This window comes from Notolabrus celidotus, chromosome 10, assembly GCF_009762535.1.
Source record: "Notolabrus celidotus isolate fNotCel1 chromosome 10, fNotCel1.pri, whole genome shotgun sequence".
NCBI lineage: Eukaryota > Metazoa > Chordata > Actinopteri > Labriformes > Labridae > Notolabrus > Notolabrus celidotus.
Genome location: NC_048281.1, coordinates 33,206,335 through 33,350,513, shown reverse-complemented (window position 1 = coordinate 33,350,513; position 144,179 = coordinate 33,206,335). Strand labels below are relative to the sequence as shown.

Genomic DNA, 144,179 nt, shown 5'->3' with positions numbered 1-144,179 from the left:
TTAAATCATGTTTTCTATAATTTTGTTGTTTTCTTACTGTCTGTTACTCTGTGAAGCACTTTGGGTTACATGTTTGTATGTATGAAAGGTGCTCTATAAATAAAGCTGAGTTGAGTTGAGTTTAGCTCCCCTTGGCGTCGCGACTTTTATTTTGAAATCCCACCGGAAATAGAAGCTATCCAGCATTAGCTTGATGCTAGCTTTCCTTTTGGACTCCCACTGAAATATCTGCGTTGTCAGACACTCCGCATGGTAATAAGGACCAGCGTCAACAACTAGACTATTCCCTGACATGACTCGGAGCAGACTGGATGCTTGAAGAAAAGTAAACCTCGATTTCTGTTTTAAACTAGACGCTAGCTTTAACGCTAGCAAGCTAACGAATCATTTAGCTGACTTTAACATTAGTTTTGCACATTTTTAAAGAGCTGTTTTCGTCTTAAAATACACTTTATTTAATTTGACATGTCATGTTGTAAAGCTGTCATTTTGTTAATTGTCAAAATCTTGTTTTTTAAAGTTTTTTTTAGTCGTTTTTTGTCAAATATTCGTTAAAATCACAAATTTGACCGTTGACGTGACGTAATTATGTCATTTATGGTTAAAGCTGTTTACAGTACAGTGTGACGTTTTCAGGTGAGCTTTCATGCAGCTGAATTATTAGCCTTTACTTCCGCATTTGCTGTGAGTGTCTGCTCCAATGCTCACTCTTAAATATCTCACTGTGCTTTAACCTTTATACAGTCTATAGCTTTAACACATGATTTACTAAGACACAGAAATCATGACATAATCAGTAAACGACAGCCTTTGTGTATTCTATTGCAAGGAAGGGAAGAAGTGAGACAAAGTGAGCAGCTGACAACTGTTTCCTTGTATTGATTGATTGATCCCCTCTGTGTGGGTGTGTCCTCTCCTCTCTCTCTCTGCAGGCATGGCTGTGTTTCAGCACTCCCGAGTGCTTCTGGAGCTGAAAAATGTCCCTTTCAAGGAGAAACTGGCGCTGAAGTCGGCAGTGAGAGACAACGGAGGCTGCATCTGCTTTGTGGTCAATGAGGAGGTCAGAGGATGTGGTCGTGGTTTCTCCTTGGCTTGTGTTTTTGCAAGAGAGCAGATGAAAGATCAACCTTACTGTTTGTGATCTTGTATCAGAAATAGAGAGATAGAGCTATTCCAGATTGCTCTCTGATACTAAGGCAGTTAAAACAATAAATATGAGCAGATAAGAAGCACTGATTTGTGAGATTTGGCTTATTGTAACTTATATAACACACTCTGCAAACACTGCTCTGTTGTTTCCTGTTATTGTCACGTGATGATAAGCCTAATAACACTTGGTTTTGAAGTTATGCAATCAAATCATTGTTATTATATTGTTATTATAACCTTTATTTAACCAGGAAATGCTCATTGAGATTAAACATCTCTTTCCAGAGCCAAGAGTTACTCTATTGGTTGATGCATGTGGAAAAAACATCCCTAGATACAAACAGAAATGTATTTAAATCAGCCTTATCATAGCCAATAAATGTATAGCCATGCAGTGGAAAGACGAACAACCTCCTACAACAAAGAGATGGATTTATGAATTAGCATCATGTATACCAAATGAGAAGATAATGCAAAATGTCTTATAAACTCTAATGAATCAGGCTCTCTTGTAAAAAGAACCTGAACAGGGTGGGTGGTGGGTGGGTCGGGGTTTGTCTTTTTGTATCTATGTACTGATGTTTTCTACATTAATTTGATTCCGCCCTCTGTTAAAAGCAATACACAATAAAAAGATTGTTTAAAAAAAAGAAAGAAAAAAAAATCTCTTTTCTAAGAGAGTCCTGGCCAAGTGGCCAAGATAGGCAGCAGCGCAGTTACAAGGTTACAATAGACATAAACACAAATAGCAGACGACAGCTACACAACAAATACCTCCAGAAAACAGCATGAGTGACATTTAAACAAAACATCTGCAGACAGATGCATCAGCCTCCAAGTTGTTAAGGACCGCTTAAAAGCATTCAAAGTTCCAGATCCTTCTGTAAGGCATTCCAGGTCGAGGGAGCAGCAAACCTAAAGGCCTTTTTTCAAGTTCAGTCCCGACCCTTGGAACAGATAGTAATAAGAAATCCTGAATTTGAAGATTATAAGTTCCTGATTTATTTTGTGCGATGTAGGTGAGGAGGTAATCAATCAAATCATTGCATTGAGTGCTGTACTTTCCTTTAACCACTGAACTTTTGGCTATAATGTAGGCTAATACTGATACTGGTGAATATTCCTCTGCAATAGGATCAACTAAGATGCAGCTTGTATTGTTATACTGTAATTACATTATGAAAATATTACCAAAATCCCCAAATTACCAAGAAGAACCCTTACATTGTAGAAGAAGCAGACAAAACAACATTATCATTACCCTGACCTACTAATCTAGTGTTTTTGAGACATTCAGCCCAGACACTCTGCCACCAGCAGAGCTGGCACCAGCTCCTCTGGCAGGATACCGAGGCGTTCCCAGGCCAGCTGAGAGATATAATCTCACCAATGTGTCCTGGGTCTTCCCTGCTGCCTCCTCCCAAATGGGCATGCCCGAAACACCTCCCCAGGGAGACGTCCGGGAGGCATCCTGACCAGTCTGGCTCCTCTCGTTGCAGAGGAGCAGTGGTTCTACTTTGAGCCTCCTGGATGTCTGAGCTCCTGACCCTCTCTCTAAGGCTGAGCACAGACACCCTGCAGAGAAAGCTCATTTCTGCCACTTGTATTGGCAATCTTGTTCTTTCGGTCACTACCCACAGCTCGTGACCATAGGTGAGAGTTGGAACGTAGACTGACCGGTAAATTGAGAGCTTTGCCTTCTGGTTCAGCTCTCTCTTCACCACAACAGACCGGTACAGCGCCACATCACTGCCGACTGCCAATCTCTTGTTCCCTTTTCCCCTCACTCATGAACAAAACCCAGAGATACTTGAACTCCTCCGCTTGGGGCAAAGACCCCCTTCAGACGCGGTGTGGGCAAGCTACCTTTTCCAGCTTAGAACCATGGCCTCAGACTTGGAGGTGGTGATCCTGGTCCCCACTGCTTCACACTCGGCTGTTTTTGAGATAAAAGACAACAAACGTTACGTTATCATGACAAAAAATGTGCAAGAATCTGATTTCCCTCAGGTATAAAGCTTTTATTTACTTGTTGTTAACCTCACTGATATGTCCATATGCACCAATGAACATTTCAACCACCTTGATTTCGGATTTCTGCCTACATTTCCCACAGTGCTCTTTGGTAGTGACGAGCGATGTGTCCAACCTGAGCTCCAACAGGCTGCGCAGCATCCAGAAATACCAAATACCAGTGGTTGGGTTGGATTACGTGCATAAGTGTGTGGAGAAAGGTGTTCTTCTTCCTGTGGATGAATACAAGCTGGACACTTCCCCTCCCGCTGCTCCTTCACCTCCTTCACCTCCCTCCTCATCAGAGACGAGTCCAACCGCACAAGGTATCTTTTAAAGACGGGGTTCAGTAAGATGCTTTTAGAATGTTCTCTTTTTTTCATCTCATGTGGACATAACTCCTGATATCTGACGACTTCAGGTCTAATAACATGTTACATCACGTCTGTCAGGTGACCCCCAGAATAACAGTCCTAGAAACTGCAGACCCCTGATGTCCTGAGGTGGTTTAAATGTTGCTCACAGCCGCATACAAGAACCAGAAGCAGCATCATGTCCTCAGGGGTCATGTTGCAACAACCCCCATCAATAAAAGCCTGAATATAGTTTATTATTAGGCTGAAATGATAAGGGTCTTTATGAAACATCACATCTAAAATTATTAAAAACATTGGACATTTTCAGAGTGGACGCCAACTCACCACGGTGGAGACGAGTCTTCGTTTAAAGATGAGATCCTAAAGCTAGTTTGTGTGTTTGTCTTAAAACAACTCTCCCAAAACTAAAGACGTTATCTAAGGCTGTTCTTGAAACCGCCTGCTACATACAACCTACGAATGCAGTATGCAGAACGTACTGCATACTGTGTCTGAAGGTAGTATGTAGTATGACTGCTCTGTTGGATCTGGTCTGCAGGATGCTGGGTCAGGCGTCACTGGATTTCCAGGTTTCAGAAAGTGGAAGCAAAAAACGACCAAGCTGATAGATAAACTGCTTATTTAGCATCACTTATGATTTAAAAAGTTAAGACGTGGTTTATAAGGAGTGTAATAATTTTCACAGCACCTAAACACTGAGTGCTCTGAACGTTAGTGCTGTGCATTGTGGGAAACGGTACGTGAGGCAGGCTGGTCCGCTGCATACTGAGCGATTTCCTGAATCAGTACGACATCCTGGGAGTTTTGGCATGCTGCAGATTTTGCTCTTGTTCACTTACTGCATACTGAATTTAGGCCAAATCAGTACGTACTGCTAGTACAGTAGGAGGTTTAGAAAACAGCCATAGACTTTAGGAATCACTGAACAGACTCCGCCCCCCTTTACATCAACGGGGACAGGGCGGAGAGGGTCTCTATAGGCGTTTTTCGACTGCAGGAACTTTACCCCAGAACTAGGAACTTTACCTCTGAACCAGGGTCTAAAGTTAGTTCAAGGGTAGTTAATCTCCCCCCTGAAAAGCCCCTGCTTTGGGGGTAGTACTTTTCAAAGGTCCCGGGACTTTCAGGGGGCGGGGCCTGCAATGCTGAACGTGTCTGATTGGTAGATTAACCGCAGTGTTTTTATTCCTCCCCCCGTCCACAATAACATCACACACATCTGTGATTCACTTGATTTCTCTTTCTTTCATTAGTTTTTATTTGTTCTATTTTGTACGTCTTTATTTATTTCAACTCGAAAATCATTGAGAGCAAAGCCCTCATTTACAAAAACGTCGGGCATATAAAAGAAACATTAAAATGCATGACAAGCAAATAAAAGATAAAACCTTAAAACAATGATGATCAATTCAAAACAGACAACCATTGAAAAGTAATGGTAACACCAAGTCAGTTAAAACAGGTTCAATCAGAGGTTAAAATGTTTAAAACTAATGATTTAATATAACTAAGAGAAACCAATGCATTCATTTTTAGAGTGTTTTCTGATGTGTGTGCACTTTTGAAAAAACAGAAGCTGTGATTCACTCGATTTAGCAGCTTGAAACCTTCAAGTTCTTGGGGTAAAAACCTTTTGAGGACCTCTGCTGGTTAGCAAACACCCCTTCAGGCTGACAGTAACTACGCTTCCTTAGAGTACTTGGAAAGAACTGACTGAAGGAGAAGCTGCTGGTGGTCTTCTACCACTCCACCATCCAGAGTGTGCTGGCAGGCTGCATCTTGGTGTGGTACACTGACGGATAAAACTGCAGAGGGTGATAAGAGTGGTGGAAACAATCAGCAAAGATGGCTCCCATATGGGTCACAAACTGTTCTTCTAATATTACTTTCATCAGTTTTACATTTTGACTGCTGTTTCAGATGCAGCACTCCGAATCTTGCTATATATTCTCGTACGACGACAAAGCCTTTCTATTCTCCTCTAGTCTTGTTCTAGCTCAGGCAGGAACAGGTGGTAGTCATGCTGAACTGAATCAGTTCTTCCCACATGGTGACTCATGGTTCCTCTCAGAGGAAGCAGATATAAGACCCAGGTGGTTTGTCTTGGCCCCTTGTTCTGTAGTTCTGTCCTTCCATGATTGATCAGGCGGTGATAAATGGACATTCTGTGATAAGTACAGTTGGTGTAGTCAGCAGGTTGAACTACATAGTCTGAGGATGGGTGTGTTTGTTCACTGGGTGTGTTCGACTGAACTTTGTGATTTCCTTAAGAGCTCACTCAACCATGCAGCACGTCTGTGTAAGAAGGGCTTTACATACAAGTCTCTGTGTGTCACCTTGCTTACACAGCTTGTGTCTACATACATTCAAATGCATTCATTGCAAAACATGCAGCTTAAAGTTGAGTGGGTCATTAATGTGTTAATTCTTCTTGTGCTCTACAGAGTCCAAAGTAGTCTGTGAGCCGCTCAAAGGTCCTGCAAAGCCTGCGAAACCTGCCAGCCTGACTCAGAAGGCAGAGACGCCAAAAGAGGGCGTGCAAGTCCGGGGAAAGTTCAGGTGAATAAGAGTCATCTTCATGTGGATTGGTGGACCTGGAGAGTACAACTGTGATCAGCAAAGAAAATAAGAATCATTTTTCACTTATCAATCAATTAATCTTTATTTATCCTTCTTTCTATATTTTAAAGTATTTTAGATTTTCATGCTTATGTTTAATGTCATATCCTTTTTTATGAAGTTACCGTAATGCACTTTGTATGAGGGACTGCAGAAGTAAATAAGCTTTAAGCTAACTCTGGTACAATGCATCAAATGGTGACATTTATGTTAAATATTGTACATGTTCTCTTCTATCTATAAATCCAATTTTAAAAAATGAGCGGTGCTTGCCTTGCCTAATGTGGTGCAGTTTTATAGTGGCTGACTAAAGACTCTGCCCCCTTTTGTCCGTGCTTCTTGTCAAAATACTGTTCCAACTAAAATCAGCATCGGAACATGTTCATTTCAAACATTTCAAAATCTCAAACACAAACAGTAAGAAGAGTGTGGAGCGCTGTGAGTCGTACAACAGCTTGTAAACTTCAAGTTCTCTTCTGAAGAGAGGGAATTATTTTTAAATCATTGAATCATAAATCAGATGTGTGCTGGGGGAAGGGGAGAAAATCTTCCTTCATTCAAATATCAGATGAATCCATTCAGATGCTGTCGTTCACTAAAAGCCTGTGTTAGAAATAGGACTCCTCAGACACCCTGGGAATTTTCAAAGTTGGAAACTTTCCATGGGAATAAACCAGGAATTTACTAAATTGAAGGTTGGCTCTGCATGCACTGTGCATTCCTCCATCACATGCACAGATGATTTCTAGAATCCTGCAGAGGCTTGAAAAGCTTCAGGGAAGATGCTTTTTCATTTAACATTTTGAATGGGACTTTGTTGGGATTGCATTTTTTTTTTTTGTAATATTTTTTTTTAAAGCTGCCGTTAGGAACTTTTGATTTGTATTGATTTTGGCGCCCCCTGTGGACAAAGTGATACCTCTTATCTCTTGTCCTATACATGCAAAAGTAGTGTTTTGTACAAAAACATTATCCTGTTGTCTTCCAACAGTCGAATTTATCACACAATTTGATTATTTTCCATGAAAACAGTCAATAAATGCTGTTTCTAAAGTGAGATGTCAATCATCCAGTCTGACACCTACCCCCTCTCAGTGATTTCAAGCATTAAAAATGTCAACAGAGCAGGCATCAATTTTGTTGCTGATGGTCTTGTTTGCTCTTAAAGGCTATGAAGAAGCATCAGTATCAGTTTCAGTCTGTTTCTCAGCCATTTCAAAACTCCTCACAGTGCCTTTAAAGTAATATTTTTTGGGCTTTTTGCCTTTATGATAGGCCAGCTGAAGAGAGACAGGAAATGTGGGGAGTAGAGAGTGGGGGAAGACATGCAGTACATGGTAGCAGTCGGGAGTCGAACCGGCAACCTCTGCGACGAGGATTATAGCCTCTGTATGTGGGGAGCTTAGACTGCTAGGCCACCAGCGCCCCGGGATGAGTAATTTTTAAAGTTATATTTGTTTGACCTTTATGCTAGGACAGCTGAAGAGAGACAGGAAATGTGGGGAGTAGAGAGTGGGGGAAGACATGCAGTACATGGTAGCAGTCGGGAGTCAAACCGGCAACCTCTGCGACGAGGATTATAGCCTCTGTATGTGGGGCGCTTAGACCGCTAGGCCACCAGCGCCCTGATGAGTAATATTTAACTCAACATTCATGTTTTTGTTCTTCAATGAAATAATTGATTTTTCAGATTTTTCACTTGATAAAGTTCTACTTACAAATAAATCTGTTTTAATTTATTATTTTGGATGGCTTATAATAAAACAAATATTTGTGCTTGGGTATGATACCTTTCAATTAGATTCATTTCAATTCCCATTAATTCCAATAATTCCCATGGAAAGTTTCCAATTTGGAATATTTCCCAAATTCCTCAGCTTAACTTCCCATGGAAATTTACTGGAAATTTCCCCCCTCCCCTTTGCAACCCTAGTTCTGATGAATCTAACACGACGTCATTACATCACTGTATGTTGTTGTTGACTTTCACAGACACTACACTGAAACTGACCCCGACCTTCCAACCTTCCCGGATGACTTTCATGTGGCCAAGTATTCAATCTTTGAGAAGGTGAAGCAGCAATTCCTTTAAAGCTTTTCACTCTTGCTTTAAAAATTTGGAAGTGCGTCACTATTTTTTTTAAATACACATTTTTTTCTTTAGGAACAAAGCAAAACTTGGTATGCGCTGGAGCTTCAGAGTTCCAAAGGAGAGAAAGGATGGCAGTACCGTGTGGTCCGATCCCGGAAGGACGATGTACTCTCCAAGGTTTGAAGTCTTTTCTTTTTCATCTTGTTTAAGTTATTTTAGGATCATGGCTGTTGTTGCTGCCTTCAAGCTTTGTGTCACTTGTTTCTGAATCTCGCACATTGAAAGACGAGTCGCTGCCTGTGTTTGTGCTAACAGAAGGCCGCGCTGAGGGACACGCTAGTGTTTCTGTCCACATCAGAGGAGGCTCTGGAGGTGTACAAGGACCTGAGAGAGACCATGTCGAAGTCTGGCCTGAAGCTGAGGAGCAACTTCCCTCCGCAGGCCCAGGCGCTGGGCTCTGATCCGCTCCAGCAGGTCTGACACACTCGTCACACATAACTGCGACAGATTGTAAGACAGTCTCTTATTAGTTCATTTCATGTGCTTTGTTTGACTGACAGCTGCTGCTGGAGGAGAAGCTGAACACTGGAAGCTCCTCAGAAGAAGTGAATGGGTTTGTGCAGCTGCTGTGGATTGAGGCTCTGGACTGCCTTGACAACACGCACAGAGTAGCCCCCAACAAAGTCAGCCTGAACGACGTAAGGAGTTCTCTGAGTTCTCTGTCTGATGTTAAACCAAAGACAGCTGTCCCATCAGCCGTGGACACAGTGTCTAACACGTGTCTCATTAAGTGACCCATACCTTGTGTGTGTGTGTGTGTGTGTGTGTGTGTGTGTGTGTGTGTGTGTGTGTGTGTGTGTGTAGGTGAGCAGGGTGGAGGGCCTGTTGCTTCAGGCTCAGAGGAAGCTGAAAGAGAAAAAGCATGCTGAAGTGGCGTCTCTGATGGACGAAGTTTACACCTTGCTGCTACAGAAAGTGCCGCCTCCGCCCCCCACTGCAAAGCTCATCTCTGAGAAACTGGACCTCTGTCAGGTAACACAGAACACACACACATGTGCTCAATCATGTTCAGTTTGGATCACACAAAGAACTAAGATGCTAGCTGTGTCCTGCATTCATCAGTACTCTTCTTCTTTCTATCAAGCTACTCCGAGACGTGGTGAGTGTGAGAGAGATAATGCTGATTAGTGACAGGCATTTGTCTCTGGGGATGTACCGCGCTCTGAGGTGCAGCATCGAGGTGGTTCCCCCTGGCAGCTCAGAGTTTCAGGCTGTGACCTCTCCACTAATGCACAGGTAGTCCCAAAGTCCTTGTATGTCCAATTGATAGGGGTGACACACTGATTGCATCTACTTCTGTTTGTAGAAAAAAAAGGATGTTCTTTTATAGATTTGATTGCACATCTGCACCGGTTATACACAGGAGTGAGTACATTGCAATGCAAATGTGCTTGCCAATGAAAAATAAGACTCATAATATCAACCTTTTTAAAATGTCATCTGAATTTATTTAATCATTATCTAGCTCAAATTTTATATAATTGTTAAAGTCATATACTGTCTTATTTTAGTATATTATTTATTCGCTTTATTTTTAATTTGTATTTATTCATTAATTATTGAGGATTTATTTAGTCATTAATTAGATCTTATCATCTTATTATTTTTTACACATTACCTCTCAGAATTTTTATAATTTATCTGTTTAACTTTTAGTAAAGCATCTTAGTTTATTTTACTGGTTTAATCTATTAGTGTTTTATTATCTTACTAATTACTTTTATCATGGTGAGTTTAATTTTCCATCTTATGTTTAAACATCTTATTTTAACTCCAGTGTTTCCTCATTGAGATATCATGACAGCATTTCTTCAGTTTGCCAGCAACTTATTTTTATTTTATTCTATTTATATAAGTATATATTTATTCCTTTGTTAGTTTATTTATTTATGATTATTGTTTATGATATAATATGTTTTTATTTCTATATTTTCACATATTATTATTTGTATTATTTTATTTTTGTAATTATTTGTTTATTATTATTTAATACATTTTGTATTTATTTATTTCTATATTTTCACATATTATTATTATTATTATTATTATTAATAATAATATTATTTTGTTTATTTATTAGTATGTAATATATTTTTTATTTATTTCTATATTTTCACATATTATTTTTATTCATTTATTTGTTTATTATTATTTAATATTTTTTGTATTTATTTATTTATTTTTATATATATTTTTTGTTTTCATTTATTTGATATGTTTGACCAGATGTGTTTGGCATCTCACTCCCCATGTTTCCCTCTCGGCCTTTGCAGCACCAGGCAGATCAAACAGGTTCTACGTGTCAGCAGAGGGCTGGAGCTCCAGACATTTAAAGGTGAGCTCGGGAACATTAGGTCCCTCCTGCATTCCACCAGCCCAAGCAACTTTGTTGGAGTCCTTTCTCGGTGAGATCACACACACACATGTAGACACAAGCACATGCATCATAAGTCATTTATGTAGTGATATCTGTGTATGGACACAGCTTTGAACATTTTCATAAGAAGTTTTTACAGCATTTAAACAAATCAAGCATCTTCAGATTCAACTTATCTTTGACAATGAAATAGTTGTCATATTTTCAGGTGTCTGAAACTCATCAAACAAACTTCAGAGAATGATATCACTTTTTGAAAGTTTATTATTATCTACATCACCTGACAGGACTGATGACAAATGTTGTATTATTTACAAAGACCCACCATCAAGATAAGATAAGACTCATCTTAATCCAGCAGTGAAAGCCCATGGACTGTTTGAACGCTGAACAGTTACAGTTAGAGGGAGCACCGCTGCTCATAGTGATGAGTGGTGTTCCAGTCAAAACCACATCAACCAAGACCAAGACATGACCGAGACCAGAGTGCACCAAGACCAAGACAAGACCAAGACCATACGTGTCAATGAAAAATCATCCTGAGAGTTAACAAAATAAAAGATATCTGTTAAGTCTTGTTTCCCTTTCGGTCTCAGCAGATGTGTGTCTAACATGAGTCTGGTCTTGCTGGTAGGGGTGTGTGATACCACAAGTTTTGGTTTTGATCTGATACCAAGTCATACAGGGCCAGAATCACTGATATTGATACCAATAGTAATACTTTCTATTATTAAAAGTATCTGATGTACTTTGATGTATTACATGCGTGTTAAAACACAGGACAGATTTTAAAGGCAGACAACAAATCCTCTGCCTGAAGCGTTTCCCTCCTCCTCCTTTTCTCTTGAACCTCTGGGTTCTCTTTGACGTGGATTTTTATATGTTTGAACAGATTGGTGGTGGTACCACAGTAGCGAACAGCCTTCCTAAACACGTCACAGCCATCACGGTATGCAGTGCATGTCTGATTGGCACCGTTAGTCAGGGTGTGTGCTGCAGGATGCGTGATGCGTTTGATCGTTGTTTGAGCACACAGGACAGCGGCAGTGGAGAAGCAAAGAGTGCGTGCAGTAAGTGTGTTCAAGAGAAGAGAGCGTTGTTTGCACAGACAGCCCGACTCTTTGATGAGAAGAGAGAAGCTGAAACTGGTATTGATCCTATTGACGCTAGAATTGATCTTCAAAAATGAGGCGTAGTATCTGTAGTATCCATATTTTGGGATCGATCCTCCCACCCTTACCTACTTGAGGTTTCTGCGTGTTAAAGGAAGTTTGTCCTTGCCACTGTAACTTGCTAAATGCTGCAAAGTGCTCTGCTCATGGTGGATTAAGATGAGATCAGACTGAGTCCTGTCTGTAAGATGAGACTGGATCTTATCCTGTCTTGATGTTGGGTCTCTGTTCACAATAGAACATAGAGTACGGTCTAGACCTGCTCTGTTTGGTAAGAGTCTTCAGATAACATCTGTTGTGATTTGGCGCTATATCAATAAAGATTGATTGATTTTGATGAGAGTTAAAACAGTGTTTTTGTTACTTATGCTCTCAGGCGAGATAGGAGCTGCATATGATCATTATTACTCTTATCACAGCACTGACAGGGACACAGTGCATCAGTGGTGGTCTCGACTGGTCTTAATTTAAAATACAGAGTCCGTCCAGTTCCAGACTGAGTTAAAATGCTTTTGATTCTGAGAACGAGACCTTAAATAAGACCGATCTTGAGTTCTACAACACTTGTGATGAGAAAGTCAGTTGACTTTACTTATGTATCTAAGATTCTTCTCTCTCTCTGCAGTGGTCTGCTGCTGCCCCGCGTTGGAGTGGAGCGTCATGGGATTGAGAGGACAGACATTGGTAACCTGGGAAGTGGAATCTACTTTAGTGATACCATGAGGTTAGTGCATCTGTTAAAACAAGAAGTGTGACACCACCCTCTAAAAAAATCTCCCTCTAAAGCCGTAAACCCCTGAGGAACAGAAGAAGCCAAAAACATTTTAAAGAACACGTCTGTGGTTATTTCAGTGAAAGATGATATTAGCATGACTTTGTTTTGTTTATCCACAGTACCAGTTTGAAATACTCCAAGCAGTGCAAGACAGACGGCTCCCGGCTGATGCTGGTGTGCGACGTGGCGTTGGGAAACACCAAGGACGTCTACAAGAGACACCTCACGCTGACCGAGGCTCCCGAGGGGTACAACAGCGTGCACGGTGTCCGATTAAGCCGTGGCAATGGCTCCAACTTTTTGGTACAAAATGAGTCTTTGCAAATTTAGAGTTAAAATGAAATCATTGTTGGGATGTTTATCATGTTAGTGTGATTAGAGAAAGGAGTTACATCCACATGCTTCTTTTCTGATTTGGACCATGTTCTGTTTTTTAAAATACTCTGCTTCATAAACACATCAAACGCTCTGACAGACTGGAAGAGATGCTTTTAGAGGTTGAGGGAATAAAACAGCAAACGCACAATCACTTTTGTTTTGCAATTTGAGCTTGGAATAGATAAAAGGCTAAGATTGAATCATGAGGGGATGAGAAGATACACAAACACATCTGTACATCTTTCCCTGTTCCCTGCTCTCTTACGTGTGTGATTCAGGACGATGAGTACGTGGTGTACAGTCCTGATCAGGTGAAACTGAAGTATGTGGTTCAGTTCAGCATCGAGGGAGACGAACTGAAGGAGTTCTGTCCTGAAGTAAGCACCCCATCTGAGCCCTCCACTCTGCCCTCCACTAACCACGGTGAGCATCAAACACCAGCAGAATACGTTTAGCTCTCATCGGGATTCTAATGTGTGTGTGTGTGTGTGTTTGTGTTCAGAGCTCACTGCAGAGGATGACGGGGTTGAAAGCGTTAAAAACCCACTGGAGGGTGTGACAGCTGGACTGTTGGACAGCTCTGGGCAGCAGCTCCCTCTGCAGGCTGTGAATGTGAAGTGCAAGCTGTTGGATCTGCTCTCTCAGGTGAGAGAGGGGACTCTTGACTTGTACCCTGTCTCTTAAAGAAGGCACTGACACTCGTCTTTCACTTCTCTGTCCATCTTAGGTCATCATTTTCCAAACATACACCAATAAGAGCTCTGTGCCCATTGAGGCAAAGTACGTCTTCCCGTTGGATGATTCTGCAGCTGTGTGTGGATTTGAAGCTTTCATCAATGGGAAGCATGTAGTTGGACAGGTAACTCAACTTTTCTCACCACAGGTTTCTTTGCTGATTGTTTTTTTTATCTTCCTTTACTGCATCACTTGATCTCCTTGATGCTTTAAAGCTTTTATAGGGAAGTCATTTTCCACTGCTTCATATTTCATACAGCATATTTCATCTACAAGTACAAAACTAAACTCACATAATGGATTATTGTGAACTTAGTATAACCTTGTTTTCTGTGTCTCAGGTGAAGGAGAAGGAGAAGGCTCGAAAGGAGTACAAGCAGGCCATAGAGAAAGGTCACGGAGCGTACCTCATGGACCAGGACGCCCCGGTACGTCCTCCATCTACTCTCAAACAGATTATTAAGCTGATTTACGCATCAGTCATTTGCAACAACATCCTCCAGATCCAAAGTACTTTTCTGATAATATTTCAATCATATCATTTCCATATTATACATCTTGATCTTATCTCGTCTTAATCCAACGTGAACATCGCACCTCGCAGCATTTAGCAAGTTACAGTGGCAAGGACAAACTTCCTTTAACAGGCAGAAACCTCCAGCAGGACCAGACTCATGTTAGACACACATCTGCTGAGACCGTGTTGGAGAGAGGGATAGAGGGAGATGAAGAGAGAGAGAGATGATAGTGGGGAGACGGATAGTAGTAGTTGTAGCAGCTGGAGTCTGGCACGTCAAGAAGAAATGAGAGAAGTAAAGAAAGAAAGAAAGAAAGAAAGAAAGAAAGACAGCAGAAAGGAATCAAAGGAAAAAGGAATAAAAGAAAGGAAGAAAGAAAGAAAGAAAAGAACAGAAAATAAGGAAAGAAAGACAGCAGAAAGGAATCAATGGAAAAAAGGAATAAAAGAAAGAAAGGAAAAAACAAAGGAAAGAAAGAAAGAAGGACAGACCCAAAAAAGGAATCTACAGCAGAGATCCAGAGGAACTTACGAGACAAGGGAGCTCAGGGACTCCAGAAAGGTCTATGGTTAGTAACTTTAATGGAACAGGGCGAGTTAAAGTTAGTGATGGGGGTTGAGATAGAATCCCAGTGTGTCAGTGTGCCAGTTTCCCCAGCAGTCTAAGCCAGCATAACTAAGAGCTGGTCCAAGCCTGATCCAGCTCTAACTATAAGCTTTATCAAAAAGGAAAGTTTGAAGCCTACTCTTAAAAGTAGAGAGGGTGTCTGCCTCCCGAACCCTGACTAGTAGATGATTCCAAAGGAGAGGAGCCTGATAACTGAAGGTTCTACCTCCCATACTACTTTTAGAGACCTCAGGTACGATGAGCAGGCCCGCATGTTGGGAGCGTAGAGTTCTAGAGGGGTAATGTTGAGATGAGGGCAAGTATGCAGATAATAGAGTTTGTCAAATACACAGTCTTCATCTTCAATTTGTTGTCCATGAGATACATTTCCATGTTGAAAATCATACAGTGTATACAAACACATTTTATACATCAGTTTTTGATTTTTTGGACAGATGTGAGGTGAGTTTAATGCCAGTCTAAGCCATAGAAGTAATCTCTTTCTCTTTCTCCTTGCAGGATGTGTTCACCATCAGTGTGGGAAATCTGCCGCCCGGTGCAACCGTCCTCATTAAAGTTACCTATGTGACCGAGCTGATCGTCAAGGATGGAAGTATTCTCTTCAGTCTGCCTGGAAGTGTGGCTCCATGGCAGGAGAGCGCAGCACTCAACCAGACCACACAAGTAAGCAGGACCTGCACAGGGGGGCTGATAAAAGACCTTTGTTGGTGTTACATACAGTGTTTTGTATGGACTAAAGGCATCTGTGTTTGACTTTTCAGTACTTGAGAGGCAAAGCATTGTGGTTAACAGAAGCATAAATGTCCTCTTCTTTGTTTAACATCTCTCAACAGGTCACTGTGGAGAAGGTTTGTGTGACCGATGAGGCAGCGAGTACAAGGTGAGTTACATCATGTGTTACATCCATATTTCCTCATCTCTAACTGCAACGCAGAGTCTTTTTTTTTTTTGCAGTGTGTCTCTTACTATGTTTACTTCTCTGATGTGTGTCCCTCAGAGAGTTCACCCTGGACGTGTCAGTAGAGATGCCGTTTCAGATCTCCCAGCTGAGGTGCCTCACTCACAAAATCAACATCAAGGTGATTTTAGTATTTGTACAATCTGCTGAACACTTGTGTTAATGGTTGCTGTTTTCTCTTTCTCTGTGGGGTCCTGTGAAAGACAATAAAGTCTACAAAAGTATCTTTGATGTTGAGTAAAAGTCCAAGTCCAAAGTGTTGTGAATGAAGTTTTGAATGTTGAGCTTACAGGATGTTGTCTTCTTAAAAAATATGGACATGTGTTGTGTGTGTTTGATGCCACAGAGAACAGACTGTAAGGCGGTAGTGAGTGTGCTGCCAGGAGAGGTCATGAGTCCAGATGGTTTCCAGCTGTCAGTCACTCTATATGAGTCCCACCTGCCCAGGATGTGGGTGGAGAAACACCCTGACAAGGACAGCCAGGTCTGTTTCTCTTCAGGTCTCTCTCTCTCTCTCTCTCTCTATATATATATATATAAATATATATTATTTATCTGATCCCCCTATTCTCTCGCTCTCTCCTCCAGGCCTGCATGTTGGTTTTTTATCCCAATTTTGACACTGACTCCGGTTCGGCATCCGATGAGGTCGTCCTGTTGATCGACACATCTGAGTCCATGAAGGGAGAGTCGCTGCGCATGGCTCAGAAGATCGCCCTGCAGGTCCTCAAAAACCTAGATCACAAGCTCAGACTCAACGTCATCTTATTTGGCTCAGGTACGTTTTTGGAATTTGGTGTTTATGTAAAAACAGTAATAAAGAATTAACAAGACGGAGGTAAATCAAGCGGCAACCTCCGGTCTTAAAATATGAAGCCCATGCGGAAGTGTTAAAAAATGCAGTTCATCGAGCATCCACTAGAGGCTGGCTGCAGAGATACCTGAAACCACATACACACCCATTCAAAGAAGACGATCTTTACAGCAGAAATAAACATGTTTACAACCTGGTTCAAAAAACAATGTAGTCTGGATAGCTCATTTCTCGATCGGCACACACTGTACATGGGGGGGTGAATTTTTTTTAATAACTCTGTATTTTTGAAGATATTAAACTCACAAGTTTTGCCCAAATAAGGGCGTGGCTGACTTGACTGACAGATGGGAACACTGTAGCTGTTAGCGAGGAGGCTGAAGGCCCGCCTCTTCACCTCACACTAGCTTGGACGAAGTTTGGTTCAGCAATTGTAATATGGCACCCGCCGACGATTGGCTTCAAAACAGCACTTCAGGAACAGATGGGTGAAGTCACGGATACTACATCTATTTTTTATACAGTCTGTAGTGTAGAAGTCGGCTTGATGCAGCAAAGTAAAATTATTTTAATAAAAAGGCCCTGCTACACTCGCAACAGTTCTACCCCTCTAAAGAAGTCGAGCATCTCAAACAACCTTCAACGTTAATATTACTGTCGCCAGTGCCACGTTTTGAAATGTTTTTGTAGGGTGGTCAACTCTCCTTTAACTTCAAGTTAAATTCATGATTTTTTAACTCTCCATTCCCTGATGTGTGTCTAACATGAGTCTGGTCCTGCTGGAGGTTTCTGCCTGTTAAAGGAAGTTTGTCCTTGCCACTGTAACTTGCTAAATGCTGCAAAGTGCTCTGCTCATGGTGGATTAAGATGAGATCAGACTGAGTCCTGTCTGTAAGATGGGACTGGATCTGATCCGGTCTTGATGTTGGGTCTTTGTTAATAATAGAACATAGAGTACGGTCTAGACCGGCTCTGCTTAAAAAGAGTCTGAGGAGAACATTTGTTGTGATTTGGCGCTTTATAAATAAAGATTGATTGATTGAGTAGAAACCATAGACTGTATAAATAATGGACGTAGTATCCATGACGTAACCTATCTGCTCCTGAGCGCTGTTTTGAAGCCAACCATCGACGGGAGCCATATTGGAAATGCTGAACTCAACCAAAAAAGTGTGACGTAAAGAGGCGGGATTTGAGCCCCCTAGCCAACAGCTATGTATTCCCGCCTGTCAATCAAGTCAGTCATGTCCTTATTTGGGGAAAAATCGTAATCTTAATATCTTCTGAACCGTCAAGTTAGAATCAAAATCACCCCCGTACAGTGTGTGCCAATAGAGAAATTAGCTACGTAGACTGAAGCCGTTTTTTGAACCAGGCTGTAAACATGTTTATTTCTGCTGTAAAGATCGTCTTCTTTGAATGGGTGTGTATGTGGTTTCTGGTCTTTCTGCAGCCAGCCTCAAGTGGACACTCGATGAACTGCAGTTTATAACACTTCCGCTTGGGCTTCATATTTTGAGACCGGAGGTTGCAGCTTGCTAGAAACTTATTTTCCTGTGTTTTTGTCCCTCAGATCACAAGGAGGCTTTCTTGACAGCCCAGCCGCTTGATGAGGCTCATCAGGCAGCCAAGAGCTTCCTCAAGGTGAGTCGTGGCTGACTAAGGAATTTTTAATCTATTATTGGTTCAAATAAGGAGATAGATGAAGAAATGAATATCTAATTAGTCATTGAGGTGATTGAAAAGTAGATCAAATTCAAATGCTTACCATAATGTTATGCTTTAGCTGATTTGTAAAACATTCAAATTGTGTTTTTCCAAAATAAATTTTTTGTTTATAATGGAAAAAATAATGAGCACAATTTAAAAACACTTGTTTCTGTGCCCTCAGTCAACCTGTGAATATTCATCCTGATCCTGATAGGAGGATATTTAAATTGTAACATTTCTGTACCCATGCCATGTTATCACACTGGAAAAGTGTAGGAACACCCCTCAACATGACCTGGGGATGTACTAACTTTCATTTCTGGTGTTGTTTTTGAATTGAAGTTGCGTCCAGCCTTCTGCCAGCAGGTTATTCACATGCCTGTTGAACTCTTCACCAGTAAAACAAAGCAAGAAGAATTCAGCTTGTGTCCTGCTCTGTCCTCTCTCCCTCTAGTCCTTCACTCCAGTAGGTGGCAGCACTGAACTGTGGCGACCCCTGCGAGCTCTCAGCCTGCTGCCTCCCTCCCGCGGTGTCAGGAACCTGCTGCTTCTGTCAGATGGCCACATCCAAAACAGTGAGCCCACCTTGAAGCTGCTCCGAGACAACGTTCAGCACAGCCGCCTCTTCACCTGCGGCCTCAGGTCTGAACGGGTCCAAACATTATTCTAGTCGAGCATTGTTTCATTGTGCAGGTGACGAGAGGTTCAAACTCCCAGAGCCGAGCCACAAAACTAATTTGGATTTTCATTGACGGCGTTTTTTACTGTAAATAAGCTTTTTCCTCATTGCACAAAACTTATAAACGTGTTTTCTTTTTCATATCAGCCCAACAGCCAATCGGCACATGCTGAGAGCCCTGGCCCAGGCAGGGGGCGGAGCCTACGAGTTCTTTGACACAAAAACCAAACACAATTGGGCAGAAAAGGTGATTGTTTTTTTTGTTTTTTTTTAAGTTATATTTTTGGGCATTTTTGCCTTTAATCGATAGGACAGCTGAAGAGAAACAGGAAATGTGGGGAACAGAGAGTGAGGGAGGACATGCAGCCTGTGACCTCTGCGACTAGGACTATAGCCTCTGTATATGGCAAGCGGCAACCTCCGGTCTAAAAATATGAGTCCAGTGCGGAAGTGCTAAAAACTGCAGTTCATCGAAGATCCACTTGAGGCTGGCTCCTGAAGTACCGGAAACCATATACACACCAATTCAAAAAAGCCGATCTTTACAGCAGAAATAATAATAATAATGAATTATGAGAGGCACCGCTGAATTGATTGGCAAGCGGGAACACTGCAGCAGTTGGCGAGGAGACTCAAAGCCCGCCTCTTAACTTCACAATCACTCAACAGCAGCAATATTTTGGGGCGGCAGTAGTCTCTAGAACCATAGGGACCTGGCTTGGGAACCGAAGGGTCGCCGGTTCGAGTCCCAGTATGGACGAAGTTTGGCAAGTGGACTGGTGGCTGGAGAGGTGCTGGTTCACTTGCCTGGGCACTGCCGAGGTGCCCCTGAGTCAATGTAACAATTCGCTCACGTGCCGCATGTAATCAATCAAAATACGATTACACCTGTCGCCTTCTTCGTGATACACTCTTCCATCTGTTGGTGCTGAAACATACTGAAGACTTCTCTTTCCAAATAGAACAAAATGAGCATAGCGTTTATTCAGGCAGGCCAGCCCCTCATCTACCCATCCAATCAGCAAACAGTAAAATGAGCATTCTGTTCAAACTGCTCTGTCTGCCTTCTCTTGCTGCTCCCACCTCCACCCATAGACTGTATAAATGATGGACGTAGTATCTGTGATGTCACCCATCTATTCCTGAGCGCTGTTTTGAAGCCAATTGTCGGCAGGAGCCGTATTGGAAATATTGAACTCAACCTAACTTAGTGTGAGGTAAAGGGGCGGAGTTTGAGCCTCCTAGCCAACAGGTATGTGTTCCGCCTGTCAGTCAAGTCAGTCATGTCCTTATTTGGGCAAAAACTCTTAATCTTAATATCTTCGGAACCATCGCGTTAGAAAAAGATTCACCCCGCACACAGTGTGTGCCGATAGAGAAATGAGCTATTCAGACTGAAACCATTTTTTGAACCAGGCTGTAAACATGCTGTAAATATCGTCTTCTTTGAATGGGTGTGTGTATGGTTTCTGGTGTTTCTGCTGCCAGCCTCAAGCTCCACCTAGCTCCTCCTTTTCTGCTGTGTCTGATTATACCAGCGTCATATGTATTGTCTCTGATGCCCAATCTGTTCTGCAACCCTGGGTCTTTGCTGCTGCTCTCCCTGCCCTGGCTTCTAATGTATGCACAATAAACAGAGGGGAGGTGCGCTCTCCCCGCCTCAGGCATTGGCATTCCACGTAGGCACATGGAAGGGCAGGGAGCTCCCAGAACTGACCCATACCGGCAAATTTAGCTGATTCCATGCAGATAAAAATTTTAATCTCAATCTTAGCTCTGTATTCATATTTCATTGTGCCATCAACTGTATTTTATTGAGATCTGATGCTTAATCACTTATCTTTTATCTGCTTCATTTATGATAGGTTGTAAATGTTGCAATAGATTTGTGAATCTATTAACCATTCTCTCCGTCTCCTCTTGGCAGGTTGCGAGTCAGTTGAAGCGTATGGCGTCTCCTGGCTGTAGCTCAGTGTCAGTGAAGTGGCAGCAGTTTAACCCAACAGCGCCCCTTCCTGTGCAAGCCCCCAAGCAGCTCCATGCTCTGTTCAATGACTGCCACACACTGGTGTATGGCTTTGTGCCACACTGCACTCAGGTATGCAGTTCATACTCGTTTCACATTTTCAGGTTTTTTTTTAAAGATTTTTAATATTTCTGTGAGTTTGTGCATCACTCTGAATCTCAGCTTTCAAATACTGATTTAAAGCACGCAGCTCATAAACAAATATCCGTCATATTTACAGTGTTTGTTGTTTCACACAGGCCACACTGCTTGGAAACCTGAGCGGTCAGGAGCTCAACACCATGGTCTCCACCAGTGAGCTGCAGAAGACCAAGGGCACGGTAAGAACACACACATTCACACTCAACCGTCTAAACAAAGCCTGCTGAAAACTTTTCATGTCAGCTATTGATTAGCCAGTGAATTTACCAGCTCACCCTCTTAAAGGAAGGAATTCAGGGTCCAGTGAGATCCAATAACAGAACACAACTCGGGTTCAGATCGGGCAGGCCTTTCCTCCCAATCACCCCTCTCCAGGTGTCTCTATCATTGCCCACGTGGGTGTTGAAGTCCCCCAGAAGAACATAGGAGTCCCCAGTTGGGATCCCTTCCAGAACCCCACCCAGAGACTCCAATAAGGTCGTGTACACCCGCAAACCTTAAGTCGCAGGGAGGCGACCCCCTTGCTCTCCGGGGAAAACTCCTACAAAGAGGTGCTCAGCCGGGGGCTTGCGAGTGTCCCCACACCCGCCCGAACAGGAGAGAGGCCAGCCCCTCTCCAGGAGTTTGCTTCCAGAGCCAGAGCAGTGCGTGGAAGCAAGCCCAACTATATCTAGCTGGTATCGCTCCACCTCCCGCACTAACTCCGGCTTCTTCCCCCGCCAGCGAGGTGACGTTCCACGTTCCAACAGCAAGTCTATGCCACCAGAGATCAGCATGCCAAGGTCTCCTACCCGGACCGCCACCCAGCTTCCTACGCATCCAACCCCCATGCCTACCCCTGCAAGTGGTGGGCCCACAGGGTGGCGGCTCCATGTTATCCTTTCAGGCTGAGCCCGACCGGGCCACATGGAGAAGAGCCTGGCCACCAGACACTCGCCATCCAGCTCCTCCCCCCCGGGTCTGGCTCCAGGGGGTTGCCCCGGTCTCCCTCTTCCGGGTGAGGTAGCTCTCCTCCCTATTTGCTGTATTATGGAGGTTTTCTGAATGGCTCTTAGTCTAGCCCCTTCCTTGGGACCAATTTGACTTGGGAGACCCTACTAGGGGCTGATGCCCCCGACAACATAGCTCCGGGTTCGCCGGGACACACAAACCCCTCCACCGCGTTAAGGTAGCGATTCTTGGAGGAGGGTCCAATGAGATCTAGCTATATATTATAATGATATTTTCCTATTAAAGGTTTCTGAATTCTATGTTGTATCACTTTGCCCTTTTGCAAACAGGCACGCGCCAAAGCCAGTGTGTTTTACAGATACTTATTCAGGTCAACAGTGAGCATCGTTATTGTAAAGTCTATAACGCAAAAATGATGACATGTATCGATGTGTGTGTAGTTTCTTCACAAGCTCACCGCAAGAGCCGTCATCAGGGATTATGAAGACGGGAGTCTGGACACCAATGAGGCTGAGCATGAGGTGTGTATGTGTGTGTGTCACAGAGTGAAACCGAAGTGACCTCAATTAAGACGACCGAGTCTGAACTCCACAAGTTGACCTGGGATTTTCTTTTTCCAGGGGAAGAAGGCGGAGTTGAAGAACTTTGTTGTTGAACTGAGTAAAGAGTTCTCCATCCTGTCTCAGTTCACCAGCTTCGTGGCCATCGAGGAAAGGGTTTGTGTATTTTAAGCCTGTTAAGCCATCATGTGAATTTGGGAGCCTACTTTTTGCTGTCCAGGGTCACTTTTGTCCTAGTTTTTCAGAGAATTAGGGTTAGGTCAACCTGATCGAGATACAGATTACTTCAGACTACTGTATCCAGATTACCAGCGCTCCAAATCAGGCGACAGTCTTCACACCCTGTCCACAGGGGGCGCCAGAACCCACATGAAATGAAAGATCCTGACAGTTGTTTTTAAAGGTGACACATCACGCTTTTTTCATCAATATATATTGGTCTAAGAGGTCCCCAAAACATGTCTTTAAAGTTTATGCTCAAAAAAACACTTTGAAATCAGATTTTGGTCTGCCTGAAAAGCCCTCTTCTTCAGTCCTCCTCAGAACCCTCTGTTTTCTGTCTGACCACGCCCCCTCAGGAAGTGGATGTGGCCTCGGCTCTCCAGCACGTTGATCTAATGTTTACATGTTGGCTGAATATACACGGCTGCTCACAGATGGCGTTTCTTCAACCCTCTGAATCTGATCCAGAATCTGATCCTGATGGAGAGGCGCCTGTAGCAGGACCTTTCTGAAGGATTGGTCCCAGATTTAGTTTTTCTTGTTGTTTTATTTGTCAGTATGTCGACATGTGTCTTGGTACAGAGCTACAGCTACATGTAGCTATGTGGCTATGCTAACTAGCGCTAGCACTTATCCATGATAAATAAAAATCATCGACTAGATCTTCAAATCTGCAGACGTGGGGAGTAAAACCGACCTCTGACAGAAAGGCAGCGGGACCTTTTCTGAAGGATTGGTCACAGATTCTGTGTTTCTTGTTGTTTTATTTGTCAGTATGTAGACGTATGTCTTGGTACACAGCTACTGCTACAGCTACAGCTACAGCTACTGCTACAGCTACAGCTACAGCTACTGCTACAGCTACAGCTACAGATACAGATACAGGTACAGCTACGACATGTAGCTATGCTAACTAGCACTAGCACTTTTCCATGGAAAATAAAAAATTATCCGCTAGATCTTCAAATCTGCAGACGTGGGGAGTAAAACAGACCTTTGTGTTTATTAAGACAGCCTACAACTAGAATTTCTCCCTCCTAAGCTTCTTGTTACCACAAATTTGTGCAGGTAATGAAAAATGGAGGAGGAGTTGAGTTGTATTTTATACAGTCTATGGGCTGAACAAGCTCCGAGCTCTGACTTCCTGTTACAGACCGGATATTGTTGTGACATAACAAAAACACGGAAGTCTGAAACGGCTCGTTTCAGCACACATTTACAGAAAGATGCAGAAATTAAAACAGGGGCAGAATGGATTTTTTTCATTCTTGGGGGGTTTGTAGACATGCCAGGGACACATATTTCAGGTAGAGAACCATTAAAAAGTCGATTTTGCATGATATGTCACCTTTAAGCAATGTTTGATATTTTGGGACAAGTTCCTGAATTGCTCTATAATGCAGATGTCTATATAACCTACTTTGTCACATTAGAAATTAAAAAGCAAAATAAAAAAAATGTCTTCGGTAGAAATAAAATTAAAATAAAGTGAGTCCGCCTAAAAGTTGTATACCATATAGTTTGTTATCCAGCCTGAACTAACTCTGCTGGGAACAGGGTCAAAGTTATTTCTGTCCTAATTAAGGTTTGAATAACACAAGCTAAAACAGGATCACTTCTTCCAATCTAATCCAATCAAATGATTTTGTCTTTTGAACAACCTGTCAGTCCTGAGAGGTTTAATGCAGTCAGATTTTCCTCATTGTGGTTTTAAAGTTGTGTACTGTTCAAACAACAGGTTTCTATCTGTTTTAGGACTCAGATCAAACAGAGGAGGGCTTCACAGACATCCCCAAGCTGATTGCAGAGGAAGATGTGGACTTCCTCTCCTACCTCAGCTGGACCTCTCCTGACGACAGTAAAAGGGAAAGAGGGGAAGTTCTTCGCGTTGTTGATGATTCCGGAAGTTCTTCAGAGGAGGTAAACTTTGCGCGTAGTGAAGTTTGAGAAAAGAGGACAGTTTTCTCTTTGTGTTTTACTTACTGCCATTTTAATGAGCTGTGTTTGTCTCCCTGTGGTAGTTTGAAGAAGAGGGTGGTGGTATGATGTTTTCACGCATGGATACAGTAATGAAAGCAGAAGACGATGACGATGGAGAAGAAGAAGATGGATTCCCAACCTCGGTTAGTCCTTTCTGACAACAGCAAAAGTTTGTTTGAAGACCTGGTGCTGCTGCTTTAAAAGCATTGATAGTGTAGGAAATGACAGAAAATACTGAGACCAAGACATGACCCAGACTAGGACTTGCAGAGACCAGGACATAAAAGAGACCAGGACATGACCAAAATCAGAGCATACAGTCACCAAGAGAGGACCGCGACCAGAGCGTACAGTCACCAAGACATGACCAAGACCAGAGTGGACAGAGACCAAGACATGACTGAGACCAGGGCGTACCGAGGCACAGAGATGACCAAGACCAGAGCGTACAGAGACCAAGACATGACAGAGACCAGGGCGTACCGAGGCACAGAGATGACCAAGACCAGAGCGTACAGAGACCAAGACATTACCGAGACCAGGGCGTACCGAGGCACAGAGATGACCAAGACCAGAGCGTACAGAGACCAAGACATTACCGAGACCAGGGCGTACCGAGGCACAGAGATGACCAAGACCAGAGCGTACAGAGACCAAGACATTACCGAGACCAGGGCGTACCGAGGCACAGAGATGACCGAGACCAGAGCGTACAGAGACCAAGACATTACCGAGACCAGGGCGTACCGAGGCACAGAGATGACCAAGACCAGAGCGTACAGAGACCAAGACATGACAGAGACCAGAGTGTTGTGTTTTACTCTCTGCCATTTTAATCATCAGTGTTTGTCTCTCTGTGGTAGGATATCTCTACTGATGGGAGTTTTCCTGAAGAATCAACCTCTCCGAAAACAATGGTTAGTCCTTTCTGAAACAGCAGAACTTTGTTTTAAGACCTGGTGCTGCTGCTTTAAAAGCATTGATGGTGTAGGAGATGACAGAAAATACTGAGACCAGGACACGATAGGGAACTTGTTGTATTTTAATTACTGCCATTTTAATCAGCTGTGTTTGTCTCTGTGGTAGGCTATGATTACTCGTCAGGTTAATCTTGCACGGAGCAGATCATCTATGGAACCACGTCCCCGTATGTCCTTACAATCAGCCTATACGGAATATGAAACCAGGGTGAGTCCGTCCTTACAACAGCAAAACTCTGTTTGAAGACCTGGTGCTGAAGCTTCAAAAGCATTGATGGTGTAGGAAATGACAAAAAATACTGAGACCAAAAAATGACCCAGACTAGGACTTGCAGAGACCAGGACATAAAAGAGACCAGGACATGACCAAAACCAGAGCATACCAAGACCAAGACATGACTGAGACAATAGAGTGCCAAGACCAAGACATGACCGAGACCAGAGCATAACAAGACCAAGACATGACTGAGACCAGAGCCTACAGAGACCAGAACATACAGAGACCAAGACATTAGTGAGACCAGAACGTACAGAGACCAAGACATGAGTGAGACCAGAGCGTACAGAGACCAAAACATGACAGAGGCCAGAGTGTACAGAGACCAAGACACGACAGAGACCAGAGCCTACCGAGACCAGAACATACAGAGACCAAGACATTACCGAGACCAGAGCGTACAGAGACCAAAACATGACAGAGGCCAGAGTGTACAGAGACCAAGACATGACAGAGACCAGAGCCTACCGAGACCAGAACATACAGAGACCAAGACATTAGTGAGACCAGAACGTACAGAGACCAAGACATGAGTGAGACCAGAATGTACAGAGACCAAGACATGAGTGAGACCAGAGCGTACAGAGACCAAAACATGACAGAGGCCAGAGTGTACAGAGACCAAGACACGACAGAGACCAGAGCCTACCGAGACCAGAACATACAGAGACCAAGACATTACCGAGACCAGAGCGTACAGAGACCAAAACATGACAGAGGCCAGAGTGTACAGAGACCAAGACATGACAGAGACCAGAGCCTACCGAGACCAGAACATACAGAGACCAAGACATTAGTGAGACCAGAATGTACAGAGACCAAGACATGAGTGAGAGGTTTAATGCAGTCAGATTTTCCTCTTTGTGGTTTTAAAGTTGTGTACTGTTCAAACAACAGGTTTCTATCTGTTTTAGGACTCAGATCAAACAGAGGAGGGCTTCACAGACATCCCCAAGCTGATTGCAGAGGAAGATGTGAACTTCCTCTCCTACCACAGCTGGACCTCTCCTGACGACAGTAAAAGGGAAAGAGGGGAAGTTCTTCTCGGTGTTGATGATTCCGGAAGTTCTTCAGAGGAGGTAAACTTTGCGTGTAGTGAAGTTTGAGAAAAGAGGACAGTTTTCTCTTTGTGTTTTACTTACTGCCATTTTAATGAGCTGTGTTTGTCTCCCTGTGGTAGTTTGAAGAAGAGGGTGGTGGTATGATGTTTTCACGCATGGATACAGTAATGAAAGCAGCAGACGATGGAGAAGAAGAAGATGGATTCCCAACCTCGGTTAGTCCTTTCTGACAACAGCAAAAGTTTGTTTGAAGACCTGGTGCTGCTGCTTTAAAAGCATTGATAGTGTAGGAAATGACAGAAAATACTGAGACCAAGACATGACCCAGACTAGGACTTGCAGAGACCAGGACATAAAAGAGACCAGGACATGACCAAAATCAGAGCATACAGTCACCAAGAGAGGACCGCGACCAGAGCGTACAGTCACCAAGACATGACCAAGACCAGAGTGGACAGAGACCAAGACATGACTGAGACCAGGGCGTACCGAGGCACAGAGATGACCAAGACCAGAGCGTACAGAGACCAAGACATGACAGAGACCAGGGCGTACCGAGGCACAGAGATGACCAAGACCAGAGTGTACAGAGACCAAGACATTACCGAGACCAGGGCGTACCGAGGCACAGAGATGACCAAGACCAGAGCGTACAGAGACCAAGACATTACCGAGACCAGGGCGTACCGAGGCACAGAGATGACCAAGACCAGAGCGTACAGAGACCAAGACATGACAGAGACCAGAGTGTTGTGTTTTACTCTCTGCCATTTTAATCATCAGTGTTTGTCTCTCTGTGGTAGGATATCTCTACTGATGGGAGTTTTCCTGAAGAATCAACCTCTCCGAAAACAATGGTTAGTCCTTTCTGAAACAGCAGAACTTTGTTTTAAGACCTGGTGCTGCTGCTTTAAAAGCATTGATGGTGTAGGAGATGACAGAAAATACTGAGACCAAGACACGATAGGGAACTTGTTGTATTTTAATTACTGCCATTTTAATCAGCTGTGTTTGTCTCTGTGGTAGGCTATGATTACTCGTCAGGTTAATCTTGCACGGAGCAGATCATCTATGGAACCACGTCCCCGTATGTCCTTACAATCAGCCTATACGGAATATGAAACCAGGGTGAGTCCGTCCTTACAACAGCAAAACTCTGTTTGAAGACCTGGTGCTGAAGCTTCAAAAGCATTGATGGTGTAGGAAATGACAAAAAATACTGAGACCAAAAAATGACCCAGACTAGGACTTGCAGAGACCAGGACATAAAAGAGACCAGGACATGACCAAAACCAGAGCATAACAAGACCAAGACATGACTGAGACAATAGAGTGCCAAGACCAAGACATGACCGAGACCAGAGCATAACAAGACCAAGACATGACTGAGACCAGAGCCTACCGAGACCAGAACATACAGAGACCAAGACATTAGTGAGACCAGAACGTACAGAGACCAAGACATGAGTGAGACCAGAATGTACAGAGACCAAGACATGAGTGAGACCAGAGCGTACAGAGACCAAAACATGACAGAGGCCAGAGTGTACAGAGACCAAGACATGAGAGAGACCAGAGCCTACCGAGACCAGAACATACAGAGACCAAGACATTACCGAGACCAGAGCGTACAGAGACCAAGACATGACCAAGACCAGAGTGGACAGAGACCAAGACATGACTGAGACCAGGGCGTACCGAGGCACAGAGATGACCAAGACCAGAGCGTACAGAGACCAAGACATGACAGAGACCAGAGTGTTGTGTTTTACTCTCTGCCATTTTAATCATCAGTGTTTGTCTCTCTGTGGTAGGCTATGATTACTCGTCAGGTTAATCTTGCACGGAGCAGATCATCTATGGAACCACGTCCCCGTATGTCCTTACAATCAGCCTATACGGAATATGAAACCAGGGTGAGTCCGTCCTTACAACAGCAAAACTCTGTTTGAAGACCTGGTGCTGAAGCTTCAAAAGCATTGATGGTGTAGGAAATGACAAAAAATACTGAGACCAAAAAATGACCCAGACTAGGACTTGCAGAGACCAGGACATAAAAGAGACCAGGACATGACCAAAACCAGAGCATAACAAGACCAAGACATGACTGAGACAATAGAGTGCCAAGACCAAGACATGACCGAGACCAGAGCATAACAAGACCAAGACATGACTGAGACCAGAGCCTACCGAGACCAGAACATACAGAGACCAAGACATTAGTGAGACCAGAACGTACAGAGACCAAGACATGAGTGAGACCAGAATGTACAGAGACCAAGACATGAGTGAGACCAGAGCGTACAGAGACCAAAACATGACAGAGGCCAGAGTGTACAGAGACCAAGACATGACAGAGACCAGAGCCTACCGAGACCAGAACATACAGAGACCAAGACATTACCGAGACCAGAGTGAACCAAGACCAAGACATGACCAAGACCAGAGTGAACCAAGACCAAGACATGACTGAGACCAGGGCGTACCGAGGCACAGAGATGACCAAGACCAGAGTGAACCAAGACCAAGACATGACCAAGACCAGAGCGTACAGAGACCAAGACATGACCAAGACCAGAGCGTACAGAGACCAAGACATGACCAAGACCAGAGCGTACAGAGACCAAGACATGACAGAGACCAGAGTGTTGTGTTTTACTCTCTGCCATTTTAATCATCAGTGTTTGTCTCTCTGTGGTAGGATATCTCTACTGATGGGAGTTATACTGATTACAAGAGGACAACGAGATTAAAAGAATCAGCCTCTCCGAAAAAAAAGGTTAGTCCTTTCTGAAACAGCAGAACTTTGTTTTAAGACCTGGTGCTGCTGCTTTAAAAGCATTGATGGTGTAGGAAATGACAAAAAATACTGAGACCAAAAAAATGACCCAGACTATTGACTTGCAGAGACCAGGACATAAAAGAGACCAGGACATGACCAAAACCAGAGCATAACAAGACCAAGACATGACTGAGACAATAGAGTGCCAAGACCAAGACATGACCGAGACCAGAGCATAACAAGACCAAGACATGACTGAGGCCAGAGCCTACCGAGACCAGAACATACAGAGACCAAGACATTAGTGAGACCAGAACGTACAGAGACCAAGACATGAGTGAGACCAGAGTGTACAGAGACCAAGACATGAGTGAGACCAGAATGTACAGAGACCAAGACATGAGTGAGACCAGAATGTACAGAGACCAAGACATGAGTGAGACCAGAATGTACAGAGACCAAGACGAGTGAGACCAGAGCGTACAGAGACCAAGACAAGATCTTGCCGAGTCCAGATGGTACCCAGACCAAGACATGACCGAGACCAGAGAGTACACAGACCAAGACATGACCGAGACCAGAACTTGCAGACACCAAGAAGTAAACTTGAAAAACAAGGTTCTGATTCTTTTATGTTTTCTTTGTGTCCCTGTCTTTGCAGAGTCCAAGGGTCGAGACACAAGTGAAGACACTTAAGCACAAACAGTTGGAAAAATATTCTAAAGAAGTGGATATGTTGGAGTTCAGTTCTCCTTTAACTTTATGTTGTGCTGCGCTTTCTCCTCCTTCTCCACCCTCCACTGGTTTTCAGGCCAAAGCATTTGATGCTCCACCTCCTCCTCCTCCACCCTCCACTGCTTTTCAAGCCAAAGCATTTGATGCTCCACCTCCTCCTCCTCCACCCTCCACTGCTTTTCAAGCCAAAGCATTTGATGCTCCACCTCCTCCTCCTCCACCCTCCACTGGTTTTCAGGCCCAAGCATTTGGTGCTCCCCCTCCTCCTCCTCCATCCTCCACTGGTTTTCAGGCCCAAGCATTTGGTTCTCTTCCTCCTCAACCCTTCACTGGTTTTCAGGCCCAAGCATGTGGTGCTCCTCCTCCTCCACCCTCCGCTGGTTTTCAGGTCATAGCATTTGGTGCTCCTCCTCCTCCACCCTCCACTGGTTTTCAGGCCCAAGCATTTGGTGGTCCCCCTCCTCCTCCATCCTCCGCTGGTTTTCAGGCCCAAGCATTTGGTGGTCCCCCTCCTCCTCCATCCTCCGCTGGTTTTCAGGCCCTTGCCACTTTTGCAGTAAAAAAAAAAGCTTTGCACCTTGATGCAGAAGTGAGTTCCTCTGTTGATGTTCTCCATGCCTTTGACGAGGATGGATACAGCTCAGGCTCTGGGCTTCATAGAACCGGGATTACTATTGGGGGCATTGAACCAAGTTCGAAAAGTTTAAGTTTCAGAGGCTCTGCAGCTCTGCCTCAAGTAAAACTCCTTGATTTAGACAAAATACTTCCATCAAGGAGAAGTTTGAAGTTCAGATGTGGTGTTCAAGATTTGGAGGACGAGAGTGAGACAGCACCTATGGCAGGTCAATATCAGTCCAATTCAAGGATGTTGATCCGAAATGATGGAAAAGCGAGGAGGCAAGGAAGACGTGAATCACAAGGTTTTACTGGGTAAGACAGTTCTCCTTTTGTACGTGTTTGAAAGGCTTTGGTTGGCAACAGTCCTCTGAATGGTACTGTAGTAAGTAACCAAAATGTTGTCCTTTGCCTTGGTGTTTGTGCAAGTTAAGGGTATAGAGGTTTGGCTTAGTTGAAGACTATTTTGAACTGACAACACAGCATTACCCACACATTGTCCACACCTTGGTGCATACACAACTCCAAGTATTACTTTTCCTTTGTTTCGTCCCGAGCAATAAACCCTCGTCGCTCTCTGCCCCTTGCGTCTGATAACCTGCAGCGCCTGACACATTGGCTGTTTTCGAAACCGCCTACTATACTAGCAGTACGTACTGATTTGGCGAAAAATTCAGTGTAGTATGTGAACAAGAGCAAAATCTGCAGTATGCAAAAACTACCCGGATGTTGTTCTGATTCAGGAAAACTTCTCAGTATGCATCGGTCTCCCTCGCGTACTGTTTCCCACAATGCACAGCGCTCGTTACGCTTTTAGAGAGTAGATGCAGGGCATCCCTTCTCACAGCGCTGTTTTAAAGGTTATGTGCAGCAGGTAGTTGCCGATGTATTCTGCACTATATAAGTCTTGGATTGTTGCAAAATCCTACGCCACCAACAAGCCCCACCCTCAGATGGATCACCTGTTGTGAGAACAGAATATCTCTTGAGAATTTTCAAAATATGAGTTGTGTTATTTGGGCATCTTTCTAAAAAGTGCTGCCGAGAGAATCCGGGGGAGGCAACCTGAATTTGAATTGAAAGATAGATGGCAACGTAAAAGGGTGAAATGTTTCAGTATTTCAGTAGATAAGCCCCCCCCTCCCCCAAAACACACACACACGTACAACACCATACACTACTGTGGATATTCACATTGAGTTTCTTGCTGTGTAGGATACGTAAGCTGCGAGGAGAGTATGGAGGACAGATGCTCAGGTGGACAAAGATCTTCCAGCTGCAGCATTCAGTAAGAGAAAAGCACGTTTCATTACCAGTAACTGAATGTTATAAATTCAAAGCATTAGATATTCAAATACACTAAGTTAAATGTAAAATCATGAACTGTTATTTCACTTTAATGAATGTTCAGTAATTCCAGCGCGACTGTATTGAAACCAAGCGTCAACATGAAACCCGTGTTTTGCCTGCCGACGCACAAAATGTTAGCGAAATGAGAAGTTTATAAATTCTGATCCACTGATTGTTATTGTAACCTGTGATTGAAGACTTATCTAGCCTCTGATGGGAGTTATACATGTTTTAAATGCAGAATGGGAGCTGCTTTGGAGGAAGCTTTAAGTAAGGATGATGTATGGTTAGCAGGTAGTTATGGGAAATGGAATCCTGACAGGGCTTCGTGTCTGGGTCTCGTCTCACCCTGTCCGGATTCTATTTCCTATAACTACCTTCTAACCATACATTATACCGCTTAATACCCGGCTACTTACTTAAAATAGGATTACTTCGTTGATTTAAATGATTTATGTTTACAGTTTTTAAAAGTAGTCTCAGTGATTCCTCGTCAGTTAGTGTTCCATGGTGATGGATTCTTCTCTGCCTGTTGCAGTGGATTGAACATGAACCTGTTCTCATTCAGCTCTCCTTCTTCTCTGAGCTCTGTGGTTCACACCTTTAAAAATAAACTGATGTCACAACTTTGAACCCTGCTGCTGTCATCACCACCACTCAGGGTTTAAGTTTCCTTGTAGAGATCGCTAACTCTTCCAACAAGCTCTTTTCCGTGGATTGATTTCAATCAATCAATCAATCTTTATTTGTATAGCGCCAAATCACAACAAGCATTATCTCAAGACGCTTTTACAAACATAGGAGGTCTAGACCACTCTATGTCAAATTATGAACAGAGACCCAACACCAAGACAGGACAAGACCCAGTCTTACCCCACCTTAATCCACCATGAGCATTGCACATCACAGTATTTAGCTAGTTACAGTGGCGAGGAAAAACTTCCTTTAACAGGCAGAAACCTCCAGCAGGACCAGACTCATGTTAGACACACATCTGCTGAGACCGAGTTGGGTCTTGAAAGAGATTTGACATGACGTGTGATCAGTTTACCTCTGGTGTTGCTCATGTTAAAAAGTTAATAACCGTTGTCAAGGGATTGTGACCAATCAGCATCTCACACAGTTGGAAGATCAGTAAGAAAGCCGGGGAATGAGTAAGGATAATGTATGGGAAACAAGTAGAGACATAGATTAGAGTTCTAGTCCTTTACGAGGTTAGTCTCGCCCTGCTGGGATTCTGATTTATTTAACTACTAACGATGATTTAAAAATGATAAATGTACAGATAAAAAAATCGTCCCTTTGATTCTATGGCTTCTAATCCTCCTTTATGCACAACAACAAACATCAATCTGAACATTTATAGCCTTTATAAAAACAAGATACAAATTTACAACACAACCGAATGTCAAGATCTCTCTGAACTCTTTGTCTGTGTTGCAGGAAGGATACTGGGAGATCACCACAGAGCTGGGTGAATACATAAACGTGGACGTGGAGCTGTTCGCCAACGTGTTCCTGAAAGACAAGGGCATCAACTCCCTGGGTGAGGACTTTGAGAGTGTTTCAGGCCTTTAACGTGGGAATAAATGCGTCATTTTAGATCATTTGAAACCAATTTTAACTTCTTGATGGGACTGAGAGATCAGGACTCTAGGGAACATGTGGATTTGTGGAGTCTTTCTGTCTCTAGCTTGGTCTTTAAGGTCCAAAGAAATCAGAAGAGATGATTAATCGAGTTTAGAAAGTATCTTTTTCAGTCAAACATTTGCAAACAGTGACACAAAGTAGTTCTGAGAGTATTATTGTGATTTTCTAAAAGTGCTTCAGTCTCATTCTGGACTTCAGTGCACATACGCAGTCATCTTAAATCATGAGCACCAACCAATCAAAGCATAAGACCCTAAAGCTAGGAGTTCTGCATTTTAGACCAGCCTAGCATTTTGACCTGTGTGTGTGTGTGTGTGTGTGTGTGTGTGTGTGTGTGTGTGTGTGTGTGTGTGTGTGTGTGTGTGTGTGTGTGTGTGTGTGTGTGTGTGTGTGTGTGTGTGTGTGTGTGTGTGTGTGTGTGTGTGTGTGTGTGTGTGTGATGAAGGTGAGAGGGCCCGTGCTGACATCCTGAAGCTGGTGGCCACTCTTCTGGTTCTGCAGCTGATGAGGGTGGAGAAGCTTCAGGAAGGCAAGCTGCTCTGCACCCTCTTCCGCCTGGACGACTCGTCTGAGCCCAGGTCTGTACGAACCCGGTCAAACCAACAAGAAGAGACAGTCTTACCCTCACTCACATCAGTGTCAACCCATAATGACAGATCCTACATAAGAATACAGAACCTGTAGGCAGACGTCAGGCGCCTTTAGTCTGAGTAGAACTGACCAATCATGAACCAGAGGAGAACAGTCAGTGGAAGAAAGACCCAAAGTAGAATGAACTGTTATTTGACCCTAAACCGTGATTATAAATTATGTAAATATCTGTACAGTGTCAGAGATACAAAACAAAGACGTATCCTGACCAAATACAGGCTGAGTGACCACAACGGGCTATAGAGACAGGGAGACACAGACAGACATGGCTGCCCAGAGAGGAGCATCTATGTGCTCACTGCTCTACAGGGGACATAGAGACAGAGATGCACTTCCTCCTCCACTGCAGCAAGTTCTCTTTACTAAGAGATTCCCACTACAGGGACATTACTAACATGGTACCAAACTTCCCAACATGAACCCCAGAAGAGAAACTGTCAGTTCTCCTGGGGGAAGGGTCAGCAGCTCCTCTGGCTGCTAAATATGTGTCTGCCTGTCACAGCCTGAGGGACGCACCATCCCATGGGGTTTGATTTTGGGTGGAGGTTTTGTGAGCGCGCCGCATCGGGTGAGGACATTGAGATATGCTGTATAGGTGACACCATCGTTCATTAATGCATATACAATATGTAATATATGGTTGATATGTATGTGATGAATATAATATGTAATGAATATAGTGTGTGATTAATGTATATATGGTGAGTGTAGTGTGTTGTGAATATATATAATGTACTGTATGAATGTATGTGCTTTGGCAATAACATCTCTTTGCTCATAAAGCAAATTTGAATTGAATTGAATTGAAAGAGATTAAAAGCAGGATGGACACGTCTCGCTGAATGACATCTCAGCTCCCATCGGACGTAATCTGACAACGATCCCAGACTTGGGCGACCAACATGCTTCACACTTTGTCTCAAAAGACAACCGGCACTTAAATTCCCTGACTTCTTTGAGTACATCTGAAGTGATCGACGTAATCTTAATTCAGGACATTAACCTATGAATCTTAGTTTCAGGTTCATACCACTGAAGTAAGCCAAGAGTGAAGCCCCTCGGCCAACTTCCACCAGATCTGTGTCCGGTCGGTCTCCGATCCGTCACAGCACCTGATCTGATAGGTTTCTATTCTAGTCAGTGACCTCTTTTCGACCAACGTGAACCGGGTTGTATTTCCAGGCTGATGCTCGCGCTGATTCGGAGCTAGCACAAACTTTCCCTCACAACAACAACAACGATGGCGGACAACGGCAGCTTGTCTCCTCGGCCGACCGCTGCTTTGCCTCGGAATCCATTAGTCTCTTTTATTTTTTAGCTGCAGGACGATGGAGGAAACACGTTTGGTTTGTGTTCTTGATCAAGGCAACCCCGCCCCTCGCCCCTGACTTAAGCGGTTCGCGGTTCTAGAGCAGCAAAGAGTTGGAGCCGCTCTGGAACTGGTTTTCCAGACCGGGAGCCGGTTCACTCGCAGTCGAAACACGAAAAACCGGTTCTCAATTGAGCGCCGGCTCCGAACCAGCCCTGAAACTGCCTCGGTTGAAAAAGGGGTAAACGTGTTAACTTCCACTGGATCCGCTCTGTTGTGTTATCACCAGATCGTATTTCACTTAACTACAACAACAAACCAAAGTCATGATGAGCGGAGCCAGGCCTGGAGTCAACAGGTCAGAGGTTTTCAGAGGACCAGAAAGACAACATGGATGAGGAGAGGAGGAGGAGGAGGAGAATCCTTGATTCAGTGATTACCATGGGAAAACCTCGGTCACATGACTCCAGCTGTCTGGCAGTCCTGCTCCGTGCTCTCATCCATCAACACCCGACGATTGGGTTTTCAGAACGCAGCATGGAGCCGGACTGCAGAGGATAGGAGACAGACCGGACACGGATCTAGTGGAAGTCCCGAGTCTGTGTTACTTATTATATACAGTGAAACTGAGACTCACCAGAAACGCTCTGTGACCCTGTTTTCATTTTGCAGACATGTTTTGAGGAGCCAGTTTTGCTCTTGATGTGAACCCACGTTGCTGATTGGACTTTAAACCCGTCTAAAACTGTCTTTTGATAACGGCTGATTTCTCCTTGCAGGCCTGCGCGCTGGGAGGAGCTGAAGAAGGCGGTGGACTGGGTTTGCTGGGCTGATCATCAGTACCCGTGCGTCTACAGCCGCCTTGAGTTCGGTATGAGCTGGGAGTCCTCCACTCGTCAGCTGCTGGGCTACGAGCCTGTCCCTCACTTCTCTTCCCTCAGGGGTCTGACCCTGCAGAAGAACCCGGTCCCTCTGCTGGTCCACTGAGTCAGACGACCTGATGGAGGTAGAAGGAGGAGGTCATAGAGTACGGGATTGATGATAATTTAGATGTATGCTTAATACCTTTTAAATGGAAAGCTTTGAGACTGAGGTGAATGCTTGAAGAAAATATACTCCAGTTTGTTGTTGTGTTTTTGAGCATGGAGCTTAGGTTGAAAAGTCTTCATCGCCTGAATCATGAAGGATGTTTTTGTCTTTGCAGCACGCTCTGTTATTGTAGCAGTGAACAGGGAGGTAACACTTAATATCTTTTATCTTTTGTGTGACATTGAAAGCTTTTAGATCGCACATCACTGACATTAATGTGCCTTTAGTTTGTGGTTCATCTGACATCCTCAAACTTAAAAGATCCCATCAAATCAGATCTCCTTTAAGTTCTTCTTGCCTTAAATATACACCTGACTTTTAATCCACCTTTCATTTCATACGCAGTCATCTTTACACAATATATTAAAGGGAGTTAAAGTGCCAGGAAACACTGTGCGTGAGTTACATGTGATATCGAAAGACCTAGGAGAAGTAACTTTACCAAAGTGCGATCTAAAGATAAGAAACTCTTCTGCTTCTCTTTTCTTTTTTAAAACTCTCATCTTTCAAATGATGGCGTCTGAACTTTCAGGGCCTTTTACTAATCTATGTTGTTCCTCTTATGGTCAGTGGTGTGCTTAGAAAATACATGCAATGAATGAAACTACAATAGTTAATCATATACAACAGATTTGCACTAAACTGTAATCAGATGTGGCGTTAATGAAGATGTTTTCATGTGTTTGTGGCATCATGAGCAAAATTAAACTCTTTTAAAATGTTCTTTCAGTGACTTTAATATTCTTTCACACAGGATTCCCTTTAAACGACACTTTCACACAAAGTCCAGGTTTTTAATCCGTCTGAAACATTTGATGTGTTCATTTAAACGCCTCAAGGGTCACTTAGTTGATGTTTGAAGCAGACATTAAAGGTGACATATTACACTCTTTTTCATTAACATATATTGGTCTAAGAGGTCCCCAAAACATGTCTTTAAAGTTTATGCTCATAAAAACACTTTGAAATCAGATTCTGGTCTGCCTGTAAACCCCTCTTTTTCAGCCCTGCTCAGAACAGGCTGTTTTCTGTGTCTGTGCCTTTAAATGAGAATGAGCTTTCTGACCACGCCCCCTCAGGAAGTGGATGTGCCCTCGGCTCTCCAGCACGTTGATCTAATGTTTACATGTTGGCTGAATATACACGGCTGCTCACAGACCCGCGTTACTTCAACCTTTGAATCTGATCCAGAATCTGATCCTGACGGAGAGGCGCCTGCAGCAGGACCTTTCTGAACCATTGGTCACAGATTTAGTGTTTCTTGTTGTTTTATTTGTCAGTATGTCGACGTGTGTCTTGGTACACAGCTACAGCTACGACATGTAGCTATGTGGCTATGCTAACTAGCGCTAGCACTTTTCCATGAAAACTAAAAATCATCCACTAGATCTTCAAATCTGCAGACGTGGGGAGTAAAACCGACCTTTGTGTTTATTAAGACAGCCTACAACTAGCATGCCTCCCTCCTAAGCTCCTTGTTAGCACACATGTGTGCAGGGAATGAAAAACGGAGGAGGGGTTGAGTTGTATTTTATACAGTCTATGGGCTGAACAAGCTCCGAGCTCTGACTTCCTGTTACAGACCGGATGGCGTTGTGACGTATGAAAAACACTGAAAACTGAAACGGCTGGTTTCAGCACACATTTACAGAAAGGTGGAGAAATCAGAACAGGGGCAGAATGGATTCTTTTCATTCTCGGGGGGTTTGTAGACAGGGACACATATTTCAGGGAGAGAACCATTAAAAAGTCGATTTTGCATGATATGTCACCTTTAACAAGCCAAGTTTGAGGAGTTATCACGTCAAAAGTCTGGACTGTGTGTGAGCTCTGTCGTCAACTTCAAACAGTTTTGAACTTTTAAAGTCGCCGTAGTTTGAACTTTAAAACAGCTACCTGTTTCCTGACTCCAATCTTGCAGCTCAAAAATAAAAACAGCCCTTATACTAAGGTACAGTTTGGTCAGTTTTAGCCGTATGATGAAACACTGAACAAGCTTGAAAACACTGTGCGTGCGTGAAATGCGATTTTGAAAGACCTGGGTAGAGGAACTTGAACAAAGTGCAGTTCAAAGATAAGAAACCCTCTTTCTGCTTCTCTATTTTTGAGAAGGTGATGAAATCTGATGGTCAGTAGTGTGCTTAGAATATGAAACTATAAGAGGTAATCATAGACCCAGCTAGCAATATTTTCTTCTTATAGCGTTCTGTGAATGTTACAGAGAATGTTACTGATACTAAAGTTTTCTTTGCCTTCAAAGAATGTTCTTGGATAACATTCTCTAAAAACATTAATACAATGTTTGGTAAAAACCCTCAGAAAATGTTACGTGACAAAAGTGCTCGAATGTTATCCCCTAATGTTCTTGAAAAGTTCTCAGATTAAAAAACATTCAATAATCTGTGACTCAAAGAATCTTACCAAAACAGCCTTTGAATGTTACAGATAAAACATTCTCGTAGTTCTAACGAAATATCAGCAGAATGTTCTTCAATTACACATTTAGTGATTTCAGAAACATCCTGAAAACATCCTTTACATGTTGCTTTAAGAAAGTTGCTTCTTTGTTGTTAAGTAACATTATGGGAACATTCTATTAAAAACATTCAATCATTTTTCACCCAGAGAATATAATCAAAATATCACCTGAATGTTAAAGATAAAATGTTCTTATTTTATTAATAGTTAACAATAAGGGAACATTTTTTAAAGGGGACATATCACGCTTTTTTCATCAACACATATTGGTCTAAGAGGTCCCCAAAACATGTCTTTAAAGTTTATGCTCAAAAAAACACTTTGAAATCAGATTTTGGTCTGCCTGAAAAGTCCTCTTCTTCATTCCTCATCAGAACACTCTGTTTTCTCTCTGACCACGCCCCCTCCGGAAGTGGATGTGCCTCGGCTCTCCAGCACGTTGATCTAATGTTTACATGTTGGCTGAATATACACGGCTGCTCAGAGATCGCGTTACTTCAACCCTCTGAATCTGATCCTGACGGAGAGGCGCCTGTAGCAGGACCTTTCTGAACGATTGGTCATAGATTTAGTGTTTCTTGTTGTTTTATTTATCAGTATGTAGACGTGTGTCTTGGTACACAGCTACGAACATGTAGCTATGTGGCTATGCTAACTAGCGCTAGCACTTATCCATGATAAATAAAAATCATCCACTAGATCTTCAAATCTGCAGACGTGGGGAGTAAAACCGACCTCTGCCAGAAAGGCAGCAGGACCTTTTATGAAGGATTGGTCACAGATTTAGTGTTTCTTGTTGTTTTATTTGTCAGTATGTCGACGTGTGTCTTGGTACACAGCTACAGCTACAGCTACAGCTATGAACATATAGCTATGTGGCTATGCTAATTAGCGCTAGCACTTATCCATGACAAATAAAAATCATCCACTAGATCTTCAAATCTGCAGACGTGGGGAGTAAAACCGACCTTTGTGTTTATTAAGACAGCCTACAACTAGCATGCCTCCCTCCTAAGCTCCTTGTTAGCACACATTTGTGCAGGTAATGAAAAACGGAGGAGGGATTCAGTATTATTTTATACAGTCTATGGGCTGAACAAGCTCCGAGCTCTGACTCCGTTACAGACCGGATATTGTTGTTACGTAACAAAAACACTGAAGTCTGAAACGGCTCGTTTCACACACATTTACAGAAAGGTGGAGAAATCAGAACAGGGGCAGAATGGATTCTTTTCATTCTCGGGGGGTTTGTAGACAGGGACACATATTTCAGGGAGAGAACCATTAAAAAGTCGATTTTGCATGATATGTCACCTTTAACAAGCCAAGTTTGAGGAGTTATCACGTCAAAAGTCTGGACTGTGTGTGAGCTCTGTCGTCAACTTCAAACAGTTTTGAACTTTTAAAGTCGCCGTAGTTTGAACTTTAAAACAGCTACCTGTTTCCTGACTCCAATCTTGCAGCTCAAAAATAAAAACAGCCCTTATACTAAGGTACAGTTTGGTCAGTTTTAGCCGTATGATGAAACACTGAACAAGCTTGAAAACACTGTGCGTGCGTGAAATGCGATTTTGAAAGACCTGGGTAGAGGAACTTGAACAAAGTGCAGTTCAAAGATAAGAAACCCTCTTTCTGCTTCTCTATTTTTGAGAAGGTGATGAAATCTGATGGTCAGTAGTGTGCTTAGAATATGAAACTATAAGAGGTAATCATAGACCCAGCTAGCAATATTTTCTTCTTATAGCGTTCTGTGAATGTTACAGAGAATGTTACTGATACTAAAGTTTTCTTTGCCTTCAAAGAATGTTCTTGGATAACATTCTCTAAAAACATTAATACAATGTTTGGTAAAAACCCTCAGAAAATGTTACGTGACAAAAGTGCTCGAATGTTATCCCCTAATGTTCTTGAAAAGTTCTCAGATTAAAAAACATTCAATAATCTGTGACTCAAAGAATCTTACCAAAACAGCCTTTGAATGTTACAGATAAAACATTCTCGTAGTTCTAACGAAATATCAGCAGAATGTTCTTCAATTACACATTTAGTGATTTCAGAAACATCCTGAAAACATCCTTTACATGTTGCTTTAAGAAAGTTGCTTCTTTGTTGTTAAGTAACATTATGGGAACATTTTATTAAAAACATTCAATCAATTTTCACCCAGAGAATATAATCAAAATATCACCTGAATGTTAAAGATAAAATGTTCTTATTTTATTAATAGTTAACAATAAGGGAACATTTTTTAAATCCATAAACATCCTTAAGATGTTCTTTGAATATTACACTCAAAACCATATCTGTTACCTACAGAATATTATCTAAACATCATCTGAATATTAAAGACAAAATGTTCTTATTTCATTAATAGTTAACAAAAAAGTAACATTTTTGAAATCCATAAACATCCTTAAGATCAGTGGTTCTCATCTGGTCAGGATTCAGGACCCACCATCACCCCTTAGCGATAAGCCACGACCCAAATCAAGGAACATTTTTCAATTTATCAAATTGATTTAATATGAAGATGGTGCAGTTTGAACCTGAGATACAGAATATCAGATTATGCCAACACAGAAAATATACGAGTGTACTGATAAACCCATAACGACCAGCAGGTGGCGATGCTAGAAGAAGAAATATTCCCTTTCACATTCTTTTAGCTGCATTTTAAAGGCACTATGAGGAGTTTTTCACCAGCTGAGAAACAGACTGAAACCAACACTGATGCTTCTTTATGACCTTCAAAAGCAAACAAAACCATTAACAACAACACTGATACCTCCTCTGTTGTCAATTTTAATGCCTTAAACCACTCAGAGGGGGTATGTGTCAGATCACATGATTGACATTTGGATTTAAAAACATCCTTTTTTCGGCTGTTTTCATGGCAATTAATCACATTGAGGGATAAATCTGTCTGTTAAAAGACAGCAGGGGGAGGTTTTTATTGAAAACACTACTTTGCATGTACAGAAGAAGAGATAAGAGGTATCACTTTCTCCACAAAGGGGCGCCAAAATTGATATAAATCAAAAGTTCCTCACAGCAGCTTTAATGTAAATCAAAAAAGTGCATATTAGGGACACAAGGTTCCAAGAATATTATGCACAAACATGAAACAAATAAGTCCAACTCGTGAGAACTAGTTTCAAAGAGATTCAAAAATATGTAGCATAGGCAGCACATCATGTTATAACAAACAAAAATAATGATATTAAAAGAGAGAAGAGTGTTTGGTTTCCAAATGCCGCTTTAATTTTGATGGCATCATACTTTCACTTGCCAACACCTCGGTCCACACAACACCCTGAGGTTTCTTTCATCCTTTTTTATCGATATAATGAAGTCCATATTTAATGTAGTCACTGTATTATTTGCGTTGAGCCATGCTTATTTCCCATAAGAAAAAAACTTACTTTGATTGTCTTCTTCTATACTGTGAAATGCACGGTGTCACTTAGCATTACAGGGCATTATCACCACCTACTGTCCTGGAGTGTGAATAGACGGCACTACGCTAAAAAAATACCCTTCAAAATAAAAGCACAGAATTTTTATTTACTTTTTTTTTCCCCATCCGAAGGCCCGCGACCCACTCAAAATGAGTCCGCGACCCACTTTTGGGTCGCGACCCACCAGTTGAGAAACACTGCTTAAGATGTTCTTTGAATATTACACTCAGAACTGTATCTGTTACCTACAGAATATTATCTAAACATCATCTGAATGTTAAAGACAAAATTTTCTTCTTCCATTAATAGTTATCAAAAAAGTAAAAAGGTTTTAAAATCGATACAAATCCTTAAAGCTGCTGTGAGGAACTTTTAGCTCGTATTGATTCTGGCGCCCCCTTGTGGACAAAGTGATACCTCTTATCTCTTGTCCTGTTCATGCAAAATAAGTGTCTTCAGACAATAACCTCATTCTGTTGTCTTTTAACATTTAGACTTATCTAACAATGTGATTATTTGCAATGAAAACAGCCAGAAAAGGGTGTTTCTAAAGCGAGATGTCAATCATCTGTTCTGACACCTACCCCCTCAGAGCAGTTTTAGACATTAAAATGACAACAGAGAAGGTATCAGTGCTGTTGTAGATGGTCTTGTTTGCTTTTGAGGGTCATAAAGAGGCAGCAGTATCAGTTTCAGTCTGTTTCTCAGACAGTTCAAAACTCCTCACAGGGCCTTTAAGATGTTCTTTGAATATTACACTCAAAACCTTGTCTTGAAACATAATCAGAGCGTATAGGGAATGTTAGCCGATGTGGTGGGAACGTTCCCTGCTAGCTGGGTACGTACATACAGATTTACACTGTACTACAATCAGCTGTGGCCTTTCTGTGATGATTTCTAACACTCGAAATGCAAATTTACAAAGGATGAAACACTTACAGAGTTGGAAACAAAATTACATTTAAGAAAACATCAGTTTCAAACATTTGTGGCCTTTTATAGTCGCCATGGTTTGAACTTTGAAGCAGCTACGTGGTTCCCTTGTCCCATCTTGTTGGTTCAGTGACGCTATGTCACCTTAAAATAAATAAAGAGGCTCCATTATCAAAAAGTTTTAACTCTTCCAAAGAAACAGTATTAAAAAAGGACATTTCATCAGTTTTCCTCATACAGTCCCAATTTTTAAAACTCATCTATTTGTTCCTTTGTTGAAATAATGGAAGGTTGACTTCTGTAAAGTTTTGTACATTCTTCAGTCTCAGTTACACAGACGTGTGTTTTCTAAAGATGTTGTTCCCATGGAGAGTGCTTAATCTGATAATAGAAACCACTTCCCCACACGTCGAGGAAAGCTTGAACCTGATCACAGAAGGAGTTTTTCAGCATCGCAGAGCACACCTCGGAGGAAACAGCAGGCATCCTCGTGGACTATGGAGGAGGAAATCTACGCCAATGCTGACTTTAAAAAAACAGACGACAGAGGTCCCTGCATAAATCCGACGGGTAAGTCAGTCAGAAACATTTACATTCATCATGGTCGTGTCTTCTTTTGGTCCTTTCTGTGTTTCAGGTCTGAGGAGATTTCAGGAAGCCGTGGTTTTGTCTCTGGTGCTGCTGAGTGTTCTCCTGCTGGCTGTGCTCATCGGCCTCAGCGTGCACTGTGAGTGTTAGTCATGAATGAATGTCAGGTTGAAACTGATATTTTAAGGAGAGTGAGAGTCAGCAAGTGTCTCAACTTGTTGTCCCTAAAGAGTGTTTAAAAAAATCTACTAATGGGGTGAGAAAATGTCCCTACCAGGTTTCTTGGATTGAGACATTATTCTAATCTCAAGAAACTTGAGAAGCACATTTTTCTGAACCCATTGGCAGATTTTTGTCTTTTAACATCTTGAAATGAGACACTTTTCTGGACTTATACTGAATCTGTGATTTTTTTTTTAGTAGAAATAAGACAAATTAATAATCTTGTTATTTTTATTGATGGTAATTTTAAAATTCTTGTTTAAGTCTGATCATTGATGTGCCAGAAAAAGGCTCTAGTGCACCCAAGCGGCAACCTCTGGTCTTAAAATATGAAGCCCATAAGGAAGTGTTAAAAACTGCAGTTCATCAAGCGTCCACTTGAGGCTGGCTGCAGAAACACAGGAAACCACAGACACACCCATTCATAGATGACGATCTTCACAGCAGAAATAAACATGTTTACAGCCTGGTACAAAAAACGAGTGTAGTCTGGATAGCTCATTTCTCTATCCGCACACACTGTACAGGGGAGAATTTTACTTACGAGTTTTGCCCAAATAAGGGCGTGGCTGAGTTGATTGACATGTGGGCACCCTGTAGCTGTTGCTGAAAATGCTAAGGCCCCGCCTCTTTACCTCACACTAGCTGGGACGAAGTTAGGTTGAGTTCAGCATTTCCAATATGGCACCCGCTGATGATTGGCTTCAAAACAGCGCTTTAGGAACAGATGGGTGACGCCGCCGATACTACGTGCATTATTTATACCGTCTATGGTTGCGGCCTGTGCCTTTAAAGTGTCTAATTCTGAGTTTCTGCAGTCATGTGCGACATTAAAGTTCCAGTTTTAAAACAAACTAAAAAAAATGCTCTCTTCTTGCTTTTCTTCTTAAAACTCCAGCATTATGTCAATATTCAATTTGCAACGTAAACCTAGGAGAGGTGTAAGCTAAAGATTTGCTCACGATCATTTATTCACTGGAAAAGATGGGTGAGTTTAATCCAAGCGGCAACCTCCTGTCTAAAAATATGAGTCTAATGTGAAAGTGCTAAAAACTGCATTTCATCGAGTGTCCACTAGAGGTTTTTCTAATGCGGCAATTTCAAAGATATTGAGATTACGAGTTTTCCAATGAGAGGCAGAGCTGACTTGATTGACAGGCAGGAACACTGTAGCTGTTTGGCTAGGAGGCTCAAAGCCCGCCTCTTTACGTCACAATCGCTCAACAGCAGCAATATGGCCGCCGCCGATTATTGGCCTCAAAGCAGCGCTTCAGAAACAGAAGGGTGACGTCACGGATACTACGTCCATTATTTATACAGGAAAAACTAGATTCAGTATTACTTTGGATGCATGAGGTTTTTAAGGAAAAATGTGTCTTTGATTTATTTCAGGCCACAACTCAGCTCACGAGTTCTCCTCCATCAAAACCAAACTCCAGGCCAGCGACAACCAGCTGTCCACCCTGACGGAAAAGCTCCAGTGTTTGAGTGAGTGCTCCTCCTCTGAGGCCAGAATATGACAGTCATATTTATCTCTCAGTTCTGTCATTTATAAATAAACTGTGAGTATTAATAACCTTTCCCACTTACACGAACCTTAAAGACTTCACATGTGGCACTTTGAGGGGCTGCTAGTAGCGGCACTGTCAGCATCTGTCTCGATCTTTATGTCGGTGTTTCTGTGAAGCGGCGTGGCGTGTGTGTTTACATTTTACAGCCATACTCAGTCTCTGGAAATACAAGTGTAGAAGCGTGAGATTGAGAAACGGAGAAAACCGCTGCGACTGTAATATTATTATTTAATGCAGTAAGCATTCTTCTTCTGTTACTTGATGTGGTTAGCAAACAGCTTTAAGTTGCTCTATAGCCACCGTCTGGTGGGAATACTGTATTACAACCAGGCACCAGTAAAAAGGATGAGAAATTGTACTTTCAAAATGAGAAATTATTTGAAGTAACTCTACCATTTTTACAAAGTGAACGAATGTTCAAATGTTCGAATATCATTGCCCATCCCTACTCTATATTTCAACAAGTTTCACCCTCAGTTAAACTTCTTCATCATGTTGATTCTTTCTTATGTATACGACTTTAAAGACTTTAATTAGAACTGAAGTGGCTTTGGACTTGATTTTGAGATCTCATTGTTAACGTAGAAAGCCCGCTCTTGTCTTGAACCCACGTGTCGTAATCTGAAGTCCATCCAGAATCTGATCCTGACGGAGAGGCGCCTGCAGCAGGACCTTTCTGAACCATTGGTCACAGATTTAGTGTTTCTTGTTGTTTTATTTGTCAGTATGTCGACGTGTGTCTTTGTACACAGCTACCAACATGTAGCTATGTGGCTATGCTAACTAGCGCTAGCACTTTTCCATGAAAACTAAAAATCATCCACTAGATCTTCAAATCTGCAGACGTGGGTGTCGTGGAATTTTCATAATCTTATATATGCGTATGTAAGAATGTTTAACTATTCTATTCTTTCAGTCTCAATGTCAAGTAGAATAACTTGATTCCTATGTCATCTGTTACGGGCGAGATAGTGTCAGGGTAGTAGTCAAGGTCTCCTGTCTTTATCTATGTTTCATGGCCGACTTACTGTCTCCAGAAGTTATCTAACTTTAGCGTCATCTTCGGAGGGAATAAATACCGTGCCTGAGGATTTGTCTGTCAGAACTGACTTGGCATGGCACTGCACTCTCCTGCCTGTGTACTGTTATGTTAGTTCTCCTTGGCCAAGTTCTACATACACTATTTCAACGTAAGCCATCCGAGTCTCCTGAGTCTTCTGTGTCCAGTGTCCAGTTTGTTGCTGAATTCCATCACAGTGGGGAGTAGAACCGACCTTTGTGTTTATTAAGACAGCCTACAACTAGCATGCCTCCCTCCTAAACTCCTTGTTAGCACACATGTGCAGGGAATGAAAAACAGAGGAGGGGTTGAGTTGTATTTTATACAGTCTATGGGCTGAACAAACTCCGAGCTCTGACTTCCTGTTACAGACCGGATGGCGTTGCGACGTATGAAAAACACTGAAGTCTGAAACGGCTGGTTTCACACACATTTACAGAAAGGTGGAGAAATCAGAACAGGGGCAGAATGGATCCTTTTCATTTTCAGGGGGTTTGTAGACAGGGACACATATTTCAGGGAGAGAACCATTAAAAAGTCAATTTTGCATGATATGTCACCTTTAAGTCATCATCTTCCTCATGTTTCTCTTTTATTCTCTTTCTCCTTTATAAAGCACTTTGTAACCCAGTTTAGAAAAGTCATATTTAAGTTAAGTTTATTATTATTATTTATTAAAAGTCAAAACTTGTTCAAAAAACACAATAATAATTTACACAATCATTTAGTCCTGAGAGGCGTGAGTCTTTCTCAAGATTCAATTTTCCTCCTTTAATTTTGTTGTTTGCTGTAAATATTTAGTCATAATTCTCATTATGATTATTTTCCCTTACGTCTGTTTAGATGAGTATATTCCAGGGTCTTCTGCTCTTGAATGTCTTTGTTGGTATGTCACAGAGAAAACTTGTCCGAATGGATGGAAGATGTTCGGTTGTTCCTGTTATCTCTTCTCCATAAAGGCTGGGTCTTGGAATATGAGCAGGAAAGAGTGCAGAGCCAGAGGAGCAGATCTGGTGGTCATAAACAGTCTTGAAGAACAGGTGATGTGCCATGTCTTAACATCAAATTAGAGCTGTCAATGATTCATTTCTTAAATGGTGATTATTCACAGGATTTCAATTGTAAATCACAGACTGACCCCTGAAAACTGTTTGAGTACAATTTAACAAACGCACGTTGTTTTCATTCGCCTTCAACAGCTATTCGTAACCGACGCCAAAGAAAAGTCAACATGGATCGGTTTGAGTGACAAAGACAATGAGGGGACGTGGAAATGGACGGATGGCACTCTGCTGACTCTTTCGTAAGAAACCTCAGCTTGAAATCAAGTACATGCACAACTGCCTGCACATAGTGACCGCCAAATTCCACCAGATCCTTGTCCGGTCTGTCTCCGATCCGTCACAGCACCAGATCTGATAGGTTTCTATTCTAGTCAATGTGTCAACTTCCACTGGATCCGCTCCGTTACGTTCGGGCTGCGTCTCTGATCCGGCAGGTCGAAGCCATAGACTGTATAATGGATGTAGTATCCGTGACATCACCCATCCGATCCTGAAGCGCTGTTTTGAAGCCAATTGTTGGCAGGAGCCATATTGGAAAAGCTGAACTCAACCAAACTTAGTGTGAGGTAAAGAGGTGGAGTTTGAGCCTCCTAACCAACAGCTATGTGTTCCCGCCTGTCAGTCAAGTCAGTCATGTCCTTATTTGGGTAAAAACTGGTAAGTTTAATATCTTCGGATTTACAGTTATAAAAAATGTCACCCCCCGTACAGTGTGAGAAATTAGCGACGTAGACCCAAGCTGTTTTTTGAACCAGGCTGTAAACATGTTTATTTCTGCTGCATTCACCTTTTCACAGACGGCCTCCTAAATCGCATTTCTTCTGGCAACGCTGAGATGTTTCTGCTCGAGTTCACCAGTGTGTTTATTTCCCTCCTCCACCAAGACCTCCAACTTCATGGCTTCAAACTTCATTTTTCGTTTACGGCCACTCTGCTCTCTCAAACTCTCCATGGAGACAAAATCCCCATTAAAATAGGGCGGTCCGCATCACTTTTGCACCAGTTATCATTTGCACACGCAGTCAAAGTAGATCACCCGCAACATGTCCAGAAATTGCACGTGCAGAGTTTTAGTTTGCACATGCAATTTAGCGCTCGTTATTTGAGAACATATTTAGGGTGTTTTTTAACCTCTTTTTGTCTCTCCCTCGACGTTATACATCTCTCTGACAGCGTCTATTACAAAATTAGATTATGCAAATTAGGCGATGACGCCTTTTAGCGACTTCTAGCGACTTTTAGGACAGCCAATAGCTACTTTCCTCACTGAGGAGTTGGCAATATTAGGAGCCAGGCCTGGAGTCAACAGGTCAGAGGTTTTCAGAGGACCAGAAAGACAACATGGATGAGGAGAGGAGGAGGAGGAGAATCCTTGATTCAGTAATTACAGCGGGGAAACCTCGGTCACATGACTCCAGCTGTCTGGCGGTCCTGCTCCGTGCTGCGTTCTGAAAACACAACCGATGAGAGTAACGGATGCGAGAGCACGGAGCCGGACCGCAGCGGATCAGAGACGAACTGGACACAGATCTGGTGGAAGCCCTGCATTAGCAATTTTCTATGACTGTCCATATGTATGTTGTTCAATTGAACTTTCAAGATTATTATAAGCATACCTGCTATTTTTTGAAAACAAGCAGCAGCCTTTTTTTTGGCCAATCTTTGAAAGAAGTTCTCTGACAGCCTATTTTCTTGTTGACTTCTCCTAGGTTCTGGCATAAACGGCAGCCTGATAACGGTGGTGGTGATCCAAGATATGGCGAGGAAGACTGTGTCCACCTGGTAGACGGCAGGACACAAGTGAAAAACTGGAACGATATGGCATGTCACAGGACTCTGTATTGGATCTGTGAGAAGTAGCTCAGCATTGTGACCAAGTGTTGAAATGTTATGCTGGGGCCATCAGCACTGGAAGGAGAGGAAGAAGGGCTCAGCCTGTTTTTGTAATCAGCACAATGTAGACGTGTTATTTCCACATTTTCAGCTGAGGAGTCCGGAGATCTTTACAACATCATAGAAACAACTGCACACGTGTTAGCAAGCTAGTTAGAAAATGTTTCATGTTTAAAATCCAAAACATGTCGCTATAAAGAGAAAACCATGCTGCATTCCCATAAAGCATGAAATATGTACCGCTTTTATTCTCTAAACATTACTGTCTTTGATCAATCAGTGCTGTTGGTGTGTACTAATATCTGTTAAGTGTTTTATATTGAATAAATTCGCCTCTGGGTCCTCTAAAATAAATTCTATTGCTGGAGTTCCTTTTTCAAAGCAAATAACTTATAAGTTATTTACACAAAGGGAGAGACAGAAGCATTATTTTATGACCAATTGGTTATCATTTTTGGGCTGCACGGTGGTGCAGTAGGTAGCGCTGTTGCCTCACAGATAGAAGGTTCCTGGTTCCCCGGCCGGGCGGGTGCCTTTCTATGTGGAGTTTGCATGTTCTCCCCGTGCATGCGTGGGTTCTCTCCGGGTACTCCGGCTTCCTCCCACAATCCAAAAACATGCTCAGGTTGATTGATCACTCTAAATTGCCCGTAGGTGTGAGTGTGATACGTTGGCCACCTGTCCAGGGTGTACCCTGCCTTCCGCCCGAAGCCAGCTGGCATAGACTCCAGCCCCCCGTGACCCCTAACGGGATAAGCGGTCAAGATAATGGATGGATGGTTATCATTTTTGAGAACTGTTAAAGGTGACATATTCTGCTCTTTTTCATCAACATATATTGGTCTAAGAGGTCCCCAAAACATGTCTTTAAAGTTTATGCTCAAAAAAACACTTTGAAATTAGATTCTGGTCTGCCTGTAAACCCCTCTTTTTCAGCCCTGCTCAGAACAGTCTGTTTTCTGTGTCTGTGCCTTTAAATGAGAGTGAGCTCTCTGACCACGCCCCCTCAGGAAGTGGGTGTGCCCTCGGCTCTCCATCACGTTGATCTAATGTTTACATGTTGGCTGAATATACACGGCTGCTCACAGACCCGCGTTACTTCAACCCTCTGAATCTGATCCAGAATCTGATCCTGACGGAGAGGCGCCTGCAGCAGGACCTTTCTGAAGGATTGGTCACAGATTTAGTGTTTCTTGTTGTTTTATTTGTCAGTATGTCGACGTGTGTCTTGGTACACAGCTATGAACATGTAGCTATGTGGCTATGCTAACTAGCGCTAGCACTTATCCATGATAAATAAAAATCATCCACTAGATCTTCAAATCTGCAGACGTGGGGAGTAAAACCAACCTTTGTGTTTATTAAGACAGCCTACAACTAGCATGCCTCCCTCCTAAACTCCTCACTCTGCCTGGTTGAGTTCTGCATTTCCAATATGGCTGCCGCCATGGATTGGCTTGAAAACAGCGCTCAGGAACAGATGGGTGACGTCACGGATACTGCGTCCATATTTTATTCAGTCTATGATCGCCCCCCATCAGTAAGAAGTATAGAAGTAAAATACTTCTCCTTCACCTTTATTGTGTAGCCCTCTTATGACTTCACCTTGGTGAGCTCCACCACAAGTCTCACAAATGCTTTTAGTTTTTTTGGATAACATTATAAACTCAGATTCATCATGGGGACTCTTTCCACGTTTCAACAGCTGACACTTTCGTTTGAAAGTCAACAGATTTCAGGGTCAGCCTTTAAACCAAAAACACCCTGCTTCCCACAATGCAAAGTGTGATCAACACGCATTGGGGGAAAGGAGGCTGTGACTTAAGGACAGCCCTGGGATTGTGTGTGCTTTGAATACGAGCCATAGGTGTGAAAGCAGCCTCATGTTTTTGCCACAGTGTCAACAGTGACAGAAGTGAGATGTGTCAGTGAAAGACTTTTAAATCTAAACACTCACCCTCCTGTGAACTTTACTCGCCCACACCTCTGATGCTGTGAAACTTGTAGCTTCCTCACTAGTTCAGTGAATCATGAACTTGAAACCAGAAGAGGTTTTCAGCATTCACACTCAGTCCACACTGCAGAGCGGACCCTCCTGAGGGAACATTTGGCATCCTGGTGAGCGATGGAGGACATCTACATCAATGTTGACTATGAGAAACCTGACGACAAGAGATGTTCAACATATCAGACAGGTGAGAGTCTGCCGTCTGAAACATTTATGATTATCTGTCCTATTTTCTTTAAAGTGGTCCTCTCTGTGTTTCAGGTCCGAGGAGCTCACAGAGGAGATTTCACGGAGCTGTTGTTTTGTTTCTGGCACTGCTGAGTGTTCTCCTGCTGGCTACGCTCATCGGCCTCAGCGTCCACTGTGAGTCAGTTTGTCATAATGTCATGCAGAAACTTACTGTACTGAAGTGTTGTTAACAGTCCCTGGCTTTTCTAGCTTCTGTCTCAACATTTTACTTAACTGCCTAACTTAACTGCTGCTTCCTTAATTCCTTTTCTCCAAGCAGACAAATACACGTAGTCAAAGATCATGAAAGCCCACTGTGCTCTATTTTAAATCCATTGCAATGTTTTTATAGTCATGTTTGTCTTCCGTGGTAAAAATGATGATCAAGTGTTAAAGGGAGTGAAACATGAAAAAAAGAGGAAGGACTTTTTCTTCTTATTTCTTTTCTAGGAATAAAAGATGAAGTTGAAATTGAAGTCTACTTCCAGAAAGATATATTTAGAAAAGTATTTGATTTTTAAACTGAAGTGCATTTTGCATGCAAGCTTTACATCATTTGCTGGTGTGAGTGGTAATGTTAACCTTTGGTGGGTATCACAGGAAAAGATAAGCAGAAGGTGCTACTTTAGAGAGACCCACCGCAGTGTCAGCAACACTTCACTTCCCTTTTTGAGTTGCAATTTTTAAGATATCTCAGAGCTTTATAAGCCAGGGGAAAATCTAAATCAGCAAATATTTAGACTGAAAAACAAACTCAAATCAGTATTACTTTGTGAAACATGTATCTTTGATGTATTTCAGGCCACATCTCAGCTTGTAATTCATCTGCAGAGTGCTCCACCATCAGAGCCAATCTTACCGAGCATCTGTCCGTCCTGACTGAACAGAGAGACCTGCTGAACACCAGCCTCGCTGAAATGACTAAAGAGCTTCAGTGTTTGAGTGAGTACTCTGCACACAGTACAACAGTGTGGTTTCTTTTTATCATGACATGTTTTGACCACAAACTCTCTGCAGTCTTCCTCAGATGAGTCATGTCATGTTGATGTGATGTTGGTCAGTCAGCTGATTTATAGAGGTTTGGTCAATAGACTGAATAATAAATGGATGTAGTCTCCGTCAGACCTTCTCTCTTGCAGTCGTCTTACGACCAAATTCCACCAGATCCGTGTCAGGTCTGTCTCTGATCCGTCATGGCAACAGATCTGATAGGTTTCTATTCTAGTCAATGTGTTAACTGAAACAAAGAAATAGAAAAACAATATATGTTTATGCAAAAAAGTCGCCCGTCAGTAACATGAATAACAGCATTGTGAAAACTTTGCATTAACAAGAATACATTTATAGGCATGATTGCGCTTTTATTTACACATCAATGACACAGCACAGGGGGCAGTTTGGGGTTAAGTGTCTTACCCCAGACCTTCTTAATGAGAGGTGACTGACTCTACCACTGAGTCACAGCCGCCCCAATCATTCTCAGAAACCAGAATACATTCATGAAGATGAAGTACAACAAATTAATAATACCACCTCATGTATTTACACTTCTCTCTTTACGACCAAATTCCACCAGATCCATGTCAGGTCGGTCTCTGATCCGTCACAGCACCAGATCTGATAGGTTTCTATTCTAGTCAATGTGTTAACTTCCACTGGGTCCACTCCGTTGTGTCCCGGCTGCGTCTCTGATCCGTCAGATCGGAGCCCTCTGGATCAGATACACATGATTTGTACCGGATGCCGGAGCACGACGCATCAATCTCAACAGAGCAGATGGAGCGGGACAGGAAGTCAGGTTTCACCAAAACAAAATGAAAACATCCGGTTAATTTTCAGAATAAAACACTCTGTGTTATCACCAGATCGTATTTCACTTAACTACAACAACAAACCAAAGTCATGATGAGTGGAGCCAGGCCTGGAGTCAACAGGTCAGAGGTTTTCAGAGGACCAGAAAGACAACATGGATGAGGAGAGGAGGAGGAGGAGGAGAATCCTTGATTCAGGGATCAACCCGGGAAAACCTCGGCCACATGACTCAGATACTGCCGGACATGGATCTGGTGGAAGTTCGACTTCAGAGGTGTTTTTCTGATGAAAAATCTCATCATGCTGTCTTAAAACAGTCAAATGTATCACTCAAGTTGAATTTCTGAAAAAATACCTTTAAGACCTAACCCCTCTGAATGGATACACATAATACAAATTAGAATATCAGAACAGTCAATCTTGCAGCTGATGGTCTTGTTTACTATTTTAGGTCACATAAAGTCATCACTGTAAACATCACTCTGTTTCATAACCAGCTGAAAACTCTTCAAAGAGGCTTTAAATAGGATATAAATAGTTGGAGGTTTTTCAGAGGACCAGAAAGACAACATGGATGAGGAGAGGAGGAGGAGGAGAATCCTTGATTCAAATATAGGGGAAAGACCTCCAACCCAGCCTTTCACCGGCCGAGATAAATTCTAATAACCACCTGATCACCGCCCAGGATTGAACACACCTACAGCATAATGAAAGAGAGACAGCAGCACACATCGAGGCACAAATAACACAGACTCTAATAAAAGCATTTAATTGTATAACCCTCCGAGTAATTGGATTAAAACTACGACAAATTAAAACATATAATTCTCATTTTTGATGTTAATATGTCTCTGCGTTCTGACTGTTCGGTTCACTGAGTCTTGTCTTTTGTTTGCTGTTTTTCTTGACAGAGAAAACGTGTCCTTCTGGATGGAAGATGTTCAGTTGTTCCTGTTATCTCTTCTCCACTCAGAAAAAGTCCTGGGAAGAAAGCAGAGAAAGCTGCAGAGCCGAAGGAGCAGATCTGGTGGTCATAGAAAGTTTTGAAGAACAGGTGATGTGTATAAATCAGAGTAGGATGACCTAAAAATGAGAAGAACGCTCCTGAGTTCATCCACAGGGGTCACCAGAATCAACACAGTTTGAAAACTCCTCAGAGTAACTTTGAAACTAAAATATAAATACAAGCTCTTTACATTCAACAGGAATTCCTGACTGACAACATCAAGGATAACTCTTGGATTGGTTTGAGTGACAGAGACAATGAGGGGGCCTGGAAATGGACGGATGACACTCCACTGACTCAGAAGTAAATTCAGACACATACAAGTGTTCACATGCATGCAGTGGTGTATAAAGTACTTGAAAGCCATACTTGAGTAAAAGTAAAGATATCTTGAAATCTACTCAAGTAAAAGTGAAAGTCACCAATTAAAAAAATACTTGAGTTAAAGTTTTAAAGTAGCTCAAATTAAATGTACTTAAAGCTCCTGTGAGGAGTTTTTCAGTGGTCATGAAATGGACTGAAATGAACAGTGATGCCTCATTATGACCTAGAAAAGCAAACAAAATTATTAGAAAAGGTATTGATAATTTCTGTTTTGTTATTTTAAAGCCTGAAATCGCTGTGAGAGGGTAGGTGTCAAATGAGGTAATTGACAGCATGTCAATAAAAACCCTTTTTCTGCAGTAAATATTCTTAATGAATGAAATAGTTGACTGTTAGTTGAAAGCAGGAGGAGATAACATAATTTATACATATACAGGACAAAATAAGCAAGATCGCTTAGTCCACAGGGGGGCGCCAAAGTCAACACAAACAGAAAGTTCCTCACAGGAGCTTTAAGTATCAAAAGTAAAAGTACAAAGAAACAAAACAGCTAGAAATCACAAGCTTTATTAAGTTTAATTCTCCCTCCCTCCTTCTCCTCTTGCTCCCTCTCTCCCTCCCTCCCTTAATTAAAGTCCAGATTTGCGGTTCATCTCAGAGTTCAGCCGTTCTCTTCGTGGACTGAAGACAAGCCCTGCAATAAGGGGCGGAGCCACACAGTTTTGACCTGGGTGGCCAAACTGGGGCACTGACATTAAACATTAGGGGCTTACCCCAAACCTAGGAGGGTAACTTCCAATAATCACATCTACTTTAACTTCTTTTTATAGGTAGGATTAGACCCTACCTGACAGAACACGCAACACAGCTTCTGGTTCAAGCTCTTGTAATGTCACGCATTGACTACTGCAACTCTCTACTGGCAGGCCTCCCTGCATTCACAGTTAAACCTCTGCAAATGATCCAGAACGCAGCAGCAGCACGTCTGGTCTTCAACCAGCCTAAGACAGCTCATGTCACTCCCCTGCTCATCTCACTACACTGGCTTCTAGTTGCAGCTCGCATCAGATACAAAACCCTAATCATGACTTACAAAGCAGGAACCAAAACCGCTCCAGTTTACCTGGAACCCCTCATCCAGGTCTACTGCCCTTCTCGCCCGCTACGCTCAGCCTCTGAAAAGCGCCTAGTGCTTCCAGCACACAAGGCCTCAAAATCACCAGCTGGACTCTTCTCTTCTGTTGCCCCTAAATGGTGGAATGACTTGGCCAACTCCATTCGATCTGCAGAGTCCCTCTCTACTTTCAAAAGACAGCTAAAGACCCAGCTCTTTAGGAAGCACTATGCACTTAGCTACTGTTCTCCACTGTTGTCCCCAGTGGCAGATCATGTCTTCCAGCTACAGTTGACTCACACTGTCCTGCTCTACTCTGGGAATCTGTGTTCAGGTCTTGAGGGACCCAGCACTTGGTACTTTGGTCATTATTGTGGTGAGGTTAATTGTTGATGATGATAATGGAAGGTCTTAAATTGGTTGGTTGCTTCATTGTAGATGTTCCTTATTTCGGGAAAAAAAAAAAAGAATTCCTTATTTCCTTTTGTGCATTGCCTTTACACTGCTTGGCAGTACCTGCACCTAAAGTGACTTGAAGCACTTTGTTCCTCTTACTGATCTTATTTCCTCTTGTCTAGATCTTTGCTTGTGTTGCTCTTGTTCTCGGATGTATGTCGCTTTGGATAAATTACATTGTAACATTGTAAAACAATTTAACAAATGTTACATTTTTGAAGATTTCTAATGTTAAAAATGTAACTCAGGGCGCTGGTGGCCTAGCGGTCTAAGCGCCCCACGTACAGAGGCTAAAGTCCTCGTCACAAGGGTCGCTGATTCCCGACCAACCAACCACTTCCTGTATGTCTTCCCCCACTCTCTACTCCCCACATTTCCTGTCTCTCTTCAGCTGTCCTATATAATAAAGCCAAAAAGCCCAAAAAATATAACTTTGAAAATGTAACTCAACAGAGTGTCAACATTTCAATCAGGAGAGACACCATTTGAATATTGAAGGTTATTTATTACTGAATGAATGATGAAACTTGACAGAAATCTTTGGCGTAAGGACTCTATGAGGATGATTTTGTGAGCGTAGGATGCGTGAATTTGGCAGCTGAAGAAATCCCCCTAGAGTCCAGACTCTGGTGGTGGTGGTTGATGATCCTAGGAATTGAAGACTTGCAGAGACCAGGTGGAGGTGGAGGGGTGCGCACCATCAATGCAAGAAGGAACTAGCAGGAGAGAGAGACACATTTAAAAAGACAGCAGATAGTTGATAGGCTGACGATAAGGGCGTGCCACTGAGCTGTTGGATGACGCCGCTGCTGATTAACCAATGACAGCTCTGGAGCGTGCAGCTGGAAGCGGGTGAGCTACTGAACGAGGGAGAGGAGAGTTAAACTGCTGTGATTGCTTTATAGTCTTCCTGTCTGAACTTTCACTAGAGCTACATTTGAATCTGCTGAACTCTTTAAGGACTCAAAATGAAGATGATTGTCCAAAGTCACAGCATCAACAAGAATAATATTAAAATCCACAGAAACTACTGTCTCTGTCTCTGCAGCGCACTGAAACACATTAGCTGATTTGAATTGAAGTAATGCTTTCCCCAGTCTGCCACTGCCTGCAATGCTAAATATTCATTGACAGGCTGCAGAGGCAGGTAGAGGTGTGTTCAGCTTCACAGATTTCAGTATTGACAATATGGTATCCATACTTATTACTGCCTTGAGTTCATTCACTGACCCACAATGTAGGTTTTTGGATTGACAGGGAATTTTGGAACGCCATATTTCTGTGTTTTTCTGCAAACACAGGAGGCATCTTTCATCCCGACTAAAGTGACAGGTTTTTTAGATATGGCCACGGGTGTCCGTCTTCTCTTGAAGCACAACTAGCAGGTGGAGGTGTGGCGGTATCCCCACTATCACCAGTGGACGAGGCCGCTTCCATCATGCTGTTGAAACTGATGTATATTCGCAGGCTGTGTGGTCTCGCTGAGATGAGCCTCAAGAGACAATTATTTTCACATGTTATTTTGTAACGTGTGAAAATATAAATGTAGTGGAGTAAAGGTGAAAGTTGCAAAAAATATAGAAACTCAAGTAAAGTATAGACACTCCCAAAACCTACTTAAGTACTGTAACAAAGTACTTTTACTTTGTTCCTTTACACCACTGCATGCATGACCAGGTGAAACAAAAGGAACCACGTTTTACTCTACATGCAGTATCACTGGAAAAACAAATATGAAGATTGACTCTTGTTAATCTCTTCTAGGTTCTGGAGGCATGAGCAGCCTGATAACGGTGGAGGAGATCCACAATGGGGGGAGGAAGACTGTGTGCATATCAGATCGAATTCAAAAACAGATGAAAACTGGAATGATCTGAAATGTGATAACTCCATGCTGTGGATCTGTGAGAAATAGTGCAGGGGGAAGAAGAAGGACTGAGGTGCTATTTAAAGAGTTAAAATATAGAAATGTTTTGTCAAATCTTAAAGCCCTGAGTAAAGTTATCTCTGGTGTGATCTTCACACGCACTGTGTCATCAGCATAATAAGATCACACGGTCAGCGTTTCTCCAGGGTGTGACCGCTGGGAGAAGTTCTCACATTGAAACCAAACATAAAGTAGCAACACCAAGTCAAAGGGACAGTTTGGGTTTTTATGAAGCAGAGATGTTTGAGATACTTGTGAATAATAAGTTCACCATGCACAGAAGGTCACAGTCAGCATGGTCTTGGTTTGGAGAAGCTGGCTGGAGTCGGGTCAAGGTCAGGAGAAACACCAACTTTAGTGATTAAACACAGTCCTTCATGTAGAACTGCCTTTCAGATGAAGTGTACGCTTAATTCATGGATATCTTCACTGCTTCATTGTGACATTACACACCCTTTGCCTTTAACACTGTTTCTACTCAACAATAAAACAGCCCTGTATACCTACGCTTCATGTGCAGTGTATTATGTCGCAATGACAGCTGTTTGGGTCACTGACAGAGCACACTGTAACTTCCCTTTACTAAAGATATCACAGTCTGTTTTCTGCTCATCTTTTTTTAGACGTAAAGAGTCCAGATCAACTTAGAGTTCACTCTGAGATTTGTTAAGTGATAACTGCCTGAGTTAGAAAGAACTGGCTCTGATAAATGGCACATTTCTCTTTGGATGATTTTGCTAAAATAACATCAGATAACACAGATTATATTGAATTTGTTCATAATCTCATGCAAACATTACATTATAGACACTGGACAAGAGATGATGAAGAAGAAGCAGGAAATGGCTTCAGCTTTAATTGTCCTGTATTACTAACTAAGAGAAGTCTACATGGAAACAAGGAAATGCAAAAAAATATGTATACACAAAAAATGATTGAGAGATGACTGACCGGGCCACAGCCGCCCTAATGTCATTCTCTACAACAGAAACCAGAAATATCAAAATAAATGAATACATTTATGAAGATGAAGTAACACTGGTATTTCACATGCATTCTTTTTCTGATCAGTACAACAAATTAATAACACCAGCTCATGTATTTACACTTCTCTCCTCAGAGTCACTCACACTTACAGTTGTAAATTATTCAGGAACTGTTTTTAAAAAGTACTAAATTCATGGATTCTGATGGTAAGACTTCACATCAGTTCTTTCAGTGGACCTCAGTGAGTCACTGCCACCTACTGGCCAGATAAGGTAAGTGTACAAGACATTTCTCAAAATCAAGATGGCCGACCAAAATTTAGAAATGCAATGCAGCTCAGGGACAGAGTCAGTTCCTTCTATTCTAGAAAGACCTCACAGGGATGTTTTGTAACTTTAAACATTAACAAGTCTTTGGAGAAGGTCCTGATCAATCACCTGTACAATAGACTGGATGTGATGTGTTTCTGTCTGTTTCAATTATAGTGAGTATTAAAAACACAAACACTTGTTTGGTATTGCTGAAAAACATTTTGTGATTAACAGTCTGTGAGGTCATTTTGAGATTGCAGAGGGAGGAAAATATTTCATAATTAATGAATCATTAAGTATATTCAGATCGTCTGAAGACGTATTTTCTTCATTTAAATCAGCATTGTCCAGGAGATCTCTCTTTTGATCCAGCGATTCCTGACTGTCTGCCTCTCCAGTTCTTCTTGTATTACGTTGTCTCTCAGGTGGATTGTCTTGAGGATGGCCTTGTGGTTGGTCTAGAGGATGGTCTTGTGGATTGTCTTGTGGATGGTCTTGTGGATTGTCTTGAGGCAGGTATTTGGAGTGGAAATCAGAGGCTGAAATACTCCACCAGGTGTCCAAAGCTTTTACGTCACCGTTGTTTCCTTCTCCACTGTTGTTCGGTTCCAGCTCATGGAGAGTGATCTCTTGAAGGAGAGGCTCACAGATTGCCTTTGCTCTTTTTTTTGCGATTTCTGATAGCTCGTCTTTCAAATGGCTTCTCACGTGCTCTTCCAAAAGATCTTCATAGACCACTCTGTAGTGAGGAGGAGGCTTCAGTTTGGAACGGCAGCTTCCACAGCATGTCTCATTTCTGACACAACAGCTGTGAATGTTTTCACCAATGAACAAAACAAGAACAAAACAGAAGATGGCGATGAGGCCGTAGACCTGGAAAACAATCACAAAGGTAGAAGATCAAACTCCAGATTATTTCAATTCACAATTTAAATGCTCTTTTTAAGAACTGTTTTGAACAGTGAATAATATCAGCTCAGAATCCAACATCTTTTCTTTCCTTCCTTCATTTTTTTTTTACCTTGTTTATGTTTACATCATTATCAGAGTTAGAGGTGGGATCTAACACATCAAATAGAGGTAAGATGAAGGTTGCTTACTTCATACTGCAGTGAAATAGGAAGTTAAATAAATATTATCCCAAATCTGGAATTTGAGGTATAACCAGCTAATGTAACACCACAATTTTCCAGTTTGGGATCCATCCCTCCATTGGTCTGTCCATCTGCCTTCAGTCTATCCATTTATCTATAAATACATATATCCAGTTGAAAAGGGAGAAATGATGATGAATCAGAACAACTCAGATTCCCTCGAGGTAGAGCCAGTGATTTGACTTTATATCCAGAAAACACCCAAACTCACTGATTAGCTAATAGAAGACGATAAGGGCCACTGAGAAAAATATATGTTTTATGGAGCTTGAGCCATAAAAATAAGAAAATGACTCTTAAGTCAGAAGTCTGACTTTTAAAATCATTTGAACTTAACCTCTGCAATCTTTCACATTTCATGTTTCATTAATCCTACTTAAGGAACTTAAGCATGATCACAAATCTAGGCACGCACACAAAGAGACTTTTCTTTTCTTGTTTCACTTTTTGATGCATCTGAGATACTTTGGTGTTTTCATATCTTCTTCCAATATCAACTTTATTTCCCATTCATCCCTGTTGTATGTTAAAGTGCTGTGTCCTGTTACTTACCAGTGATTCAGTCTTATAACCAGCTTTAATGAGGCGCTCCTCGTAGGTCAGACTCTCCTTGCAAGGAATTCCAGTTTGAGAGGCGTTCAGGTTTGTCTTCAGGCACAGGTACCAGTCTCCATCAAACAGAATCACGGTGAACCATGAAACCCCCAAACTGATGTAGTCCAGGAAAAACTTTAACAGAATGCAGAGAGAATTGCTGCTACGCCTACGTAGACAACACCATCCTGGAAAAATCCTCATCTGGTGGATGGGCTCAGTGATGTAAACGAACCAGGCAAGAATCCCAGGAGGAAAAATGATGAACAGGACATCATTCCGATGTACACCTGGTCTGCACGAGCACACAAAATCCCTTTCTAATATGTACTGCAGTATGAAGAGGAGGGCCACCAGCAGGAACGTACTCACAGGATGAGTGAAAAGTGTCCTGGGTATTTGAGGGAAACCACTAATGAGACGAGGCATGTTGGCCGAAGATATCAGAAATCAAACCAAATATATCTGTTGGAGTGTTTGAAAAGCTGCTCCAGTTCTTTCTCTGACTTTAAAAAGATCCTGTCTACACAGGAGATGAAGGTCTCTCATCAAGAAACTGAGTTAAGAGGTTTCAAAGTTTCCCCCGGAAATGGAACTTAAACAGAGTGCGACTGTTAAACCACATTATGCAAACCCACATCCTGTTGAACCTTCGTCACCTTTGTCGTGAACAATACTTTATTAAATGCTCTGTGTAATGCTCTGTAAACAGTGTGACCTCTGGATGCACTTCCAGTAGATACACTGTAAATAAAGTGCACACAGATTCCCTTTTGTGAATAAAAATGTCATACAGTACCCTATTGGTCAGTTGACCTCATTTTATTTTTGGTTGTTATTCAAGTTTTTTGACTCAAGTGTAATACTAATGCCAGAACCAGGCTTATGCAACTACCATATATTACACAGATTGCCAAAGGGAGCTGGAAAACTGAAGCCCTTAAAAACATATTTATTTATTTTTTGCACAAGTGCCCCATTGAATACTGCAAGTCAAAGGGACAGTTTGGGTTTTTATGAAGCAGAGATGTTTGAGATACTTGTGAATAATAAGTTCACCATGCACAGAAGGTCACAGTCAGCATGGTCTTGGTTTGGAGAAGCTGGCTGGAGTCGGGTCAAGGTCAGGAGAAACACCAACTTTAGTGATTAAACACAGTCCTTCATGTAGAACTGCCTTTCAGATGAAGTGTACGCTTAATTCATGGATATCTTCACTGCTTCATTGTGACATTACACACCCTTTGCCTTTAACACTGTTTCTACTCAACAATAAAACAGCCCTGTATACCTACGCTTCATGTGCAGTGTATTATGTCGCAATGACAGCTGTTTGGGTCACTGACAGAGCACACTGTAACTTCCCTTTACTAAAGATATCACAGTCTGTTTTCTGCTCATCTTTTTTTAGATGTAAAGAGTCCAGATCAACTTAGAGATCACTCTGAGATTTGTTGAGTGATAACTGCCTGAGTTAGAAAGAACTGGCTCTGATAAATGGCACATTTCTCTCTGGAAGATTTTGCTAAAACAACATCAGATAACACAGATTATATTGAATTTGTTCATAATCTCATGCAAACATTACATTATAGACACTGGACAAGAGAAGAAGAAGAAGAAGAGGAAGCAGGAAATGGCTTCAGCTTTAATTGTCCTGTATTACTTACTAAGAGAAGTCTACATGGAAACAAAGAAATGGAAAAAGCATGTTTTATTCAAATCATTTATTTGATTGTGAAAACTTTGCATTAACAAGAATACGGTTCTAGGCATGATTGTGCTTCTATTTACACATGGATGGCACAGCACAGGGGGCAGTTTGGGGTTAAGTGTCTTACCCCGGACCTTCTTAATGAGAGATGACTGACTCTACCACTGAGCCACAGCCGCCCCAATCATTCTCAGAAACCAGAATACATTCATGAAGATGAAGTACAACAAATTAATAATACCACCTCATGAATTTACACTTCTCTCTGTACGACCAAATTCCACCAGATCCGTGTCCGGTCCGTCTCCGATCCGTCACAGCACAAGATCTGACAGGTTTCTATTCTAGTCAATGTGTTAACTTCCACTGGATCCGGATCAGATACACATTTGTACCGGATGCCGGAGCACGACGCATCAATCTCAACAGAGCAGATGTAGCGGGACAGGAAGTCACGTTTCACCAAAACCAAATGAAAACATCCGGTTAATTTTCAGAATAAAACACTCTGTGTTATCACCAGATCGTATTTCACTTAACTACAACAACAAACCAAAGTCATGATGAGCGGAGCCAGGCCTGGAGTCAACAGGTCAGAGGTTTTCAGAGGACCAGAAAGACAACATGGAGGAGCAGGAACCTCGGTCTCATGACTCCAGCTGTCCGGCAGTCCTGCTCAACATAACCGGTGGGTGTTGACGAACAAGAAAGCACGGAGCCTGACCACAGGAGATCAGAGACGGACCGGACACGGATCTGGTGGAAGTCCCTCGTCAGAACTCTGCAAACTCCCATGCATTGGAAATCACACAGCCTTAATTTTTGCTTGACTTTCTGCACCAGGTGGAAAGATAAATACTGTTAACAAAACCAAAACACATACAAGTTTTCAAGAAATACAATTGTAGGTACTTTGACAAATGTAAACACTTTCATAGGGTGGCCGATCTATAACAGCCCAAATCATCTGCACTGGCAGAAATGATGCACATACATACACACATGGAGAAGTCCAAGATAAATGCAACAGCAAATAAAAACATAAGATGCCAAATGACAAAACAACAGCATCAAGAGCAAACATGCTGTGAAATACAAATCTCTAAAACAGAGAACATGCAGAAGAAGAACAGTGATCTGTACAGTTGTAAATGATTCAGGAGCTGACACTAAATTCAAGTCAGTTGAATTCAGTGAGTCACTGCCACCTACTGGCCAGATCAGGTAAGTGTATAAGACTTTTCTCAAAATCAAGATGGCCGACCAAAGGTTAGAAATACAATGCAGCTCAGGGATAGAGTCAGTTCCTTCTATTCTGGAACCTTGCAGGGGATGTTTTTCATAACTTTGTAGTCTTTGGAGGAGGTCCTGATCAATGACCGGTCAACTAGACTGGATTCGATGTGTTTCTGGCTGTTTCAATCATAGTGAGTATTAAAAACACAAACACTTGTTTGGCATTGCTGAAAGACATTTTGTGATTAACAGTCTGTGAGGTCATTTTGAGATTGCAGAGGGAGGAAAATCTTTCATAATTAATACTGAGACATAATCAGATCACCTCAGGATGACTCGTTTATTCTCCATCTCAATTGTCATTTGTTCAGGAGATTACTCCTTTGCGGTCAGTGAGAGAAACACCTCCTGATTGCAGTCCATCCACGTGTAAATATTCTAGTGAATCGTCCTGTCTCAGGGTCTTTTGAGTGGAAATTAGAGGCTGAAATACTCCACCAGGAGTCCAAAGCTGTTACGTCACCGTTGTTTCCTTCTCCACTGTTGTTCAGTTCCAGCTCATGATGAGTGATCTCTTGAAGGAGAGGCCTACAGATTCTCCTTGCTCTTTCTTTTGCTATTTCTGATAGCTCGTCTTTCAAATGGCTTTTCACGTGCTCTTCCAAAAGATCTTCATAGACCACTCTGTAGTGAGGAAGAGGCTTCAGTTTGGAACAGCAGCTTTCACTGCATGTCTTATTTCTGACACAACAGCTGTGAATGTTTTCACCAATGGACCAAACGATAACAAAGGAACAGATGGCAAAAAGGCCGTAGTCCTGGAAAACAAACACAAAGGTGGAAGATGATTACTTACAAGTTCAAGGAACATCAAGAATTAAGAATTTTGTAATTCTAGTCAAGCTCCAGATTATTTCAATGCTCAATTTAAAAGCTGTTTAAAGAGTCGTCAAATAAAAGTAAGGTGAGGTTTTTTTTACTTAAACCTTCAGTAAGAAATGCAGTTAAATAATTTCCAAACCTCAATCCATCTAATTTAAAAGGAATACAGGATGATACATTTAAACAATTCAAAGTCCCTCGAGGTAGAGCCAGTGATTTCTTCTTATTGACTTTTTATCCAGAAAATACCCCAAACTCTTTATTTTGATGAGTAAAAAACTAAAAGGATGTTATCTGTTCACAAAAAAACTTGTTTTTCCTTCAGTTTGAATACAAATAACTGTGCTGCTGCATCTGATCATCTCTGCTAAATGTTTCATTGCTAATCCAAATAATAAAGGAGTTAAAGGGCATCCTTGTTTTGTACCTGTAAAATTGGGGTTAACTTAAAGGAGGACCCAAGTTCAAATTTTAAAATAAAAATTATTTAATAACAAAAACTGAGACAGACAAACTAAAATTTACTTTAATAGATCCACAGAAAAACAAGAGGACTAAGAACACAGGGAAGACAAACAATGATCCAACAATGCACAGGGGGAACAGAGGAACTAAACACAGAGTTATCAACACAGTTGTGGAACACAGGACACAGGGGAAACTAATGAGGGGAATCACAAAAGGACGGAAACACACAAGGACATGAAGTAAAACTAAACAGGAAACATCGATTCAGAACTACAAAATAAAACAATAAACACAAAACTAGACAAAGAAAACAAAACAAGAGACATGGATCACTAAACACACAAGAGAGACAAAGGATCACTAATACAGATAAACACGGGGAGAAACCAAGGCATGAAACACAAGGAAAAAACTAAACTAACCAAACCATGACAGATCCTTTACTCACGAAAAAGGAGAACACATCAGCCCTTTAGGTAAAACTGATGCTTGTGGTACAGAATATAACAATACATCCATCAAAAGCATATTCCTTTAAAATTTCAAATAACGAATAACTATTTTTAACTGAACCTCTGCAATTTGTTAAATTAAATGATCCATTAATCCTGCTAAGGGAACTTGAGCATGATTGTACATGTCAAATCTGGGCTCGCAAACAAAGAGCCAGATTGTATTTTCTTGTCACAATTTTTACTTTTTGATGCATCTGAGATACTTCGGTGTTTTCATATCTCCTTCCCCATTCATTCCTGTTGCATGTTTAAGTGCTGTGTCCTGTTACTTACCAGTGATGAAGTCTTATAATCAGCTTTAATGAGGCGCTCCTCGTAGGTCAGATTTTCCCTGCAAGGAATTCCAGTTTGAGAGGCGTTCAGGTTTGTCTGCAGGCACAGGTACCAGTCTCCATCAAACAGAACTGTGGTGAACCATAAAACCCCCATACTGATGTAGTCCAGGATAAATTTTAACAGACTGCAGAGACAACTGCTGCTACGCCTACGTCGACAACACCATCCTGGAAAAATCCTCCTCCGGTGGATGGGCTCAGTGATGTAGACCAACCCGGCAAGAACCACAGAAGGCAAAACGATGAACAGGACAGTATTCAGATGTACACCTGGTGTGCACGAGCACACAAAATCCATATCAAATATGTACTGCAGTATGAAGAAGAGGGCCACCAGCACGATCGTACTCACAGCACGAGTGAAAACTGCCACAAGACTTGGAGGAAAGTCATGAATAGAATGAGGCATTTTGGCCAAAGATATCAGAAATCAGACCAAATATATCGGTTGGAGTGTTTGAAAAGCTGCTCCGGTTCTTTCTCTGACTCTAGAAAGATCTTGTCTACACTGAAGATGAAGGTCTCTCATCAAGAAACTGAGTTAAGAGGTTTCAAAGTTTCACACGGAAATGGAAAGGAACCAGGGTGCCACTGTTAAACCATGCTGTTCAAGCCCTCAGACGAAAGAAAAAATGTACATGATACCCACATCCTGTTGAACCTTTGTCACAGGGATGATTGAAAATGAACAACCTTATCTCACCACAGATCATACAAACCAAAACTCTTCCTGTGGTGCCCATCTGTCCAAAGAATACAGCATAATTGCTACCTTTGTAGGGAATAAAACTGCTCTATTTAATGCTCTGTAAACAGTGCTCCCTCTGGATGCTCTTCCAGTAGGTAAATTGTAAATAAAGTGCACACAGATGCCTTTTTGTCAACATAAATGGTGCCCTATTAAAATGGATTCATAAAGGGGAGGCAGGGATTCCATAATGTACGGCGTGTTCTTAATATTCTGTATAACCAAAAGGGTGACAGGGATACAAATGATCTGCACTGGCAGAAATGATGCACATACATACACACATGCAGGAGTCCAAGACAAATGCAACAGCAAATAAAAACATAAGATGCCAAATGACAAAACAACAGCATCAAGAGCAAACATGCTGTGAAATACAAATCTCTAAAACAGAGAACATGCAGAAGAAGAACAGTGATCTGTACAGTTGTAAATGATTCAGGAGCTGACACTAAATTCAAGTCAGTTGAATTCAGTGAGTCACTGCAACTTACTGGCCAGATCAGGTAAGTGTATCAGACTTTTCTCAAAATCAAGATGGCCAACCAAAGGTTAGAAATGCAATGCAGCTCAGAGATAGAGTCAGTTCCTTCTATTCTGGAAAGACCTCACAGGGATGTTTTGTAACTTTAATCATTAACAAGGCTTTGGAGAAGGTCCTGATCAATCGCCTGTACAATAGACTGGATGTTATGGTATGTTATCTGTTTCTGTCTATGTTTCAATAATAGTGAGTATTAAAAACACAAACACTTGTTTGGCATTGCTGAGCAATGTATGTTTTGTGGATCACTTGAGGATAGTCTTGTGGATTTTCCTGAGGATTGTCCCGGGGATGATCTTGTGGATGTGGAGGCATTTTGGCTGAAGATATCAGAAATCAGACCAAATATATCTGTTGGAGTGTTTGAAAAGCTGCTCCGGTTCTTTCTCTGACTCTAGAAAGATCTTGTCTACACTGAAGATGAAGGTCTCTCATCAAGAAACTGAGTTAAGAGGTTTCAAAGTTTCACACGGAAATGGAAAGGAAACAGGGTGCCACTGTTAAACCATGCTGTTCAAGCCCTCAGACGAAAGAAAAAATGTACATGATACCCACATCCTGTTGAACCTTTGTCACAGTGATGATTGAAAATGAACAACCTTATCTCACCACAGATCATACAAACCAAAACTCTTCCTGTGGTGCCCATCTGTCCAAAGAATGCAGCATAATTGCTACCTTTGTAATGAATAAAACTGCTCTATTTAATGCTCTATAAACAGTGCTCCCTCTGGATGCTCTTCCAGTAGATAAATTGTAAATAAAGTGCACACAGATGCCTTTTTGTCAAAATAAATGGTGCCCTATTAAAATGGATTCATAAAGGGGAGGCAGGGATTCCATAATGTACGGCGTGTTCTTAATATTCTGTATAACCAAAAGGGTGAAAGGGATACGGCTCTTCTCTCGCTAGATGCAGAGAAGGCCTTCGATAGGATTACATGGACTTATCTTTTTGATGTTAATGCTCGGTTTGGGTTTGAAGACACTTTCTTGAATTGGATTAAATTGCTACATCTCAACCCTACTGCTGAGGTATTAACAAACAAGACTATATAAGAGGTTGCCCCCAAGGTTCACCTTTATCACTGCTTCTTTTTATTTTAGCTATTGAACCATTAGCAATAGCAATTAGAGCTGACAGACAACTACAAGGGATTAAAATTGGTAACAGGAATCATAGAATAGCTCTTTTGACAGACAAAATAATTTTGTTTCTAAAAAAAGTAGACACATCTATCCCAATATTGTTAGATTTGATTGGCCAGTTTGGTAAAATATCTGGTTCTAAGATAAATGCATTAAAATCATCACTTCTGTTGTTGAATGAAAGTGAGAAACAAGGTGTTGACCAACAGATGTTTACTTTTAAGGTCTCAAGTAACTTTACTTACTTGGGCATTAAAATAATACCTACTTTAGAAAAAATAGCGTCAATAGACTACAAACCTATAATGGATTCAATATTTAAATCAATAGGCAAGGCAAGGCAGCTTTATTTGTATAGTGCATTTCATACACGAGGGCAACTCAATGTGCTTTACATTAAAACATTAAAAGCATTGGAGACATTCAGACAGGCATAAAAGAACATAATTAAAATGAAAAATAAAATAAAACAGAAAAGAAAAGGAACATTAGAAATATGTTAAAAATAAAATTAAGTGAGATAAAATGAGCTAAGATAGGAAGGCAGTGTCAAATAAAAAGATCTTAGTCTTTGATTTAAAAGAGGTGAGAGTTGGAGCAGACCTACAGCTTTCAGGGAGTGTGTTCCAGATATGTGGTGCATAATGACTAAACGCTGCTTCACCATGTTTCGTTCTGACTATAGGGACTGAAAGCAGACCAGTACCTGATGACCTCAGAGGTCCAGATGGTTCATAAAGGAGCAGCAGATCAGCCTAAACCATACAGAGCTTTATAAACCATCAGCAGGATTTTAAAGTCTATTCTCTGACAGACAGGAAGCCAGTGTAGAGATCTAAGAACTGGAGTGATGTGGTCTACTTTTTTGGTCCTTGTTAGGACTCGAGCAGCAGCATTCTGTATGAGCTGCAGCCGTCTGATGGACTTTTTAGGGAGTCCTGTAGAGACCCCGTTACAGTAGTCTAGTCTGCTAAAGATAAATGCATGGAGGAGTTCTTCTGCATCCTGCTGAGACATAAGTCCTTTAATCCTTGATATATTCTTAAGGTGATAGTAGGCTGACTTTGTAATTCTCTTAATGTGGCTGCTGAAATTAAGGTCTGAGTCTATGACTACACCGAGGTTTCTGGCTTGGTTTGAACATTTCATCGTTGCAGATTGGAGCTGAGCAGTAACCTTTAACCTTTCTTCCTCCAAAAACAATCATTTCAGTTTTTTTTTTGTTTAACTGAAGAAAGTTCTGGCTCGTCCAGTCATTGATTTGTTCAATGCATTTACTCAGTGTTTGTATGGGACTATAATCCCCCGGTGATATGGTGATGTAAATGTGTGTGTCATCTGCATAGCTATGGTAATTTATAGAAAGATGGTTGCCTATCTCTATGATAGGAAGAATAAACACACTAAAAATGATCATACTACCTGAATTCTTATACCTTTTCAAAATATCCCTTTGGCACCACCAGATGGAATTGCTATGGTGTAAGAAATGTTCTAGAGTTCGCCTGTCTTTGTTGTATCTTTCTTTTGACACAGGGGGGGTGAAGTGTCCAAACCTTCATTGGTATTATCTGGCCGCACAACTGAGAACTATAATGTTCTATTTTACTAACAGAGATCCTCCGTCATGGATGGACATTGAGTCATGCTCAGTATGGATACCACTACATCTGTATTTATACTCAGCTGGGCTCAAATACCTAAGAGAACATACTGCCCACCCCATTGTGTTGAATATGGTTAATATAGGTATGAGGTAAAGAAACACATGAATACACCCAATTCCTTGTCTCAATTCATTCCAATTTAGGGTAACGTTTTGTTTAAGCCAGGCAAGCTTGATGCTGGATTTCAGCTATGGACAAAGAAAGGAATAAGTCAAATATCTGACCTCTACAAAGAAAATGTGCTTATGTCTTTTGAAGAAATTTCTCAAACGCATAACATTCCAAGGAAGCACTTTTTCAAGTACCTGCAACTAAGAAGTTTTATCTCCTCTGTGCAAAACCAATCATTACTTTTTCCTGCATTGTCATCTGTAGAAGAAATTGTTTCCAAGAATTGTAACATCAGTGTCTTGATTTCATCATTATACAACCTGCTTGCATCGGGCTCAAAGGAAACTTCATGTTACAAACTTGAGGCATGGAGGGCAGACTTGAAGGAGGATATTTCAGTTGATTGCTGGAACATAACCTGTGAGAAGGCTCAGACCTAAACAGCTAACACATACTTAAAATTACTTCAATGTAATTGGTTAATGCGGACCTATGTAACCCCGGTCAAATTGAATAAATATAACAGCACTATACCTGACGGTTGCTTTAAATGTAACGATGCTCAAGGAACTTTTATACATTGTATTTGGGAGTGTGACAGAGTTAGGAACTTCTGGGGGGAGATGATCAATAAAGCCAGTACTATTTTGTCAGCAAACATTCCAGCAGACTCCAAGATGATCTTGTTACACATGTATCTGACTGGTCTTAATTGAGAACCAAGCAATGTAAGCTTATTGATTTTGCTATACTGCAAGCAAAACGAACATTGGCCTTTAAATGGAAGAAAACTGATGCACCTACAATCGGTGCTTGGATTAGAAATATGGCACAATGTATGTCAATGGAGAGAATAATGTACACCTTGAAAAACAAATTAGAAGTTTATGAGGGAAACCATTCAATGATTATATTAAAAGTGGAGATATAGGAGGGCTTTTACAGGCTGAAAACCCAGAATGAGATACTTATAGGGACTTGTGGTAGATCCCAGAAAAAGGGTGAAGACACTGAGAACTGGTGTAACTTCAATTTTTGTATATGTGGATGTATATTTTACTTTATTCAAGGTACCTTTGAATTTAATAGAGATACTGTCTTGTGTGTTTAACAGACTTTGAGAGAGAGATGAATGTGAGTGGGAAGGGGTGTTTTGTTTGTTTGGGAGAAATTAACAAAAAATGACTTTTGTATTGTACAAAATGATAACGTAATATTTACGTCGGTGTAATGCACAATGTACATAGAAAAGTTAATAAAGATATTGTTTAAAAAAAAAAAAAAACAGAAACCAGAATACATTTACGAAGATGAATTAACACTGGCATATCACATGCATTCTTTGTCTGATAAGTACAACAAATATATAATACCAGCTCATGTATTTACACTTCTCTCCTCAGAGTCACTCACAGTCACAATTACAGTGTGAAATACAACCAGAACTCTGCAGACTCCCCCGCATTGGAAATCACACAGTCTTAATTTTTGCTTGACTTTCTGCACCAGGTGGAAAGATAAATACTGTTAACAAAACCAAAACACATACGAGTTTTCAAGAAATACAATTGTAGGTACTTTGACAAATTTAAACACTTTCATAGGGTGGCCGATCTATAACAGCCCAAATAATCTGCACTGGCAGAAATGATGCACATACATACACACATGGAGAAGTCCAAGACAAATGCAACAGCAAATAAAAACATAAGATGCCAAATGACAAAACAACAGCATCAAGAGCAAACACGCTGTGAAATACAAATCTCTAAAACAGAGAACATGCAGAAGAAGAACAGTGATCTGTACAGTTGTAAATGATTCAGGAGCTGACACTAAATTCAAGTCAGTTGAATTCAGTGAGTCACTGCCACCTACTGGCCAGATCAGGTAAGTGTATAAGACTTTTCTCAAAATCAAGATGGCCGACCAAAGGTTAGAAATACAATGCAGCTCAGGGATAGAGTCAGTTCCTTCTATTCTGGAACCTTGCAGGGGATGTTTTTCATAACTTTGTAGTCTTTGGAGGAGGTCCTGATCAATGACCGGTCAACTAGACTGGATTCGATGTGTTTCTGGCTGTTTCAATCATAGTGAGTATTAAAAACACAAACACTTGTTTGGCATTGCTGAAAGACATTTTGTGATTAACAGTCTGTGAGGTCATTTTTGGATTGCAGAGGGAGGGAAATCTTTCATAATTAATTATCAAAAGACATATTCAGACGGTCTGAAGACGTATTTTCTTAATTTGAATCAGCATTGTCCAGGAGATTTCTCCTTTGTTCCAGCAATTCCAGACTGTCTGCCTCTCGAATTCTTTCTGTATTAAATTGTGTCTCAGGTGGATTGTCTTGAAGATTATCTTGTGGATTGTCTTGAGGCAGGTCTTTTGGAGTGGAAATCAGAGGCTGAAATACTCCACCAGGTGTCCAAAGCTGTTACGTCACTGTTGTTTCCTTCTCCACTGTTGTTCGGTTTCAGCTCATGATAGATGATCTCTTGAATGAGAGGCCTACAGATTCTCCTTGCTCTTTCTTTTGCTATTTCTGATAGCTCGTCTTTCAAATGGCTTTTCACATGCTCTTCCAAAAGATCTTCATAGACCACTCTGTAGTGAGGAAGAGGCTTCAGTTTGGAACAGCAGAATCTGCTGAATGTCTTATTTCTGACACAACAGCTGTGAATGTTTTCACCAATGGACCAAACAATAACAAAAGAACAGAGGGCAATGAGGCCGTAGTCCTGGAAAACAAACACAAAGGTGGAAGATGATTACTTACAAGTTCAAGGAACATAAAGCTTTAGAATTTTGTAGTTCTAGTCAAGCTCCAGATTATTTCAATGCTCAATTTAAAAGCTGTTTAAAGAGACAGTTTGAACAGTGAATAATATCAGCCCAGCTGTTAGCTCCCCCATCGTCCAGTCCAGCAGCTCTTCTTTCTTTCCTTTCTTTTTTTACCTTTTTTATATAATTGCATTTATTATCAAAATTAGAAATAGAGTGGGATCTAACACGTCAAATAGAAATAAAGTTAAGCTTGTTTGCTTAAAACTTCAGTGAAATGAGCAGTTAAATAAATGTAATCCCAAACCCGGAATTTGAGGTAATATGACCAGCTTATGTAACACCAGAGGGGTTTACTACGAAGCCGAATTTGCGGTTATTGTAACTTCAGGCTTAACTCTGGATTTTCAGTACTACGAAGGTGGTTCCTGTTTTACCTGAGTAGATCACCATGGTTACTCATGTTGAACTCCTAACCTGCTCTGGGGCAGGTTATGCTCAGGATCAGAGATCAGCTCGCTCCATCACGGAGCTCTGTGAGCTGATCTGGAGGGGAGGGGGGAGAGATCACCAGGACACTTTGTCTACCTGTTTACAATTATTAGGGCCCGAGCACTGATAATGTGGCCCTCTTGAAGGCCCACTTGAAACCCTAAGGATTATTCTTTTTTTAAAAATTATTTTTAAAATCAGACCCGCCACTGGGAAAGATCTACATGCATGACATTTTTTTTCATATCTATCATGTCAAGACTAAAAAAAAGTCTATTATGGTCATGGTCTAAACCAAGCGGCAAACTCTGGTCTCAAACGATGAAACCAATGCGGAAGTGTTATAAACTGCAATACATAGAAAATCCTCTTGAGGCTGGCTGCAGAAACACCGGAAACCACATAGATATGAATGGGAAAAAGACGATCTTTGCAGCATTAATAAACATGTTTACAGCCTGGTTCAAAGAACGGCTTGGCCCTACAACACTAATCTCTCTAATGGCCCACACTGGACGGGGGGGGTGAATGTTTTTTCTAACGTGACGGTTAAGAAGATATTAAGATTATGAGTTTTGCCCAAATAAGGACATGACTGACGTGACTCCCGGTCGGGAACACACAGCCATTGGCTAAGAGACTCACACTACGTCACACTCTGCCTAGTTGAGTTCCGCATTACCAATATGGCTGCTGCCGTCGATTTGCTTCAAAACAGCTCTCAGGAACAGATGGGTGACGTCACGGATACTACGTCCATATTTTATACAGTCTATGGTCTAAACCCAATAGGAAGTGCACAAATTTTAGGTGAAGGCCAGATTTTGGCGATTTGCCGGTACGTATGTAGGGGAACCCCTCCTACAATTTTGCTCCGATCAAGTCCCAACCATGCACATTTTGAAGTAGACACATTGACGATTAAAAATTATCAGAAAAAAAATCACTAAGTCAATGAGTGTGGGTGTGGCAGAGGATCACAGTTGGAGGTTTTGCCAAAAACCTAAAACTTTTATAACACTCTTATGCAGTGTTGGATCAGGACCAGGGCGGTCATGCATGATAAGTGCCCCAGCCTGAACGTTTCTATATGCAAATATTCACCTATATGTTATAGCTCCCCCTACTGGCCACAAGAAGTCACGTCTTACTTTGTTGTGTATAGCTCATCCTCTTTTGTGTTTATATATTTCAAATGTGTTCAGAAACGGCCTTCACACCTTCATGAAGCATCACAGTTCAGACTGTGACCTGACGTTGAAGGGTGTGTCTGGTCACTGATGGCTTGCAATGAAACAGGAAATACTTATAGCTCCGTCATACAGTGTTCAATCTGTTTCAAATTACATACACATGATCAGGGTCCATTCCTCAACACACCAATGGGCTCATTTATCTACTACAGCCATAGCGCCACCACCAGGAAATACATGGTACTGACATTTATATACTATCTCCGATTTCTTCCAAATTTTGCAAATGTCACCATGGTCCCAGCCTGAACTCATTTACATAAACATTATGCCCAGATGAATCGCACCAGACCAATGTAAAAATCAAACCTACGCCCTTGCTGCTTGCAGACCAGCTAACGCTAGCTTAGTAATAACGTCTGTTTTCACAGCCTAATATTTAGTTTTGAGGCTTGAAAGTGAACTTTTGGGAGGTAGAGATGGTTTTATACGTCTGAATGAATGGAAGCCCTCATGTTACTTTCTTTTTTGCCCTCCAGGCTGCTGCGGGGGGGTCACGTGACTGAAAACTATGAATAGGGCACTGTATTACATTTTTCTTCACAAAAGGGCATCTGTGTGCACTTTACATTTACAGTTTATCTACTGGAAGTGCATCCAGAGCGAGCACTATTTATAGAGCATTACATAGAGCAGTTTTATTCCCTACAAAGGTGGCAGTTATGCTGCATTCCAGACACGTGGGCACCACAGGAAGATTTACTCTTTGAGGTTGTTTTTTCAATCATTCCCATGATGAAAATTCAAGAGGATGAGCGCATCATCTAGAGCTTTTCTTTCGTCTGAGGTCTGGCACAGCACAGTATTAAACAGTGGCACTCTGTTTACTTTCCATTTCAGGGAGAAACTTTGAAACCCCTTAACTCAGTTTCTGAATGTGAGACCTTCAGCGTAGACAGGATCTTTCTAGAGTCAGGGAAAGAACCGGAGCAGCTTTTCAAACACTCAAACCGATATATTTGGTCTGATTTCTGATAGCTTCGCCCAGCATGCCTCATCTTTTTCATGACTTTCCTCAAAAACTAGTGGCAGTTTTCACTCATGCTGTGAGTACGTTCCTGCTGTACAGTACATATTTAATATGGATTTTGTGTGCTCGTGCAGACCGGGTGTACATCTGAATACTGTACTGTTCATCGTTTTGCCTCCTGTGGTTCTTGCCTGGTTCTTCTCCATCACTGAGCCCATCCACAAGAGGAGGATTTTTTCACAATGGTGTTGTCTACGTAGCAGCAATATTCTCTGCAGTTTGTTAAAGTTTATCCTGGACTACATCAGTATGGGTAGTATAATGTTCAAATTAAAGGAATGATAGCACTTTTCATATGCAGGTAAATGAACGTCAGACTGATCAATAATACAGAAACAAGATGAGGATAAAACGTTTGTAAATCGGGTGAGATGTCAGCAGACAGGCTACCCATTGTAACAAAGGATCAAACATAGTCCTTATTAAATAACTGCCTAAATGTGAGATTACAAGATATCGACTAGTCTTGGTCTCGGTAAGCTCTGGTCTCGGGCATGTCTTGGTCCCGGACTCGATGCTAAAGGGATCGCTTTACAACATACCCTCGGATCTACGCTACTGTGATTGGCTGAATAGGAGGGAGACATCTGATTGGCCACAGACATTGCCCTGCTGAAAAAATGTATTTGTGAATCTGACCACGGCAGGAGAGTCTCAAAAATTCTACACACAAATGCAGTGAGGTTCACAAATTACAAACAGTTCATAAATGCAGACTGAACAGTTTGTATATAAATGTAACAAGATACAAACATATTGTCTATTTGTGCATTTCTATTACATATATATAAAACAATAAATATTTGTGTGTTAATCAGAAATACGTTTGTGCCCACACAGTCCTGAGAAATGCTCTGACCTGGAAAATAAGCTGTTTATGAACAGAGTTTTTTTTTATAGTCGTGGATGTTTATTTTCACTCAGATTTTTGTTGAAGCTTGATTACACATTACATTTTGATATTCTATATGAATTTTAAGTATTCCATTTTACGTTTTCAGAGGCTTTAAGCATGATCACAATCCTGGGCACCCATACAAAGAGCCAGATTTTCTTATCTTGTGAAAAGATTCACTTTTGATACATCTGAGATACTTTGGTATTTTCATTTTCCCCTTCCAATATCAACTTTATTTCCCATTCATCCCTGTTACATGTTAAAGTGCTGTGTCCTGTTACTTACCAGTGATAAAGTCTTATAACCAGCTTTAATGCGGCGCTCCTCGTAGGTCAGACTTTCCCTGCAAGGAATTCCAGTATGGTTTCTGTTCAGGTTTGTCTGCAGGCACAGGTACCAGTCTCCATCAAACAGAACCGCGGTGAACCATAAAACCCCCAAACTGATGTAGTCCTGGATAAACTTTAATAGACTGCAGAGAAAACTGCTGCTACGCCTACGTAGACAACACCATCCTGAAAAAATCCTCCTCTGGTGGATGGGCTCAGTGATGGAGACGAACCAGGCAAGAACCACAGGTGGCAAAATGATGAACAGTGCAGTATTCCGATGTACACCCGGTGTACACGAGCACACAAAATCCATATCAAATATGTACTGCAGTATGAAGAAGAGGGCCACCAGCAGGAACGTACTCACAGCATGAGTGAAAACTGCCACTAGTTTTTGAGGAAAGTCATTAAAAAGATGAGGCATGCTGGCCGAAGATATCAGAAATCAGACCAAATATATCGGTTTGAGTGTTTGAAAAGCTGCTCCAGTTCTTTCCCTGACTCTAGAAAGATCCTGTCGACACTGAAGGTCTCACATTCAGAAACTGAGTTAAGGGGTTTTAAAGTTTCTCCCTGAAATGGAAAGTAAACAGAGTGCCACTGTTTTATACCATGTTGTGCCAGACCTCAGACGAAAGAAAAACTCTAGATGATGCGCTCATCCTCTGGAATTTTCGTCATGGGGATGATTGAAAAAACAACCTCAAAGAGTAAGTCTTCCTGTGGTGCCCACGTGTCTGGAATGCAGCATAATTGCCATCTTTGTAGTAAAACTGCTCTATGTAATGCTCTATAGACAGTAGGGGTGAGCCCGACTAAGGATTTGCTTAGTCAAATCTGATTCATCAGATTTTGCCCATAGTGGATGAATAGTGGAATGTTTGTGGTTTTTCCTTATTGACCCAAAGTCTGCATGATGGTAACCGCATGACAATATTACACATAACCCTTTACAATTAAGAGACTCATAGCTTAAAGTAAAAGGGTCAACAGAATATTATAAGTATAAAACTTAGATTTTTTAAATCTATATTACAAAAACAACGAGGTGATGAAGGAGAGAAAACTCAAATAAGGCCACCATCAGTTAAACATGGAACAACGCTCCACTATAGAGAAAGGAATCAGGAGATATTTAAACAGTGTTCACACAGCAGAGAGCAGCACTGCAGAGGGTAGTTTGTCCAACTTAAGACTAAACATTTGTATAATGTTCAAAATCAAACCTGAACCAGCTAAAGGGTTTTTAAATCTCTTAACAGAACCTTTTAAAACAGTCTTTCATCGCGTCTTTGTCCGCTTGAGTCTTTTTCTGATGGTGTGGAGGTGGATGGGATGCTGTGGATTGTTTTTGAGGCTTCAGACAGCTTTGGGTATCCCTCCTTGTTCTTTTGGCCCCGTACAGTTTTTGTGTGGTCCGGTAATCCTTGATCTCACAGCCCTCTTCATGAAGCTGCTCCTCAGCTTCATCACTATTTTTTAGGATCAACTGAAGTTTTATTTCCTGACATTTTGAGCTGCCATGAACGTAGAAAGATTTAAAGGCCAGCTGAGGTACGTCTGCTCCACAGGTCCTGCTAAATGGGAGAGTCCACCTTTAATTACCAGGGGAGATTTTATGACAACTTTAAGGAGATTTAACACTTCAAGAGCTGTTCTCAGAATTACATTAAATACGTTTATATTTATATCAAAATAGGATATATGAGACACTATTTTTACAGGAAACAGGAAAATAATGTAAAATTAGACATTGAGCACCCCCATGGTTTGAATGGAATGATCCACGTTTCATATGCAAATATTCAACTATGAGATTGGCAGTCGACTAAGACTCGTTAGAACCAATCGTCCAATATTCGACTATTTGGGGTCACCCCTAGTTAACACACAATGAACTGAGAAAACTTCTTGCTGTCACAAGACTTAACAACAGTCCCTCTAGACCTTTGGGAATCAAGATATACCATCATATCACAAACGGTGGCTATAATAATTAGCAACATAAAACTCGTACAACCCCACCTCAAAAACAATAAAATATCTCTGTAAGAAACAGGAGCGGGCTTGTCTCCTCGTCATATAACTGAAAAACAACTGTCCGGCATTTTTTAGTGTTTAAAAGACGTAGTTAGCAGCAGAGTCCGCTCATTTCACCGCAGCCCATAGCAGTAAGAAGCCTCTTTTTGCCCTCCAGGGGGGGCGTTCCGTAAGTGTGTGACGTCACATGAAAACTATGAATTGGTCAGTTGCTGTCAAACTAATTTCAAGTGAATTGGATTTACGCTTTTCGTAAAATAAACGTTTTCAGCGACTCATGAAAGTTAGCTGAAAATGTGTCAATTAATTTTTTACTGTTTTCAAATTGCCTCACATCCTGTTGACATTTCACAAATTTAAAAAAATCATGCACCAGATTAGGGATTAAGTGAGGAAGAGAAGAGTGGATAATCCTGAAGAATACAAAGGGTCTCTGCACTAGTTGGTGCTTCGGCCCTAATAACAAACAGATTATATTGAATTTGTTCATAATCTCATGCAAACATTACAATATAGACACTGGACAAGAGATGATGAAGAAGAAGCAGGAAATGGCTTCAGCTTTAATTGTCCTGTATTACTAACTAAGAGAAGTCTACATGGAAACAAGGAAATGCAAAAAAGAAGTTGTACACAAAAAAAGCCCCGTCAGTAACACATGTAATGACATTGTGAAAACCTTGCATTAACAAGGAGACTTTTATGAGCATGATTGCACTTTTATTTACACATCGGACCCTCTGATTGAGAGATGACTGACCGGGCCACAGCCGCCCTAATGTCGTTCTCTACAACAGAAACCAGAAATATCAAAATAAATGAATACATTTATGGAGATGAAGTAACACTGGTATTTCACATGCATTCTTTTTCTGATCAGTACAACAAATTAATAACACCAGCTCATGTATTTACACTTCTCTCCTCAGAGTCACTCACACTTACAGTTGTAAATTATTCAGGAACTGTTTTTAAAAAGTACTAAATTCATGGATTCTCATGGTAAGACTTCACATCAGTTCTTTCAGTGGACCTCAGTGAGTCACTGCCACCTACTGGCCAGATCAGGTAAGTGTATCAGACATTTCTCAAAATCAAGATGGCCGACCAAAGGTTAAAAATGCAATGCAGCTCAGGGATAGAGTCAGTTCCTTCTATTCTGGAACCTTGCAGGGGATGTTTTTCATAACTTTGTAGTCTTTGGAGGAGGTCCTGATTAATGACCGGTCAACTAGACTGGATTCGATGTGTTTCTGGCTGTTTCAATCATAGTGAGTATTAAAAACACAAACACTTGTTTGGCATTGCTTAAAGACATTTTGTGATTAACAGTCTGTGAGGTCATTTTGAGATTGCAGAGGGAGGAAAGTCTTTTATAATAAATACTGAGACATAATCAGATCACCTCAGGATGACTCGTTTATTCTCCATCTCAATTGTCATTTGTTCAGGAGATTACTCCTTTGCTGTCAATGAGAGAAACACCTCCTGATTGCAGTCCATCCACGTGTAAATATTCTAGTGAATCGTCCTGTCTCAGGGTCTTTCGAGTGGAAATCAGAGGCTGAAATACTCCACCAGGAGTCCAAAGCTGTTTCGTCACTGTTGTTTCCTTCTCCACTGTTGTTCAGTTCCAGCTCATGATGAGTGATCTCTTGAAGGAACGGCTTACAGATTGCCTCTGCTCTTTTTTTTGCTATTTCTGATAGCTCGTCTTTCAAAAGGCTTCTCACGTGCTCTTCCAAAAGATCTTCATAGACCACTCTGTAGTGAGGAAGAGGCTTCAGTTTGGAACAGCAGATTCTGCTGAATGTCTTATTTCTGACACAACAGCTGTGAATGTTTTCACCAATGGACCAAACAATAACAAAAGAACAGAGGGCAATGAGGCCGTAGTCCTGGAAAACAAACACAAAGGTAGAAGATGATTACTTACAAGTTCAAGGAACATAAAGCTTTAGAATTTTGTAGTTCTAGTCAAGCTCTAGTCAAGGTGAGGGTTTTTTACTTAAACCTTCAGTAAGACGTGTAGTTAAATATCGACTAGGGGTTTCATTGCTAATCCAAATAATAAAGGAGTTAAAGGGCATCCTTGTTTTGTACCTTTACTCATGAAAAAGGAGAACACATCACCCCTTTAGGTAAAACTGATGCTTGTGGTGCAGAATATAACAATAAATCCATGAAAAGCATATTCCTTTAAAGTTTCAAATAATAAATAACTCTTTTTAACTGAACCTCTGCAATCTATTAAATTAAATGATCAATGAATCCTGCTAAGGGAACTTAAGCATGATTGTACATGTCAAATCTGGGCATGCATACAATGTGACAAGTTTCACTTTTTGATGCATCTGAGATACTTTGGTGTTTTCATATCTCCTTCCCCATTCATTCCTGTTACATGTTAAAGTGCTGTGTCCTGTTACTTACCAGTGATAAAGTCTTATAATCAGCTTTAATGAGGCGCTCCTCGTAGGTCAGATTTTCCCTGCAAGGAATTCCAGTATGGTTTCTGTTCAGGTTTGTCTGCAGGCACAGGTACCAGTCTCCATCAAACAGAACCGCAGTGAACCATAAAACCCCCAAACTGATGTAGTCCAGGATAAATTTTAATGGACTGCAGAGAAAACTGCTGCTACGCCTACGTAGACAACACCATCTTGACAAAATCCTCCTCTGGTGGATGGGCTCAGTGATGTAAACGAACCAGGCAAGAACCACAGGAGGCAGAACGATGAACAGTACAGTATTCCGATGTACACCCGGTGTACACGAGCACACAAAATCTATTCCAAATATGTACTGCAGTATGAAGAAGAGGGCCACCAGCAGGAACGTACTCACAGCATGAGTGAAAACTGTCACAAGTCTTTGAGGAAAGTCATGAATAAGATGAGGCATGCTGGCCGAAGATATCAGAAATCAGACCAAATATATCGGTTTGAGTGTTTGAAAAGTTGCTCCGGTTCTTTCCCTGACTCTAGAGAACTTCCGTCGACACTGAAGATGAAGGTCTCTCATCTAGAAACTAAGTTGAGAGGTTTTAAAGTTTCTCCCAGATGTGGAAAATGAACAATGCCTTGTTTTAAACCACACTGTGCCAGCCTCTTCCTTTCACTTCCTGAATAAAAAAAAATGATTTGGGGATTTTCAAGTAAACTTTTATCACGTGGACTGATTGTAAAGAGATCCTCATTTTGACCACAGATCACAGATACCATCATATAAGGAACAAGTTTCAAGTAAGGTTTATTTAAACATTCAACAAAAAGTACAGCCTATTGGCTCTACATATGTCAAGTATTATAAGATAACTTTAGTGCACAGACCTTATCATCATTTATCAAAACTTTACACATAACAGTTTTTCTTATTTCCATTTCTCCACATATACTGTATGTTGTTCCACAACATCAGGAGATGTTGTCAGGGGTGCTACCCAGTCGGGCCTGGAGTGGGAGAGTTATTTCAACCAGTCATCACCAGTAGGGTCCTGTTCCTGTTAAAGCCCCAACAGGTAGGAAACAACCAAAGCTGCACAGGGAGAATGCTCACAGGGTGATGGACTCATTAGCCTGTAGTTATTCCAAGCAGGAACCTCCAGCCACGAGAATTGAAGCCAATGCGGAACTGCAGTTCCTCAAGAGTCCACTTGAAGCTGGCACAGGAAGTATCGGAAACCACATACACACCAATTCAAAAAAGCCGATCTTTACAGCAGAAATAAACATGTTTACAGCCTGGTACAAAAAACAAGTGTAGTCTGGATAGCTCATTTCTTGATCGGCACACACTGTACGGGGGGTCAATTTCTTCATAACGCAGCGGTTTCAAAGATCATTATGAGAGGCACAGCCGACTTGATTGACAGGCGGGAACGCTGTAGCTGTTAGCGAGGATGCTCAAACCCCGCCTCTTTACGTCACACTAGCTTGACAGAAGTTTGGTTGAGTTCAACATTTCCAATATGGCGGCCGCCGACGATTGGCTTCAAAACAGCGCTTCAGAAACAGATGGGTGACGTCACGGTTTCTACGTCCATTTATTATACAGTCTATGAGTTATTCCCTAGAATTTCAAGAAGTTCCACCTATGAACTACATTTTAAAAATGTAGTTAAAATAAAGCCTTATTTCCCTTTTGCTGAGTTGGTAGTGTTTCAGATAGATTGGGGCTGTTTTTGAAACAGCCTGCTACATACTACCTACGAATGTAGTAGGCAGTGGGTACTGCCTACACTTATTTTTTGTACCAGGCTGTAAACATGTTTATTTCTGCTGTAAAGATTGGCTTTTTTGAATTGGTGTGTATGTGGTTTCTGGTACTTCCAGAGCCAGCCTCAAGCGGACTCTCGAGGAACTGCAGTTTATAGCACTTCCGCATTGGCTTCAATTCTCATGGCCGGAGGTTCCTGCTTGGAATAACTACAGGCTAATGAGTCCATCACCCTGTGAGCATTCTCCCTGTGCAGCTTTGGCTGTTTCCTACCTGTTGGGGCTTTAACAGGGACAGGACCCTACTGGTGATGACTGGTTGAAATAACTCTCCCACCCCAGGCCCGACTGGGTAGCACCCCTGACAGCTCACAGATATGGCATGGAACGTAAACACCACTACGCCCCGAGCTACGTGGAATATTGAAAACGAAGACCAGCTTGTGGTTTTATTCACACATATTCTTTTCCTTGTTTTTTGTTGTTTGCTAAAGCTCAGGCCAAGATGGCCGACTGACAGCATAGTTTGCCCTCCATGTTTCTTTATCTTCTGAACTCGCTTTGATAAATATGGGACATCAAACAGACCATTTTGCCTCATTGTCCCAGAGCTCCAATTTCCTCTTTTTTGCTTTTTCAGTCAGAAGAGCAAACAAAATGAGGATGTTCTCACAGAAAACCTGCAACCTTGCAACTTTGTGGCAATGCCTCTGCAAGGTTTTTGTTTGTGTTTAGAAACTGACATTTATAAACCACTTTGCATGTACCGTGTCACATGCAGACTTGAGGTTGGCCTATTATTATACTGTGGTCATGAAATGTGTCTGAGAGTTGCCTCAGTTCTCTTCTAGTAATGCCAGATTATTTACTGTGAAACCAGATTGTGTCAAGCCCTGCAAGAGCTGAGCACCGAATTACCTCTTTGATATATTTCAAATATCTGTATTGAGTTTTCATTACATATATATACAAAAATCAAAAACACAACCCCCCCCCTCCAAAATAAATAAATAAATAAAACAGAAAACACCAGGGTTGGGCAGAAATATTCCACATTGCCACAAATGGCACAGTAATGTGCAGAACAAGTAAGACAAACACCGGCAGTGGCAGAGACTGTAATACCTGATATAGTGCAATAGCCCTTCCCACTCTCCCATCCCCAGCTGTCCTGAAAAAATGAAGTCATAATATCTAAGAGTTAGTTTGCAGCACACCACACAGAGTCAGATCTTACATTTTATGCCAAGGGCCCGATCAAAACTCATGTCATGATGATTTAGATTGAGTGTTATGAAAGGAGGTTAAGAAAGGTTCCCATGTCTCATAGAATTTCCTCTTCAAGCTCCTCTTCTTTAAAAAATAATAATGTTTATTAAATTATATGTAATTCAAATACCTCCAAAAACTTCTATAAGATTGCAAATACCACATCACAGAACACATTTTCTTTAAATGCACCATGGCATTTTTTTTTACTTGAGCTAATGTAACCCAGGGTCTTTATCTTATGTAAAGTGATCGGGTTAAAGCTGCAGAACCAGAATCAGAAATACTTCTTGCATCCCTAGGGGGAATGTAGATGTTGCAGTTGCCCTTGTACAGAAAATAAGCATAACTATATAGCAAATATTAATTAGAAGAAGATGAGGTGTGGCAAAAAAAAGAGCAGCTGGAGTTTGTTGCCTCTGTGGTGGTTGTAACTGCTGTGAATCTTTATGTGTTTTGAACCCAACAGAAGTGTGAGCACACCTGCACTGTTATTAGGGCGAATTAGCTAGACTTTAGCCAGCGGCAACAACAACAACTACTTGTCCGCTGCTGTCCTACCTTATGCACATCTTACGCAAATAAGTTGAATTGTTTTATGAAATGTTTTAAATGCATGTAGTGTAAATATTGTGACATATAACTATTGTTAGTCTTGGGATGTTCGAGCAGGAACTTGTGCTGTGAAAAGTTGAAATTGTTCTCATTGTTGGTGCTGAAAATGCGGCGCTGTCCGTGGTGCTGAAGCAGAGCTGTTACTCAGAGATGCACAGTGCTGACAGCTGCTGCTCTTTAGTTCATTTTGACTGTTTATTGAGAATAATACAGTGTGCCTCAGACTCTGTACAGTTTTTATAGATTCTTTGACTTTTTTTGTCACTGTTTGTGCTCCGAGACACAATGAATTAAGCACTGGATATTATTTTAGATTCATGTTATTAAAGCTGGGGTTGGTAGTCAGATTTTAGATACACTTTTTGTTATACTAGTTAAATGATCTCTATGTCCTGATGGTAATCAATACATAATGTGTTCTTAAAAAAAGAGTGAAAAAAGCAGCTATCTTCAGCCGGAGCAAACCTGGGAAAACACCAACCAATCCCTGCCGTCAGGAGCCAAATGATGAAACCAATCAAATCCCATCCTGCCGTTCTGCCCGCCTCCTGCAGAGCGTACATTTCATGTTTGTGTTTTGAACTTTCACTATGAGAATGTTTTGGTGAGGACCAGTTTTGAATCAGTCACTATCATATGGTCGTGACTCAGCGGTGCTTGTGCATGTGAGTCGGGGCGTCGTTTTGGAGGAGCTCCGAGGGGAGGGGGGGAGGGGTTAGACGGAGTCCTGAGGAAGTGCTACATTCAAATTCATGCTAGTTTTCAATGACTACCAACCCTAGCTTTAACATTCATACAGTATAAAGCTGATTCCTTCCTGGCCTTAGACATCCTAAAATGAGTCTTCCTGTGTCAATAAGATACAGATGTCATAATTAGGTACACACTAAATAAAAATGCAATTAATTTATGAATTATTGAATAATGACTCATTTTACTGATACAAAATGGTCTATTTGATTCTGATCAGGACACAGAAGATACAGAGGTTGTGTTTATTTGCAAGTAAACAGGTAACACACACACACACACACACACACACACACACACACACACACACACACACACACACACAGGAGCTGACTGACATCTGATCCCGCAGCACACAGAATAGGATGCGTTATGTTTTTTAACACATTTTTTTCTCTTCTCTCTCTCCCTCTCTTCATTTTTTTGCCTATGTCCATACATCTCTTGTGGTAGGGACTAAGATGTAGGTGAAAAATACACGTCAAGGAAGCATGGATGCAACTTGAGTGACAGTTTAAAGCCTTTATTCTGTCTTGAATCAAGCAAGGCTTCTAAGCTTTTATACCCTGGTGTCAGAAATGCAGCAATGACACAGACATGTTTGCAGGAAGAGATTCTGATCGTATTGTGATATGTACATTTTGAGTTAGTTTGGACTTTGTGTGCTTGAGTTGCAATCTAACCTGTTAGAGGATGAGACGTTAATAATAACAATGATAATAATAATAATACATTTTATTAATGGGCGTCTTTCAGGACACCATACAAATGTAACAATAATAAAAACCCACTTAATATAAAAAAGCACCCAATAGAACAAACAATATACAACATGAAAAGAACACAATGAATGGAAGGGTGAAATGCAATTTAAAAAAAGGTGCATGTGAGGTGTTTACAGAGAATATGCTGTTCTTAAAAGGAGGGGTTTGAGGCGGGATTTGAAATTTGGAAGGGAGTCTGAGTTACGGATGGTTAGTGGTAAGGAGTTCCAGAGATTAGGGGCTGCACGTCTTACAAAAAAGTTACAAAAACTTCCCCTGACGTTTTTGTAACTTTGAGCGTTAACAAGTCTTTGGAGAAGGTCATGATTAATGACCGGTCAACTAGACTGGATGTGATCTGTTTCTGGCTATGTTTCAATTATAGTGAGTATTAAAAACACAAACACTTGTTTGGCATTGCTGAGAACCCTCCGTCTTGTGAACATTCTTGTGAATGATCTTGTGGATCGCTTGAGGATAGTCTTGTGAATTGTCTTGTGGATGGTCTTGAAGACTGTCCTGAGGATGGTCTTGAGGATGGTCTTGTGGATTGTCTTGTGGATGGTCTTGAGGATGGTCTTGTGGATGGTCTTGTGGATTGTCTTGTGAATTGTCCTGGGGATGGTCTTGAGGATGGTCTTGTGAATTGTCTTGTGGATAGTCTTTTGGATGATTTTGTGAATGGTCTTGTCGATGGTCTGTGTGGATGGTCTTTTGGATAATCTTTTGGATCATCTTGTGGATTGTCTTGAAGATTTTCTTCTGAATGGTCTTGTCGATGGTCTTGAAGATTGTCCTGGGGATGGTCTTGAGGATGGTCTTGTGGATTGTCTTGGAGATTGTCCTGGGGATGGTCTTGTGGATGGTATTGTGGATTGTCTTGAAGATTGTCCTGGGGATGGTCTTGTGGATGGTCTTGAAGACTGTCCTGGGAATGGTCTTGTGGATTGTCTTGTGGATTGTCTTGAGGATGGTCTTGTGGATGGTCTTGAAGACTGTCCTGGGGATAGTCTTGTGGATGGTCTTGTGCATTGTCTTGTGGATGGTCTTGAGGATGGTCTTGTGGATGGTCTTGTGGATTGTCTTGTGGATTGTCTTGTGGATGGTCTTTAGGATGGTCTTGTGAATTGTCTTGAGGATGGTCTTGTGGATGGTCTTGTGGATGTTCTTGTGAATTGTCTTGAGGATGGTCTTGTGGATGGTCTTGTGGATGGTCTTGTGGATGGTCTTGTGGATGGTCTTGTGGATTGTCTTGTGGATGGTCTTGAGGATGGTCTTGTGGATTGTCTTGTGGATTGTCTTGTGGATGGTCTTGAGGATGGTCTTGTGGATGGTCTTGTGTATGGTCTTGTGGATGGTCTTGTGGATTGTCTTGTGGTTGGTCTTGAGGCAGGTCTTTGGAGTGGAAATCAGAGGCTGAAATACTCCACCAGGGGTCCAAAGCTGTTTCGTCACTGTTGTTTCCTTCTCCACTGTTGTTCAGTTCCAGCTCATGATGAGTGATCTCTTGAAGGAGAGGCCTACAGATTGCCTTTGCTCTTTTTTTTGCTATTTCTGATAGCTCGTTTTTCAAATGGCTTCTCACGTGCTCTTCCAAAAGATGTTCATAGACCACTCTGTAGTGAGGAGGAGTCTTCCGTTTGGAACAGCAGCTTCCACAGCATGTCTTATCTCTGACACAACAGCTGTGAATGTTTTCACCAATGGACCAAACAATAACAAAAGAACAGATGGCAATGAGGCCGTAGTCCTGGAAAACAAACACAAAGGATCGTACTGGTTAATATTAAATCTTAAAAAGCAGTTAGAAAGTTAGAAATGTTGGAAAGTAATCTAAACTAACTTATAAGAGCAGTAAGGTAGCATGCTAATAAAAACACTCTACCCACCTCTGGTTATCACCAGATCGTATTTCACTTAACTACAACAACAAACTGTCATGATGAGCGGAGTTACCATTACTTATTTGCAATGTTTGCAACTTAATTTTGAATGGTACAATTACACTAATTAATCATGCTGACTTAACAAAACTAAAGTAAGTTCAATCCATCCGTTATCTTGACCGCTCATCCCATTCGGGGTTGTGGGGAGCTGACTTCAGGCGGAAGGCAGACAACTATTCACGCACACACATCTACAGGCAATTTAGAGAGACCAATTAACCTGGTGAGCATGTTTTTGGAGTGTGTGAGGAAGCCGCAGTACCCTGAGAGAACACACTCATGCACAAGAAAAACATGCAAACTCCTCACAGAAAGACACCTGAGTCGAACCCAGAACCTTCTGACTTTGAGGCAACAGCGGTACTCACTGCACCGTGCAGCCCGTACGTTCAATCATCAGAAATGATTTGAACTGTGAGACAAACCTTTTTGTCATGTGAAAATAAACTCTATAATCGTAGTTATTGAGAAAATAAGACATTTTTGACATATCAAGAATGTTTACATTTAGCAGTTTAAACGTGCCAAGCCTTAGTTGGTGTCAAGTTTGGAAAAAGACCACAAAACAGACTGGGTTTGTTGGCAAACAATGACTAACACAAAATATGGATCTTGCCTTGATTGCCTTTAAAATAAGTGCTTACTGATTAAGACATTTCTCCACCTTAGATGTCACACGTTACTGCCACCTTCTGCTCTGAAGAGCTATTGCAGATGAGATTCCTACCTAAACCCATTAAGTTGTGTTGACATAAAGCAATCTTGTAGTTTTAAGGATTTTGCATGTCGTGTTAAAACTACATGATTAAAAAAGGTTAAACCACTAAACATGGTTAATATAATAGAAGCTACATGTTATACTAATGTTGATAAAAGAGACATCTTCTTTTAGTATCCATGCTTGAGTTTTATTTCTGATATCATTCATTTGAATTGTTTTTGCTTTAAAACTGAAATAGCTTTTGTTTTTATTCTTTTAGCAATTGCTGCTTTTATAAATTTAAATGTCAAATTATTGCCCTTACACCATTTTATTTATGAATTGCATGTTTTATTCTTTTTGTTTCTCACTGCTGTCCCCTATCCTTCTCCAATTATTCATTTGGAACTGCCTGATTTTATCTGAATTTGCTTTATTGTTGTCTTTAGCTCGGCACTGTTGCAAACTAAGGTTCTCCCTCAATCTGTTTTCTGAGGATTTAAACAAAGTAAATGAATGAAACAATTCAGTTTTCTGTAGTTACATACACAAGTTCAACAGACTTAAGGTTGCATCAAGGTGGCATACTCTTGAAACATCAAATATAAAAAGATTTAGTCATGTTTAAAAAAAAAAGTTCCTCAACTTTTTTGAAAGAAAGGGAGATGTAATGATAGGAGCAAATGTTGATTTTCACCTATAACATGTCTGGCCAGCAGAGGGAGCCTGTTACATGGAGTATGCTCAGTGTAAGAGTGACATGAGCTGCATACATACAAACCCTAGTTCCACCATGTTGATTTGTATGAGAAGTGCTATATAAATAAAGCTTGACTGATTGATTGATGTAATTGACTTCAGTTGCAATGCTGGTTTCCAGTTTTAAAGTTTAAACAGATAAAAATGTTTTAACTAAACCTCTGCAACCTTTCACATTCATGGTTAATTAACAAGAGAACTTAAGCATGATCCTACATGTCAAATCTGGGCACACAAACAAAGAGCCAGATTTTTAAAAAGTTTCACTTTTTGATGCATCTGAGATACTTTGGTATTTTCATATCTCCTTCCGAAATTAACTTTATTTCCCATTCATTCCTGTTGCATGTTTAAGTGCTGTGTCCTGTTACTTACTAGTGATGAAGTCTTATAATCAGCTTTAATGCGGTTCTCCTCGTAGGTCAGATTTTCCCTGCAAGGAATTCCAGTTTGAGAGGCGTTCAGGTTTGTCTGCAGGCACAGGTACCAATCTCCATCAAACAGAACCATGGTGAACCATACAACCCCCATACTGATGTAGTCCAGGATAAACTTTAACAGAATGCAGAGACAATTGCTGCTACGCCTACGTCGACAACACCATCCTGGAAAAATCCTCCTCCAGTGGATGGGCTCAGTGATGTAGACCAACCAGGCAAGAACCACAGGAGGAAAAATGATGAACAGTACAGCATTCAGATGTACTCCCGGTCTGCACGAGCACACAAAATCCATATCAAATATGTACTGCAGTATCAAGAAGATGGCTACCAGCAGGAACGTACTCACAGCATGAGTGAAAACTTTCACGAGTCTTTGAGGAAAGTCATGAGTAAGGAGAGGCATACTGGCCAAAGATATCAAAAATCAAACCAAATATATCGGTTTGAGTGTTTGAAAAGCTGCTCCAGTTCTTTCCCTGACTTTAAAAAGATCCTGTCTACACAGGAGATGAAGGTCGTGAAAGTTTTAAAGTTTCTCCTGGAAATGGAAAGTAAAAAGAGTGCCACTTTTTTAAACCATGTTGTGCCAGACCTCAGCATTTGCATAATAATGGCACAGAGGTGTTGTCACATGAAAATGAAAGAAAAACTGCAGCTGTAGATCCTCTTGAACTTTCATCAAGAGGATAATTGTAAAAACAACCTCATCTCACAACAGATCTTAACAAAAAACTTCCTGTGGATTCCCCCTGTCTGAAGAATGCCACATTCTAAACAGTAGATGTCCTTCCAGCGGACAAATTGAAAACATGGTGACCTCTGGATGCCCTTCCAGTGTATGAAATGTATCAAAGTGCCCTCTGGATGCCCTTCCAGTGTATGAAATGTATCAAAGTGCCCTCTGGATGCCCTTCCAGTGTATGAAATGTATCAAAGTGCCCTCTGGATGCCCTTCCAGTGTATGAAATGTATCAAAGTGACCTCTTGATGCCCTTCCAGTGTATGAAATGTATCAAAGTGACCTCTTGATACCCTTCCAGTGTATGAAATGTATCAAAGTGCCCTCTGGATGCCCTTCCAGTGTATCAAAGGTATCACAGTGACCTCTGGATGCCCTTCTAGTTGAAAAAATGTAACAAAGTGACCTCTGGATTCCCTTCCAGTTGATAAAATGTATCAAAGGATCCTCTGGTTGCCCTTCCAGTGGATAAAATGTATCAAAGTGCCCTCTGGATGCCTTTCCAGTTTTATAGAATGTAACAAAGTGACCTCTGGATGCCATTCCAGTGGATAAAATGTATCAAAGTGACCTCTGGATTCCCTTCCAGTTGATAAAATATATCAAAGTGACCTCTGGATGCCCTTCCAGTTGATAAAATGTATCAAAGTGACCTCTGGATGCCCTTCCAGTGGATAAAATGGATCAAAGTGCCCTCTGGATGCCCTTCCAGTGGATCAAAGGTATCAAAGTGCCCTCTGGATGTCCTTCCAGTGGATAAAATGTATCAAAGTGCCCTCTGGATGACCTTCCAGTGTATTAAATGTATCAAAGTGACCTCTGGATGCCCTTCCAGTGTATGAAATGCATCAAAGTGACCTCTTGATGCCCTTCCAGTGTATGAAATGTATCAAAGTGCCCTCTGGATGCCCTTCCAGTTGATAAAAAGTATCAAAGTGACCTCTTGATGCCCTTCCAGTGAATACAACGTAACAAAGTGACCTCTGGATGCCCTTCCAGTGGATAAAAGTATCAAAATGACCTCTGGATGCCCTTCCAGTGGATAAAAGGTATCAAAGTGACTTCTGGATGCCCTTCCAGTGGATACAAGGTATCAAAGTGACCTCTGGATGCCCTTCCAGTGGATAAAGGTATCAAAGTGACCTCTTGATGCCCTTCCAGTGAATACAACGTAACAAAGCGACCTCTGGATGCCCTTCCAGTGGATAAAAGGTAACAAAGTGACCTCTGGATGCCCTTCCAGTGAATACAATGTAACAAAGTGACCTCTGGATGCCCTTCCAGTTGATAGAATGTAACAAAGTGACCTCTGGATGCCCTTCCAGTGTATGAAATGTATCAAAGTGCCCTCTGGATGCCCTTCCAGTTGATAAAATGTATCAAAGGGCCCTCTGGATGCACTTCAAGTGTATAAAATGTATCAAAGTGCCCTCTGGATGCCCTTCCAGTGGATCAAAGGTATCAAAGTGACCTCTGGATGCCCTTCCAGTGGATCAAAGGTATCAAAGTGACCTCTGGATGCCCTTCCAGTGGATAAAAGGTATCAAATTGACCTCTGGATGCCCTTCCAGTTGATAGAATGTAACAAAGTGACCTCTGGATGCCCTTCCAGTGGACAAATTGAAAACAAAGTGCCTTCTGGATGCCCATCCAGTGTATGAAATGTATCAAAGTGACCTCTAGATGCCCTTCCAGTGTATAAAATGTATCAAAGTGCCCTCTGGATGCCCTTACAGTGGATCAAAGGTATCAAAGTGCCCTCTGGATGCCCTTCCAGTGGATCAAAGGTATCAAAGTGACCTCTGGATGCCCTTCCAGTTGATAGAATGTAACAAAGTGACCTCTGGATGCCCTTCCAGTGGATAAAAGGTATCAAAGTGACCTCTGGATGCCCTTCCAGTGGATAAAAGGTATCAAAGTGACCTCTGGATGCCCTTCCAGTTGATAGAATGTAACAAAGTGACCTCTGGATTCCCTTCCAGTGGACAAATTGAAAACAAAGTGCCTTCTGGATGCCCATCCAGTGGATAAAAGGTTTAAAGTGACCTCTGGATGCCCTTCCAGTGGATAAACTGTGGAAGAAGTTTCCTCTATATATACTTCTATTGAAGAAATTTTAAACAAACCTTTAAATGCCCTTCCAATGGACACAATCTAAAAAACGGATGTCCTTTCAATGGATACATTTTCAATTAAGTGCCTCCAGATGCCCCTCTAGTCTAGGATTTAACTGCCATAGTTTTATATATGGGTGAAGTAGGAACATTGTTGAAATGAACTGTAGAAAGAAAGTGGGCAGAGTTTTGCAAAGTGGCATTCGTGTAAAGTTAATCTGAGAGGAGTGATGAGGTCGGAGCCTTGATGTCAAAAACAAGATCAATAGTGCAATGTTTGGAAGGTGGAGAAGTCATGTCCTTATTTGGGCAAAAATTTGTAATCTTATTATCTTCTGAACCGTTGTGTTAGAAAAAAATTCACCCCTCGTGTTTTCAGTCATTTAGTCTCATGCACCTTTATTTTGATAAGATAAACGAACTAAAGAGACTTAATGTCAACAAGTGTGAGGTACACACCTTAAAGGTAATATTTACTCATGGTGTCGTGTTAAAAGTGCTGCGAGGGAAAACAATGCAGACTGTCTGTGGAGGAGTCTTTCAGAAACTGGAGTATGCATGGGAACCATTTGGAGGAGCAGAGGATACTTAGGAGGAATGGAACGACTGGACCTTTGACTTGAGCCACGGGAAGGTTTTTCATTTTTCGTCAGCAGCCATGGCTTCAATCGGGCAAATTATCTTCTACAGGTGTAGTATTAAAGTTTGAATGTGTTCTCTACTGATCGCAGTCTAGTGCTTTAAGAGTCTCTCATGACAAAAAAAGAATGACAAATCAGAAGTGTGCCAAAATAGTAAAAGTAAGAGAACCAACTTGCTAATAAAAGTAATCACAATTTGAAACAAAAATAGAAATGCATGACATAAAATTGATAATTTTAGAGTGACTTTGAGGTTTTTTTATGTATTTTGTCAATAAAACTTTAGAATCTTGCAATTTTTCTGACTGAGACTCATATTGTAATATTTTTAGATTTCATACAATAATTCACAGAATATTAATAATAGTTTGATCCTTCACAAAAAACAATGTTCCCTGATGACTTCCCAGAGGCTTATGAAAACAGTTTTGAGGCCTTCAGAGATGAAACTGTTCAACACAAAAGTTAAAAAATCCATGAAACTACACTAAACAAAAGACTGTGTTGCAAACAATACAATATACAAAGATACATTAAAATGATACAGTAGAAAAATATTAATTATTGTAGTTTTTAATGTGATCTAGTACTGTGCAGTACTGTATGATAATGTAATGCAACAGATACCATGATCGATTACTTTACAAATAGATAAGATAGAGTACAATACAATACATGATATTATACATTACATTACAATATGATACACAGCAGTATGATGTAATACTATACAGCAAAGTTTCAGGAGCAGGACCACAGCTCATCCTATGAAACTCTTCCAAAGGGGTTTAGTCAAACCCAGAAAGCTACGGAGGATGCCCTGATAAACTCACCGGAAACATATTCCAATAAAAGCAATTAATAATTGTCAAATTGCGATATTTTGATGGTGTGGTCCTCGCTAGTGAAGCGGAATAGTTCAGTACAATACTTCAAGATATGAACTATAAGATACGATACTATTTGATATGGAATGATCCGATATGATGCAATACCGTACGATACAATCCAATATGATGCAAGACGATTTAATACAATACAATTCAATACGATAAAATATGATGTTGATATAGTACAATTTGATGCAATACAATGATACAGTGTGATAGGATATGATCAAGCGGCAACCTCCGGTCTAAAAATATGAGTCCAATGCGTTAGTGCTAAAAGCTGCAGTTCATCGAGGATCCGCTTCAGGCTGGCCCGAAGTACCGGAAGTCACATACACATGAATGGGAAAAAGCTGATCTTTACAGCAGAAATAAACATGTTTACAGCCTGGTACAAAAGACGAGTGTAGTCTGGATAGCTCATTTCTCGATTGGATCTCACTGTGAGGGGGGTGAATATTTTTCTAATGAGGCAATTTCAAAGATGTTGAGATTATGAGTCTTCCAGTGAGAGGCACAGCTGCCTGCGGGAACCATAGACTGTATAAAATATGGACGTAGTATCCGTGACGTCACCAATCTGTTCCTGAGCGCTGTTTGGAAGCAAATCGAAGGCAGCAGCCATATTGGAAATATGGAACTCAACCAACCAGGCAGAGTGTGACGTAGTGTGAGCCTCCTAGCCAATGGCTGTGTGTTCCCGACCGGGAGTCACGTCAGTTATGTCCTTATTTGGGCAAAACTCATAATCTTAATATCTTCTGAACCGTCACGTTAGAAACAAATTCACCCCTCGTACATTGTGTGCTGATAGAGAGATTAGCGTTGTAGGGCCAAGCCGTTTTTTGAACCAGGCTGTAAACATGTTTATTAATGCTGCAAAGATCGTCTTTTTCCCATTCATGTCTATGTGGTTTCCGGTGTTTCTGCAGCCAGCCTCAAGCGGATTTTCTATGTATTGCAGTTTATAACACTTCCGCATTGGCTTCATCGTTTGAGACTGGAGGTTGCTGCTTGGCGGGAACACTGTAGCTGTTGGCTAGGAGGGCTCAAACTCCGCCTCTTTACGTCACACTGGCTCCACAGCAGCAATATGGCTGCCGCCGAAGACGACTGGCCTCAAAACAGCAAATATCACAAATGTGATATTTTGTAAAACTTTTGGTTGGTAGTGTGACTCTGGATTTTTTTAATGTATGAAATGTGCCTGGGCTCAAAAAAAGGTTGAAAAACACTACCATTACATATGATACGATGATATAAGAAGATACAGAAAGAAATGATACGATACAATAAGATAAGAAGATATAGTGCGATCAGTATATTACAATACAAGACGATACACAACGATAAAATATGAGAATACAGTATGATACAATACAATAACATATCATATGATACGGTACAAGATAATATAGTACGATACAATATGATACAATATTACGAGATGATACGATACACACAATCAATATGACACATTAAGACAGTAAAAGAAGCATTCAGATATGATGCAAAATAAAACATTAAACCTATACAACAAAATGCAAAACAATAACATTTGATTTAATGCTGCAGAGCTACAGTTAGGGGAATTTCTTGTTTGGGTTATTTTGAGCCAGCTGCATTTCTAACTCTGACCACACCTTTGTTGGTGTTTTTCTTGTTACACAGCATGATTATCCTCATCGTCTTATTCTCAGTGCTCATCATCCTCCTCCTAGCCCTGGCATTCTCCGGTAAGATCTGTTTACCTTCATGAGAACCTGTTATCTTTGGTGGTGGCTCTGCCAGGCCTGAGGGGACACGTGGGTGTGTTCTGCATTCTGTGTTTGTCTTAAGTTGGACGATGTTGACACTCATGTTTGACGAGAAGTCACCACAAAGAATGTTTGTGTGTGTTTGAGTGTGTAATGACAGGTGGAGTTCAATAAAGAACCGAGCCTAATGTAGAAGTGTAAAAATCTGCAATACCTTGAGTGTCCACTTGAGTCCAAAACCAGGGGAAACCCAGTTAGAGCCCATATCAAAACAGTTTTGGTCTTGATACCTCATTTCTGTATGTGTTAAAGATATATGGGGGGTGAATATTATAAGCCAGAATGTTTTATTTTAGAAATACTCAGAGTTTGGCATATTTAGGAGTGTGGCTGAGTTTTACAAGGTGGCAAGACTTGTCAAAACACTTCCTGACCCGAGGTGGGCTCAGTCAATCAAAAGTTTGACACTGTTACCTGTAATCCGTTAACAAAGATGTTATTTTTGATAAACTAATCACTTAACTCTGTAAATAAACAGAAATTAACATTTAGGTTAAATCCTGTTGAGTGAGTCGTCTGCGATCCAGCTGACCCCGTTAAAACAAGGTTTGGATCCTTCTTCTTTCAGGTAAACAGCCTCAACATTATGGAGCACCATTTTTTAAAGTTGTGCACACTGAAAATAAACCGCAACAATTCTCAACATTCAGCTCCAAAATTTCAAAAACGTAATTTGAATTTTTAAAAGTCACTTTTTTTTATCACATTTAGGAACAGTGTTTGATGATGATGAGGTTATCTCTTTCACTTTATTTCGTCGTGACAAATACATTCAAACTAAAATCCCTGTTAAAGCTAAATGTTAAATGTTAAAGCTAAATGTTAAATGTTACATTTAAATGTTAAATGTTGCTCTGCGATTCTAAAAATTTTAGCTCTATGAAGCTTTTATTTTTGTATTTCCGGTAGGCAGCAGTGTGAATTTGCATATTAGCTAAATATTTAGGATAGCAGAGCAACATTTAACATTTAGATTTAACATTTACATTAAGATTTAACATTTAACATTTACATTTAACATTTACATTTAACATTTACATTTAACATTTATATTTCACATTTAACATTTATATTTATATTCAACATTTATATTTAACATTTAACATTTAACATTTATATTTATATTTACCATTTATATTTAACATTTAGATTTAGATTTAACATTTAACATTAATATTTAACATATATTTTTTAACATTTAACATTTATATTCAGATTTAACATTTATATTTAACATTTAACATTTATATTTAGATTTAACATTTATGTTTCACATTTAACATTTTTATATAGATTAAACATTTATGTTTAACATTTATATTTAACATTTATATTTAACCTTTAACATTAATATTTAAAATTTAACATTTAGATTTAACATTTAACATGTATTTTTTAACATTTAACATATATTTTTTTACATTTAACATTTATATTCAGATTTAACATTTAGATTTAACATTTAGATTCATATTTAGCATTTGGATTTAACAGTGATTTTAACTTAAATGTATTTGTCACAACAAAATTAAAAATTAAGAAGATCACAAATATTGTTTTAAATGTGATTTAAAAAAGTGACTTTTAATAATTCACTCTACATTTTTAAAACATTGGAGAGCTCAATGTGGAGAATTGTTGCTGTTATTATTTTTAGTGTGCACAACTTTACAAACTGCGCTCCATACGACACAGATGCTCCTGGTGATGGGGAGTTCAGGCTCTTTTTGTGATCCATCCATCTAGAGACACAGACCTCCTGCTGTGAGGTGCATGTATGAATGTCATGTTCCAGAGAATACCTGAAGTGATCTGTGAAGTATCAGCAGTTCTTGTGTGAAAGAGGATTATGTTCTTTGCTGTATTTATATATATATAACTCATCAAAGTGTCCTAAGTCAAGTGTCCTCGTCCCACAGACTCCTCCTCTGAGGTGACGAGCACTAACACGTTACCCATCGCCAACCTGGGTGAAGACATCGTCCTCAGCTGCTACCTGAATGTCAAAATTGAACTCGCCAAGTTAAGAGAGGCGTCAGTCACCTGGGAGAAGAAAGGTCTGACAGGAGTCGTTCATCGTTACGTGGACGGAGCTGACGAGCTCGCGGACCAGAACTCTCAGTTCAAACGGAGGACGAAGGTGTTCCCCGAGGCTTTGGGCACAGGGAACGCCTCGCTGCTGCTGAGGGACGTGAGGAAAAGCGATGCGGGGGAGTACACCTGCAGGATGAGCTCCTCTGAGGGCAAAGGGACGGTCAATATCAATCTCAGAGCGGCAGGTAGGAAGACTTGTCTTTCCTGGTTCAGTGTGAAAACTTAACTGTACATATTCAGAATTAATGAGCAAGTGGTTATGATATGACATTTATAAATCATGATCCCATCAAAAGATAAGGAAGATAGATGATTAGTTTGCACTAAGTTGCATGCCCATGACAAGAACTCTACCCAGGTACTGGGAACCTGGATCTAAATCAAGCAGCAGGACTTTCTCCCCCTGGAAAGTCCCTGCTGACTGAAACCCCCATCCCAAGAGTACAAGGACTTAGTTGCAGTCAGCAAGAGACCAAACTGCCCAGTAATTATTGCTCTTTAGACCCTTGTGGTAATGCAAACACCAATGGACTGGAGGAACCTTTTAATATCTGAAAAAGTGTCCCCATGGTTGGAAAGTTCTGGTTACTTCAGGTGGAAACGTGTCATTAACAGTTTATTTAATGTATAAATTCTAAATAAGGTGGCTCATCCATGGAGCGATCTACACCTTTCTATTTCAAGTTCTTTTTGACTTTAATTAAATTTTTGTTGGGTTTATTTTAAGGACAAATGAGATGTTAAAATGATGGATTCATCCTTTAACTTCCCACTCTCCTGTCCCAGCCTTCACAGCGCCCAAGTTTAAGTTCACCAAAGGCGTCCTGGTCGCGGAGGCCAGCAGGTGGTTCCCTAAACCGAACGTCACATGGTCAGACGAGGCTGGGAACGTCCTGAACGGGAGCACGAGCTTCAAACCAAACTCTGCAGGGATTTACAAAGTGGTCAGCATGCTGCAGCCGGTCAACATCAGCGACACCTACACCTGCAGGATCGAGAACGAGCTGGTGAGCGCCGTGTCGAAGGCGACTGTGACAGGTATGGTTTCAAAGTTGGTTCCGCCGTGTTTTCACAGAGAGATCTGAGAATTTCAAAATCTATAGTCACCTTTGTTTTCGAAATTCATGGAGTTACAGCAGCAAACAAGAAGGTGTACAGAACAAGAATTTAACAAGAATATATATAAAAGAAATGTTCATCAGAGACAGCTTGGCAACAACTCTCCCATCAGCCACCACCTCCACAGGGTCCAGGACTGAGCTGGCCTTCTTTACCAGTTAGTTCAGTCTTGCTCTCCTGTATCCTGTCCGCCCACAGCAGGTGAAATCCTTCCAATGTGGCGTTCGTGTCCGGTGTTAGCTCTGTTAGCATGATGCTACTCTGCCAGTATTCCCTCTGGTGCTGGGTTAGCTTGTCCGCCTTATTGTAGATAGATCTTACATTCCCCATAACGGTGGGTGGAAGGACAGGTCCATGTCGTCTTTTCTTAGCTTGCACCTCAATACCAGGACATCGTCCTTGCCTCCTTCTCCTCAGCTCGCAGGGAACATTGGGCCTAGCATCGTTTAGCATCCACATGCTACGCGCTGCTAACAGCTGATATCGTATGTAAACAATGCAACCATGGTTACACACATAGACTGTAAATAAAAATGGACAGCGTTGCTCCGCCTCTTCCCGTTGTACGGTTCTAAAGCCAAAAAATCCCTCTCCTGGGCGCCGCCATTGTGCAGCCAGAGCCTGCGAAGCCACTGTAATAAGCTCCGCCCTACAGCGTGACGTCACAAGACGCTGTGTGTCCTTTGAAGTTTCACTCTACGGCGGCTGTGAATCAAAGGAAACAGGAAGTAAAACCCCGTTTTTTAAACTCTAATAACCAACGAAGAAGAAACTTTTCAGGAAAAAGAGGCCTTGAACACAAAACAGTCAAATACTAACTACATATCACCACAGCATACGGATGAGAGAAACATTCGTACGACATGTATTTATTTTTTAAAGTTTGACTGCAGATTTTTTGACCTATACAGCAGCCAGCCACCAGGGGGCAGTCACACTGCTGAAAGCCTCACCACCAGCCAACGGAACTTCTCCCTTGGTTACACAGAAAGAAGCAAGAAAACCATCATGTGTGCCCGTTATGTGCTCCGTCTTGAGGCTTTATTCACCATCAAATCACACTAATGATATTCAAGCTCAAAACAACCCTCAAAGTTCTGCAGCTCTGTGCCGTTTGCTCCAGTTTTGCTCCTGATTGTGACTGACATGAGCTGCCACATCTCAGTGCAGAGCTGCACTGTGTGCTCTCATCCTGACAATGCTCCATTCTATCTACACACATTAAGAGCTGGATGTAGAGGGGAAGTCCTGACCATTCATGTCACAGTTTGTTTACAGCTTACTTCCTAGAGTGAGTTTGCAGAAAGCTCGCTCAGATCAAAAAGATTCAAAGACTTTCTTCTACACTCTAGGATGGTTAGCAGAGTTGTTGTGAGTCATATACAATATTTAAATCCCAATGTGTGACATTCAAACCTACACTCTGATCCTTTAATATGAGAATGCATGGACTGCAGTGTATTACATTTGAAAGTCTGATCTCTCTGTGTATTTTACAGACACTAATATTTTTGGGAGGACGTACTTCACCTTCAGCGCTGCTTCATCCCTGCTGACGTCCATGTACCTGAGCACTCTGACCATCATCATCTACATCTGTTATCTGACCTGAAGGCACAAAAGTTCTGTGTGAACATAAAGTGCATGAAATCATTCAAATTAAAACTTTATATTTTTTTAATATATATATATATTAAAACGTGACTTTTGTCGCCATGTAAAAACAAATGTGTCTGTATTTTATTTTCTATGTCAGCTCTATCAAACGTTGAGTTTGTGTCATTAAAAGTATAATGACTTCATCTGGATGATTTTTAGGTAATGTTTCAGGATTTTACATGTTTTTATTTCTTAGTGTATTGACATAGAAAATAAAGAAAATAAAGAATAGGCACATAAATCATAATTTTTAGTGATGTTCAAGCAAAAACAAAAAGTGTTTTAAAATAAAATAAGTGCCAAATAATGTTTTTGTATCAACAGGTTGAAAAGTTGATGGTTTAAATTTCTGTTTAAAGAAGTAAGAATAAAAATTAGTTTCTAAAATAAATTAAAAAAATTATATTTTGGTAACTTTTAAGAGAATAAAACAAAATTTGAACACTTAATTTCTACGATTATTTTCTCCCCCATAACAGCTGTATTGATTGTAAATAATGATACATGAAAATGTTGTTTTTCCCCTCATAATAACATAAAAGATCATGGCCGTGGGAAGTAGGGGTGCTGAGGGTGCTGCAGCACCCACTGTTGGAAAAGGCATCACACATTTTTTTCTGGATGCATAAATAAGTTGAAACAAAAACATTAATTAACACAATAAATCAGTTTTTTTATTGTATTATTTTCTGAAAATGTAATGCCTGAGGAAGATTTGAGAAATAATTATAGCGATTTTAAATAATTGTTCATTTTAAAATAACCTGATGCCTGGGCCCTGTGTGTGTGCCTGCTTAAAAACTGAACGTATTTAGATGAGTTCTGTTCAATGCGCTTTACTGCCTTTACTGCCTGTTCAATGCGCTTTACTGCCATTTAAAATGAACAATTATTTAAAATCGCTATAATTATTTCTCAAATCTTCCTCAGGCATTACATTTTCAGAAAATAACAAGCCAAACCTGGTAAAACAGACCCACTGTTTTACCAGGTTTGGCTTGTATGCTCTTTGCTGTACAACTGGTATGGAAGTTGCAATTTGTGAATGTAAAATGAAAAGTTCTCTTGAAAGCTTGTATTCAAACCAGATAAATAAAAATAAAATGTATGTAGCCTATCAGTTGCATAAGTAACCTAAATGCAAAAAGAAAAAAAATTGCACCTCTTACTACAGCACCCCCAAATTAAAGCCACTTCCCACGGCTCTGTAAAAGATGTTCATCCATCCTGTTAAAAACATAGTTTTCCTTCCTGCCAGTAGATGGGGGCAGTCAGAGTCCCGGGCTGATACTAAAGAGTCCTGGTAAGTCTTTGGACCACCCCCAAAAGTCAGTCAGAAGCATCCTATTGGTCTGTAAGTGAGTGAGGTGTCATATGTCCCACAGTGCTTTGAACGCAGCACAAACTTCTCCAAGTGGAAACAGTGAACTTTACCTTTAAGACCTGACAAAGATCCCTTCTCTGGATTAATGATCCTGTTGTTATCAGCATGTAGAGGTTTTATTGAACATGAGAGCTTTTGAGGACAGAGAGAAGTGAGGTTGTGTTTGAGGGGTGGAGGTTTGTGCAGCTCGGGGTCTGCATGGTGGACTCTGGTTTGTTTTTGGGATCAGAAAACTGAAACTTCAAATGTCTGCTAAAGCAGAAAACAAGGACCAGCTGACTGTAACCCCGGAGCATGGACCAAACGGATCCGGAGTAAACCCTAAAGCGGTCTGTAATGTGTGTAAACGCCTGTACCGGGACCCCAGGATCCTCCCCTGCCTGCACACCTTCTGCTCGGACTGCATCGGGCAGCTGGACCCCTTCTCTGTGTCCTCCCTCAGGGTCTCCCAGGAGGGCAGGACACCCAAACCCGTAACAGTCACGGTTCTGTGCCCGGACTGTGACTCAGAGGTGGACCTCCCTCCGTCCGGACCTCAGGGTCTGAGCACAGACCACCTGGCTCTGGATGAGGTCTTCCTGGAGACCCTGGTGACGAACGGCCCGCTGGGATGCGACCTGTGCGGGGAGGGAAGCTCCGAGAGCCGCTGCGAGGTCTGCAGCCTCAACCTGTGCGAGTTCTGCTGCCAGGCACACAGGTACACACTATTCTAATTAAGACTACTCTATTCTACTATAAAGATACTCTACTCTACTATAATCTACTGTAATCTACTATGTTCTACTATAAACATACTCTACTCTACTTTATTCTACTTTAATCTATTCTAGTCTACTATAAAGATACTCTATTCTACTTTAATCTACTTTAATCTATTCTAGTCTACTATAAAGATACTCTATTCTACTTTAATCTACTTTAATCTATTCTAGTCTACTATAAAGATACTCTATTCTACTATAAACATACTCTACTCTACTTTAATCTACTGTAATCTATTCTAGTCTACTATAAATATACTCTACTCTACTATAATCTACTGTAATCTACTCTGTTCTACTATAAACATACTCTACTCTACTATAATCTACTTTAATCTATTCTAGTCTACTATAAAGATACTCTATTTTACCATTTTCTGCTTTATTCTACTTTAATCTACTTTATTCTACTATAAAGATACTCTGCTCTAGTCTAATCTATTCTAGTCTACTCTATTCTACTTTAATCTACTATAAAGATATTATATCTGCTTTAATCTACTCTATTCTAATTTAATCTACTCTAGTCTACTATAAAGATACTATATTCTACTTTAACGCTACTTTAATCTCCTTTAGTCTACTCTGTTTCTCTTTAACCTACGCTGTTCCACTTTGATATACTCTAGTCTACTTTAATCTACTCTATTCTGCATTACTCTACTTTAATCTACTGTATTCTACTTTAATCTACTCTAATCTACTTTAAAAGTTCTCTATTCTACTTAAATCGACTAAAATCTACCTTTCTACCTTAATCTACTTTAAAAGTACTCTATTCTACTATAATCGACTCTATTATACTTGTATCTACTCTCTTCTACTTTAATCTACTTTGTTCTACTCTATTCTACTTTAATCTACTTTGTTCTACTCTATTCTACTTTAATCTACTCTAATCTACTGTGTTCTACTTTAATCTACTCTTATCTTCTTTATTCTACTCTATTCCACTTGAATCTACTTTAATCTACTCTTTTATACTTGTATCTACTCTCTTCTACTTGAATTTACCCTAATCTACTCTTACAAGTTTCCAAGTGGATTAACTTTGAGTTTAAGACTTTTATTTCATCAATCAAGAGTCGGGGATTAAAAAAAACTGTGACTATAATAATAAACGTACAGGATATATAATATAAAGAATATAGAAACATCACTTTCTAACCCTGTCTTCAAACATATGTAAGTATTAAAGGTTAATTTACCTCTTTGTTTGTTTTTCTTTTCTATCTATGGTATCATGTTATTACAGGGCTGTGTTAAATACTTGATTCTGATTGGTCAGCATCCCCTGAGCAACAGTTTGTTATTTTTCCATCACTATGAAGAACTACAATCACATCAAGTCTCACATAAAGTCATGCGTGTATATTTTTCTCCCACCTGCAGGCGTCAGAAGCGAACATCCTCTCACTCCATCGTGAGCCTGGAGGAGCTGAAGTCTCGCGGTCGTCTCTGCCGCCCCGTCCTCTGCTCCCTCCACCCGGGCCAGGAGCTCCGGCTATTCTGCCAGCCCTGTGACCTTCCTGTCTGCCTGGAGTGTGCCGCTACGCTGCACCGCGACCACCGCTGCTGCCCTACGAGTGATGTCATCGATCATCACGGAGACCGCATCCGAGAGCTGGTGTCGGTGCAGCTGCGACCTCGCCTGGAGCGCCTGAAGGACTCGCTGCAGAAGGTGCCACAGAGACGGTTCTGAAGTAGCTCATGTAGAAGATACAGACTTCTTTTTAAGACACAAAATCATTCTCAAGATTAAAACCAATTCCTTTCTCTCCACTCCGTCAAAGGTGGACATTTCCCAGGAGGCTTTGCAGGTACGGGTGGATGCAACAGCCCATGAAGTAAGAGCGTTTGCACGAGCGTATGCCAGCGCTGTGGAGGCTCACTGTCTGTCTCTGCTGCGTCGCCTGGAGGAGCTCCGAGGCCAACGCAGGTACGACCAAACCAACAACACAGCTCTTGTGCAAGAAGAAGGACACCTCATGTTTTATTCTTCTCCAGCCAACATGATTCCCTGTGTTTATCTTCCTCTAAACTTTCAGGAACCAGCTCCACCTCCAGAGGGCGCAGCTGCAGCAGAGCCTGCTCGACGTCGGCGGCGGTGTTGAGTTCGCAGAGAGACTCCTGAGCTGCGGATCGAACGCTGAGATCCTCAGCGCCAAAGGAGTGACCCTGAGGAGACTGACCAGCCTGGCGGAGAACAGCTATGACCCGCACCCTTCAGCTGTGGCCCCCGATGACGGCAGCAGCATCAGCTTCCTGCCCAGGGAGCCGGCGGGGGAGGTGGAGGGCTTCCCGGTGGTCGGGATGATCAACTCTAAGACAGTGGACCTCAGCAAGTGCACCATCGAAGGGGAAGGTAAACCGATCCTCATGTGAAATAATCTCCAGCTTTTAGAGAGTAATGAGGAAGAGTTGATCTTTTAGGCTTCTGTGGGGTCGGGTCATTCAGGCTTTGGCATTCCACGTAGGCAAGTGGAAGGGCAGGGAGCTCCCAAAACAGAGCCATGCTGCCAAATGTAACTTATTTCAGAGTGTGGTCCTTACTGAAACACTTTTTTATGGATGTCTAAACGTCCCAGTGCTTCATAGTCCATCAGCAGGAATACCTGAACTATTTCCAGTGATCCCCTGTGTGTGGAGGTGCAGGCAGGCTGACGGGTATGTAGGGGGGGGGAGTCGGGTGAGGACTTAGGGGGAGGAGGTGAGCACGGTGTAAACAAAGTTCTCCCGGAGAAGTTAAAGACTGTTGTTACCTTCCTGTTTGGTTCAAAGGCACACATTCCTGTGAGACCGGAGGAATGTGGAGGTGACTGAGCAAGCCTGCAGGCGGTGCACTAAGGGGATGATTACACCGACACACACACACACACACACAGAGAGAGAGAGAGAGAGAGAGAGAGAGAGAGAGAGAGAGAGAGAGAGAGAGAGAAAACACAAAGAGAGGCTGCAAAAGAGTGAAAGAGTGAGGAGAAATAAAAAACACACCAGTGTCTGCAGTGAATGTGGCGACAAGACAAAGACAACAGGCTTTAGTCTAACCTCTGAGTCTTCAGGGTTTTATTAGGGTAGGAAAACACAAACATCACTCACACACACACACACACACACACACACACACTGCTGCTGCCACTCCGGCTCCTTACAGTTAATAAATCAATTTAAATAATTAATACATCTGATGAGAAAAATTGGTTAAAATAAGCATGATACATGTTTTTTAAATCATCATTTAAAAAAAATTAAATGGAATAAAAATAATAAACTAGTCAAGTTAATTAGAAAAGAAGTAATAAATAATCCATCTGATAAAAGAAATTACTAGAATTAGTAGAAAAATGTTAAATTAAATGGAATTACATGAAACATAAAATAATAATATTATAAATAATAGTTTAAAAAAGATCAAATTCAATAAATGTAAATTTAAATGAATTAAAAATAAAAAACTTTCACGTTAATTAAAAAATAAGTAATAAATAATCCAACTGATGAGAAAAATTAATTTTAAAAAATTGTAAACTCAAATTTGAAATTAAATTGAATTAAATACAAAAATGAAATATAAAATGTTAAACTTGTCAAGTTAATTTAAAAAAGAATGAATGAATAATCTGATTCCAGAAATTGCTAAAAAATAGTATAATCAATTTTTAAATAAATTTGAATTTAAAAAAAATTATACTTAAAGTTTAAAATAGTAAATTACAAAAAAAAAAATGAATGAATAAATATGAAACTTGTCAAGTTAATACAAAGGAAAGTATTAGTACAATACATTTGAATCGTAACAGACCAGAAACAGAGATGATAGACAGGTGAGTTCAGTAATAGGTAATGTAAAGTGAAGAGGTGGTTAGGAGGACAGGGTGAAGGGATTTTAATTTACATTAGCAGGTTGCCACTTTACATTATCCCTTTTATTACCAAGCTACCAACTAAAGACAGAAACAAGCTGTCACAAAATATTGATTTAAATCTGAATTAATTCACATTTTAATTCACATTATCAGAGATGGTTGGGTCCAGTAGCTCCTCAGGCTGCTCTCACATCTAACTCTCATTATTTCCAGCTCTCAAGACCTGAAAACCACACTAACATTTTACCACAGTGTCAACAGGCAGAGGGGGAATATGATGGACTCATTTAAGCGGATAGATTTGATACATTGTGTGTGATCAGGTTGTTCCAGGTGATGTTTTTGCTGTTGAGAGTTAATTGCTGTTTTTATGGGTTTTAACCAATCAGAATCAAGTATTTAACACAGTGACACTTCTCTTTGGAAACACATTGTTATATATAAGTGTTGTATCTATCCTCTGCTGTCTCTCTGTAAATCACATCTCCCCGTCACACACACACAAAGCCTGACAGATTTGTAGCAGCGTCTGTCTGTGAAACTCTCAGCTCTGAGTTGTTTACCTGTGCGGGGAATCAAAAACCGCCTCAAATAAGAGCTCGGGAAGTGTATTGTTGTCTTGTTTGCCCAAAGTTAAGTCCTGGCATTGTGTCAAGTGTTTGTCTGGGGGTTTGCCTGAGTCTGTTTTTATACCGTGTACATTTTATTTCTTGAGGGCCAGACAAATCTCTCCGCCAAGCTGTGAACTTCCCATTCATCCACGCTTCATTCTCGTGTTTACTTTAGCGTGTGTGTGTTTAAAGCTTCTTTTTAAGGAAGACTGCGATGTGTAAACTCAAAGTATCGCTGCATGAGCTAAATCCTTCTTATTCCTGAGAGTTGTTTGTCCCTCTCGTGAGCCACAGCAGCTCAGCGCAGTGTGACTCTGTTAGAGACGGCAGATAAAGACAGGATTTATGTGTTGAAGTTTATCAAAGATCATCCCATGTTCCTGTGAGTGTGTGAGGGTGAGACTGTGTGTGTGTGTGTGTGTGTGATAAGAGGGTTTGAAGAGTTGCATTTGGACCACGAGGTGAAAAGTTGACTGTAGCAGCTGTGTCTTTAACGCGAGCAGCTGCTGGTCTTCTCGGGTTAGCGAGCACAAACACATGAATCCACAGATAATTCACACCTATTAGAGCCGCAGTGACGGTTTAATAGAAGAAGGGAGGAAGGAACAGCAGCAGAGAGGATTTCAGCAACGTCAGGAGAACTTAAAACTGTCCTTTAATAAAGTCACACTTTACATTTTCTGGTAACAAGTGAGCAACAGTGAATGTTTAGTCAACTCTGAAGGTTTCTCTCATAGCTTTGTTTATATAACAGATCAGGTCTAGACCGTACTCTATGTTCTATCATTAACAAAGACCCAACATCAAGACAGGATCAGATCCATTCCCATCTTACAAACAGGACTCAGTCTGATCTCATCTTAATCCACCATGAGCAGAGCACTTTGCAGCATTTAGCAAGTTACAGTGGCAAGGACAAACTTCCTTTAACAGGCAGAAACCTCCAGCAGGACCAGACTCATGTTAGACACACATCTGCTGAGACCGTGTTGGAGAGAGGGATAGAGGGAGATGAAGAGAGAGAGAGAGATGATAGTGGGGAGACGTATAGTAGTAGTTGTAGCAGCTGGAGTCTGGACCACGTCCACAGCAGAGATCCAGAGGAACCTACGAGACAAGGGAGCTCAGGGACTCCAGAAAGGTCTGAGAAAAGAGAAAAGAGAGGGAGACCAGAAGAAAGAAAAAGAGGAGAATAAATGGTGAAGGAATGACAGAAGGAAAGGACGGGATAAGGAAAGGAGACATAAAGACATAAAGGATGAAGAAACATAGGAACCTACGGGACAAGGGAGCTCAGGGACTCCAGAAAGGTCCATGGTTAGGAACTTTAACGGGACAGGAAGAGTTGAAGGAAGAGACAGGCAGATAGAGGATCCTAGTGTATCAGTTCCCCTAACAGGCAGAAACCCTCGAGCAGGACCAGACTCATGTTAGACAGACATCTGCCTTGAGTTGGGGTTGGTTAGAGAGAGGAGAGAGAGGGAAAGACAGGATCCCAGTGTGTCAGGCTAAGCCTATAGCAGCATAACTAAGAGCTGGTCCAAGCCTGATCCAGCTCTAACTATAAGCTTTATCAAAAAGGAAAGTTTGAAGCCTACTCTTAAAAGTAGAGAGGGTGTCTGCCTCCTGGACCCTGACTGGTAGATGATTCCAAAGTAGAGGTGCCTGATAACTGAAGGCTCTACCTCCCATACTACTTTTGGAGACTTTAGGTACGATGAGCAGGCCTGCATGTTGGGAGCTCATAGTGTTCTAGAGGGGTAATTGGGCACTATGAGCTCTTTGAGATACAAAGGTGTCTGAACATTCAGAGCTTTGTAGGTCAGAAGAAGGAGTTTAAATTCTAGTCTAGGTTTTATGGGGGGGGCAGAGTAGAGAAGCTTGAGCTGCAGCGTTTTGGACCAGCTGAAGAATGAACTGACTCTCTTTTGCAGTCTGTGTTTACAGTTTCCTCTCATGTTTAAGAATCATGTCAGAGGTTTGTCAGTGTTTGTCCGTGAATGCACACGTGGTTCTCTTTCAGTCTATATCAGGAGTTGATGACATGTTTGGTGCATCGTTACGGTCTCTAACCTCTCACCCTTGGTAACAGGTGTACAGAGGGCCAGGGAGGGGCAGCCGGGTCGCTTCACCCTGGTGTGCAGAGACTCGGCAGGAGAACAGGTGGCCCGAGGCGGAGAAAACGTCCTGGTCAGCGTCATTCACAAGGAGAAGAAGAACAGGTGAGTGTGAGGCTGCTTCACAAAAAACTGATCCGTATCCAGTCCTGTTTACTTGCACTACTCAGCATCTGATCTGTGAGAAACACCATTTCCTTCAGCTGTCTGCAGGATATTCAGATGAATCAGGTGTGTATTCATGATGAAATCTTAACATCATGATTCACTTTGTGTCCCTCAGCACGGTGGAGACGGCGGTGGTCGACAACAGCGATGGGTCGTACAGCGTTTCGTACACGCCTGAGGAGCAGGGAGTGTACTCAGTGTGGGTTTGTGTCAAAGCCCAGCATGTCAAGGTACGAAAGCATGGATGAAATGAGTAATGAGAGTTTATTGGAAGGTTTAACATCTTAAAGTTGTCAGTCATGAAGTTCTGCTGCTGCTGCTGATTGGTTGGAGTGAGCCGTGGCTTTAAAAGCAGCTCAGAGTGTATCGCCTCAGGACTGCGATGATCATCCAGATGAAGTCAAAGTTTTCTTCAGGCTAAAACAAATTTAACTATGACTGCTCAAGTAAAAGACTGGCATCCAGAGTTATCACTTGTCTGTTTTTATCACGTTCCTGCAGGGCTCTCCGTTCACTCTCACCGTGAAGAGGAAGCTGAGGCAGCACAGCGGGACTTTTCACTGCTGCTCCTTCTGCTCCAGTGGAGGAGCCAAAGAGGCTCGCTGCGGCTGCACCGGAACCATGCCAGGTACTCAGACGAGACCTCAGACAGTGTCCACAGTTTCCCTTCAGTTTATCTGAGTAAACAAACAAAACAAACATGGTACGCTTTGTCTGTACGAGAGGCAGGGAGGAAGAACAGATGGAGGAATAATTTGGATCCAGAGTTAAACGCTTTCATCTCTTATTGGATCAGTTTTTGGGAACAACCGGTTGTCTTTAGTTTGTTGTAGTCTGATGTCTTTGTTCTCCATGTGTAGTCATTTAGCATCACTCTGCCTGGAGCTGATATGTCTGTAGCTGTTTCTCCATACATGCATATCAAATCCCAATCTAACCCAGAGACCCTTCTAGTAGTTTCGCTAAACTTTTGGTGGAGTATATTTTTAGTTTGTGCAATAAAGCTCCAGTTTCACCACTCGTAAGGTTTATACAGAACCCTTAGAAGTCCTGCAAAGGTAATGCTCACAAGACAGCATCTTGTGGGCAGCTGAAACTTTCTCATGTGCACACGATAAGTTCTTTTGGAAGCGGATGTGCAAGTTCTCTCTGAACCCGGCATCAATATTCACATTCTGCTCCAACACGCAGTTAATCAATCTTTATTAATAAAACACCAAATTAACAACAAATGTTCTCCTGAGACTCTTTCCACACAGAGCAGGTCTAGACTGTACTCTATGTTCTATTATTAACAAAGACCCAACATCAAGACGGGATCAGATCCAGTCCCATCTTACAGACAGGACTCAGTCTGATCTCATCTTAATCCACCATGAGCAGAGCACTTTGCAGCATTTAGCAAGTTACAGTGGCAAGGACAAACTTCCTTTAACAGGCAGAAACCTCCAGCAGGACCAGACTCATGTTAGACACACATCTGCTGAGACCTACCGTGTTGGAGAGAGGGATAGAGGGAGAGGAAGAGAGAGAGAGAGATGATAGTGGGGAGATGGATAGTAGTAGTTGTAGCAACTGGAGTCTGGCACGTCCACAGCAGCAGAGATCCAGAGGAACCTACGAGACAAGGGAGCTCAGGGACTCCAGAAAGGTCTAAGAAAAGAGGAAAGAGAGGGAGACCAGAAGAAAAAAAAAGAGGAGAATAAATGGGGAAGCAATGACAGAAGGAAAGGACGGGATTAGAAAAGGAGACATGAAGGATGAAGAAACATAGAAAGAACAAAGAGGGAAAGAAAGAAAGAAAGAAAGAAAGGAAGGAAGGAAAGAAGGAAGGAAGGAAGGAAGAAAGATGGAAAGAAAGAGGGAATGAAATAAATAAAGAAATTAAAGAAAGAAAGAAACAAGGAGTGAAAGGAGAAGGAAGGAAGGAAGGAAGGAAATAAAGAAGAAAAAGAAAGAAGGGACGAAATAAAGAAAGAAATGAGGAAGGAAGGAATGAAAGTAAGGAAGGGAGAAGAAAAACGAAAGAAGGAAGGAAGGAAAGAGAAGGAAAGAAAGAAGAAAGAAAGAAAGAAAGAAAGAAAGAAAGAAAGACCCAAAAAAAGGAATCTACAGCAGAGATCCAGAGGAACCTACGGGACAAGGGAGCTCAGGGACTCCAGAAAGGTCTATGGTTAGTAACTTTAATGACCAGAAGAAAGAAAAAGAGGAGAATAAATGGTGAAGGAATGAAAGAAGGAAAGGACGGGATAAGAAAAGGAGACATAAAGACATAAAGGATGAAGAAACATAGAAAGAACAAAGAAGGAAAGAAAGAAAGGAAGGAAGGAAGGAAGGAAGAAAGATGGAAGGAAAGAGGGAATGAAATAAAGAAGGAAAGAAAGAAAGAAGGAAAGGGATGAAGGAAGAAATGAAAAAAAGAAAGAAATGAGGAAGGAAGGTATGAAAGTAAGGAAGATGAAAAAAGAAGGAAGGAAGGAAGAAAAGAGAAAGAAAGAAAGAAAGAAAGAAAGAAAGAAAGAAAGAAAGAAAGAAAGAAAGAAAGAAAGAAAGAAAGAAAGAAAGAAAGAAAGAAAGACCCAAAAAAGGAATTTACATCAGAGATCCAGAGGTCTATGAAAGGTCTATGGTTAGTAACTTTAATGGGTCAGGAAGAGTTAAAATGAGAGACAGGCAGAGAGAGGAGAGAGAGGGAAAGACAGGATCTCAGTGTGTCAGGCTAAGCCTATAGCAGCATAACTAAGAGGTGGTCCAAGCCTGATCCAGCTCTAACTATAAACTTTATCAAAAAGGAAAGTTTGCTCCCTCCTGTAAATGTTTACTGCGCCGCCTCGACTGTTTCATGTCGACCTGCTGTTGTGTTGCTTAAAGGTGATTTCAGTGAATATGTAAAGGTTAGAGATGTGTAAAAAAGGAGTGAGAATGCTCTTTCATGTACGGTCCAGTGAAAGTTCTGTGGGTAATACTTCCCTCCAGGTTTCATCACTCTACTACAGATAATACTCTGCTTCCATCTCCATTAACTCGCCTTTTTTCAACCTTCTTAGAGAGCACATCAGCAGTTATGGAGCACCAAACACCTGATTCACTTTCTTGTCACATATTCCATAAGAAAGGTTTCTAAATCCACAACATAGAAGAAAGAAACATGAAGCTGTGATATAAACAAACACTGATTCAATGACAGTCTGCTATGTAGGATGGTTTCCTGGTGTCCTGGAGTTCTCCCTGATGTCCCTCTCTGTCTGTCTGCAGGAGGATTTAAAGGCTGCGGTCACGGTCATAAAGGACACCCGGGGAAGCCCCACTGGTCGTGTTGTGGCAGCAGTGTGGAGCAGTCTGAGTGTTTGCCTCAGAGCGTGTTGGCTGCAGTTTCCCCCCGCGGTCACCTGCGGACCGTGGAGCTGTGAGGTGACGCACGGATGAGACCCGCCAGGATGATGCAAGGTAATAACTGACGGTGGCAACGGAAAGGTCAGAGCAGAGGGGGAGCGTAAAGGTTTTGGGTGTAAATCTCGGGCAGATTTGAAAAGGTCAGACGAGGAAACTGAGGCTCTGAGGACACGGAGGCTGCAGAGGAACATCAGAGTCTGTCACTTTTCACTCTGGCTGCAAATGAAGGTCTGGATTTATCCGGCTCACCGTGAGACATTCATCAAAGTGTGAACGATGAGAACTGAATCTTTGACTCTGTTTACACTTTGTTTTAATACGCATCCAAACCTCAGCCTGAGTAAAACAAGACAACACAACCTCCAGGACTTAAAGTGAAGCCAACACATGAGTGCCTTAAGCCTGGAGTGTTTCTACAGGCCAGCAGGGGGCGACTCCAGGGCCTGCAAGAGAGGTCTGATTTCATAAGCAGGGACGACAATCACCTTTTTCTCTTTCGGTTAATTACTACAAATCTTTATTCACATTCTTGCCACTTTCAAGTCTTCTGCATGCAGCAGGATGTTTATATATAACCAATACAGCAGGGTTTGCTTTAGAGCATCACTTCCTGTGGTTCACAAGTCGCCATAACACTGATCACACCAAAGGTTGTGACGATCTGAGGAGTCTGCAGTTATTTTTAAAGTCCTGGAGTGCTTTAAAGGAGAAGCAGCCTCTCATGCTGATAATGAAGCCAACGTGAAAGTGCAAAGAAACTGTAGTTCCTGTAGTGTCCACTAGAGGCTGGCTGCAAAGGCTAAGGAATCCCCATTAGGTCCCATGTTAAAATGCCAAAACTTTATAGGAGAAATAAGCATGTTTACAGCCTGGTTCAAAAAACTGCTTCAGTCTGAATAGCTCATTTTATAACTCAGAATTTTGGAAGATATTAATCTCATGAGTTTTGCCCAAATAAGGGCAAGCCTGACTTGATTGAGGTGCGGGCACCCTGTAGCTGTTAGAGAAAAGGCTAAAGGCCCGCCTCTTTACCTCACACTAGCTTGACAGAACTTAGGTTGTGTTCAGCATTTCCAATATGGCACCCACCGACGAGTGGCTTTAAAACAGACGGGTGACGTCACGGTTACTACGTCCATTTTTTATACAGTCTATGGTCAGATCCACTTCTTTACTTGTTTCTATATTGATAAATACTTTGAGTCAGCATTTCCAATATGGTGAACGCCATCTTTGGGCTCTAAAATGCCTCTCTACAAACCAATGGGTGACATCACTGAGACAACTGCCATGTTTTATATAGTCTATGATATTCACCTGAAAAATGAAGCTTGTGTTTGCGTTTGATAACATTCTCCATCCTCTGGACTAAACATCGACAGCTCCTGACTTGAAATAACTCAGAGAGCACAGCTGACAAGTTTTCAAAACAGAAGTCTTTGGATGAATTTTAAATAAAACTTCATTTTTTTACCCTCAGAGCAGATTTATTGTCAGAAATCTGTTCTTTCTCCTGAATGCCAAACAATGAGTGTCAGAAACTGGTCAACTTTAACACTTCTCATTCATTTTGTTGCTTCTTTAAGATAAATAGTTTTTAAAAATATAGTGCCTTCAGAACAATCATGATGTTGACACTTAACTGGCAATAGTTATTTTTAGTCTGCTCTGAATATCATGCTCTTTAAAGCCCTCTGGTCATATTTATTCTTTTACTTTATGATTAGACTTTTTCCAAAAATGCATATTAATGAGTTATTTTAATTTGCTGATGACTGTTCTATAAATATGTCTTTAAAACTAGTTCTTACCTTTACTGTATATTTAATTACCTCCCAGTTATTCATGATTTTTCACTAAAATTTGCCAAATGATAACAAATATATACAGTATATGTAGTATAGATGTTATTTTATTAACGCTACATGAAGATACTTTATTTTTTAAATAAACAACGGTCAGAAAAAGGTGCATACAAGGAATGAATTTGAACTATGACTTGATTCAGTAAAGACACTGTGACTGTAACACTGGATTCTTAATGATGAACTTATTCTTGTTATATTTTTGTTCTGCACCTAAAAGAAACACTGTGACTCAGACGGGGCAGTCTACCTCCTCTTAGATATTAAATTGTTTCTCTCCAGAGTCCCTGTGACAGCGTTAAATACAGATTTTATAATCATTATTATTTTAATAACAAAAACCTGCTGAACCTATGCAAAACTTAACACGAGTACTTTTTCTTTCTGTGGTCCAAGAATGATTTCTCTAACATTGTAAGATCTGTGCTGCTGTTTCCTTTCCTCAGTTTACTGTAACTTCATGTGAGTGTTTATTTCTGCCTCACAAATGTTCACTATGTTAATGTGTAAGCCTGTACAATCAAAATAAACACTTCTTCACAAAACCTGCCTCAAACCTTGTCCTTTTTTTTCTGTGACCCTTTTTGTCTCTTCTAAGATGATGTTTCGTGTTTTGATTTTACTCCATGATGACATTTAGGATCAATATTTTACTGCAAACTGCATTAAATGGACCAAATAGGACCCCTTTCTGAATGTGATGTAGACGAGTCCAAAAGAGTGCACCTAAACATCAACATCAGAATATCCCAAACGTCTGAATGGGCGTTAAAAATGCATAATTTGGAATATCTAGTAAATTTATTTTTCTGTTTCCCTGCCTTTTATCAAAATGGGAATAATTGTGCACAATAAGTTTGAATGTAGAAACATTCTCTGCAATCACTGCAAAAATTATATTTAGGAGAATTTTCTGCAAAAGCATGGTTTTAACGATCGGATGTGAAATGTTAAATTGAAGCTCTTAGTTACCTCCTGATTTAAAAGAATAAAAAAACATGTAAGTGGTGAAACTTTGTGGAATTTATTAAAATTATGCAATATTTTTGTTATTGTTTTTAAATAAAATTAAGCTACATTTAACATTAAATGCAGCTCTGGAATTATTGTTATTATAATTTTTTTTTTAAGTTATGTTTTTGGGGCGTTTTTTGGCTTTATTTTCCGGAAAGCTGGAGAGAGACAGGGAATGTGGCTTGTAGATAGTGGGGATAGACATGCAGCAAATGGTCGAGGCTGGGAGTTGAACCTGCAACCACTGCAGAACTAAAGCCTTTGTACATGGGGCGCACGCTTAGACGTCTTGGCCAATGGCGCCCTTCACCTCCAGAATTTCAACCATCCATTTGCAAGAGATTGTTGTGGGTGTTCCCTGTTGACAAAGCAATACACCTTGTCTTTTTGCTGATCTTGTCTTGGCGTTCTCTGATAAAAATCTGATCCTGCTGTCAATTTAAAGTCAAACATTTCACCATCTCATCCCTGTAGCTCATGTAGAGGCATCTCTTTTAGTTTCACTCTGTTTTATAAACAGTGGAAACTCCCCACTTGATCTTTGTGGAAATTATGTCAGCAGTTTTTAGAAAACTGAACCCTTGCGCCTCAGTGACTGCAGCTTTTCTCATTTCACTGAGCTTGATAGTTCCTCTCCAATCCACCAGGTGGCAGTAGAGAGCTACTGTCTCTCTCTCTCTTCATGAAGCACTGATAATCATGTCATCTGTGGCTTTAAGTTCCCCTGCTTGTCCCTACAAATCATTCATTATCAGCATTCTTAAAAGCCGTCTTCCCCCGCTCAGAGGCTCCTGATGAATCCCGTGTTATCATGGAAAACGTCTTAAAGCGGTTAAAGATTGAGTCTCTTTGAATGAACGTCTGATGAACGCAGACCTGCTCTATTAAAAACCATCACACAAGAAGTTGTATCAGCAATGTCAGCGCCGGTTGACGCCGCTTAATCAAACACGGTGATTGTTCAGCTACAGCAGAGTGGGAATGAGTAATTAACAGAGCTTCATTCACTCACATCTGAAAACTGGAGGTCACGACTGGGAAACACACACACCTCGGAACACACACACACACACACACACACACACACACACACACACACACACACACCTGGGACTTTTAGAATGTGTGGGAAGAAGCGAGGTAAAGATGATGGAGAGGTTCAAAGCTGTCTTTATTATTGATTTCCAATTTCCTTCTCTCACGCTCATCCAACACACACACACACACACACACACTGTCCTATATCACCAACAGGGGACTATTGGTTTACAACGACACAGAGTGGACGTTGGTTTCTGGTCATCAAAGTGTTTCAGACCCTGACCTTATATGATTTCTCATTGTCTTCTTTCACTCTCTTCCATCAGTGAACTGGATCCTGTAACAACTGAGTCATCCAACACACACACTCATACTGTGTGTCTGTTACACTGACCATGTGGGGACTGTTGTTTTCTGATCATTAAAAACAAGGAAAAAGAAAAGAAAATGATCATTTGAGAAATGTATTTATTGTATATGTATGTCTTCTTTCCTGTATTTAGTTCTGAGCAGGAATAACTGTCTGGAATGAAGTATTTTAAAAGGTAGTTTTAGTATTTTGTGTTGCCATGTTTAGCAAGTTACAGTGGCAAGGACAAACTTCCTTTAACAGGCAGAAACCTCCAGCAGGACCAGACTCATGTTAGACACACATCTGCTGAGACCGTGTTGGAGAGAGGGATAGAGGGAGATGAAGAGAGATAATGGATTTTTAAATCATAAGTGATGCTAAAGAAGCAGTTTCACTCTCAGCTTGGCCGTTGTTTACCTCCGCTTTCCGAAACTGGAAATCCAGCAACGCCTTTTTTTAAATTGAATTTAACCTTTATTTAACCAAGTGAGTTAATTGGGAATCAATTTTCATTAGCAATAACGACCTGGGCGAGAAGGCAACACAGGTGGCATGACAATAAATAAAAGACAAAACAAAAAACAGAGAGGACATACAGAGAGACCGAGAGACAGAACAAAACAAAAATATGACAGCAGTGAACAACTTAAAAGCAATTTAAAAGCAAGAGCAGTGATGTTGAGTTATGGGTTGAGTTATGATAAGTTTTTGAAAGTGGCGATTGGAATGAGAGAGGTCAGCTTTAGGGATTGTTGCAGGTGATTCCAGTCGTTTGCAGCAGAAAACTGGAAGGAGGTGCGACCAAAGGAGGTCTGGGCTTTGGGTGTGATGAGTTTGATAAGGCTACTTGAGCGCATGCTACGGTTTGTGCTGTGAAGTTTGATTAGTGACTGTAGGTATAACAGGGTTTCACCAGTGAGGGTTCCTTCAAAACAGATCCAACAGAACAGTCATACCACATACTACCTTCAGACACAGTACGTAATGCATACTACATTTGTAGGTAGTATGAAGCAGGCGGTTTTGAAAACAGCCCCTGACTCTTCTCATCCACTCTGCCAGATGATTTCTGCCTACGACATGGTGGAGTTGGGCTCTCATTGTTGTCTTTTGAGTTTCTCTAGTGTGTTTTTTTTTTCATGTGACTTATCTTTTGTTTCTCTCTCTGCTTCTAGTGCCTCTCCACCCGGCCTCTCACCACCAAAACCGTAAGCTCCCCTTCAATTCTACCAGTGCTTTCACCTCGCCTTTCCCTCCTGGGTGCCTCCGCCCAAAGCCTCTCTTACCACCCTCAAGTCTAAGGTTTTATCAGTTCAGTTTTGTGCACGGTCACACCTTCTTTCTACCCCTCTTCCTTTATCTGTTGGTCTGTTTTTGGGGTCTAGTTGAAGAGTGTCATATCAAATCAATCTCACTGAAGACAGTACTTGGTGCCAACTTGTTTGTACCTTTAGTCGGTACCCAGCTTAAGACCCCCATGTGTAGTGAAGGGGTCTTGTCTCACACTTTCAGGGTTGTATTTTAAATAACCACCCGCTCACTATGCATTATCCCCGACATTATACTATTTGAATTGTTTTTTTAAGAAGTTGCCATGAAAAGACTTGCAGACCTTCATATTTAGCACAGGAATCGTCCATTCCCAGTCTCACACACGCCAAATTGAACAATGAGTGTTCACTGCAAATGGCAGGATGCTCACCCTGGAGAGAAGGACTTCTGCCAGACCTCATAAACCTCCTTCACCCACCATTGAGCCCCTCGACCAATGTAGCTTGTAATTGAGTGAACCAATGATCACGACACAATATTGTCTCACAGGCTGGAGACATCTTTTCTTGCGTTTAATCTTTCACATTTGGGGCTTTTTATGTTTCCATGGTTTGCCTGTTACGCGTGCCTACAGAGAGTTGTAGAAAGTTCAGCTGCAGCCGAGCTCAAATTTGGCTTACATCATGACATGAGGGAACAGAAAGGAGGGAGGGCAAGGACACGCAGCACATGATGAAAATGAAAAATGATGCTCTTTACTTTGTGTAATAGTATGGCTTAATAGATCCTGTACAAATCAGCAGCTTTAATATATAACATGAGCAAAATATGAAGATATATTTAATTAAGCTTCATATTTAAATTCAAAGGCACATATGTTTATATTCTATGTTGTGTCATATTATATCATAGTTTAATTTACAAGTAATTTTATCTTTTTAACACAGTATGGCCATGTAGCGCCAAATCCCAACAAATGTTCTCCTCAGACTCTTTCCAAACAGAGCAGGTCTAGACCTACCCTATGTTCTATTATTAACAAAGACCCAACATCAAGACTGGATCAGATCCAGTCCCATCTTACAGACAGGACTCAGTCTGATCTCATCTTAATCCACCATGAGCAGAGCACTTTGCAGCATTTAGCAAGTTACAGTGGCAAGGACAAACTTCCTTTAACAGGCAGAAACCTCCAGCAGGACCAGACTCATGTTAGACACACATCTGCTGAGACCATGTTGGAGAGAGGGATAGAGGGAGATGAAGAGAGAGAGAGATGATAGTGGAGAGACGGATAGTAGTAGTTGTAGCAGCAGCTGGAGTCTGGCACGTCCACAGCAGCAGCAGAGATCCAGAGGAACCTACGAGACAAGGGAGCTCAGGGACTCCAGAAAGGTCTATGAAAAGAGAAAAGAGAGGGAGACCAGAAGAAAGAAAAAGAGGAGAATAAATGGTGAAGGAATGACAGAAGGAAAGGACGGGATAAGAAAAGGAGACATGAAGGATGAAGAAACATAGAAAGAACAAAGAGGGAAAGAAAGAAAGAAAGGAAGGAAGGAAGGAAGGAAGATGGAAAGAAAGAGGGAATGAAATAAACAAAGAAAGAAATTAAAGAAAGAAAGAAGGAATGAAAGAAGAAGGAAGGAAGGAAATAAAGAAAGAAATGATGAAGGAAGAAATGAAAGTAAGGAAGGGAGAAGAAAAACGAAAGAAGGAAGGAAGGAAAGAGAAGGAAAGAAAGAAAGAAAGGAAGACCCAAAAAAAGGAATCTACAGCAGAGATCCAGAGGAACCTACTAGACAAGGGAGCTCAGGGACTCCAGAAAGGTCTATGGTTAGTAACTTTAATGGGACAGGAAGAGTTAAAGTAAGAGACAGGCAGAGAGAGGAGAGAGAGGGAAAGACAGGATCCCAGTGTGTCAGTCTAAGCCTATAGCAGAATAACTAAGAGCTGGTCCAAGCCTGATCCAGCTCTAACTATAAGCTTTATCAAAAAGGAAAGTTTGAAGCCGACTCTTAAAAGTAGAGAGGGGGTCTGCCTCCTGGACCCTGACTGGTAGATGATTCCAAAGGAGAGGGGCCTGATAGCTGAAGGCTTTACCTCCCATACTATTCAAACCTGAGACTTTAGGTACGACCAGCAGGCCTGCATGTTGGGAGCGTAGTGTTCTAGAGGGGTAATAGGTCACTATGAGCTCTTTAAGATATGAAGGTGTTTTGTAGGTCAGAAGAAGGATTTTAAATTCTATTCTAGGTTTAATGAAATAGAAATGGGAGTAAAAGCTTCGTAGCAGAGTCGTCCTCTTGTTAGAAATCAAACTTCTTGACTTTCACACCAGAACAAAGACACAAATAAACTCTGCTGACACAGTAACCCACCACAGCATCATGTCACCTTAAACCTAATGTTGTGACACCGCCTGACATCATTCACTGAGAAACACTTTATCTCCGGACTGCAAGGGAGCAGCAGCAACCTCTATCACTGTCAAGACAGGACACACACACACGCTCATACACACACTCACACTGTACACTGAAGGTCACCTGAAACACACCCTGGGAAGAGCGGCTCTGTGAACATGAACTCTGTTACAGAACGCGGTGTGTGTAGAGCCGTGAATAATTCATGATGATTTGTTAAAATTAGTTTGCTGTCAATAATTCATCACAGATTCTGGTGCCAGACTGAGTTATGTAACAAACCAGGCAAATCCCTGCAGCACTTAAACTTGGTCACCAGAAGCATAGATGCCCTAACACAGGCTGCTCTATTATCCCTTTGCATTGTTAGATTAAATAAACTGCAGGAAATGTTTTAAAATAAAGAGATGAATATGTTTATGTTTGATAACACCTTCAGAATAACCGTGTGTTCCTGCAGCGGTCGACTGAAGCAGAGAGACTGCAGGTCATTGGTGCTGAACACAGAGTAACCTGATTACAGACGGAGAGGTTAGGCCACAGTCATGGCAGTAATATACTTACGAGGCTCTAAATGGAGCCTAACCAGCTCTCACTGGAAAGCAGAGCAGTTGTTAAAGTGGAGCTTGTTTGTTTGGAGTCTTAAGTTCACACACACGCCGCTGCTGATGGAGCAAAATGAGGAGGTCGGTTTTCAGAGTGGACGCCACTTACTGTTTAATGTGCATGATGGCGTCACCCATTGGTTTCTGAGGTTGCGGATAACATACTGGAAATGATCACTCTAACTAACTTCCAGCTCATTAAAATCCTGCAAATCATCCGTACCATGATAGCCAATCAGCTTGCAGATCCTCTGGTGACGTTTGTTGCGATGTATAGAGGCAGGTGGACGTTCATTCATCTGGAATATAAAGCAAACATTTAATGCATCTCTTCTCTTCCCTGAACTTTGTGACACTACCTACTTTTTATGTGATCAGGAATAAACAGGAGATCACTTGGAGGAAAGTTGGTGAGGAGGTTGGATTATCTGCAAAGTAGATCTTGAAAACCTTCGTCTGTCATTTGATTCCAGCTATCAGTTGAGCTAGCAAGTTAGCACTGCCCAAATTAGCATAACCAGCTTCATCATTCTACATAGTCAAGCTCAACCTTGTTTGATGATGACAGACTGGAATGGCGTTTGAAGGGAACCTCTCCCCTCCAGCAAAAAGTTGGGTCTTAGGCACTTTCACTGCAATTAAGGAAATCGTTCATGTTTGGTGTGAATGCGACATTAGCGTTAAAGGTACTGTAGTGGCTATTTGACATGGCCAACTTTACAAGACTCAATGCAAAAACCAGCCACGGGGGGGCGCTGGTGGCCTAGCAGTCTAAGTGCCCCACGATTAGAGGCTATAGTCCTCGTCGCAGAGGTCGCCGGTTCAACTCCTGGCCGGTCGACCATCCACTGCATGTCCTCCCCCACTCTCTACTCCCTAGGTTTCCTGTCTTTCTGCAGCTGTCCTATCCATTAAAGGCAAAAAAAGCCCAAAAATATAACTTAAAAAAAAACAAAAATCGTCCACGGGGCACGGGGAGAGTGGATCGTACACGGTGTGCAAAGATTGCCAATGTCCAGCCAAGTGTGCCGTATTTCTGGTGGTTTATTGTACAACACAAAAAAGGCTTCTCTCAAACAAAAGGGAACGTCTCTAAGCCTTCAAATCTCCAGGTAAAAATACATTCACCTTCCCTTCTGTCCGCCCCTCCTAAGTTACCTGCCCATCTAAATACACGTCACCCGATGCAAAACTATCAATCTATAAAAGTGAGCAACGAAATATACTAATAACACCTAAGGCATCAAAGTTAATCCTCGAATTATCTTAAATGAATTGATTAAAGTAAAAATAATCAAATATATGAAACAATGTAAATAGCTCCAACAGGTACAGTGTTTCAAATGTGAATATCTAGCTACACCAAGCCGTCAGATTCTTCATTGAAATGCTCCCCTGCTCGCCCCCCTCGTTGGTGAAGCGACGGTGACCTTTGAGGACAAGGAGCTCCTCTATATGTCATGTTTTTACCATCAAAAGTGTCAAACAGTACAAAGTCAGTAGTGTTTGGGGCATTGCATTACAAAGTCATCCATTAGATAAGCTACGTCACGTGTTACTTCTGCAGGTGAGGACTGCGTTGGTTAGTTTCATTAGTCATTAGTTGATGAACAATAATGCCTTATTCTTCTTTTGTAAACACAAAACAGAAAATCCTGAAGCATTTCCACTGTTTCTGTTTCCATCCTACTTTAGTATTTGCGTCAGTGCGCATCTGTAGTTAGCTAATTCAATCATTAGTTTTGAGACTTTTAGCGAAAGGGACAAGAACGACATCACGGTGAAGTGTAAACTGTGTTAGAGATCCATCAACTCAACTCAACTCAACTCAACTTTATTTATAAAGCACTTTAAGAACAACAGCAGTCGGACACAAAGTGCTGTACAGAAACATAATGGATAAAAACAAACAATAAAATCATAAAATCAATAAGAACAATAAGATAAAATAAAGTTAAAAAATAAAAATAAAAATAAAAATAAAAAGGCACTGAAACAAGAGCAGGGTCTCATGCTGAGTCGAAAGCCAGGGAATAAAAATGGGTTTTAAGACGACTTTTAAAAGTGGACAGTGAGGGGGCTTGTCTGACGGCTAAAGGAAGATCGTTCCACAGTTTGGGAGCAGCGACAGAAAAAGCCCTATCCCCCCTGAGCTTCCGCTTGGACCTCGGTACCTCCAGGAGCAGCTGATCAGCTGACCTGAGGCACCGAGCAGGGGCATAGAGATGGATCAGCTCAGAGAGCAGCTCAAGGAAGAGGAAGATGTTGTTGGTGCTACAGCTCTGAAATAGCAGCAGCTAGCTTTAAGTCCAGCTTTGGGAGGAGAGGAAATAAGAGGAATGGCGTGCTCCCCCTGCTGGAGACCTGCAAGATCTAACGACGCCTGCACTGGTTACCAAAGAAACCTCTGAGGGCGGCTTCTTTGCATTTACAGAGGACAGATTGAAGCTTATTTCAAGTTAATTTTCAAACCCATTTACAAGGAGCCTCATATAAAGAGCGATGATTACTCCCATTTGCTTTTGTGCAGCACAAAATGTGATGGCCTAAGATAGTTGGCCCATGAGGCCTGGGTACATGAATATATATATGAGTAATAAAGTAAAGACTTCAAACTTTAGATATAAGCAGCATAAATTACGACAACATAATGACTGGGAGTCGTCCAACATAAAGAAGTTGAAGTAGAAGCTACAAACAGCATAAAACCACTGCAGTAATAAATTGAAACAATGCCAGTCAGCACAGGTGGGTCTTTAAAAGCTTTATAAACTGAGGCGCTGACTCAGCTGAGTGGCTCTGACCTACTTTCACAGTGCTGGAGCTTACAGTCATCATCCGCCTTTGTCCTGAGCCCAGGAACTTTTAACAGCTTTTATTGCCAGACCTGAGGTGTACTGGTGCAGAATACAGGGATTAAAGATCAAAACCGAACCATGGAGGGTTTAAAAAGCAACCAGAAGACTCCTAAACGGAAAGTCTTCATCTGATATTGATAAAGACAAGATTTCAAACTCCTCTAATAACACCTGAAGCTGCTGTCATAAAGAAACTAAACATAACATCATCAGCCTGTAATGAACTTGCTGTAATTAGCTGTACCTCCAGAACACCAACACTCACAATTTGCCAGTGTTGCAGTACTCAAGACCTGATATTCAGGACCTTTGACTCAAACATTGACTGCTGTAGGACTCAGAATATTGAGAAGAGGACACAGACTTGTTTCTGACATAGACTGTTTTAATGTTTATGATTGACAGTTCCTGCAAGGAGAAAGACATGCTAAGATTTGTGCATATTTAAAAAGATTCTACAGGAATTGAAAGCAAGAGCAGAGTAATTGGATATGTAGAAGAACCATCGAGGAGAAGACAGAGACAAACTCAAACTTTAACAGACATCTCTCCAGGATGAACCCAGAAAAGCAAGAGAGATGATGAAGTTATATTCACAACTGTCATGACTGTAGTGATAATTCAAATCTCCAGACACACACTCAGGAATTCATCACAATCTGATGTTATTAAAAGATTTCCTGAACATCCAAAAGGTCCCACCAAGCAGTTCCTCGAGTGTCCACTAGAGGTGGACTGCAGAAACATTGTAAACCAGTTGTTCTCAAAGTGGGGTCCTGCGACCCCTGGGGGTCTGTGAACCATAACGTGGGGGTCATTGAAATAATTTGAATACATTTCTAATAAATTGTAAAATTGTGCTCTGTCATTACAAACAGCAGGGTTAGGATTAGGATTAGGGTTAGGGTTAGGGTTAGGATTAGGGTTAGGGTTAGGGTTAGGATTAGGGTTAGGGTTAGGGTTAGGATTAGGGTTAGGATTAGGGTTAGGGTTAGGATTAGGGTTAGGGTTAGGGTTAGGGTTAGGATTAGGATTAGGGTTAGGGTTAGGGTTAGGATTAGGGTTAGGGTTAGGGTTAGGGTTAGGGTTAGGGTTAGGATTGGGATTAGGGTTAGGGTTAGGGTTAGGGTTAGGATTAGGGTTAGGGTTATGATTAGGATTAGGGTTAGGGTTAGGGTTAGGATTAGGGTTAGGGTTAGGGTTAGGGTTGGGATTGGGATTAGGGTTAGGGTTAGGGTTAGGATTAGGATTAGGGTTAGGATTAGGGTTAGGGTTATGATTAGGATTAGGGTTAGGGTTAGGGTTAGGGTTAGGATTGGGATTAGGGTTAGGGTTAGGGTTAGGGTTAGGGTTAGGATTAGGGTTAGGGTTAGGGTTAGGATTAGGGTTAGGGTTAGGATTAGGGTTAGGGTTAGGGTTAGGGTTAGGATTAGGATTAGGGTTAGGGTTAGGGTTAGGGTTAGGATTAGGGTTAGGGTTAGGGTTAGGGTTAGGATTAGGGTTAGGGTTAGGGTTAGGGTTAGGATTAGGGTTAGGGTTAGGGTTAGGATTAGGGTTAGGATTGGGATTAGGGTTAGGGTTAGGGTTAGGATTAGGGTTAGGGTTAGGGTTAGGGTTAGGGTTAGGATTGGGATTAGGGTTAGGGTTAGGGTTAGGATTAGGGTTAGGGTTAGGGTTAGGGTTAGGGTTAGGATTGGGATTAGGGTTAGGGTTAGGGTTAGGATTAGGGTTAGGGTTAGGGTTAGGATTGGGATTAGGGTTAGGGTTAGGATTAGGATTAGGGTTAGGGTTAGGGTTAGGGTTAGGGTTAGGGTTAGGATAAGGGTTAGGGTTAGGGTTAGGGTTAGGATTAGGGTTAGGGTTAGGGTTAGGGTTATGATTAGGATTAGGGTTAGGGTTAGGGTTAGGATTAGGGTTAGGATTAGGGTTAGGGTTAGGGTTAGGGTTAGGGTTAGGATTAGGGTTAGGGTTAGGATTAGGGTTAGGGTTAGGGTTATGATTAGGATAGGGTTAGAACCAGAACCAAACTCAAGCGAACAGAACCAGAACCAAACTCTAGCAAACCGAACCACAACCGAACCACAACCGAACCACAACCGAACCACAACCGAACCACAACCGAACCAAACTTAAGAAAACCGAACCAGAACCGAACCAGAACCGAACCAGAACCGAACCAGACCAGAACCAGACCAGAACCAGACCAGAACCAGACCAGAACAGAACCGAACTAGTACCGAACAAGACCCGAACCAGAACCGAACCGAACCAGAACCATACCGGAACCAAATATAAGCAAACAGAACCAGAACCAGGACTAAACCAGAACCAAACTCAAGCAACAGAACCAGAACCAAACTCAAGCAAACAGAACCAGAACCAAACTCAAGCAAACAGAACCAGAACCAAACTCAAGCGAACCGAACCAGGACCAAACTTAAGCAAACCCAACCAGAACCGAACCAGAACTGAACCAGACACAGACCAGAACCGAACCAGTGCAGAACCGAACCAGACCAGAACCGAATCAGAACCGAACCAATACCGAACCAGAACCGAACCGAACCAGAATCGAACCAGAACCAAATATAAGCAAACAGAACCAGAACCAGAACTAAACCAGAACCAAACTCAAGCTAACAGAACCAGAACCAAACTCAAGCAAACAGAACAGAACCAAACTCAAGCAAACAGAACCAGAACCAAACTGGAGCAAACAGAACCAGAACCAAACTGGAGCAAACAGAACCAGAACCAAACTGGAGCAAACAGAACCAGAACCAAACTGGAGCAAACAGAACCAGAACCAAACTGGAGCAAACATTATTAATGTCCTCAGGTTGGCATTGAGTAAAATCAGATCCCTCAGCTTGGATGGTCTGATCCGGTTTCTCCTCTCAGTGAGTATTTGCCCGGTCTTTGAGAAGAACCCTAAACCTAACCCTCTCAGAAGGAACAGATGAAGCCACGATACACAGCCTCCCCTCCATCACCTGTATCCTATATCCTCACATGTGATTGGCCGCATGGCCGCCATGCTGACCAATCAAAACAAAGTTCTGCTGTGAGCAGAGCTGGGGCTGAACACTGAGAGAGCTAAGCAGGGAAAGGAAAAAACTGGGAGCCGGCTCTCTCTCTATGCGAGCCGGCTCTTCTGATTCACTATAAAGCATCGACTCTCAGAGCCACAGCTTTTGATCATGACACATCACTAATGTGATTAATCTGTGTTACAATTATGAGGGGGTCCTTGGACAAGTTTCTCGACCACATACACACCCATTCAAAGAAGACGATCTTTACAGCAGAAATAAACATGTTTACAGTCTGGTTCAAAAAATGGATTAGGTCTTAATAGCTTATTTCTCTATCAGCACACACTGTACGGGGGTGAATTTTTTCATTACTCATTATTTTTGAAGATATTAAACTTAGGAGTTTTTCCCAAATAAGGGCATGGCTGAGTTGATTGACAGGCGGGGACCCTGTAGCTGTTAGCAAGGAGGCTAAAGACCTGCTTAAACTCTGTGTCTTTGCCTAATAGTAGGTCGAACAAAGTAAGGTTGAGTCAGCATTTCTAATATGACAACCACCGACGATGGGCTTAAAAACTCTGCTTCACAAACAAATGGTCATGGAGACTACATCCATGCATTTAACAGTCACCACAGTCACAGTCGGACTCAGGTAATGGTGACTCGAGACTCGACTGAGACTTGAAGTTTTGACTACAACACTCACAATGTGCACTTCTGCAGCTGCATGATGGCTGAAGTCTGAGCGCCTATTTCAAAGTTAAGTTACAGTTAGAGAGTCTTTTCTCAGCATTCTCCATGATAACAGTGTTTTGCAACAATTGAGGAGACCTGACACAACAATCTGATTTCCGTAAATCTGAGTAAACTCTGAAACAAAGGAAGAAATCAACTCTGAGTCAGTGAAAGTAAACAGCAGTGTAATTCGTCCTCCAGCCTATAAAGCCATAAATCACTGACGGCATGATAACCTAATCTCAAACTGGATTCCTCTTTATTTTAAAAGACACTGAAGGACGATATTATGGGAGAGGATGTGTTCTCAAACGGTTATGAATTGTTTTCCAATACGACTCCGATGCAGCAGACGTGATGGATCACGGTGTCTGGAAGCAGGGGAGTCTTGGAGCAACAACAGCCCTGCTCTCACTTAATGAGACTCAAACACACAGCAGACTGTGAGCATGTAAGAAGACATGTAGTGATCAATACACGGCTGATCAAACACACACTGTGGTCATATCTTTAGATTTGTCCCCTCTCGCTGTTCATACTGATCCCCTGTAGGAGAGGTGGGTGATAATTTTTTATCCTGTGTTATTCTTTTAATCCATCCACTCATTTGTCCTCATCTTTTCTGTTTGTTTTTGTTTCCCACAGATCTTTACTGAAGTTTTCCAACTGTTACTACCCCACTGTGTTAAATACTTGACTCTGATAGGTCAAAACATCATAATGGTGATTAACTCTCAACAGCAAAAGCAACAACAGAGACATCCTGATCACACGCAACATATCAAATCAACCACATTTCACCTAGGGCTGTCACAATATCTGATTTTCACCTCATGACCACTGAGGCCAAAAACAATTCATGATATTGATGTCGCTATATTCCTTTGAAAACATGCAAAAATGAAGGAAAGGCAAGACGAGATTGGAGCTGCATGTTACTTCATAAACTCTACTAACAAACACAACTGACTTACTGTCATGTCATAAAGTCTAATGAGGTTCAAGGTTTTGTTTAATCCACCTCACCAGCCCTCTGGCAGAGAATTCTAATTCAACGTAAACTCACCGTCTTCCTCTGCGTAACACGTTGTCCACAAACTGGCGAGTAAACTTGTATTGGCTGTAGGTAGAGTCCTCTCATCTGTCATCTCCTCTGTCATGATTTGCAGTAGAAGCCACACACTGTGAGGAAAAACTGTCTAGCTAGCTGGATACTGAGTCGTCCTCTTCTGTTGCTTCTTCTTCTACATCCTCCCTCCAATTTAGCTACTGGACCCCAACCATCTCTAACATTGGACTTCCACCAGATCCATATCCGGTCTGTCTCCAATCTTTTGCGGTCCGGCTGCCACCGGTTCTGTTTTCAGAACAGAGCACAGAGCAGGAGTAGGACCACTGGACAGCTGGAGTCATGTGACCGAGGTTTTCCCCGCGGTAATCACTGAATCAAGGATTCTCCTCCTCCTCCTCTCCTCATCCATGTTGTCTTTCTGGTCCTCTGAAAACCTCTGTCCTGTTGACTCCAGGCCTGGCTCCGCTCATCATGACTTTGGTTTGTTGTTGTAGTTAAGTGAAATACGATCTGGTGATAACACAGAGTGTTTTATTCTGAAAATTAACCGGATGTTTTCATTTTGTTTTGGTGAAACCTGACTTCCTGCCCCGCTCCATCTGCTCTGTTGAGATTGATGCGTCGTGATCCGGCAAAAACAGAAGTCTTGTGTATCTGATCCGGAGGGCTCAGGAGTCCAATGGAGCGGATCCGGTGGAAGTTAGCACGTTGACTAGAATAGAAACCTATCAGATCTGGTACTGTGACAGATCAGAGACGGACCTGACACTGATCCGGTGGAATTTGGCCGTGAGATGAACATCCTGTCCTGCAATCCAGAGCTGGTGAGAGTATCTCGAAGCTGCTGATCTCTACAAAGTCACTTAAACCAGAAGAGGTAGAGATGACAGCAACAATGTTCAAAGTTGTGATATTTGCCTCATGTGTGTTTAAAGGTGTCAACGCCAAAGAGAAGGAGAGCTGAATGAGGAGAGAGATTTCAACATCAATATTCCTGCAGAAGTCCCGTTCACCTCGTCTGATGTTACCTTCAGTGGAAATGTTGGGTAGGAGTTACTCTATGTATATATCTATCTATCTGAGAGAGGACGATACTTATGTCCTCTTTGTCCTCTCTCTTCTGTTCCTCTGTAATAACGTCTGATAAAGAATAAAGACATGCAGACCTCTACGTCCTGTAAAAGGCTGAGGTGTCAGCGGTGAAGGTGAGGAGCCCCCCTGCTGTCTCTGCATCAGAGCTGTTTGAGTTTCATTTCACTTCACTCATCGTGGAAATGGTTTATTTTGCCCACCTGAATCTGCATGTGTTCATTTTCTCTCCTCTTCATTTCATGCAGTTTAAGTGCGTCTCGAAAACCACTCTGGGGTTCCTCTGTCTCATCTCATCTTCACAGATCTCATTTGAGGAGTTTTATTGCGAAATACGGCTGCTTTCAAATGAAAAATTCAACTTCTCTCAGAAAGTGATGGCATGAAATTACTATTCACTTCAAAATGATATTATTGTCCGCCGGAGGAATACTTTGATTTAAAAAAAAATGAGAGGCTTCTTTATCAGCTTTTAAGCTCCGCCCATTCAGGAAGTAAGAGGGCAGGTATAGGAGAGTTAGAGGAGGAGGGGATTTTCCATGACATTACTGTACAGGATCCTCAAGCTTACAAAATTACAGCATATATTTTCGACAAAGCTATGACATTTTTCAGTTTTAACATCTGATATGTTATCTTTACACTGTTCCCAATCAACAAAAGGGTTTTTATAATTCGCTAATCATCAAATTATGTTTTTATCAACATTTTTACGCAGCATCTCAACCCTTCTGAGAAGTGGGGTTTTAAATTGTTGAAATTAAATAGAATGCATGCAGTAAAGACTGGACTACATGACACAGGGTTTATGCAATCGTTCACACAAAATGCAAAGAAAGTCATTAGGGCGAGTGAATTACGTGTAAAGTCAACGTAAAGACGTGAGTAGACGTGAGTTCTAGTTCTTGGCGGCAGTGATGCAGGTTGGGCAGTGTGATTTGCACGAATTCTACGTGTGAATGGCGAAAATTCATCTCATTCACTTATTGGCGAGAGTTTAAAAATTTGACCTCAAGGGAATCATTCGCGACTAGCGGAGGATCATTCATCTGGAAAAATTTGGACAATTTTTTTATGTCTCTGTGCTGCTTCCCTGAACATTGTGACACTTCTTTATTTTAAGGGAATAAATAGGAGCTTGCATTATCTGGTAAATTGTGAGTTGCTTGTCTGTCACTTGATTGTTGTCCAAGGATGTTAGCACTGCCTCCTTTAGCATAATCGGCTTCACCTTTCAATGTCTTGGAGCTCAACCTTGTTTGATGACAACAGACTGGAGTGGCGTATCTTGGGCACTTGCGTACACGCAATTTTGACGCCCAAATTGAGCAAGAAAACACTAAATATTCTGGTGTTCGTATGAGTGCAAATGAAGTGTTTGTCATTAACCCTCCTGTTATGTTGCGGGTCAAATTGACCCTTTTAAAAGTCTATTTCAGGTAATATATGCCTTCAAAACCAGCTAAATGCAGCATGAAAATCTGGGCAGCATGTGACATAAGGTGTCACATGCTGCCCAGAAAAAAAATTCAAAATGTAAAATAAAATAAACAAAAATCAATGTCATGCAAAACTATTGTATCTATATTTAGGACTTTCCAATGTACATTAAAAAAAGGTTTTAACATTAATTTGAATGAGTTATCCTCATTGAACCACGATCTGTGAGGATTAAAGAACACCAATGGACCAAATCTTGATTTTGATGGTTAGTAATGGAGTTAAAAATTTGATTTAAAAAAATGTTTATTGGGATTTTTTGAGGTTCTGACGCTTTTGGATAATTGAATATTCCCCGGGTCAAATTGACCCAGGAACATTATTGCTGTTCCAGAGAAACGAACATAACAGGAGGGCTAAGAGGAATTTCAGACAAGATAACAAATTATTACTTGTTTTAGAAATAATGCACAAGCCATTTAATGTTGTATTTCAGGGGTTCCCAAATTTTTCAGCCCATGACCCCCAAAATATAGGTGCCAAAGACTTGCGACCCCCACTGTCCCTCAAAGTGATTCAATTAGGCTTCATGTAGCTGGTCTGCAGAAAATGACCCTACCTATATGAGCATGTGTCTGTGTTTCCTGTGCCGTTATGAATGAACCTGCTGCTACTGATGCTTTAGATAATTAACTGTTCACTAACCCTAAACTTAGGAGTCATCTGGCATCAAAGAAAGGCTGAAAACTCATTACATTTTCTATTTTCAAGGTTTTATTTCAAGGTTAGCTACTATTTTTGTTGATATTATTTACTGTAATGGGTAAAATGTACTATTTTTAGATAACTTGAAAAAGAAAATTTTCTTGAAGACATCTCATGACCCCCCATTTGTGTCTTGGGACCTCCCAGGGGGTCACGATCCACACTTTGGGAACCCCTGTTCTATTTAATATAATAACTCAGACGTATACATATTAGATGAGTGATGATGCTTACATGAAATCTATTCTGAGAAGTGGGAGAATCTAATTAAGTACAATAGCTCCATTAATAGAAAGTTTAAAGCAGTAGACATGTGAACAATACAGTCTTTGGCACTGTAAGGTAAGAGAGAAGACACACAGGCAGATTACATTAAAGTCTGTTTGGAGATGAAATACACTGAAAATGAAGAGATCAGCTTAACAACCCTAATCTCCCGTGGAAGCTTTTTTCCAAAGTCTTGCGGCTCTAATGGCACATCTTCTGTCTCTTTGTTCTCTGGTCTGGATTCAGGAACCAGCAGGAGAGCAGAATTTCAGGTCCTCAGGGCCTGCGAAGACCTCATGGGGAGTTTAAAGGTCTGAAATTAAGATCTGGGCCAAACCGCTCTGGGATTAAAGACGCCATAAGTAGGACTTTAAAATGAACTCCAAAACTAACAGAGAGAAAACGAGACGATGAAAGATGGGGTGCTCTAATTTTCTGATACCTGTTTGAAGCATGTGGTGACATTTTTAACCAACTAGAAGTGTCAAAAACCCAATGAATGTATGTTATCCTCCTTATTACATTTATATAACATTATTTAAAGTTCTCAGGCGGTTTCCAGGACCAAAGTCTGTGTTGAAAAATGACTTTTACTGACAAACACGTCCTAAAGATCCAACAGATTGAACGTAGTTAACGTTGAAACACATGTACTTAAATAATCTACATCAATCCTTTCATTTTTACAATCCTACAGAGGACATTTCTTTACCCTCTTTCAATCACCAGAGCATTTTATTGGTGTGTTTCATGGTTGGAGGGTCCTAACCTTGCACAATATCACCCACACTCTGAAATATAGGGACTGAGTCACTGCTGAGACAAGCATGTTTTCATAGATTCATACCCGTGTGATTGTGTGTGTGCAAACTATTGAAAAGAACCACACCTTTCAAAAAAGAGATGACTCTTCTTTTCACCTGAAAACACCAGAAGATGACGTCTATTATTGGCCTTTATGTCCTCCAGCACTTCAGTGAGCTCAAGGTAACAAAATGAGAAAAATAAAAATGTGATACTCAAACTAGAAATTGTTTATTGGATTTGTTTCTGTGAATGGAAGCATAAAACTTAATGTTTTTGCAAAAGACAATCAAGGAGATGTCAGACAACGCAGTGAAATTTGCAAAGCAGAGGAGAAGCTATTCCAGTTTGGGGCCAAACAAAGTTTTCTTCCTCTCTTTCCTCATGGGAATGGGGGAGTAAGGAGAGGTAGAGCGTACAGTGTGACCTAACCTGGAGGGGGCTGGTTCTAGGAAACCGAAGCCCACTGTTGAGCCGCTCCAAGAGTTTGTGCCTAACTTCAATCAATCAATCAATCTTTATTTGTATAGCACCAAATCACAACAAACGTTATCTCAAGACACTTTTACAAACAGAGCAGGTCTAGACCACACTATGTCAAATTATGAACAGAGACCCAACATCAAGACAGGGTAAGACTCAGTCTTACCCCACCTTAATCCACCATGAGCATTGCACATCGCAGTATTTAGCAAGTTACAGTGGCGAGGAAAAACTTCCTTTAACAGGCAGAAACCTCCAACAGGACCAGACTCATGTTAGACACACATCTGCCTCGACCGAGTTGGGTCTTGAAAGAGGGATAGAGGAGAGAGAGAGATGATAGTGGTGAGACGGATAGTAGTAGTTGTAGCAGCTGGAGTCTGGCACGTCCACAGCAGCAGAGATCCAGAGGAACCTACGAGACAAGGGAGCTCAGGGACTCCAGAAAGGTCTATGGTTAGTAACTTTAATGGGACAGGGAGAGTTAAAGTAAGAGACAGGCAAAGAGAGGAGAGAGAGGGAAAGACAGGATCCCAGTGTGTCAGTCTAAGCCTATAGCAGCATAACAAAGACCTGGTCCAAGCCTGATCCAGCTCTAACTATAAGCTTTATCAAAAAGGAAAGTTTGAAGCCTACTCTTAAAAGTAGAGAGGGTGTCTGCCTCCCGGACCCTGACTGGTAGATGATTCCAAAGGAGAGGGTCCTGATAACTGAAGGTTCGACCTCCCATACTACGGCAGCTCAGAAGAACCTACGAGACAAGGGAGCTCAGGGACTCCAGAAAGGTCAAAGGTTAGTAACTTTCAGAAGGGAGATGCCCACTTGAGAGAGAGAGAGATTTAACTCCTGCATCAAATGCTGTATCTTCTATTTCCTTTAAATCCAACTTAAACTTAACAAAATAACCCACTCCCCCCATTTCTATGATAGTTTGTTTGTTGAGCTCGGTCTGTTCGGCAGTGAAAGAGACAGAGAACCCATTGTTTGCATTTATTAGATCAGTAAACATCCAAACTTTACTGTTCAAAAGTTTTTGTTCTTTGCTCAACCATGCAGCCACTGTTGTTTTTATCTGCTATCATGCCTCGCTCTCTGCTGGAGACACACAATCACTTTTCTTGGCCGTGTCAAAGGCGCCACTCTGCACCATTAACTGTAATGTCAAAAACCAAGAGTGTGTCATAGAGCCCATCCTCAGCACTAAATGCAGTTATTGCCACTAGAGCGTGGGATTGACACTTCACACACACACCTATATCCTCTACGGACACACACACACACACACACACACACATACTGCTGTCCAGGAGAGTCAGAGGTTGCAGTTGACCTTGCTCAGGCACTGACAGGTTGTTCCCCTCAGGTGTTCATGGTGTGGCTTGTCAAACGGTCGTAATTCACCAGTTCATCCCGCAAAGCATGGAGCTGAAGGACAGGTGGCTTTAGGCTATAATTACTGATTCCTCTCATGTCTTGCTGTGGCCTCCTGTGAGAGTTTTCTGTTCTTTTTGTTTCGCTTTCCGCTCTGTCTGCCTCCTTTCCACGAAGAATGCACGTTTTGTTTTTGCAGCATTGTTCTCTGTGGGTGTGAAATATGTGATAAATCCTTCCCCAAGTCCAGCCATCCATCTCCCTTACAATGATAATCAAAGATGCATTGAAGCAGAGGACAACCTCTCTTTTCACACTATCACACACCCTCCTTGCTGCAACTTGGCTGTGATTTGGATTCTGTCAGCTTTTTGTGCCTGCTCAGCCCTTTTTTGTGTGTGTGTCCACGCGTCCGCACCGGCCCTGGCGTGGCGTCAAACCCCACCAGCCCTCCTCGCTGAGTGGAGAGGGTGACTCACAGTGATCACCACCCTGCACGCCACAGCATCGCCACTAATTCACTCACTGAGGGGTGTCCTGTAAATCAGACGTCCCCACGGCCCAGGTCCGTGCTGATGAGAGAGGGGCTGCAGCCGGTGGCAGCTCAAGGACCGGCCGATGGACTCAGCAGCTAGCCGTCCACACTCAGCAGAACACAGGACTGTCTTTATGGTTGAACTTTGCACGTGGATAGATTACCTGTCAGAGAAAAGCTCACTTTGGTTCGTGGGCTGACAGTGTCACAGTGAAGACTAATGGCCGGCTAAGCTCTTCTTCAATATGGAGCCATCGCCGTGAAATATCAAAGGAGATGAAATCCTTGTTTCACAGACAGAGTTTGTGGAGTCAGCAAGTGTCCAGTATTTATAGTTCGATATGTGGAGGCTGATCAGAGCTAGCTAGACACTGCAGCCATCTTGGTTTGTTTTCAGAGTCAGAAGTGACCACAGCTGGGTGACAGAGTGAGCTGAAGAAGAGTGAGATGTTGGAAAGTGCTATGTCATAATGTTGATATTAATTGGGATGCCAATTTGGGGTGTTTTGGTAGCAAATAGAAGATATCTCAGTTTGCCTTCAAACAGCTGACTGCTGAACAGGGTGTTTTTTAGACTCCATTTCTGCAACTTGCCTACTGTTAAACATACTCTGTTTAATCATCCTTTGTACTCTAAATGAGACCATGCTTTACTAAATTAGAATCATACTGGAGTGAAGAAGACTTGTAAGTTGGGTTTGAGACAATCATCTTAGTCGGAAAATGTTTACTGAGGGAATAAATCAAGTGAGAAGAAACATCATTGTCTCATCTTTTTCTAATTTTTGTAACCAGTGGTGTCGCCCCCTGCTGGCCTGAAAGAAAACAATTGGTACCCATAAAAAAGTTGTTCGTTAGCTAAACTTTCAAACCTGAAAGATTGGTCTCTTTCTTTTATAATAATAATAATGATATAATAATAATCTTTGTTAATGAAGCACTTTTCAATGATTATATTAAGAGTGGAGATATAGGAAGACTGAGATACTTATATGGACTTGAGGTAGATCCCAGAAAAAAAGATGAAGACACTGAGAACTGGTGTAACTTACATTTTTGTATATGTGGATGTATATTTTACTTTATTCAAGGTACCTTTGAATTTAATAGAGATACTGTCTTGTGTGTTTAACAGACTTTGAGAGAGAGATGAATGTGGGTGGGAAGGGGTGTTTTGTTTGTTTGGGAGAAAATAACAAAAAATGACTTTTGTATTGTACAAAGTGATAATGTAATATTTATGTCTGTAATGCACAATGTAAATGGAAAAGTCAATAAAGATATTGTTTAAAAAAAAAATGAAGCGCTTTTCAAAATCGGCATTACAAACATTTTTAGGGATCATCCAGTTAATGCATGAGCCATTACTATTAAAACTACAATTATATTAATATTATGTATGGCGGCTGCAACTTTGTGACATTTCAAACAGCTTAAGTATTTGTGCCTTTCTCCCTTTTTCCTTCCTCTTTCTTTTTTCCTTCTTTTCTCCTCCTTTTTCCTCTCTCCTCTTCTTCCCCCCCTCTTCCCCTTTTTTCCTCTTCTCCCCCCCCCCCCTTGCAGTCTATTGTTCCCCAGCTTCCCCAGCTTTGGCTCAGTGGGTAGAGTCGATCATCTCTCAAACAGAAGGTTGGCGGTTCGATCCCAGCTCCGGCAGTCACATGCCAAAGTGTCCTTGAGCTAGACACTGAACCCCAAATTGCACCCTCTGTTGTTCAGCGGTGTGTGAATGTGAACGAATGAGATTAGCTAACACTGATGGTCCCTCACTATATAGCAGCCTCCACCATCAGTGAGTGAATTGGTGAATAGGATGAGTAGTGTAAAAGTGCTTTGAGTAATCAGACAGACTAGGAAAGCGCTATATAAGTACAAGTCCATTTACCATTTACCAAAAGAAAACATAAAAAATAATAATAACAAAAACAGGAACCTGTGCAAGACACTTCTGGTCAAATAAAGTCAGGAAAGGCTCTCTGATACAAGTTTGAAGTAATGAATGAAACGAGAGCACAGAATCAGCCAACCTAGTTTCCGCGGGCAGATCATTCCACAGCTGTGGGGCCCAGACTGAAAACGCCTTGCCCCCCTTGTAATCCTGTGGTGGGTTATCAATAAAATAAACCTCTGGGTCTGATATTCTAGGTTAATCCATCTAAACCAATCCTGGTTGAGAGATATTTCCATCTTGACCAGCACTGCCTGACAGTCCTCTGCTGTTTCTGCACATCCTGCAGACCTCTTTATCCTTTAAATCATCCATCTCTGTAAAACGTGCACTTATGTTGAATTGCTGGGTTGTATGTTTATGTTGTCGCCTTGTACTCTACCAGAGCTAAAGACTGAAGTCTGGTGCTTTAAGTCTCAACACAGTGGAACAAATCTCCTTCACCTCTGCTGGTTGCACGTCTGTGAAAGTTTGCAGGTCAGCCAGGTTTGTGGCCCTCTCCCAAGTCTCACCACAGGAGAGTCAGCCATCCAGCAGCAGGAGAAGTGTCATCTCTGAGGTTTCTAACAAATTACACCCTTCACTTGCAGAGAACACCAAGCAAGCTCTTGGCCAGGATGTGGTTTTCTGTCCGGGGCAGAGGGAAAAGTGATCTGAGGGAGGAAGAATCGCTCCTGAAATCAAAGTGACACCTCGTATTCAGCGGCGTGTCTCTGCCGAACGAGAAGACGGAGAGCTCGTGTCAGGGCCAAGACAGGGAAGAAAGTTCTCTGCATACACTGACGGAGTAATGTGATGAACTGCGTCCTTCCTGGCAGCGCAGTTCTCACTGCTATTGATAAAGGAGAGTGCATCTGATAAGACCATTCAATTTTGTGCTGCAACCATTTATAATGTAAAGTTTGCAGCAATGTGGTGAATAGAGAGAAGTGTAGCTGCTAAAAGGACCAAGAAGTCAGCTGAATATCTCTTTAATGTCTCTCTTTCTTTCACAAGTGTTTACCTTTTAATCATTTTTATCCTCAGATTATATCTACATCTTAATCTTTGCTCATTCTCAGCTTCAGTGAACCAGTTTCAAGTGTCCTGATGAGTGTTTTTGCAAACGTGTTTTCTATCAAAGCATGTCTTTTTTTGTTCAGTTCACTGTTTCATTGATTGCATTTCTGGTTTGATATTTATAACATCTTTATGGCACAGCACCTTAATTCAAGAAATACAGCTTCAAGTGATTTAAGATGAGGAGTAAATCCACTTTGAGCTGAAACAAGGACACCAGAAGATGAAGTAACCCAATTGATAATGAAGAAACTAGAAACCAGAAGAATCAGAAAGTCAAACTTGAGCTGCACCAGACAAAATTATCCGACCAGTTTCATGGTCTATTCAAGTGGACTGAGTTCTGGTCTCTCTCTCTGCTCTGTCATTGCCTCCCCTGCTCTGCTCGAGAACTGAGCTCATACTTTCACCCACATCAGCCCCCAAGAATCCATCCGTGGGCTCAGACTATTGACTGTATAAAGAATGGACAAGAAGTCTTAATTCCAGCAGTTGTGAGAAGAGAAACCAAAACATTCACGGTTATGAAAAGCTCAATGACTCACCGTTCCTCCTCTACTCTCATTGGTCAACAGAGCTGTCAACCAATCATATTTTTAAAATCAAATAACTAATTCAAACTAAATAAATAAACACTCAGACATGAATCAGCATCATCAGAACTGACTATAATGACAGAAACCTTCACCTATGTTCCATTTGTCCACATGAAGGAGTTTGCAGGGTTAATGACTTATACTGCAGCCAGCCAGCAGGGGGAGCTCTATATCGTTTGGCTTCACAGTCAGTGAACACTTATGGTGTGCAATTTAATATACAATCCATGGCTTTGACTATAGTGGGGGTTAAGATATTATCTCATCACTTCTTATATTTCTGCAGGTAAAATAAATCTGCTGAAAGTGATGAGGTCTGAGCCTTGACGCCAAACACAAAAATGTCACGCCATTATAAACCCGATCTGCCCGACTGTAGGTGAAGTCAGTTTTACTTTTTCTTCTCCAAGGTTACAGATGAGCAGCATGACACTAGCATTAGAAACTACATCACCCACAATCATGTAGGTCTGTAGCATAGACTGTATAAATAATGATGTCACCCATCTGTTTCTGAAGCGCTGTTTTGAAGCCAAAACATTGGTAGGAACATTATTGGATAAGCTGAAGTCATCAACTTCTGTTGTGGTAAAGAGGCGGGCTTTGAGACTCCTAGCCAACGGCTACAGTGTTCCCGCCTGTCAATCAAGTCAGCTGTGCCTCTCATTGGAAGACTCGTAATCTTAATATCTTTAAAATTGCTGTGTTATAAAAAAATACACATACAGTGTGTGCCGATCGAGACATGAGCTATCCAGACTACACTCGTTTTTTGTACCAGGCTGTAAACACGTTTATTTCTGCTGTAAAGATCATCTTTATTGAATATGTGTGTATGTGGTTTATGGTACTTCTGCAGCCAGCCTCTAGTGGACACTCGATGAACTGCACTTTTTAACACTTCCAACTAACACTAACACTGGCTTCAATTCTCGCGGCCGGAGGTTGCCGCTTGGTCTGTAGGCCTGAATCCTCGTGTTTCCTCCAACACATGATCAACATAATCACTTGTCTCAACATTGCAACTTTAGCAACTTTAATTGTCTTGTGTGAGCTCTAAGATAATAAGCTCCTACATTTTTCCCATAATGCATCTTGATAGTACATGTTGTAAAGAGCCTCCCTGTCTGGGTAACACGTGGAACATCTTTTGAACTCTGCTCTTCTACTCATGATAAAGACGCTCCACTGTAAACTGTTACCAGACCTAGAATAAGATAACACTGATGACATCATCAAATAAAGACACTGAACCCCTGTTTTAAAGGCTGTTTAAGGGTCACACCAAACATGACAAGTACATTTACCTCCTGGCATAATTCACTGGTTCTCTCTACTGTGTGTGTTTGTCAATTGAACTTCTTCAACACGAGGAAGATGTACCATCATAATATACACAGACTATTGATCATTTGTTGGTCGTTAGTTTGCCCAATACAGTTGTAAAAACCAAATAAATGTTCACATTAAACTCTTCTAAAGGTTGTCCTCTTTACAGCTCAGTGACATTAAAGTAGAATCGGGTTAAGTACAGCACAAGAAGTCATTTTGTTCTCTGTATTTTACTCTTTCTAAACGTGTTAAAGCAGCATGCTGACGTTTGCTTATTACCCTCATAATGGCAACAAACCCCTCTGTGTTTTACTCTGTCCTGTGTTGCTCTTTACAGCAGAGTTATTCTCCATTTACAGAAGAAAATGTTGCAAGAATCTGAGGAGCTGATGCTAAATGAGCCACATTAATAAGATTTGACAAAACCTCCAACTCCATTTAATCCATCTGGACCCCCGCGGCAGAAACGGTTGAGACTAAGAATATCTCAGCTCAGTTTGCTTTACTCGAACGCTCACAATTCCTAAACATCACTGATTGGATGTGTGACTAATCATGGC

The 144,179-nt window shown here is 41.4% G+C and overlaps 6 protein-coding genes and 1 long non-coding RNA gene across 25 annotated transcripts; 6 read left to right on the top strand and 1 right to left on the bottom strand.

The window, feature by feature from the left end:
* The first annotated feature begins 125 nt into the window (after positions 1-125).
* On the top strand, positions 126-38,155 carry parp4 (poly (ADP-ribose) polymerase family, member 4). 12 transcript variants are annotated; one of them, XM_034693564.1, is made up of 45 exons: positions 126-325; positions 933-1,060; positions 3,266-3,488; positions 5,984-6,098; positions 8,151-8,229; positions 8,323-8,427; positions 8,566-8,724; positions 8,811-8,948; positions 9,115-9,282; positions 9,395-9,546; positions 10,584-10,715; positions 12,485-12,583; positions 12,754-12,937; positions 13,291-13,435; positions 13,515-13,657; positions 13,740-13,871; positions 14,089-14,175; positions 15,391-15,555; positions 15,726-15,772; positions 15,890-15,971; positions 16,197-16,334; positions 16,439-16,628; positions 18,238-18,308; positions 18,829-19,016; positions 19,201-19,300; positions 20,981-21,151; positions 21,319-21,399; positions 22,612-22,692; positions 22,792-22,887; positions 24,709-24,873; positions 24,975-25,076; positions 25,797-25,850; positions 26,020-26,121; positions 27,105-27,269; positions 27,371-27,466; positions 28,055-28,108; positions 28,278-28,379; positions 29,066-29,167; positions 29,953-30,030; positions 30,695-30,715; positions 30,899-31,698; positions 32,599-32,671; positions 34,177-34,279; positions 34,829-34,961; positions 37,123-38,155. In XM_034693564.1, the coding sequence occupies exons 2-45, from the start codon at positions 935-937 to the stop codon at positions 37,328-37,330; spliced, it is 5,955 nt and encodes a 1,984-aa protein (XP_034549455.1). In that variant the 5' UTR covers positions 126-325; positions 933-934; the 3' UTR covers positions 37,331-38,155. The 12 variants fall into 12 exon arrangements, with proteins under 12 accessions (XP_034549455.1, XP_034549454.1, XP_034549458.1 ...); XM_034693563.1 differs by having other exon boundaries at positions 30,845-31,698; XM_034693567.1 differs by lacking the exon at positions 29,953-30,030.
* A 6,556-nt stretch (positions 38,156-44,711) lies between these two features.
* LOC117819757 (CD209 antigen-like protein E) lies at positions 44,712-51,053 on the top strand. The gene is made up of 6 exons (XM_034693208.1): positions 44,712-44,871; positions 44,939-45,028; positions 46,504-46,599; positions 48,640-48,782; positions 48,942-49,045; positions 50,516-51,053. The coding sequence occupies exons 1-6, from the start codon at positions 44,799-44,801 to the stop codon at positions 50,664-50,666; spliced, it is 657 nt and encodes a 218-aa protein (XP_034549099.1). The 5' UTR covers positions 44,712-44,798; the 3' UTR covers positions 50,667-51,053.
* Positions 51,054-52,521: 1,468 nt separating this feature from the next.
* LOC117819698 (CD209 antigen-like protein E) lies at positions 52,522-60,080 on the top strand. Its single transcript, XM_034693115.1, has 6 exons — positions 52,522-52,894; positions 52,969-53,070; positions 53,737-53,877; positions 55,659-55,801; positions 55,953-56,056; positions 59,412-60,080. The coding sequence occupies exons 1-6, from the start codon at positions 52,825-52,827 to the stop codon at positions 59,560-59,562; spliced, it is 711 nt and encodes a 236-aa protein (XP_034549006.1). The 5' UTR covers positions 52,522-52,824; the 3' UTR covers positions 59,563-60,080.
* A 316-nt stretch (positions 60,081-60,396) lies between these two features.
* Positions 60,397-63,197, bottom strand: LOC117819697. The gene is made up of 2 exons (XM_034693114.1): positions 62,579-63,197; positions 60,397-61,745 (listed from the first exon to the last, which is right to left on the bottom strand). Exons 1-2 carry the CDS (start codon positions 63,047-63,049, stop codon positions 61,116-61,118), a joined length of 1,101 nt encoding a protein of 366 aa, XP_034549005.1. The 5' UTR covers positions 63,050-63,197; the 3' UTR covers positions 60,397-61,115.
* Positions 60,881-63,914, top strand: LOC117819699. Its single transcript, XR_004632604.1, has 3 exons — positions 60,881-61,764; positions 61,920-61,952; positions 62,625-63,914. It is a non-coding gene; the product is annotated as an uncharacterized LOC117819699 (long non-coding RNA).
* A 9,985-nt stretch (positions 63,915-73,899) lies between these two features.
* Positions 73,900-103,469, top strand: vtcn1 (V-set domain containing T cell activation inhibitor 1). Of its 8 annotated transcripts, none has more exons than XM_034693265.1 (6): positions 73,900-74,082; positions 95,672-95,828; positions 98,341-98,405; positions 100,406-100,765; positions 101,367-101,618; positions 103,199-103,464. In XM_034693265.1, exons 2-6 carry the CDS (start codon positions 95,797-95,799, stop codon positions 103,309-103,311), a joined length of 822 nt encoding a protein of 273 aa, XP_034549156.1. In that variant the 5' UTR covers positions 73,900-74,082; positions 95,672-95,796; the 3' UTR covers positions 103,312-103,464. The 8 variants fall into 8 exon arrangements, with proteins under 8 accessions (XP_034549156.1, XP_034549159.1, XP_034549160.1 ...); XM_034693262.1 differs by lacking the exon at positions 73,900-74,082 and adding an exon at positions 81,982-82,093; XM_034693263.1 differs by lacking the exon at positions 73,900-74,082 and adding an exon at positions 81,992-82,093 and having other exon boundaries at positions 95,636-95,828.
* A 1,259-nt stretch (positions 103,470-104,728) lies between these two features.
* Positions 104,729-118,072, top strand: trim45 (tripartite motif containing 45). Its single transcript, XM_034693125.1, has 8 exons — positions 104,729-105,439; positions 106,896-107,184; positions 107,297-107,442; positions 107,552-107,868; positions 112,073-112,202; positions 112,381-112,495; positions 112,767-112,893; positions 115,521-118,072. Exons 1-8 carry the CDS (start codon positions 104,988-104,990, stop codon positions 115,673-115,675), a joined length of 1,731 nt encoding a protein of 576 aa, XP_034549016.1. The 5' UTR covers positions 104,729-104,987; the 3' UTR covers positions 115,676-118,072.
* The last annotated feature ends 26,107 nt before the right edge of the window (positions 118,073-144,179 follow it).

Bases quoted from the DNA above. Each gene is read 5' to 3' on its own strand.
- parp4 (XM_034693560.1), top strand. From the start codon at position 935: ATGGCTGTGTTTCAGCACTCCCGAGTGCTTCTGGAGCTGAAAAATGTC. The intron at 15,556-15,725 runs GTAAGCAGGACC...ATCTCTCAACAG, and splicing joins CACTCAACCAGACCACACAA to GTCACTGTGGAGAAGGTTTG. The intron at 16,335-16,438 runs GTCTGTTTCTCT...TCTCTCCTCCAG, and splicing joins ACCCTGACAAGGACAGCCAG to GCCTGCATGTTGGTTTTTTA.
- LOC117819757 (XM_034693208.1), top strand. From the start codon at position 44,799: ATGGAGGAGGAAATCTACGCCAATGCTGACTTTAAAAAAACAGACGAC. The intron at 44,872-44,938 runs GTAAGTCAGTCA...TCTGTGTTTCAG, and splicing joins TCCCTGCATAAATCCGACGG to GTCTGAGGAGATTTCAGGAA. The intron at 48,783-48,941 runs GTGATGTGCCAT...CGCCTTCAACAG, and splicing joins TAAACAGTCTTGAAGAACAG to CTATTCGTAACCGACGCCAA.
- LOC117819698 (XM_034693115.1), top strand. From the start codon at position 52,825: ATGGAGGACATCTACATCAATGTTGACTATGAGAAACCTGACGACAAG. The intron at 53,071-53,736 runs GTGAGTCAGTTT...GATGTATTTCAG, and splicing joins CATCGGCCTCAGCGTCCACT to GCCACATCTCAGCTTGTAAT. The intron at 56,057-59,411 runs GTAAATTCAGAC...AATCTCTTCTAG, and splicing joins GACACTCCACTGACTCAGAA to GTTCTGGAGGCATGAGCAGC.
- LOC117819697 (XM_034693114.1), bottom strand. From the start codon at position 63,049: ATGCCTCGTCTCATTAGTGGTTTCCCTCAAATACCCAGGACACTTTTC. The intron at 61,746-62,578 runs GTAAGTAACAGG...ATTGTTTTCCAG, and splicing joins GTTATAAGACTGAATCACTG to GTCTACGGCCTCATCGCCAT.
- vtcn1 (XM_034693265.1), top strand. From the start codon at position 95,797: ATGGCTTCAATCGGGCAAATTATCTTCTACAG. The intron at 98,406-100,405 runs GTAAGATCTGTT...CTCGTCCCACAG, and splicing joins CCTAGCCCTGGCATTCTCCG to ACTCCTCCTCTGAGGTGACG. The intron at 101,619-103,198 runs GTATGGTTTCAA...TGTATTTTACAG, and splicing joins GTCGAAGGCGACTGTGACAG to ACACTAATATTTTTGGGAGG.
- trim45 (XM_034693125.1), top strand. From the start codon at position 104,988: ATGTCTGCTAAAGCAGAAAACAAGGACCAGCTGACTGTAACCCCGGAG. The intron at 107,443-107,551 runs GTACGACCAAAC...CTAAACTTTCAG, and splicing joins GAGCTCCGAGGCCAACGCAG to GAACCAGCTCCACCTCCAGA. The intron at 112,894-115,520 runs GTACTCAGACGA...GTCTGTCTGCAG, and splicing joins CTGCACCGGAACCATGCCAG to GAGGATTTAAAGGCTGCGGT.